General features: G+C 33.8%; 6 protein-coding genes and 1 long non-coding RNA gene across 8 annotated transcripts in view; 3 read left to right on the top strand and 4 right to left on the bottom strand.

Moving 5' to 3' along the window:
* Positions 1 to 12,259: 12,259 nt before the first annotated feature.
* LOC130633137 (uncharacterized) lies at positions 12,260 to 14,201 on the bottom strand. Its single transcript, XM_057444530.1, has 6 exons — positions 14,103 to 14,201; positions 13,734 to 13,817; positions 13,365 to 13,602; positions 13,030 to 13,269; positions 12,644 to 12,883; positions 12,260 to 12,554 (listed from the first exon to the last, which is right to left on the bottom strand). The coding sequence occupies exons 3-6, from the start codon at positions 13,375 to 13,377 to the stop codon at positions 12,412 to 12,414; spliced, it is 636 nt and encodes a 211-aa protein (XP_057300513.1). The 5' UTR covers positions 13,378 to 13,602; positions 13,734 to 13,817; positions 14,103 to 14,201; the 3' UTR covers positions 12,260 to 12,411.
* Positions 14,202 to 22,402: 8,201 nt separating this feature from the next.
* Positions 22,403 to 24,305, bottom strand: LOC130633121 (uncharacterized). The gene is made up of 6 exons (XM_057444529.1): positions 24,209 to 24,305; positions 23,853 to 23,923; positions 23,484 to 23,721; positions 23,149 to 23,388; positions 22,764 to 23,003; positions 22,403 to 22,674 (listed from the first exon to the last, which is right to left on the bottom strand). Exons 3-6 carry the CDS (start codon positions 23,494 to 23,496, stop codon positions 22,448 to 22,450), a joined length of 720 nt encoding a protein of 239 aa, XP_057300512.1. The 5' UTR covers positions 23,497 to 23,721; positions 23,853 to 23,923; positions 24,209 to 24,305; the 3' UTR covers positions 22,403 to 22,447.
* Positions 24,306 to 26,234: 1,929 nt separating this feature from the next.
* On the top strand, positions 26,235 to 27,785 carry LOC130633105 (uncharacterized). The gene is made up of 5 exons (XM_057444528.1): positions 26,235 to 26,305; positions 26,437 to 26,677; positions 26,765 to 27,004; positions 27,150 to 27,389; positions 27,479 to 27,785. The coding sequence occupies exons 2-5, from the start codon at positions 26,596 to 26,598 to the stop codon at positions 27,703 to 27,705; spliced, it is 789 nt and encodes a 262-aa protein (XP_057300511.1). The 5' UTR covers positions 26,235 to 26,305; positions 26,437 to 26,595; the 3' UTR covers positions 27,706 to 27,785.
* A 21,236-nt stretch (positions 27,786 to 49,021) lies between these two features.
* Positions 49,022 to 59,845, bottom strand: LOC130633153 (uncharacterized). 2 transcript variants are annotated; one of them, XM_057444532.1, is made up of 4 exons: positions 58,996 to 59,845; positions 56,592 to 56,784; positions 50,035 to 50,138; positions 49,022 to 49,834 (listed from the first exon to the last, which is right to left on the bottom strand). In XM_057444532.1, exons 2-4 carry the CDS (start codon positions 56,707 to 56,709, stop codon positions 49,577 to 49,579), a joined length of 480 nt encoding a protein of 159 aa, XP_057300515.1. In that variant the 5' UTR covers positions 56,710 to 56,784; positions 58,996 to 59,845; the 3' UTR covers positions 49,022 to 49,576. The 2 variants fall into 2 exon arrangements, with proteins under 2 accessions (XP_057300515.1, XP_057300514.1); XM_057444531.1 differs by lacking the exon at positions 58,996 to 59,845 and adding an exon at positions 56,882 to 57,044.
* On the top strand, positions 57,146 to 120,899 carry LOC130633180 (uncharacterized). The gene is made up of 3 exons (XM_057444533.1): positions 57,146 to 57,564; positions 58,952 to 59,119; positions 120,177 to 120,899. The coding sequence occupies exons 1-3, from the start codon at positions 57,456 to 57,458 to the stop codon at positions 120,374 to 120,376; spliced, it is 477 nt and encodes a 158-aa protein (XP_057300516.1). The 5' UTR covers positions 57,146 to 57,455; the 3' UTR covers positions 120,377 to 120,899.
* Positions 105,414 to 110,689, top strand: LOC130633196 (uncharacterized). Its single transcript, XR_008982131.1, has 2 exons — positions 105,414 to 107,703; positions 108,877 to 110,689. It is a non-coding gene; the product is annotated as an uncharacterized LOC130633196 (long non-coding RNA).
* Positions 120,900 to 126,254: 5,355 nt separating the features above from the next.
* The window catches only part of LOC130633207 (tripartite motif-containing protein 45-like), a 7,710-nt gene continuing 4,732 nt past the window's right edge, over positions 126,255 to 129,232 (bottom strand). The window contains exon 5 of the mRNA XM_057444534.1: positions 126,255 to 127,981. Coding sequence (XP_057300517.1) covers positions 127,284 to 127,981 — 698 coding nt within the window. The 3' untranslated portion in view covers positions 126,255 to 127,283. The remainder of the gene's footprint in view (positions 127,982 to 129,232) is intronic.

The raw sequence follows: 129,232 nt of genomic DNA on the forward strand, positions 1-129,232 counted from the left end.
AGGATTTATTGGTGTTGTAAAAATTAGCAGAAACATGCTTTTAAATCAAACTCAAATCAAATTTTTACTATGTAAGTCATAGAATACTATCTTTAATATAATACCACAATCTTATTGCAAATGTTATGTTTTTATTCTACAACCACCAGCGCTAGTTCTTTTGAAAACAATAACTCCTGAGTAAGATTAAAGTAAATACTAGATAACTTTGAGCGTTTGTGTCAAACTAGCTATTCAGCATATTAAGTCACCAATGTATTCCCTGTTTACGCCTGTATGGACTATACTGGCTGATTTACACGATTTTAAAAATATATTAAGTTTGTGCTATAAAGCGACTTTTAACTAAAATAAACGTTTGTATCAATTCAAAACATTTTAAAAGCAAGACAGTCAAAAAAATCTTATTATTTAAAATATTAAAATAAATATTTAAAATCTTTAGACATTTTTTTCATAATATGTCATAACCCATGAAGTTAAAAAACGTTACAGCATTGTTTGTTGTCATAGTGTTCGTTTAGTCCAGGTATATTAAAGAAGCACTCCACCGGTGAACATTTGTACTGCACTCACAATTAAAACAGCAATGGCGCTATTTACCACGTTGTTGGGGCCAGTCTTCTATCAACAGCTTGATTCCGAAATCATCAGATTTGTCATTTAATGCAATAAATTAGGTTTTTACAGCTGCATGTGGTTTAGGTATTTCTAAAACTTTCTGTTAGATGGTAAAAACAGTTTCACATAACTGCAGCTTTGACTTTTAAATATGCTGATCCAAAAGTCATTTGAATTAGTTATTAAGCTAAAAACTTGGTACATCAAGTCAATAAACATGTGCATGCGGAAACACAAAGCATATTTAATTTTAATATATTTTAAGCATATTTAATGTTCCAAGAAATAAGTACAAGTTATGCACATTATAGCATAGCCTTGTATCTATGAAATACATGATTGCACGTCCTGCTTCCTATCAGAAAAGCATAAAAAACATTTTTCACATTTCAAAGTAAGAAGAATTACAACAATTCTAACAGTTTTTCGAAATATAGTTTTCTTATGCGAACATGGTGTAGCATTTTAAGCGGCTGTTCTTGAGAAACTAAATAATTTATGTGATCGTATTTAACAAGTGAAATATGACATAATTCAATGACATATCACTTCTTAGGCCATTTTTCAGAGATTTTGTGTTAATTATAATTATAAAAAGCATAAAAAATGAGACAAGTGGACTTCAAGAAATAACATTCTTCCTAATTTATCATGATTGCCTGAACTCAACGATTACACTGGGCGCTGTCGTAGCGCTTCACTTAAAAATGTAGATAAATAAGTCATTTTTTACTGTGGGACCAATCCTAGCCGTCAGCGCGCGCTGAAGAAATAGAGACAGTTTCAAAAACTACATTTCATTGAGCTTCTAACGGTATCAGTCCGTTTGAGTTACAACGGTTGCATCACATATTCGTACCAACATGTATTTAGCGATATGTTTCTGATATTACTAGGTTGCATCGCTTTTAACGGTGAAACGATTGACTGTGGGACTTAATTGAACTGATATTAGACTTTGAACTTATAAATGTGATAAATGAGACAATTGGACTCCAAGAAATAACATTCTTCTTAATTTGACATGATTGCTTGAACTCAACGATTACACTAGGCGCTGTGGTAGCGCTTGATTTGAAAATGTAGACAAGTAAGTCATTCTTTACTGTGGGACCAATCCTAGCCGTTAGCGCGCGCTGAAGAAATAGAGACAGTTTCAAAAACTACATTTCATTGAGTTTCTAACGGTATCAGGCCGTTTGAGTTACAACGGTTGCGTCACATATTCGTACGAACATGTACTTAGCGATATGTTTCAGATATTACTAGGTTGCATGGCTTTTAAAAGTGAAGCGATTGACTGTGGGACTTAATTGAACTGATTTTGGACTTTGACCTTATAAATGTTATAAATGAGACGTTTGGATTCCAAGAAATCACATTCTTCTTTATTTAACATGATTGCTGGAACTATGCTATTACAGTGTGTGTTGTGGTAGCGCTTTATTTAAATATGTAGATAAATAAGTCTTTTTATACTGTGGGACCAATCCTAGCCTATCAAGTAGGTATAGTTTAGCAAGATGTTTCCATAGAATGTCAAGCGAGGTTAAACATTTTGAAAGAAATTTGTACTAAAAGGTTATGATTGTACATAAAATATTTACTATGGAAATGTTAGGCATAAACATATTTTCAGTTTTGAATTTCGCAGATTGTTGTGCTCTTTGAAAAAATAATGAGTAGTAGTAGGGAAGGCTTATTACAGTTCTTTTGTAATATCGCGGTCAAACAAATTTTGCTTGTGACATCACAGCTTCTATCTCCACAAAATCCGCTGATCATCAACGCATGCGCAGTAATACCAACATGAAGGGGAAACTCCATACCAACATCCTGCCAAATCTTCGACCATATAAAATACCTACCTAAAGATAAGACAAAAAAAGCTACATGGAGGAGACTAAAAATGCCCAAAATGTAGACAATTTTTATATACGGACAATTTAAGGATCAAGTATGATGTACAGCTGACAAAAATGTGCATGAAATGCTTTAATGTTCAACAAGCTGCTGCCTTAGCAAAACGTCGGAGAAAATATCGTAATGGCATAGTGTGTCCCTGTTGTAAAGAACTTAAATTTGACTTTGAGTATAGAATAATCGAAAAAAAAGGCCGAGATTTAGCACAAATTGAATCGAGTGCCTTGATTTTATACAAGCTGATCCCTTAACAAAACGTCAGAAAAAATATGGTAATGGTAAGCTGTGTCCCTATTGTAAGGAATTAAATTTGATTTTGAGTATATGATAATAGACAAAAAAAACAAAATTTAGTACAAATTGCATCGAGTGCTTAATCAAGAACGCAAGCAAGGCAGAGTTAAACCGACAAAATTATTTAGACTGGTTATATCGTGGCATGCCATATACAGGGTAAGAAACAAATCTTTTAGGGGAAAACCCTACCCAAAACTCAGCAACCTTCGGCACCACTTCAAAAAATTATGTATATAAGAAAAGAGATGAGCTGGTTTAGGAATGCAATTAGCAAACTATATATCACCGTGTCGGCACCAGTAGCAGCAACTCGCGACACTCTTGCCGACCGACTACAGAGTGTGCGGGATACCGTTGCTTTCTGCTACAACAAGGCAAAGAAACAATTTTCAGGAGGGACAACGCTTCACGATGAGGTCGAACAGGAAGCAAGAGAAGACTACACGGAGGACATCCAGGGACGGTATGTTGGAAGATGGAAAAAGAGTCAAAAATGGCGATTCAAAAACCATTTAAATAGCTCTCTAACAAACACAATTGTGGAAAAATTGAACACCACATAAAAATGCACGTTAAGGTTGTGTACAGTTTCAGCTCTGATATTTACAAGGGTGGAGGTGGTGTGTCTGACTACCACAAAATTAAGGGCTCCATGTCGCTGTCGAGTATAGCGGAAATCGAAGCGTTCATTGAAGAATGCGAGATGAAGCGTTTCGATCTGGAGGATGGCGACTTTTTTGGACTAAGCATACGAGGGGAAAATTGTCTATTATCACGTTCAAATCAAGGTGATAAATACACGTGAACCTCTCCTAGGCTGTGGCTCTCTCTCAGATTGGTTGCGAAAGAAGAGGTGCATCTACGCCATAGATGGGAAAATAGAACGAACGGACAACTTATGCTTTTGGAGGTGCTTAGCTGTAAGAGAGAAGGCACAATGGCGACTCGTCTATGGTCAAAAGCAGTACAAAAAGGGTTTAAATGGCATCAATCTTGGTATGCTGGACGGGCACTGCTTTTACATCAAAGATGTAGACGTGCTGACCCAACACTGGCAATGCAAGGTGTGCGGCCAAGTTTGTAACGAGGTTTGGAATCTCACGCGGCATAAGAGGAACGAATGCAAGGGCGTCAAGCCGACGATTATCTGCAAATGGGGAAGGTCAAACGTATACCGAGAGGAGGGGATAAGGTCTTTTACGATAAGGGTTTTAGCTACGATGCCTCAAAAGGGATCGAATACATGTCAAATCAAACTGAAATGCCAATTCATCATGGGCGATGTGGACATGGAGGAGGACGCGTTATCCGGGATTTTAAGAAGGAGTGGAAAGTGGACGGCTATGAACCTATCACAAAGACCGTCTATGAATACCACGATTGTAAGTGGCACGGATGTCCCTGTCAGCCCAAGAGAACCAAAGCGGACAAGACTAGTTATAGTGCAACCCTGTCTAAGGAAAAAATGATATTTGAAAAAGGGTACAGCCTTATCACAGCCTGGGAATGTGAAAAACCAACCAAAATCAAGAGGTACTTTCAGAAAGAATTCAAACCCTACCCCCACTATATTGTATTTGACTTTGAAGCTCTCCTATCACCTTTAAATTACCACCAAACATCTTATCTAACATACCTTTTGAGACATGTTCCCGTCAGTGTTGGTATTGCCGATAGTCGGAGATCCAACGTTTATTGAACACGAGGATCCCAAGGTTTTGGTGAAACAGTTTGTAGAGCAGCTGGAAAAGAGGCACGCCCTCATTGTGAAGGAAGTTGAGAGAATGTACCCCAAACTCGATGATTTTGACATGCTTTCCAAGAACCAGTAGTTGTGGAATGAGTGGTTAAACCAAGTAGCTGTAATCATGTTTAACAGCGGCAAATTGGACCATGTCGCGCCTGTCGCGCACGAGGACTTTTATAGCCGTCTAAGTGGGAAAAACACGCTATCTCGCGAAGAGTGCGAAAAATCCGTGCTAAGCTTTACAGACGAAGCTGCGTCACCATGATGGACAGGTTGTGTGAGTACAACCTGGCCGATGTGGAACCTTTCATTGAAGAAATGGACAAGACGAGGCTGCAGTATTACGAAGATGAGATAGATATTTTAAAGGACGCGGTAAGTATTTCGGGGTTATCAATGCGCTACGTACGTACGAACAAGGATCTACGGTTGAACCACAAGTTAGAGCTATACGCCCCGAGGGGGGCCATGCAGGCACAGGTGTAAAGACTCTTGATATAGCAAGACTTGTAAGAATTGTAAAGAGGTACAGAAGGCATGTGAAAAATGTACAAAGAACGAGGCCTACGAACTTTTGCGGACGGGTATGCTGGGTGGTCCCGTGATCGTATTCTGTAGATACCACGAAGGAGGCGTGACTGATATCAGATCTCACGTGTACAAGGAACCCCACAAGTGCAATACCATTTTGGGGTACAAAGCAAACATGCTCTACCCAAGTACCCTGATGCAAGACTTTCCTTGTGGGAAGGAGCAGCTGATCAAGGTGGCTATACCGACATCAAAAAGCAATATCGAGCTACAGGCGCCAAGTGTGCGAGATGGCTCGTTGTTTGGGTTTGCGCAGATCGATATCGGGGTACTCGAAGATCTGTATGACAAATTCAGCGAAATTTCCCCACTGTTTGTCGTGAACGAAATATCTGACGATCAAATCCCTAAGCGCATGCACGAGTACTTGAAAAGGCGCCAAGTGTGCGAGATGGCTCGTTGTTTGGGTTTGCGCAGATCGATATCGGGGTACTCGAAGATCTGTATGACAAATTCAGCGAAATTTCCCCACTGTTTGTCGTGAACGAAATATCTGACGATCAAATCCCTGAGCGCATGCACGAGTACTTGAGAAGTACGGGGCACAAGCGTGTTCCAGGTACACGCAAGCTTCTGAGGTTTTCAAAAGCTGAAAAGATATTGTTGTATACACCCTTACTGAAATGGTACCTTGACCATGGGGTGAAAGTGACTGCTTTATACCGGTTTCTCAAGTACACCTTGGATGGTTTGCTAAGGAGATTGCCGATGCATGACGACAAGCTGATAAAGACCCCGACAAACGTATTGCGGGGGATACAGCCAAGTTGAAAGGCAACTTGGTCTACAGCAAAATAATTGAGGACCTAACACACATGCCAATACAACCTATACGATGGATGGAAAGGAGGTTGATGCAGCCCTCCGAAGCCCATACCTCGGGGACCTTATAGAGATTGGAGATGCGTATGAGGTTAGAAGGGCAGACACAAGTGTACTATCGATAGGGCTTAAAACTGTGGTATCGCAGTGTATCAACTACCCAAACTTCGTATGTTGGAATTCTATTGCGATTTTCTGGACAGATCCGTGGATCGGTAAGATTTCGACTACATCTAGATGGGCACTGACAAAGCCTGTTTTGCCATCTCTGTGGGATAAATACTCGAGTCGAACAGGAGGGCTATTCAAAGCGAAATTCATCGGGTTTCAATTGATTGCCCTGACGGCAAAGTGCTACTTTGTGGAATGATAATATAGTGCAAAATTCTTCTCCAAGGGCATGCCAAAGAAGCAAAACACCGTGACATAGGACAGGTACCTGAGAACGCCAAAGGGTGGTCTAAACAAGGCCAAAAACGTAGGTTTCCGGGTGCACAACCAGGGTATGGTTACGTATGAACAGAATAAACTTGGTATCTCGGCGTTTTATGACAAAAGAGTTGTACATGACGACGGGATACCTCTGGCGTCTTTGTATTTTTAACGTGTCCAATTTATGTTATTAACCATCAAAGTTGATAAAATAAAATAATGCCTTAAGAAAAAGACTGAGAGCGATTCTTTTGCTTTGGCAACTGTAGTCACAGGTGGAGTTGAATTAAACCAATGGAAGTGAAAGTGTTCCATATCAGCCAGGGATAAGATCCAAGATTGAAATTTAGTGTTTGCTAAAGTTGGTTAAACTATTTATTCTCAAAAAGAAAAGCGTGGTTACAGAAGCATTTTAAGGTTCTTTGCATTTTATCTTTTTTTAAAATTTCATAAGTTGTATTAAAAGGCAAGTCGTCTTAAACGGTTCTGCTTATTTCATTCATAAACGCACATGCAGCAGTAATCATTTTAATTGTCAGGCAGCCATATTCAGTCTACGGCCACTATCATGAGCACCAGTATTGGTAATGAATTAATATCAGTAATATTGGAAATAATTACCGATACCTTTCGTATCAATAATAGATTGATATTGATAATACCAATACAATCATAAGAGAAGTATCGATAACATTATTAGCACTACCGATACTTGCTAAAAATGTAATGATACTTGTAATTTTTGATTACCAATACTATCGTTATTTCTTTTGTTTTATTATCAATACTACCGATAAAATAATTACCTATATTATAGGTTGTTACCGTTTTCCCCAAAACCGTCACTATCTGTATTCTCTGCAAAAAGCCACAAGATATAATGGGTTTTAATGACGTTTTTAGGCTGTACATAATTTAATGTACAAGTGGTGCAGTGTCTAATGTAGTACTCCACTATCCCTCTTGGAATTTTGCTATAAGCTCTGTTTATCTGAAATTTAATGTAATAATATATATCACTAATGAACATGTATCTTTGGTGCATCATTTTCCCATAAATAGGATATCCTACCAATTAGACGACTGGATCGATAATTATATAAGATGTTAGAAATACATATTAAATTTTCGCATGTATATACGTACACGTACATTAAATTTATATTATATAAGAATTAATAAAAAATGATCTTTTAGATGAAAAAGTATATCAACGAGACCAAGGGTAGGTTAACTCATTATCGCATAATTTTTTTCTTTGTATGCGACGAAGAATGCCTGGTTGTATTACTTTATGATCTTTAAAGTAACTAACAATAGTGTTGTAGGTACATTCTGTAATTATGCTAGAACTTTTAGTGTTTACTTCTTCTCCTAACCACTCATCGAAGTCATCATGGGGAGGTTTCACATTTCTACTTACACATGTTTTTCCAAAATACTGCAAAAAATGAAAGAATGTACCCTGCTAGACTAATTTTATTTTGCAAAATCATGGGCCAGATGACAAAGTAGGTAGCTGTATTTAAATAACAAACCATATCTTAATACTAAACCATACGAATAAATCTCCCATAAACTAAACCATAAATTAATTTTTTCTTTTCATTTTTTCAAAATGGATGTGAATTCTGGTATATATACTAGGTTTTCCATTTGCTGCGCTAAAGGAATAAACCTCGCCATGAACCCGAAGAGCTTGTCTGGCAGTTTGTTTCGATCGCTTAAAATACGACCGGTAGTGGAGCAAACACTGCATATTTTGCCGTGTTGAACACCGGCCAGCTCCAGTGCCAGGCTATTTCGTCTCGCCGTCCCGTTATAAGAAAGTCACAAAGTGCCTGGAGGTCAAGGTTGGGTTACATCTACAGCGCGTTAAAGGAGTTTTGTGTTTAATTCGATTGTTTATCGAACTGTTTATACATCAGCGGTACTTATTCAGCATACGTTAATATTATTCAGAGATAAACGCTCTACTGAAGATTTTCCACCAAAAGCAAAAAGAAATTACACATTTAAAAGATAAATCACTGCTTTTACTTCCACTATTTTTATTTCATTTTAAACTTATTTACTTTAACAAACTTCATTGAGGTGTGACATAACCGAGCTTTCTTATTTTTTTGAAATAATAACCACCTCGCGCATAATTTTTCATTAATTAAAAAGAATTATCAAGATAACAAATTCTCTCTGAACTTTCACAATTGTCCAACACTTCAGACCGCTTTAATACACTTAGTTCTCGGTCGCTTTCCGTTAAAATACGGCAGCGTACCGGGTACGAAATTGAATTTGAAACGTTCAAATCTGGTGAAACACCAACATCTGGTAAATGGCAAGAGAAATGCGTGTAATCCAAGCTGAGAAACGAACAAGAATTTAAAAACAGCACCTTGCGCACATTCGAATGTTCGCGACAGCATTGAAAAGTTGCATGTCGTTTTCAATAAGGAACAATGCAGATATCTTAAATGTAAAAAGCAAATCTACTTGCCGATTCTTATCAAAAGAATTGTTTTCAAAAAGAGAGATTTTACTTGTTTAATCATTTCTTTTCAAAAGCAAGTTTGAAAAGAAAATATCTTTATTTTTCACACAGGCATCTGTACAAAATGTTTTTCCCCTTATGATTCCCAGTTCGAGAGGAGAGAGGACATGGACTTGCTCATTTTCTAATATGTGCATGATGATAAACATGTACTTTTCACGAAAATATATGTATTTTATACCGATCGCTATTTTCCTAAGCTTAACAACAAAAAAATATTTACTATATTTATTAAACCATATTCTGCATGTCCTCCATAATTCAGATCTATTCGAGCCTGTCATTCCCCGCTCGCAATAACAATTCACTCTTCCTTTGCGCGAAATAGTTACACCGTTGATGTCTGAATACTGTGCTTTCTTTGCAACACAGGCGTTAATACACCCTTCCACAGTTTTCTTATACCCCATATGAATTTCAAGACCACCAGTACCATCTCCTTGTATGAACTTGCATGGCGCGTCTAAAATATGAATGATGAAGGCAGGGCGCATAGTAAATTAAGAATTAGAATGCGATGCAGGCCGAGGTAACAGTAAAAAGGTTTTATATACCTGGAAGGGACATAAAGCACGTTTTCCATTTGGAGTTTCCATTTGTATCAGTCATGCCTATTTCACAATAGCATTTAAATTTATCAGCGGTTTTGCTAGGAATCGTAACACCGTTTATTTTTGGGTTCTTCCATCTCATTACTGCACACGCATCGGTGCATGCCGAGGCTGTTCTCTTGTGGCCAATGTAAACCTCTGTTCCACCCGATCCATCACCGGTGATAAAATTGCAAGATAATTCTAAATGAATGATAATGATTTAGAAAAGCGATGCATTTACGGCAAACACACTGAAACCGTTGTTACTAGTTCAAACAAACAAAATACTAAAGGAAATATTCAGAATTTGGCTTAAATTGAATAATTAAATCCAAAATTTACTTGGTGGAGATATAAGACACGTTTTCCATCTGGAGTTTCCGTTTGTAGCAGTCATGCCTATTTCACAATAGCACTTGAATCTATCAGCAGTTTTGCTAGGAATCGTTACTCCGTTTATCTTCGTGTTCGTCGATCTCATTGCTGCACATGCACTGATACATGCTGAGGCTGTTCTCTTGTAGCCAATATAAACCTCCGTTCCACCCGATCCATCACCAATGATAAAATTGCATGAAAATTCTAATGAATTAATAACAATGCACGTAAGTTCTTTAAATAACCCGACTAAAATAGTGATACAAAGTTTGAAATAATTTAATAATAACCTAATTTACCTGGAAGCTGCATAAGTCTGCCATCTCGTATTTTTATTTGTTCCTGTCATCCCTATTTCACAGTAACATTTTACCATGTTGCCAGTTTTCTTACTGGGAATTGTGACTCCGTTTATTTTAGGATATTGCCATCTCTTTTCTGTACACGCCTTTATGCAATGCGAAATTGTTCTCTTGTATCCAATTAATATTTCCGTTCCACCTGATCCATCGCCAGGAATAAAATTGCAACGAAATTCTGAAAAAATAAAAGCATTTAAGAAATAATACAACATATGCGCTAGAAATGAGCTAAATTAATCCTTGAAAGAAACGGACTTCAACAAGAATATATATAAACCATAACCCATAAAATGTAAATCTTACCTTTAGCTTTAACTTTGGTGACAGTTATTAGCAAAAGGAACCAGAGCAACTGCATGTTTCCTCTCTTGAATTGAGTAGACGTGGCTAGGTAGATAACGTTTTACTTAAATCGGCGTAGATATTATTTTCTACATAAACTGTACAACAGTTTCTTAGATAAATATGAATGCGGATATTTTCAAGCTTCGAGATAAAATAAATTTAGAACAAAAATTTTCCTAAACATTACATTATCAATTCACTATGGAAATAATTCTTATGTCAACATCAGTAAACATTCCAATCCATCATGCCAAAATGAAATTAAATCGCTTGAGTAATGTTTGGTAGAAAACTTTCTGATTTCAGTAGAAATAAAACTGGCCTTACGTGATTTTGTCAGCTTTTACTTTTTCTTTAAGTTGAATTTGATTTGAATCAACGTGGTGCAAACTTATATAGCGTTTATAACTTCACATCACTCACGCATGACTTGAACCAAAGTAGTGCTGAGGGAATTAATTTAATAAATTCTGCTAAATAATCGCTCTAGTTTTTTGTCTGTAACAACGAACTGAGCGTTGCTTTTCACTGGTTAACAATTAACTCCGCGCTCGTGTGTCTACTTTTCATTCATAAGTGATTGTGTAGCATGCTCATCAATTCCATCTACTTCTCCCCATGTGTACCCTCAAAAGTTTCTTGCAATGTAAGAAAAACCTTGGGTTAGTTATGTTTCTCGTTTTGGTTTGAAATAATTTAGTTTGACAAACTTTTGCTGGGCAAGATATTGCAAATAACACGAGTTTTGGCTTTCTTTCGGGTTACCTTTCCAGCAAAACCTTTAAAAGTGACCATTCGCGAAAATTGTTGCCTTCCCCAGAGCGATGTTAACTTTTGTTGTGTTTAGTTTTCATTATCTTTGTTCTATAAATGGACTGCAAATTGCATTTTAATTAAACGTTAAGTGCAAAAAATTTCCCGAATAAGAAAATAAATTACAAAGTGTTACAAAGTGTGACATAAAAAGGATTAAAATTTTGAATTGAAGAGCAAATTTCCCCGCACGGAAAGAATCGAATAAAAAACTTTAGTAACGGTCAATTCCTAAATGATTAACGAATCATACTAAGGAATTTTGTAGCACACCATTGTATAGAGAATCAAATATGAAAGATAATAAAACGATCTTTTTGGCTTTTTTACACAATACCAGGCAGTCAGAAAGGCTTATCCCATATCGTTGGAACTTTTCCATTAAAATAAAGCAGCGTACCGGGTACGAAATTGAATTTGAAACGTTCAAATCTGGTGAAACACCAACATCTGGTAAATGGCAAGAGAAATGCGTGTAATCCAAGCTGAGAAACGAACAAGAACTTAAAAGCAGCACCTTGCACACATTCGAATATTGCGACAGCATTGAAAAGTTTGAACACGTTGAAGATTTGTTTCGCCTGCATGGCGTTTTCATTAAGGAACAATGCAGACATCTTAAATGTAGAAAGCAAATCTGCGTGCCTATTCTTATCAAAAGAATTCTTTATTTTTCACACAGGCATCTGTACAAAATATTGTTTCCCTTATGCTTCCCAGTTCGAGAGGAGAGAGGACATGGACTTGCTTATTTTCTGATAAACGCATGATGATAAACATGTACTTTTCACGAAAATATATGTATTTTATACTGCACTATTTTTCTGAGCTTAACAACAAAAAATATTTACTATCTTTATTAAACTATATTCTGCATGTCTTCCATAATTTAGATCTATTCGAGCCTGTCATTCCCCTCTCGCAATAACAATTCACTCATCCTTTAGTCACACCGTTGATGTCTGAATACTGTGCTTTCTTTGCAACACAGGCGTTAATACACCCTTCCACAGTCTTATACCCCATGTGAATTTCCAGACCACCAGTACCATCTCCATTTATGAACTTGCACGGCGCGTCTAAAATATGAATAATAAAACAGGGCGCGTAGTAAATTAAGAATCAGAATGTGATGCAGGCGAGGTAACAGTACAAAGGTTTTATTTACCTGGAAGGGACATAAAGCACGTTTTCCATTTGGAGTTTCCGTTTGTATCAGTCATACCTATTTCACAATAGCATTTAAATTTATCAGCCGTTTTGCTAGGAATTGTAACACCGTTTATCTTCGGGTTCTTCGATCTCTTTACTGCACACGCATTGATGCATGCTGAGGCTGTTCTCTTGTAGCCAATGTAAACCTCTGTTCCACCCGATCCATCACCGGTGATAAAATTGCAAGATAATTCTAAATAAATTAAGTGATAATGATTTAGGAAAGCGATGCATTTACGGCAAACACACTGAAACCGTTGTTACTAGTTCAAACAAACAAAATACTAAAGGAAGTATTTAGAATTTGGCTTAAATTGAATAATTAAATTCAAAATTTACTTGGTGGAGATATAAGACACGTTTTCCATTTGGAGTTTCCGTTTGTAGCAGTCATGCCTATTTCACAATAGCACTTGAATCTATCAGCAGTTTTGCTAGGAATCGTTACTCCGTTTATCTTCGTGTTCGTCGATCTCATTGCTGCACATGCACTGATACATGCTGAGGCTGTTCTCTTGTAGCCAATATAAACCTCCGTTCCACCCGATCCATCACCAATGATAAAATTGCATGAAAATTCTAATGAATTAATAACAATGCACGTAAGTTCTTTAAATAACCCGACTAAAATAGTGATACAAAGTTTGAAATAATTTAATAATAACCTAATTTACCTGGAAGCTGCATAAGTCTGCCATCTCGTATTTTTATTTGTTCCTGTCATCCCTATTTCACAGTAACATTTTACCATGTTGCCAGTTTTCTTACTGGGAATTGTGACTCCGTTTATTTTAGGATATTGCCATCTCTTTTCTGTACACGCCTTTATGCAATGCGAAATTGTTCTCTTGTATCCAATTAATATTTCCGTTCCACCTGATCCATCGCCAGGAATAAAATTGCAACGAAATTCTGAAAAAATAAAAGCATTTAAGAAATAATACAACATATGCGCTAGAAATGAGCTAAACTAATCCTTGAAAGAAACGGACTTCAACAAGAATATATATAAACCATCATAACCCATAAAATGTAAATCTTACCTTTAGCTTTAACTTTGGTGACAGTTATTAGCAAAAGCAACCAGAGCAACTGCATGTTTCCTCTCTTGAATTGAGTAGACGTGGCTAGGTAGATAACGTTTTACTTAAATCGGCGTAGATATTATTTTCTACATAAACTGTACAACAGTTTCTTAGATAAATATGAATGCGGATATTTTCAAGCTTCGAGATAAAATAAATTTAGAACAAAAATTTTCCTAAACATTACATTATCAATTCACTATGGAAATAATTCTTATGTCAACATCAGTAAACATTCCAATCCATCATGCCAAAATGAAATTAAATCGCTTGAGTAATGTTTGGTAGAAAACTTTCTGATTTCAGTAGAAATAAAACTGGCCTTACGTGATTTTGTCAGCTTTTACTTTTTCTTTAAGTTGAATTTGATTTGAATCAACGTGGTGCAAACTTATATAGCGTTTATAACTTCACATCACTCACGCATGACTTGAACCAAAGTAGTGCTGAGGGAATTAATTTAATAAATTCTGCTAAATAATCGCTCTAGTTTTTTGTCTGTAACAACGAACTGAGCGTTGCTTTTCACTGGTTAACAATTAACTCCGCGCTCGTGTGTCTACTTTTCATTCATAAGTGATTGTGTAGCATGCTCATCAATTCCATCTACTTCTCCCCATGTGTACCCTCAAAAGTTTCTTGCAATGTAAGAAAAACCTTGGGTTAGTTATGTTTCTCGTTTTGGTTTGAAATAATTTAGTTTGACAAACTTTTGCTGGGCAAGCTTTTGCAAATAACACGAGTTTTGGCTTTCTTTCGGGTTACCTTTCCAGCAAAACCTTTAAAAGTGACCATTCGCGAAAATTGTTGCCTTCCCCAGAGCGATGTTAACATTTGTTGTGTTTAGTTTTCATTATCTTTGTTCTATAAATGGACTGCAAATTGCATTTTAATTAAACGTTAAGTGCAAAAAATTTCCCGAATAAGAAAATAAATTACAAAGTGTTACAAAGTGTGACATAAAAATCATATCGTTGGAACTGTTAATTGGAGAAATGTCTTAAACCCATGAAAATGAGATATATTTTGGTAGTTGTACTTTTTTCAATATATAGTCTTGCCTTATATATGTGATCACTAAAAAGGTAAAAAAAATGTGAAGGAAATTGCAACAGAATCCAATAAAGCTTGTACAAATGTGGTTTTCCATGACATGATGCAGCGACACAATTCATCACACCATTTTCAAACTCTTTGCCATTGTCTGAGAAGATAATTTTTGGTAATCCAAAGACAGTTAGAAACCTATCCACAAACCTTTCCGCAGTCGGGCCTGTCGCGCACGAGGACTTTCATAGCCGTCTAAGTGGGTAAAACACGCTATCTCGCGAAGAATGCGAAAAATTCCGCGCTAAGATTTACAGACGAGGTTACGTCAGCATGATGGACAGGTTGCGTGAGTACAACCTAGCCGATGTGGAACCTTTCATTGAAGAAATGCACAAGACGAGGCTGCAGTATCACGAAGATGAAATAGATATTTTAAAAGACGCGGTAAGTATTTCGGGGTTATCAATGCGCTACGTACGTACGTACGAACAAGGATCTACGGCTGAACCCCAAGTTAGAGCTATAAGCTCCGGTGGACCATGCAGGCACAGGTGTAAAGACTCTTGATATAGCAAGACTTGTAAGAATTGTAAAGAGGTACAAAAGGCATGTAAAACATTTACAAAGAACGAGGCCTACGAGCTCTTGCGGACAGGTATGGTGGGTGGTCCCGCGATCTTATTCTGTAGGTACCACGAAGGAGGCGTGATGGATATCAGGTCTCACGTGTACAAGGAACCCCACAAGTGCAATACCATTCTGGGGTACAAAGCAAACATGCTCTACCCAAGTACCCTGATGCAAGACGACAAGCTGATAAAGACGCCGACAAACGTATTTCGGGGGATACAGCCAAGTTGAAAGGCAACTTGTTCTACGGCAAAATAATTGAGGACCTAACAAGGCTTGCAAATACAACCTTTACGATGGATGAAAAGGAGGTTGATGCAGCCCTCCGAAGCCCATAAAAGGACAGTAAAGAGATTGGAGATACGTATGAGGTCAGAAGGAGCAAGCACAAGTGTACTATCGATAAAGCTAACCAGTGTGGTATCACGGTGTATCAACTAGCCAAATTCCAAAATGTTGGAAATCTATTACGATTTTCTGGACAGATACGTGGATCAGCAAGATTTCGAGTACATCTACATGGACACTGACAGAGCCTATTTTGCCATCTCTGCGGGAAAGTTGCGAGATGTCGTTCGCCCTGAACTGCTTGCCACTTCCGAAAAAGACGTAAAAAACTGGCTTGTCACTGAGAAATACTCCAGTCGAACAGGAGGGATATTCAAAGCAGAATTCATCCGGTTTCGGATGATTGCCCTGACGGCCAAGTGCTACTTCGTGGAAGGAAAATAGGGTGCAAAATTTTTCTGCAAGGACATGTCAAAGAAGAAAAATGCCGTGACATGGGACAGGTACCTGAGCACGCTAAAGGGGGTATAGACATGGCCAACGTACGTTTTCGGGTGTACAACCAGGATATGGTTATGTATGAACAGAATAAACTCGGGATCTCGGCGGTTTATGACAAAAGATTTGTACATTATGACGGGATAGATACGGCGTCTTTGTATTTTCAACGTGTCCAATCTATGTTATTAACAATCAAACTTGATATAATAAAAACAATTAAAAAGTATATATTAAATTAAAAGCATGTACAGTAATAAATAAAAGTAATAAAATTATTTATATATTATATAAAAACGAGTTAAAAATTTTGCGTGAAGATGATGTAGACTAAAAAGATTCGAGAAGGAGATAGCTGCGAGAACGAAAAAGAGAGGACTGTTGGGGACTTGATGCCTAATGTGTGCCAGCGATTAGAACAAACAAACAACAAAAATAAATATTGAAACAACAAACAATATAAAAAACAATATAATAACTAAAACAGAATGTCAAAGCCTGGCTTCGTCACATGCGAAGCTGAAGTCATCAGCTGGCTCCACGTTAACCTTCACAGAACGGCTACCCCTCAGACACAACAAAGCAGAACGCATTATTACAAAACTTAATTTACATCTTATCCATGACATTATTCGTTCATACTTTTGTCCCGTCTTGTTAGCAATCTTTTCAGCGAGATGTTTGTGAAATATGGTACCTTCTTGACTCATACCTCCATTAATGGAAAAAACAAGTGGAGTGAATGAGCCATGTTCAAGGTTGATGACGCGGTCGTTATATTTCCTCTTCTTTTCGCTCTCGTGATTCCTATATATTGCTGCTACTGGAATGTTCGCTTGTGAGTTGGAGTTGACATTGGTAATTCGAACGTCAAAATAAGCGGATTGTCCCGGACGCCAAAAACCGCGAGCTTGTATATCTAGTCGGGCTTCATCATTTTCAACCGGTTGTAGTTTCGGTTCAATTTCAACGTCATTGCATGCCATTTTAAGAAGGTTTGCCTCAAAATCTCTTACGTTGTCGTGACGAATAGAAACAAAGCCTCCCTTTTTGCAGTTCATGGCATGATTCGTATCGAATGGTTGTCCACATGCACACTCTGATGGTAAGTTCTTGACTTTGCGATTATATCTTAAAGCCAATGCATCACGGAATTCGTCCTTTGATAAATCACATCCTTGGTCTTTCAGGGGGAGGACAGTAAGCCAACTTGATGCGCCTTTTTCGCAATTCTGAGAAAGAACTCTTGACAATTTATTATCAAGTTCACTGATTACATTCTCACGTTCTTGTCTCTGTAAGGCTGTGACTAATCATGGCGAACTTGTCTTACAGTTTCTTCTGAAGGGATGTCGTTACCTTGAGATACAATCACTTCAACAAGGGGTGCAGATATGGCCAATGATGAACTACAATCAATTTTCGCTTTTTGAGTCAACACAGGTATGCCCATTCCGCCATCTCGAATTGGTAATTTGAACAGTTTACGATCAGTTTCAGATATGGTCTCTCCAAACAAAGCAGGCAGGAATTCGTCCTCGATGACTTTATCAAGTGGTGTGAGGAAATCCTCCATATTTGGAATAGTTCTCATAAAATAATTGAATTTATGCATTTCGCCATTACTATAAGCAGCAAATGCGGCTTGTGGTTCGCTAATTGCGATCTCAGCTAATTTTCTCATTTCATTGCACCACTGATCCACTTTTTCCGTTGCATACTGCTTTTTATAATCTGCACTACCAATTACAGCTCCTAAGTGACGTTTTCCATCTATTGTGTATTTAATAGAGGAGCCACTAAATTCCTTTTTGGCAAGTTCGAGTACCCTATCGTCCTTCGCTATTAACCACGATTTTGATTCATTAACATGGTATCCGTATTTGCGTCCTTCAGATATCACTAAGTTCCACCATCGGAGTAAACCGTTCACAGTGCCAGCACCTGTAGCATCGTCCGCCAACCAGACCTGCTTTACGGAAGCGATAGATCTCAATCGATCCTGTATAATAACGGTACTGATCGCGTAAAAGGACATAGCAAGATTGTCTCCCTGAGTTGTGCCTTCTTGTGATAATAACTCAGTTTCATTCCGTACAATAAGTCTCGATGCCTTTCTGTAGGTATTGATTAGTATCGTGGCAAAGTGTGGACAAGTATATTGTACATTATGAAGTGCAACATTACGGTTTAGTGTGTTGAACGCATTACTCGCATCTACCAGTATGACAGCCTCGCATTGTTCAGTCTCGAAAATAGTTCTCATCGCATGAATAGCAGCTTCAGCGCCACTTTCGACACCTGTGGCGACTTGAAGTGGACCTGCGGCTATTTGTATGTCTTTTTTGAGAGTCCAGCCAATGGCTTTGCCCATTATACGGCGCAACGTCTCACCAACTCCAATGGGTCTGACACCAGGGTTTTTGTTCAACGGGATTAAATTACATGCGACAAGAAAATCGATTGTATTAGGGTCTACAATTGTGGTAGCTAATTTTCGAGTCAGAGTTGCGATTTGTTCTCGAAGCTCTTTTCCTTCCTGTTTGAACTTGTTGTTAACCAGCATATTTTTAAATTGGTCGGCATCCATCTTTGAAGGTCCTGCTGCACCTCGTGTTTGCTTTGCAGCTATTCTTATGAGGTCTACGTTGATGTTGTCGAAGTATGAATCTTGCAGCTGATTTAATGGTCCTTGTAATAAACTATTTGGTAGTATAGTAGCTGGAGACGGATGTTTTGCTCGAAGTTCTCTTATTGTTTCGTCATCAGCAGGTAACACGCCAGAGTCATTATTTTCAGATAGAAATTTTATGGCTGCGCTGACCTTTCCCTCCATCATAAGCTTTGCAAAAATTCGGGAAACGTCTGCTTCGGTTCTCATTTTACTACTTCCAAGTCTTTTCTGAATGGTTCGTCCCTCTTTTAACAGTAGTGTAATATTTCCTCCTCTCCAGAGTTGTAAACGTTCGTCTAATTTTGCAGCGTGTTCTTTCGCTTTACTTTGTCCGGAGGGTTTTTGAAGAAGCAGACTAGGCAAGACCATGAACGTTTTAATGGAAACGGGTTTTAACTTCGTGTCTCTGTTAAATTGGTCTAGCCAATAGGACAATTCGCGTATGAAAACCTTCCCAGCTTTTCCAGACGGGAGCATGAAAAGATTTTTACGCCATTTAATGATCTCGTTGTATGCGTTATTTAGCTGAGTTTCATAAACGTCTGCTGGTATACCGTTTATATTAACATCCCGTGCTAGGTTTTCCGGTGTATATAAGGGTAAATATGGTTGAATAACGGCTTCGTGTCTGATGTGTAAAACGTCGGCTTCTAGCAGAGCAGTGGTGGTTTCTATTTCCTCATCATCATTTGTGTTATAAGAGTCGTTAAGCAATCCATTAACACGTCTTATGTACATTAACTCTTTCCTTTTACATGAGCCACGGTGTATGTTCAGTCCTCGGAGACTTTCAAATTGCCTTTTGCATAAATCACACGTTTGAACCATGTTCTCATAAGAAATATGTTTACATGAAATGTTTCAAGAAAGTTTTAAATCATAAGTATTTTGACGCGAGATCTTCGTTGTTAGCCCATTTCACTTCGTTAATATTTGCGGAAAATAACTTCTGTGTACCATTAATAAGGAATATAGCCTTCTTCTCTCGATGTTCTCCGTTGAAAATCACAATTTAACCATTTTCTCTTAACCACTTGAAAACACGTTCTCCTCTGGTTTAAAAATAATTGAAAAAAAATAAAATAAAATAATGCCTTAAGAAAAAGACTGCGAGCGATTTGTTTGCCTTGGCGACTGTGGTCACAGATGGAGTTAGATTGAACCAATGGAAGTGAAAGTGTTCCATATCAGCCAGGGATAAGATCCATAATTCAAATTTAGTGTTTGCAAAAGTTGGTAAAACTATTTATTCTCAAAAAGAAAAGCGTGGTTACAGAAGTATTTTAGGGTTCTTTGCATGGTATCTTTTTATAATTTCATATATATCATTAAAAGGCAAGTCGTCTTAAACGGTCCTGCTTATTTCATTCATAAACGCACATGCATCAGTAATCTTTTTTATTGTCAGGTATCCATACTCAGTCTACGGCCACTATCATGAGCACTAGTATTGGTAATAAATTGGTATCGCTAATATTGGATATAATTACCGATACCTTTGGTATCGATAATAGATTGGTATTGATAATACCAATACAATCATAAGAGAAGTATCGATAATATTATTAGCACTACTGATACTTGCTAAAAATGTAACGATACTTGAATGCTCTCGTTATTTCTTTTGTTTTATTATCAATACTACCGATAAAATAATAACCGATGTTATAGGTTGTTACCGTTTTCCCCGAAAACGTCACTATCTGTATTCTCTGCAAAAAGCCACAAGATATAGTGGGTTTTAATAACGTTTTTTAGGCTGTACATAATTTAATGTACAAGTGGTGCAGTGTCTAATGTAGTACACCACTACCCTTCTTGGAATGTTGCTATACGCTCTGTTTATCTAAAATTTAATATAATAATATATATCACTAATGTACATGTATCTTTGTTGCATCAAAACTGCATTTTTCCATAAATAGGATATCGTACCAATTAGACGACTGCATCGATAATTAAATAAGATGTTAAAAATACATGTTAAATTTTTTCATGTACAAATTTTTAACCACTGGCTGGCTTTCCAATTAGGAATTAATAGAAATGATCTTTTAGATGACAAAGTATATCAACGGGACTAAGGGTAGGATAACTCGTTACGGCATAATTTTTTTCTTTGTATGCGACAAAGAATGCTTGGTGGTATATCTTCATGATCTTTAAAGTAACTAACAATAGTGTTGTAGGTACATTCTGTAATTATGCTAGAAGTTTTTCTGTTTACTTCTCTTAACCACTCATCGAATTCATCATATGGAGTTTTCACATTTCAACTTATACGCATGATTTTCCAAAATACGGCAAAACATGCGAGAATGTATACTGCTAGGCTAGCTAGCAAAATCATGGGCCAGATGACAAAGTAGGCAGCTGTATTTAAATAACAAAACCATATCTTAATACTAAACCATAAATCTCTCATAAACTAAACCATAAGTTATTTTTTTTCTTTTTCTTTTTAAGATGGATGTGAATTCTGGTATATATTTTAGGTTTTCAATTTGCTGCGCTAAAGGAATAAAGCTCGCCATGCACCCGACGAGCTTGTCCGGTATTTTGTTTCGCTCGCTTAAAATACGACCGGTAATCAAGCAAACAGTGCATATTTTGCGGTGTTGAACACCGGCCAGTACCAATGCCAGGCTATTTCGTCTCGCCGTCCTGTTATAAAAAAAGACACAAAGAACCTGGAGGTCAAGGTTGGGTTACTAATTCGATTGTTTAACGAACTTTTTATACATCAGCGGTACTTATTAAACGTACTTTAATATTATTGTGAGATAAACGCACTACTGAACGATTTTCCACCAAAAGCAAAAAAGAAATTACACATTTAAAAAATAAATCACTGCTTTTACTTCCACTAATTTTATTTCATTTTAAACTTATTTACTTTAACTAACTTCATTGTGGTGTGACATAACGACCTTTCTTATTTTTTTGAAATAATAACCACCTCACGCATAATTCAAGATAACAAATTCTCCCTGAACTTTCACAATTGCCCAACACTTCAGACCGCTTCAATACACTTAGTTCTCAGTTCCATTAAAATACGGCAGCGTACCGGGTACGAAATTGAATTTGAAACGTTCAAATCTGGTGAAACACTGACATGTGGTAAATGGCAAGAGAAATGCGTGTAATCCAAGCTGAGAAACGAACAAAAATTTAAAAGCAGCACCTTGCACACATTCGAATATTGCGACAGCATTGAAAAGTTTAACACGTTGAAGATTTGTTTCGCCTGCATGGCGTTTTTATTAAGAAACAATGCAGAAATCTTAAATGTAGAAAGCAAATCTACGTGCCGATTCTTATCAAAAGAATTCTTTATTTTTCACACAGGCATCTGTACAAAATATTTTTTCCCTTATGCTTCCCAGTTCGAGAGGAGAGAGGACATGGACTTGCTTATTTTCTGATAAACGCATGATGATAAACATGTACTTTTCACGAAAATTATGTATTTTATACTGCACTATTATCCTGAGCTTAACAACAAAAAATATTTACTATCTTTATTTAACTATATTCTGCATGTCTTCCACAATTCAGATCTATTCGAGCCTGTCATTCCCCTCTCGCAATAACAATTCACTCTTCCTTTGCGCGAAATAGTTACACCGTTGATGTCTGAATACTGTGCTTTCTTTGCAACACAGGCGTTTATACACCCTTCCACAGTCTTCTTATACCCCATGTGAATTTCCAGACCACCAGTACCATCTCCTTTTATGAACTTGCACGGCACGTCTAAAATATGAATAATAAAACAGGGCGCGTAGTAAATTAAGAATCAGAATGTGATGCAGGCGAGGTAACAGTACAAAGGTTTTATTTACCTGGAAGGGACATGAAGCACGTTTTCCATTTGGAGTTTCCGTTTGTATCAGTCATACCTATTTCACAATAGCATTTAAATTTATCAGCCGTTTTGCTAGGAATTGTAACACCGTTTATCTTCGGGTTCTTCGATCTCTTTACTGCACACGCATTGATGCATGCTGAGGCTGTTCTCTTGTAGCCAATGTAAACCTCTGTTCCACCCGATCCATCACCGGTGATAAAATTGCAAGATAATTCTAAATGAATAAGTGATAATGATTTAGGAAAGCGATGCATTTACGGGAAACACACTGAAACCGTTGTTACTAGTTCAAACAAACAAAATACTAAAGGAAGTATTTAGAATTTGGCTTAAATTGAATAATTAAATCCAAACTTTACTTGGTGGAGATATAAGACACGTTTTCCATTTGGAGTTTCCGTTTGTAGCAGTCATGCCTATTTCACAATAGCACTTGAATCTATCAGAAGTTTTGCTAGGAATCGTTACTCCGTTTATCTTCGTGTTCGTCGATCTCATTGCTGCACATGCACTGATACATGCTGAGGCTTTTCTCTTGTAGCCAATGTAAACCTCCGTTCCACCCGATCCATCACCAATGATAAAATTGCATGAAAACTCTAATGAATTAATAACAATGCACGTAAGTTCTTTAAATAACCCGACTAATTTAGTGATACAAAGTTTGAAATAATTTAAAAATAACCTAATTTACCTGGAAGCTGCATAAAGCAAGTCTGCCATATTTTTATTTGTTCCTGTCATCCCTATTTCACAGTAACATTTTACCATGTTGCCAGTTTTCTTACTGGGAATTGTGACTCCGTTTATTTTAGGATATTGCCATCTCTTTTCAGTACACGCCTTAATGCAATGCGAAATTGTTCTCTTGTATCCAATTAATATTTCCGTTCCACCTGATCCATCGCCAGGAATAAAATTGCAACGAAATTCTGAAAAAATAAAAGTATTTAAGAAATAATACAACATATGCGCTAGAAATGAGCTAAATTAATCCTTGAAAGAAGCGGACTTCAACAAGAACATATATAAACCATCATAACCCAAAAAATGTAAGTCTTACCTTTAGCTTTAACTTTGGTGACAGTTATTAGCAAAAGCAACCAGAGCAACTGCATGTTTCCTCAGACGTGACTAGGTAGATAAAGTTTTACTTAAATCGGCGTAGATATTATTTTCTACATAAACTGTACAACAGTTTCTTAGATAAATATGAATGCGGATATTTTCAAGCTTCGCGATGAAATAAATTTAGAACAAAAATTTTCCTAACCATTACATTATCAATCCACTATGTAAATAATTCTTATGTCAATATCAGTAAACATTCAAATCATTAATGGTAAAATGAAATTAAATTGCTTGAGTAATGTTTGGTAAAAAACTTTCTAATTTCAGTAGAAATAAAACGGGCCTTACGTGATTTATAAGTGTCAGCTTTTACTTTTTCTTTAAGTTGAATTTGGGTTGAATCAACGTGGTGCAAACTTATATAGCCTTTATAACTTCACATTACTCACGCATGACTTGAGCCAAAGTAGTGCTGAGGGAATTAATTTAATTAATTCTGTTAAATAATCGCTCTAGTTTTTTGTCTGTAACAACGAACTGAGCGTTGCTTTTCACTGGCTAAGAATTAACTCCGAGCTCGTGTGTCTAATTTTCATTCATAAGTGATTGTGTAGCATGCTCATCGATTCCATCTACTTCTCCCCATGTGTACCATCAAAAGTTTCTTGTAATGTAAGAAAAACCTTGGGTTAGTTATGTTTCTCGTTTTGGTTTGAAATAATTTAGTTTGACAAACTTTTGCTGGGCAATCTTTTGCAAATAACACGATTTTTGGCTTTCTTTCGCGTTACCTTTCCAGCAAAACTTTTAAAAGTGACCAATCGCGAAAATTGTTGCCTTACCCAGAGCGATGTTAACATTTGTTGTGTTTAGTTTTCGTTATCTTTGTTCTATAAATGGACTGCAAATTGAATTTTTAATGAACGTTAAGTGCAAAAAATTTCCCGAACAAGAAAATAAATTACAAAGTGTTACAAAGTGCGACATAAAAAGGATTAAAAATTTTGAATTGAAGAGCAAATTTCCCCGCACGGAAAGAATCGAATAAAAAACTTTAGTAACGGTCAATTCCTAAATGATTAAGGAATCATACTAACGAATTTTGTAGCACACCATTGTATAGAGAATCAAATATGAAAAAAATAAAACGATCTTCATGGCTTTTCTACACAATACCAGGCAGTCATAAAGGCTTTTCCCATATCGTTCGAACTGTTAATTCGGGAAATGTCTTAAACCCATAAAAATGAGATATATTTCGGTAGTTATACTTTCTTCATTAATAGTCTTGCCTTATTTATGTGAACACTAAAAAGGTAAAAAAAAATGTGAACAAAATTGCAACAGAATCCAGTTAATCATTTAGGAATTCATCGTTACTAAAGTTTTTTATTCGATTCTTTCCGTGCGGGGAAATTTGCTCTTCAATTCAAAATTTTTAATCCTTTTTATGTCGCACTTTGTAACACTTTGTAATTTATTTTCTTGTTCGGGAAATTTTTTGCACTTAACGTTCATTAAAAATTCAATTTGCAGTCCATTTATAGAACAAAGATAACGAAAACTAAACACAACAAATGTTAACATCGATCTGGGTAAGGCAACAATTTTCGCGATTGGTCACTTTTAAAAGTTTTGCTGGAAAGGTAACGCGAAAGAAAGCCAAAAATCGTGTTATTTGCAAAAGATTGCCCAGCAAAAGTTTGTCAAATTAAATTATTTCAAACCAAAACGAGAAACATAACTAACCCAAGGTTTTTCTTACATTACAAGAAACTTTTGATGGTACACATGGGGAGAAGTAGATGGAATCGATGAGCATGCTACACAATCACTTATGAATGAAAATTAGACACACGAGCGCGGAGTTAATTGTTAGCCAGTGAAAAGCAACGCTCAGTTCGTTGTTACAGACAAAAAACTAGAGCGATTATTTAACAGAATTAATTAAATTAATTCCCTCAGCACTACTTTGGCTCAAGTCATGCGTGAGTAATGTGAAGTTATAAAGGCTATATAAGTTTGCACCACGTTGATTCTACTCAAATTCAACTTAAAGAAAAAGTAAAAGCTGACACTTATAAATCACGTAAGGCCCGTTTTATTTCTACTGAAATCAGAAAGTTTTCTACCAAACATTACTAAAGCAACTTAATTTCATTTTACCATTAATGATTTGAATGTTTACTGATATTGACATAAGAATTATTTACATAGTGGATTGATAATGTAATGGTTAGGAAAATTTTTGTTCTAAATTTATTTCATCGCGAAGCTTGAAAATATCCGCATTCATATTTATCTAAGAAACTGTTGTACAGTTTATGTAGAAAATAATATCTACGCCGATTTAAGTAAAACGTTATCTACCTAGCCACGTCTGAGGAAACATGCAGTTGCTCTGGTTGCTTTTGCTAATAACTGTCACCAAAGTTAAAGCTAAAGGTAAGACTTACATTTTATGGGTTATGATGGTTTATATATATTCTTGTTGAAGTCCGTTTCTTTCAAGGATTAGTTTAGCTCAATTCTAGCGCATATGTTGTATTATTTCTTAAATACTTTTATTTTTTCAGAATTTCGTTGCAATTTTATTCCTGGCGATGGAGCAGGTGGAACGGAAATATTAATTGGATACAAGAGAACAATTTCACATTGCATTAAGGCGTGTACAGAAAAGAGATGGCAATATCCTAAAGTAAACGGAGTCACAATTCCCAGTAAAAACTGGCAACATGGTAAAATGTTACTGTGAAGTAGGGATGACAGGAACAAATAAAAATAAGAGATGGCAGACTTGCTTTATGCAGCTTCCAGGTAAATTTTTAAATTATTTCAAACTTTGTATCACTATTTTAGTCGGGTTATTTAAAGAACTTACGTGCATTGTTATTAATTCATTAGAATTTTCATGCAATTTTATCATTGGTGATGGATCGGGTGGAACGGAGGTTTACATTGGCTACAAGAGAACAGCCTCAGCATGTATCAGTGCATGTGCAGCAATGAGATCGACGAACACGAAGATAAACGGAGTAACGATTCCTAGCAAAACTGCTGATAGATTCAAGTGCTATTGTGAAATAGGCATGACTGCTACAAACGGAAACTCCAAATGGAAAACGTGTCTTATACCTCCACTAAGTAAATTTTGGATTTAATTATTCAATTTAATCCAAATTCTAAATACTTCCTCTAGTATTTTGTTCGTTTGAAATAGTAACAACGGTTTCAGTGTGTTTGCCGTAAATGCATCGCTTTCCTAAATCATTATCACTTATTCATTTAGAATTATCTTGCAATTTTATCACCGGTGATGGATCGGGTGGAACAGAGGTTTACATTGGCTACAAGAGAACAGCCTCAGCATGCATCAATGCGTGTGCAGTAAAGAGATCGAAGAACCCGAAGATAAACGGTGTTACAATTCCTAGCAAAACGGATGATAAATTTAAATGCTATTGTGAAATAGGTATGACTGATACAAACGGAAACTCCAAATGGAAAACGTGCTTCATGTCCCTTCCAGGTAAATAAAACCTTTGTACTGTTACCTCGCCTGCATCACATTCTGATTCTTAATTTACTACGCGCCCTGTTTTATTATTCATATTTTAGACGCGCCGTGCAAGTTCATAAAAATAGATGGTACTGGTGGTCTGGAAATTCACATGGGGTATAAGAAGACTGTGGAAGGGTGTATTAACGCCTGTGTTGCAAAGAAAGCACAGTATTCAGACATCAACGGTGTAACTATTTCGCGCAAAGGAAGAGTGAATTGTTATTGCGAGAGGGGAATGACAGGCTCGAATAGATCTGAATTATGGAAGACATGCAGAATATAGTTAAATAAAGATAGTAAATATTTTTTGTTGTTAAGCTCAGAAAAATAGTGCAGTATAAAATACATATACTTTCGTGAAAAGTACATGTTTATCATCATTCGTTTATCAGAAAATAAGCAAGTCCATGTCCTCTCTCCTCTCGAACTGGGAAGCATAAGGGAAAAAATATTTTGTACAGATGCTTGTGTGAAAAATAAGAATTCTTTTGAATAAGAATCGGCACGTAGATTTGCTTTCTACATTTAAGATGTCTGCATTGTTCCTTAATGAAAACGCCATGCAGGCGAAACAAATCTTCAACGTGTTTAAACTTTTCAATGCTGTCGCAATATTCGAATGTGTGCAAGGTGCTGCTTTTAAATTTTTGTTCGTTTCTCAGCTTGGATTACACGCATTTCTCTTGCCATTTACCACATGTCGGTGTTTCACCAGATTTGAACGTTTCAAATTCAATTTCGTACCCGGTACGCTGCCGTATTTTAATGGAAAGGGACTGAGAACTAAGTGTATTGAAGCAGTCTGAAGTGTTGGGCAATTGTGAAAGTTCAGAGCGAATTTGTTATCTTGATAATTCTTTTTAGTTTATGATAAATTATGCGTGAGGTGGTTATTATTTCAAAGAAATAAAAAAGCCGGTTATGTCACGCCTCAATGAAATTAGTTAAAGTAAATAAGTTTAAAATGAAATAAAAATAGTGGAAGTAAAAGCAGTGACTTATCTTTTAAATGCTTAATTTCTTTTTTGCTTTTGGTGGAAAATCGGTCAGTGGTGCGTTTATCTCGCAATAATATTAACGTACGTTTAATAAGTACGCTGATGTATAAAAAGTTCGTTAAACAATCGAATTAGTAACCCAACCTTGACCTCCAGGCTCTTTGTATAACAGGACGGCGAGACGAAATAGCCTGGCATTGGTACTGGCCGGTGTTCAACACCGCAAAATATGCACTGTTTGCTTGATTACCGGCCGTAATTTAACGAGCGAAACAAAATACCGGACAAGCTCGTCGGGTGCATGGCGAGCTTTATTCCTTTAGCGCAGTAAATGGAAAACCTAATATATATACCAGAATTCACATCCATCTTAAAAAGAAAAAGAAAAAAAATAACTTATGGTTTAGTTTATGAGAGATTTATGGTTTAGTATTAAGATATGGTTTTGTTATTTAAATACAGCTGCCTACTTTGTAATCTGGTCCATGATTTTGCTAGCTAGCATAGCAGTGTACATTCTCGCATGTTTTGCCGTATTTTGGAAAATCCTGCGTATAAGTTGAAATGTGAAAACTCCATATGATGACTTCGATGAGTGGTTAGGAGAAGTAAACAGAAAAACTTCTAGCATAATTAAAGAATGTACTTACAACACTATTGTTAGTTACTTTAAAGATCATGAAGATTTACCACCAAGCATTCTTTGTCGCATACAAAGAAAAAAATTATGCCATAACGAGTTATCCTACCCTTGGTCCCGTTGATATACTTTGTCATCTAAAAGATCATTTCTATTAATTCCTAATTGGAAAGCCAGCCAGGGGTTAAAAATTTAATGTACATGAAAAAGTTTACCATGTATTTTTAACATCTTATTTAATTATCGATCCAGTCGTCTAGTTGATAGGATATCCTATTTATGGGAAAATGTAGTTTTGATGCAACAAAGATACATGTACATTAGTGATATATATTATTATATTAAATTTTAGATAAACAGAGCGTATAGCAACATTCCAAGAAGGGTAGTGGTGTACTACATTAGACACTGCACCACTTGTACATTAAATTATGTACAGCCTAAAAAACGTTATTAAAACCCACTATATCTTGTGGCTTTTTGCAGAGAATACAGATAGTGACGTTTTCGGGGAAAACGGTAACAACCTATAACATCGGTTATTATTTTATCGGTAGTATTGATAATAAAACAAAAGAAATAACGATAGCATTCAAGTATCATTACATTTTTAGCAAGTATCAGTAGTGCTAATAATATTATCGATACTTCTCTTATGATTGTATTGATATTATCAATAACAATCTATTATCGATACCAAAGGTATCGGTAATTATATCCAATATTACCGATACCAATTTATTACTAATACTAGTGCTCATGATAGTGGCCGTAGACTGGGTATGGCTACCTGACAATAAAAAAGATTACTGATGCATGTGCGTTTATGAATGAAATAAGCAGGATCGTTTAAGACGACTTGCCTTTTAATGATATATATGAAATTATAAAAAGATACCATGCAAAGAACCCTAAAATGCTTCTGTAACCACGCTTTTCTTTTTGAGAATAAATAGTTTTACCAACTTTAGCAAACACTAAATTTGAATTATGGATCTTATCCCTGGCTGATATGGAACACCTTCACTTCCATTGCTTCAATCCAACTCCATCTGTGACCACAGTCGCCAAGGCAAACAAATCGCTCGCAGTCTTTTTCTTAAGGCATTATTTTATTATATCAAGTTTGATGGTTTATAACATAGATTGGAAACGTTAAAAATACAAAGACGCCGTATGTATCCCGTCGTAATGTACAAATCTTTTGCCATAAACCGCCGAGATCCCGAGTTTATTCTGTTCATACGTAACCATATCCTGGTTGTACACCTGGAAACCTACGTTGGCCATGTCTATACCCCCTTTAGCGTGCTCAGGTACCTGTCCCATGTCACGGAATTTTTCTTCTTTGACATGTCCTTGCAGAAGAATTTTGCACCCTATTTTCCTTCCACGAAGTAGCACTTGGCCGTCAGGGCAATCATCCGAAACCCGATGAATTCTGCTTTGAATATCCCTCCTGTTCGACTGGAGTATTTCTCAGTGACAAGCCAGTTTCTTACGTCTTTTTCGGAAGTTTCAAGCAGTTCAAGGCGAACTGAAATCTCGCAACTTTCCCGCAGAGATGGCAAAATAGACTCTGTCAGTGTCCATGTAGATGTACTCGAAATCTTGCTGATCCACGTATCTGTCCGAAAAATCGTAATAAATTTCCAACGTTTTGGAATTTGGCTAGTTGATACACCGTGATACCACACTGGTTAGCTTTATCGATAGTACACTTGTGGTTGCTCCTTCTGACCTCATACGTATCTCCGATCTCTTTACTGTCCTTTTATGGGTTTTGGAGGGCTGCATCAACCTCCTTTTATCCATCGTAAAGGTTGTATTTGCATGCCTTGTTAGGTCCTCAACTAGTTTGCCGTAGAACAAGTTGCCTTTCAACTTGACTGTATCCCCCGCAATACGTTTGTCGGGGTCTTTATCAGCTTGTCGTCATGCATCGGTAATCTCCTCAAAAAACCATCCAAATCGCTTACCTCGAGTTTAATTCAGAAACTGGTTAAAAGCAGTCACTTTCAGCCCATGGTCAAGGTACCATTTCAGTAAGGGTGTATACAACAATATCTTTTCAGCTACTTGCGTGTACCTGGAACACGCTTGCGCCCCGTACTTTTCAAGTACTCGTGCATGCGCCCAGGGATTTGATCGTCAGGTATTTCGTTCACGACAAACAGTGGGGGAATTTCGCTGAATTTGTTATACAGATCGTCGGGTACCTCGATATCAACCTGCGTAAACCCAAACGACGAGCCATCTCGCACACTTCGCGCCTGTAGCTCGATATTGCTTTTTGATGTCAGTTTAGCCACCTTGATCAGCTGATCCTTCCCACAAGGAAAGTCTTGCATCCGAGTACTTGGGTAGAGCATGTTTGCTTTGTACCCCAAAATGGTAGTGCACTTGTGGGGTTCCTTGTACACGTGAGATCTGATATCCATCACGCCTCCTTCGTGGTACCTACAGAATAAGATCGCGGGACCACCCACCATACCTGTCCGCCAGAGCTCGTAGGCTTGGTTCTTTGTAAATGTTTCACATGACTTTTGTACCTCTTTACAATTCTTACAAGTCTTGCTATTTCAAGAGTCTTTACACCTGTGCCTGCATGGTCCCCCGAGGCTTATAGCTCTAACTTGGGGTTCAGCCGTAGATCCTTGTTCGTACGTACGTACGTGGGGCATTGATAACCCCGAAATACTTACCGCGTCTTTTAAATATCTATTTCATCTTCGTGATACTGCAGCCTCGTCTTGTGCATTTCTTTAATGAAAGGTTCCACATCGGCCAGGTTGTACTCACACAACCTGTCCATCATGCTGACGCAACCTCATCTGTAAATCTTAGCGCGGAATTTTTCGCATTCTTCGCGAGATAGCGTGTTTTTCCCACTTAGACGGCTATAGAAGTCGTCGTGCGCGACAGGCCCGACATGGTCCAACCTGTTGTGGCTCCTCAACCACTTGTATGGAAACATGAGCTTCTCCAGCTTACATTCCAACGACTTGCACCAGCTGTCATAGCTCAGACCAGGAGCAACAAATTCTTGATGTCGAGAAATTTAAACCTCGAGGTGCCGAGGAATATGTAGTCATTGTCCTTCTTGGCCACCCTGATCTTGCTCCCGCCTTGTGCAAGTTATTCGACAATATACCGCTTTATTAGGTTGATGTCGCATTTGCCGCTGTTAAACATGATTACAGCTACTTGGTTTACCCACTCATTCCACAACTACTGGTTCTTTTTGGAAAGCATGTCAAAATCATCGAGTTCGGAGTACATTCTCTCAACTCCTTCACAATGAGGGCGTGCCTCTTTTCCAGCTGCTCTACAAACTGTTTCACCAAAACCTTGGGATCCTCGTGTTCAATGAACGTTGGATCTCCGTTAAGACTATCGGAATACCAACACTGACGGGCACATGTCTCGAAAGGTATGTTAGATAAGATGATTGGTGGTAATTTAAAGCTGATAGGAGAGCTTCAAAGTCAAATACAATAAGTGGGGATGGGGCATGAATTCATTCTGAAAGTACTTCTTGATTTTGGTTGGTTTCTCACATTCCCAGGCTGTGATAACGCTGTACCCCTTTTCCAATATCATTCTTTCCTTAGACAGGGTTGCACTATAACGAGTCTTGTCCGCTTTGGTTCTCTCGGGCAGACAGGGAAATCCGTGCCACTTACAACTGTGGTATTCATAGACGGTCTTTGTGATAGGTTCAAAGCCGTCAACTTTCCACTCCTTCTTACAATACCGGATAACGCGTCCTCCTCCATGTCCACATAGCCCATGATGAATATGCATTCAACTTTGGTTTGACATGTATTCGATCCCTTTTGAGGCATCGTAGCTAAAACCCTCATCGTAAAAGACCTTCTCCCCTCCTCTCGGTACACTTTTGACCTCCCCCCTTTTGCAGATAATCGTCGTCTTGACGCCCTTGCATTCGTTCCTCTTATGCCGCGTGAGATTCCAAACCTCGTTAAAAACTTGGCCGCACACCTTGCATTGTCAGTGTTAGGTCAGCACGTCTACACATTTGATGTAAAAGAGTTCCCGTTCAGCATACCATGATTGATGCCATCTAAACCCTTTTTATACTGCCTTTGACCATAGACGAGTCGCCATTGTGCCTTCTCGTTTTACGTTAAACCTATCTCTTACAGCTAAGCACCTCAAAAAGTATAAGTTGTCCGTTTGTTCTATTTTCCCATCCATGGCGTAGATGTACCTCTTCTTTCGCAACCAATCTGAGAGAGGGCTGCAGCCTAGGAGAGGTTCACGTATATTTATCACCTTGATTTGAACGTGATAAAAGACAATTTTCCCCTCGTATGCTTAGTCCAAAAAAACTCGCCATCCTCCAGATCGAGACGCTTCATCTTGTATTCTTCAATGAACGCTTCGATTTCCGCTATACTTGACAGCGACATGGAACCCTACGTTTTGTGGTAGTCAGACACGCCACCTCCACCCTTGTAAATATCAGAGCTGAAACTGTACACAACCTTAAGGTGCATTTCTATGTGGGGTTCAATTTTTTTTTTGACTCTATTTCCATCTTCCAACATACCGTCCCTGGATGTCCTCCGTGTAGTCTTCCCTTGCTTTCTGTTCGACCTCATCGTGAAGAGTTGTCCCTCCCAAAATTTGTTTCTTTGCCTTGTTGTAGCAGAAAGCAACGGTATCCCGCACACTCTGTAGTCGATCGGCAAGAGTGTCGCGAGTTGCTGCTACTGGTGCGGACACGGTGCTATATAGTTTGCTGATTGCAATCTTAAACCAGCTCATCTCCTTTCATATAACATGTTTTTTTTGAAGTGGTGCGGAAGATTGCTGAGTTTTGGGTAGGCCTACTCAAAAGATGTGTTTCTTAGCCTGTATATGGCATGCCACGATACAATCAGTCGAAATAATTTTATTTGTTTAACTCTGCCTTGCAATTTGTACTAAATCTAAGGTTTTTTTGTCTATTAACCTATACTTAAAATCAAATTTAACTCTGCCTTGCAATTTGTACTAAATATTGGGTTTTTCTGTCTATTATCCTATACTGAAAATCAAATTTAAAGTTCCTTACAGTAGGGGCACAGCTTACCATTACCATATGTTTTCTGACGTTTTGTTAAGGGATCAGCTTGTATAACATCAAGGCACTGGATGCAATTTGTGCTAAATCTCGGCCTTTTTTTGTCGATTGTCCTATAAAGTCAAATTTAAGTTCTTTACAACAGGGACACACCATGCCATTACGATATTTTCTCCGACGTTATGCTAAGGCAGCAGTTTGGTGAACATTAAAGCATTTTATGCACATTTTTGTCAGTTGTCCATCATACTTGTTTCTTAAATGTCCATATATAAAAATTGTCTACATTGTGGACATTTTTAGCCTCCTCCATGTAGCTTTTTTTTGTCATATCCTCAGGTAGGTTTTTTATATGTTCAAAGATTCGGCCGATTATTGGTATGGAACTTCGCCTTCATGCTGGTATTACTGCGCATGCGTTGATGATCAGCGGTTTTTTGCTGATGATCAGCGGATTTTGTGGAGATGAAAGCTGTTATGTCACAATCAAAATTCTGTATGAGAGTTTGGCAGCGATTTTACAAAAGAACAGTAATAAGCCATCCCTACTACTACTCATTATTTTTTCAAAGAGCACAACAATCTGCAAAATTCAAAACTGAAAATATGTTTACGCCTAACATTTCCATAGTTATTATTGTATGTACAATCATAACTTTTTAGTACAAATTTCGCTGTACCTACTTGCTAAAAAAATATTTTTATGCTTTTTATAATTATAATTAACACAAAATCTCTGCAAAATGGCTTAAGAAGTGATATGTCATTGAATTATGTCATATTTTCACTTGTTAAATACGATCACATAAATTATTTAGCTTCTCAAGAACAGCCGCTTAAAATGCTACACCATGTTCACATAAGAAAACTATATTTCGAAAAACTGTTAGAATTGTTGTATTTTTTTAATAATCAAGGCTGCAGTTATGTGAAACTGTTTTTACCATCTAACTGAAAGTTTTAGAAATACCTAAATCACATGCAGCTGTAAAAACCTAATTTATTGCATTAAATGACAAAACTGATGATTTCGGAATCAAGCTGTTGATAGAAGACTGGTACCAACAACGTGGTAAATAGCGCGAAACGGTTGGATACCATCCTCCCCCACAAAATTTTCAAATGTAAAAATCAACCAGTTAGGAACACAAAATTTTTATTTTTTATTGTGATGATCCGTACTGTCCTTTACCAACAATTTTAAACCTAAATGTCAAAAAATAAATGAGTAAAGAATAAACTTAAATCAACAAAGATCATTACTTTGGGAAACATTGTATACGGTTTGTAAACAAAATTAACGCAAAATGTATAACAGATTGGTTTTTGAGAAACACATCTAAATCAACAAAAATAACTTTATTTAGCATGTCGTATATTGCCATTACCCATTAAACTTCCACAAAAGGTTATGAAACACATTAAAATTTTAAAAAATTATTCATTCAAGCGCATACAGACCTCGCCCATTAGATTACAAAATATAAACAACAAAACCAGTTTTAGTCAGAACGTTAAGTAATTTTTTTAACATCCGCAAACACTTATTCCTACGAAATTTTTTGTTCAAGAAAAACAAAAACGTAAAACCGTGCAATTTTCTTCCAGCAAAAAGGACATCACATACAGTTAGTTCTCCCCAACAATAGTTTATAATACGAAATATAAAGACATCAGCTTTACAACAGTTTACAGTGAAGTCCGATTCTACAAAATTTGTTCTTTCAGTATATATATTGCATGTGGTCTATTTCCATAAAAGTTTACACAAAATTACAAAAAATATCATTTTGCAACACAAACAATATAAACGGACAACCATCCTCTCATAAAAATTTTTAACCAAAAGTCATAAGTCCACGTAAATTTCGAATCAAATGTCAAAAACTCCTGTAAAAAAACCTGGCATTTTACATGTACACATTCTGTATTATTATAAGAGATATTCAATCAAAAATGATTTTGAGGCAATAAAGAGACGTTCTTCAACACATATACAAGATAAGAAGAAATAATGTCATTTTCGCCTTTTATTCGTTATCTAAAAAGATGTCTGTTAAAATCTTCAATTTTTAAGTAATCCTACGATGTTTCCGGATAACCTTCTCGATACTCGTCTAATTTCTAATTTTACGAGGAAATAAAACCTGAATGCCATTCTTCAGAGGGCACATGAACTGTGCAATTATCAAGTACATGGTGAGGAATCCTATGCTCAGTTGCAAATGTCCTTAGAGTACTCTTTAGTTAAATCGATGTAACTCTACCCATACAATTGCAGTTAACGTTCCAGCAAAATGAAAGATCGAGGAATATAGCATGTCAAGCATGGCTTATATATGAGAGTTATTGTGCATACGTGCTTGCGTGTTGTGCACTGTTCATGCGTAGCGAAAGCGATAAACATTCGTGCATCGTCAAGAAACTCGATTTCCGACAATCTTCGATTGTAGGAAATCCCATTACGTTTGTGTTAACTACTCTACACTTATGATACTTATTTATTCCGTAATAATTATCTTCTTTATTATTATATTATTTTATAGTCTTGTAATATTTAATCCAGGTTAACGGCTGAATCAGATTCATTACTTCTAGGAAGCAAACAAACAAATCTGTAGTAAGAAGCACTGAATGAAAGAAGGATATTTCATCATGATCTTATGAATAAAAACTAATTAATAAATTAAGACTGAAAGATACACCAGTTCACATTTACATATATTTGTGCAATCAAACACTACTTGTTGTAAGAGGAGAAATTCATTTTAAAAATATCACACAAACGTCAGTATCCTGCACTATAAATGTCAGTAATATGCGATTATCATTATAATACCTAACTGTGCCAGTGCATTTTGAAAATATAAAAGAATGAGGTATACAGGTACATTTTCATCTTAAATCTAAGCAAGAAAAAATAGAATGATTTAGCAAATGAAAGCGCAGCAATATTTTCAGGTTGTAGTACTAAAGTTGGATAGCTTTTCTTCATTATATAAATATTTTTGTTCGTCGCGATGCTTTTGAATACTCTTATTAGAGAATTCACACTTCATTTTCTTTGTGTTTGTTTTCCCAAGTGTACTGAAATCTTTTTTTAATGTGGGTCAAATTTGTCGAAATTTGGTGTTTTTCTCTCCCTGCAATTAGGTTACCAAGAGTATAATAGAGTATGTTCACCTTTCACTTTATAAAACAAGCCTCTTATAACAATCTCACAAAAATGATTAATATATATGTCCCTGATTGATCTTTCTCATTTTTACTCTTTATGCAAAAAACGCACCTTTAACGTCAGGCGTAGTTTTAATGCCCAACTTTGTTAAAAAATGGAGTAACTTATTTGAATTCTTGTATCTGCCCGGACCTAAATTTCGGTGGGTGGACGTACCTTTTTCATAAAAATATTCAGCGATCATCACTTCAGCGTTGCAAAGCATCCATAAATCCACTTTTTCTCTTGCCACATATTTTGATCGTTGCCAGTATAACTGAATTAGGTTCAGTTATACTTGCAACTATCGCGAACGAAAAACAATGTTTTCATCGCCAGGATTAGCATCTTGTCTTTTCCCTCGTCAGCTCTTGTAATCTGAGTTTCACAATATCCCATAAAGGGACCGTTTAAATATAATATGTGTTGGTTTATAGCCTTAAGGCATGCTATTATCATCAGCGAAGATCATTCAATAAAACGACTGGCATAGTCACATATTTGAGTGTTACAATTTAAAAATGGCAGCATGTTATAAACAAACACGAGATAGATCAGTGAGATTAAAACCAATTGCAGAGATTATTAAATTAGCATTATCTATATCATTATTTATGATAAACGAAGTTTACAAAACTTATTTAATTGCTATGATTCCCCCTCTCCTTCCATCAGTCATGTACAAGCTGACCCTTGTCCCCAATGTTTTTTTGTCTTTTTGATATGAGAAAAGACGACAAAAGATACCCTGGTATCGTTGAGTGATGTTTGGCCAATATATGACCAGATTATGCGAACGCGTCATACGTTAATTTATGCAACTAACAATGGCGTAACTTTGGCGGGTAGAATTTTATATTTCAGCAACAGAAAACGTAACAACATATTGTATTGTCTGACGACTAAAATATACAAGAAACTTTATCGTGGTAACTGCAATAAGCGTCTTTCAACTTTAAAAAAGGTGTGCTGTCTTATTAGCATAATATCTTAATGTAGTTTAGCTAGCTTTCCTAAATAAAGATTTTTGTTGTTGAACTTAGATAGTTTATTTTTAGATTTAAAATCCAGTTTATGGAAAGTTTTTATTTTTGTGGCGTTTTGAATCCTATGAAAAAAAGTGAAGGGAAGGGCAGACTAATTTCTGGATATATTTCTGGATTGCTATACTTAGACAGTTTTAGATATAATAAAACCTTGCCTTACATATTCTGTTATGTAAAACAGCAGAACCATTAAGGGATATTTTGGAAAATCATTTTTGGTAAGATCTAATTTTCAAAATACTTTTGATTTTTACGAAAACTAATTTTTTGCAAAGTTAGGAAGTTCTACTCTTGTTTAACATACCTCCTTAATGTGAAATTATGTACTGATAGGGATATAAGGTAAAGGCTGTTTTTTATTATTTTTCACCTTAAGAAAATTCTCTGCGTTGTGTACAAAAAAGACAAGTAAATAATTATTTAGCTAATCAGGTTATTTCATTTTGTGGGAATTGCACAAAGTGTGTTTACTTTCTGTATAAAGATGTGCAATATTGTGAAATAGAAACACACAAATACACAAGTTCACAATAAATCTTTCTTTCGTTGCAACGCCCTTTTTGAGAATTGAAAAATGGAAGTACATTGTTTGAATTGAAAAGGGTGTGACAAGTAAACTATTTTAAAAAGAAAAGTTACAACTTATTCACATATGTTTTACGTAGGGTTATTGGCAATAAGATACTAAATTTCCATGCTGTGGGACTGATTATCTCTTCAGAAAATGCGAAATGCTAAAAATGGCCATGCTTAAAGCCTTATTTAAATCACTCTGTTTACTTCCTCTTTTACAGAAAATGAGCGAACAACTTAAACTTTGAGAAGATCTATTACAAGTAAAAAAAATTCTGTTCTGTTTCTGTCCTTTTCGTTCCATCGAAAATTTTCTTAAGGTGGAAAATAGCTGTTCGGGTGCCCAGTGAAGAAGGCTATAAATGAAACTTCTTGTTCGAAACCATACCCTTTGCTAAAGATAAAATTGAATCTTGCTTTAACATGTTTTTAGGTGTGTTTGACAAATTTGAGTCCAAAAATATGTCCACTATTATCATAGTTCTTGAGTTTCTGAATTTAGTCGTTTTCAGGGACACCGATAAACCATTTTTGACAGTATATCAATTTGGACAAAGATGCATGTGTAAAAAACATAATGAGCAATTCTTATTATCAAAATTATCAGATGGGGTCTAAATAAAAATATGTGCCATGCCTGCAACCCAGTTTTATATGTTCTTCTATATCGCAGAACGCTATACTCTGTCAATAAAAAGCTCGAAAAATTTCAGTTCGAATGGGACAATATTTTAACATACAGCGACTTTTTGAGCTTGTAGGTTGAGCGAGTTGATTTTGCTCTCCCTGCATAAATACGATAATCTATATAATAATACGCCAATTCCGTGTGTCTGTCTGTCACTTTTGCAAAGACGATATTTTTTACCACTCGATTGCGCAAGTTTTGCGAGTTTTTTGTTTTGTTTACATTTGTCTTGCAACCGTTAGAGACCACGTGATAGAAAATAAGCAATATGATTCGCTCAAGTACGCACTTTCGAAGGGGATGGCATTCGAATCGAAAGTTCCCTTGGCGTAAAACAAACAAACATAAAAATTTCTCGGCAAAGTTCTCGACAAAAAGGCGAACTAAAGAAGCGGATAACAAATGTCTCATTCTGACGATCATAACAAAGTGCAGACATTAAAATCAAGAAAAATCAAAGTGGAGAATAGAGTGGATTATAAAAACATAATTTGGAACAGGGCTACCATCGACACATATAACAACAACAAAAGAATGGTCCCTTTCTCTTGAAGAAAGTGCAAAAAGTAAATTGTTTCAAACACGAATATATGAAGAAGTGGAAGTAGAGGTAGAAAAATGACCTTGGAAGCCACAATAAATTACTTCGGAAGTGAAGAGTGGAGCTAAAAGTAGTAAAGTAAAGTTGGAAGTACAAAAAGAATTCTAGAGTTTTAAGTGAATTAGAATTAAGAAAAAGTAAGAACTTTTATATTTTTCGACGTTCCGTTTTTATATGTAGCACACTTAAAATTGTCAACAAGAATTGCATTCTCAAAAAAAATCCATTGCAGTTTCAAATTCTTCAAGTTTTATATTTTGCCACGTTTTTTTAAAAAAGCTAGCTTTTGTTTACACTTTGTTGCATAATTAATGTATCCCCTGGTGCGTAACTAATGTAATTAAATGTCCTGAAATTTATAATGCCACATAAACCTGTTAGCTGGCTACCAAACAAATGCGCCAGCAAAATAAAGAGTTTTGGTTTATTGAACTAACTGCAAATGTCATAATTTTTACACTGCTATTGTTTTTCATTATATGTATTTAACTAAGCATAAATAGCTAGCTATAGAGGTAGATAGCTAAGTCTCCCCAGCGTAAGTATATTTAAGTGGGTGTCTTTTAGGTACTGTTTTGTTAGCTAGCTAATATTAGCTTTAAGGCTCCATCTCCCATAGCTAGCTCTAATCTATGAGTTTTGTTGCTATTCCTCTTTTTTAGGTATTTATAGACCTTAGTAGTCAAACTTCTCTTCTTTTTTGAACACAAATTATGATGTAACAAGCTAGCTACAAAATCTTTCTTGAATTTTTAGGATGCTATGACAAATTTATGCACATAGAGAATATTTTTTTCACATTTTCTGTAAACTTTACAAGGGGACCACAATATGACAATTGGAACGAATTTTATAGAATTTAAAGTGTGTGCGTTAATTTGTGTGTGCGTTGTTTTGTTTCCTCATCCTGTTAAACTTTTGTCAGCCTACATAATATAAAAATGTCAGGTTTTTTTCAGAGTTTTTGACATTTGATTGGAAATTTATATACGTGGATTTATGACTTTGTGTTATAAAAAATTTGAGAGGATGGTATGGTTGTCAGTTGATATTGTTCGTGTTGTAAAATGTTTTTTTTTTTTAATTTATAAGTAAACTTTTGTGGAAATAGACCACATGCAATATATACAGTAGAGTCTCCATAACTCGAACCTCTATTACTCGAACGTCTCCTTAAGTCGAACGAACTCGTTGGCACCGTGAAAGTTTCCTAATAAACTCTTATAAAAAAACCTCTACCACTCGAACCTCCATAACTCGAATATTCCCTTAAGTCGAACAGATTATTTTGTCCCTTGAAGGTTTTTGACTCCATAACTCGAATTTTGTGGCATTTTGAAAAAAATTGATAAGTTTTCCTGATCATTTAACCCCTTATCATTTTCATATTTTAATGTTTACGTGTGTTGTGGGCCTTATATTGTTCGAATGCATGATTCGAATGTTTTGTTTGTGTTTCGAACGACAACGTTTTCTCAACCAATTTTCAAAAACAGAATTTCATAGCAATCTGACAATGGCGTCTGTGGCAGGGTCAAAAAGAAGTAGAGCCGATAACAAGTCCTGTAAAATAAAATACAGTGCCCTCAAAGAGCTTGAAAAAGGAACTGCTCCAAAGCGTTTTCTCGAAATTTGGAGAAGAAATGTTGGCTTCCCTAAAGGACTTAAATAAAAACATCAAACGAGATTATGATGATACTTGTAAACAATCAATTATAACTGATTTTTTTCAAAAATTTGAGCAAAAAGCAACTAAAACGCTCTGTTTTTGTATTTCATCAACCCAGAACCCCCAATAAGTAAGACTACGTACTTAAAGGTACTGTCCGATTAAAAATCAACTAAAATTTTGACAAAAAATTCTTATTTGGAACTAATTTCTATAAAATAATTAAATAATTATTTGTTTTCTTTCCTAACACCAACTGAACAATATCTAATTCTTGTTTACAAAAAAAGCATGCGGTCTCTCGCTTCGATTGTTTATATGGATGGCGGATGATAGGCACTAAAGCGAGGCTGAAATAATATGTCGCGTGTGACGTATTTACCTGGAGCGCGCCGAACTGACCAAAATAGATAAAACGTGGGCCAGGGCTGATATTTTATTATATGTTTAAAAATTTTGGTAATTTTACACCCTGAATTGTGAAAGACCGCTTTTTATGAATTATTCATATGGAATTAAAAAATCGAAGGCGAGAGATGTGTCTAGACCTTAAGGTAAACACACACTGTGCTAATTCTGTACGAACCTAAGTAAGAAGCTTTTGCTAATAAAACTTGAAGTTCAATATGACTTTAGCCTTAGGGTTGCATAGTTGTTTCAGCTACTCTAAAGACAACCAATCAATAATTAAAAATTAGTTTCCTCTTCACTAGATGTCCCGCCACAGAGAGATTAGACTCAGATCGCACATTCAGTAAGGTTGAGAGGCAGAATAATGTCGTGGTGCGCTGTTGTGAATTGCACTAACAACAGTCGAAAAAAACAGGATAAAATTTTTTTTTCGCTGCTCAAGGATCCAAAAAAAAATCTTCCGTATAAGGAAAAACCAAAAGTCAGAGAAATATCTGAACGGAGGAAAGAAAAGGATGTTAAGGAGGTGAGTGGGGGCTGGTAACTAGGTGGTCTTTCGAAACTCTCTGTCATGGAGTGCCACCAAAGATGTTCACAGCGTACTCTTCAATAAAACCACCGCTCGGAATTCTTCGTGTTTCGTAATACATTTTTTATCTGAAAAATATTACAATATTACTCAATCACACTCGCATCTAAGAATTACTCATGAAGGAGTAGAAACTTTTATACCATGTAATTGAAAATATTTAATAGAGTCCAGTCTTTTTCAGGAGAGGCGTGCGATCGCACGCGCACGCCTTGGCACACGCCTAAATCGTTTCAGGCGTGTGATTAATCGCACGCCTGAAAAATAAATATTGAGTTTTCAAAATCAACCTATAAAATCCATTTTGAAGCGTGCGATGGCAGCCCTCGAAATAATTTTTGGACAGTCGTCAGACAAAACGTCCGATAGATTTCCGTATTGGTCGGACACTTTTAGATCTCAGAAATTATTGAATAGTCCTGGTCCTTTTAATCCACGAGCAAGCCTATTCATAGCCAACCTGACCATCCTAGCTAATTCACCGACTCCTGACTTAGTTAAAAGAACTACGTAGACATAAATCTCTTTTGCCTGGCCCCTTCGTCGTTGGTAACCAGGTCTTACACAAGAAATCCAGCCATGCGGTTCTTAACTAATGCGGAGGTGAACGCCGACGGAGCACGGATGAAGCAAGTCTGCAAAACTGCACTTACAGGCGGAATAGACATTTTATCATGGATTTAATTGTAGATAATTTCTTCATTTGACAAAATAATTGGAAACCATAGCAGGTCCGAATTTAATGGATTTTTTCTTTATGTCTGTAAAACCGAAACCCACGGGCGGTATAAATTTTTTTCTGTAAAAATTTTGCTAAAGTGTAGCTGAACTTTTTGAATGAATTTTGAAGTTTTATTTAAGCCACGTGGATAAAGATTTTTTTTAATTTGAAAACAAAGCATATTTTTGCCTATTTGCTTGTGAAAAATAAACAATAAATATAAAAATGACAGTATAGTCATGCATACTATTTCGGACATGTAGAAAAGGAAGTTAAGATTGAGAGAGTCGCTATACCAGTAGACGCTCGATCATCGTGTTTGGGGTTCACGATTTAAAACGTCCCCCACTTTTCTACCGCAAAATGAATGCGCAACAAAAATAACCTCGGAGCCCGTATCGCAGGCGTAACATTCTTTGCACGCGCGTTTTACATCGCACGCGTTACTTGATTTACACGTGCGAATCATCGCACACCTACTCAAATATTCCTGAAAAAGACTGAGAGTCTGTCTCGTGACAGCAAAAACATTCTACACTTCAGAGGGCATCCTTTCACATTTAGGAGTAGGAGCAACAAGGTTTCCAATATTATGTTCGTCTACGTCTTGAAAAGTCGGAACTAGCTCATCATTCGCTGTTCTTTCCGGCTCGAATTGAAATCCTAGAACCTGCGAATTATTTCATTCATTGCTATCTTCATGAAAAACTTTTTTAAACAAAGGAAAAAAATTATAAATAAACATTTAGTCGTTCGATGCGCAAGTCGGGGGGGTCGCCTAATAAGAAGCCAGGTAACTACGTCACAAGCAAAAATGTACTGAATAATGAATTGACCCAGTCTTTTTGCCGCGTTCGAAAGTTCGTGAAGATGATAGGCTAGTGCAGCAAGATCAAAACAAACAAACGATGGTGCTAAGTATTGGATAAATCTTTGTTGCTTAAGAGTGCAATCTTCGTTATTTTTGATACTTAATAAAACAAAAGAAAAGATATTGTTTTTTAATCGGACAGTACCTTTAATATACTGTTTTTGTTCATCTGGTAGGCAGATAAGGGAAAAATTTTGAAAAAACTTGAAAACCTCTACTACTCGAACGTCTCCTTAACTCGAACGGTTTCCTTTTCCCCCTGGCCGTTCGAGTTATGGAGACTCTTCTGTATACTGAAAGAACGAATCTTTGTAGAATCAGACTTCACTGTAAGCTGTTGTAAAGCTGATGTCTTTATCGGTAAAAATAACAGCCATATTTTACTAATTAAGAAAAAATAAAACGAGTTTGAAAGTTAAAAAGTATTTATTTGTTAAGCTTTTCGTACACAAAGTACATCTTCAGACTATATAAACAACTTGGTCCTTATATTTCGTATTATAAACTTTTGTTTGGGAGAACTAACTGTTTTGATGTAATTTTTGCTGGAAGAAAATTCCATGGTTTACCGTTTTTGTTTTTCTTGAAAAATTGTACAAAATTTTGTAGGGATAAATGTTTGCTGATGATAAAAAAATACTTAATGTTCTTACTGAAACTGTTTTTGTTGTTTATACTTTGTAATTTAAACCCAAGGACTGTATGCATTCAATTGACTGATTTATTTGAATTTTGATGTGTTTCATAACCTTTTTGTGGAAGATTATTGGGTAATGGCAATATATACGACATGCTGAATAAACTTATTTTTGTTGATTTAATATGCGTTTCTTAAAAACCAATCTGTTTTACACTTTGTGTAAACTTTTGTTTATGAACCGTATACAACGTTTGTTGATTCATGTTTATTTTTTGCTTCTTGATTTTTAGGCATTTAGGTTTAAAATTGTTGGTAAAGGGCAGTACGGATCATCATATTAAAGAAGAAAATTTTTGTGTTCTTAGCTGGTTGATTTTTTGCATTTTGCGTAAATTTTTGCGGGAGGGGGGATTATATACAACTGAAATGATTGATTTTTCTAGACTTAAATTTGATGTTTTCCAAACTATGGCTTTTTCATATCATTGTATAAGCTTTTAAGGGAAAGACAATATTTAAAATGTGTAAAAGGACTTATTTTTGTTGATTTCTGCTAACTCTTGGAGGCCTCCTTTTTGACATTTCAGAATAAAGTAATGAGGGTTTTCAACATAATCACTTATAAGTTGTCCATATTTGAAATGCGTTATTTTACCTTTGTTATTATCCATGTGGTGACTTTGGGTGTGTTCTTACTGTCGGTTTTAAAGGTGTTGTGAGTGTTATGTTGTGAGTGTTGTTGTTGTAACTTTTTATCAACTAGATTTTGCACTTGGCAAGCTGTTCCTTTTTATTTTGTGTAAGATTTGGTGAGGATTTAATGCGATTTGACATTTGACATTTGGTGTAAGATTTTCAGAACATTTTTTTGTATATGCACTGCTGACGTTAGCAAAACATCTAAAGCAACCTATTTTTTCATTGGTCTTTCGCCTAAGTGGATTTTTCCACGGGCCTTATCGACTAGTGTCTTATAATAAAACAGAGACTGTGTGTGTCTGTCCTTAACAGGCAAAGTGGATGTGTTTATTTTCCTTTGATGTTGCCGAGAAATGCATGTCTAATATGTTTAATTTTCTGACGTTGCAGCGCGACGTCAATAACACTACTTTAACCTTAATATCCTATTTCAATTAATGAAGCCATTCCACTGCACCTAAAACTTTGAGACCAAATAACTTGAAAACGAGTTGGTGACGTCAATGATTTTTCACAGGGTAGGTTACTAGGGATCACCTAGGACCAAGTCTTTTTTAAAAAATCTTTTGTCTTTTTGCATGTCCTTGCTGACATCAGCAAAATGTTTTAACCCTTATATTTCATTAGCCGCTGATCAGAATCCCATGATCGTATACATCTTCTTGATCAGCAGTTTAGGCTCTACACAATAAAGGCAACGTGAAATCAAGGTTAATTAATTTATTTTTCTCGATTGATGTCAGCAAAATTCAAGCGATGTTTCTTTTGTCCGTTGTGTTTCTGCCGCAGTGGATTTTTTTATGGGCCTTTCATGGACTAGTCCTATATTATAATACGCTTGTGTGAGTGACTATGTGTGTCCACGACACGCACAGTACGAGTAACTTTCTTTCGACGTGGTGTTACGCAAAAAAACGCAAATCAGGGGGTTTAATTTGTTAAAACTAATTTTTAATTTATTTTTAAATGTTTCTCTTTGTTTTTGTTTTGTTTTAAAAGCCCCGTTGGTCGCTATAGATAGAATAATTTATTTTACCCCCGGTTTACCATATGCGCGCCGTATCTCCGGGAAACAAGTTGTTTATCAACTGAAAAAAGAAAATCGAAGCAAAGAAGGTTGTCTCTTTGTAAAATTAATCCTTAAAAAAGTTATTCCAAACAATGTTTACTCCTCATGAGGAGATTAAAGCTTATTTGTTTCTTCTATATTTTTCATTTTTTTGTTCTGGGACCGAAGTAGCTTTCTTTTTTAAAAAAGCTATCGAATTCGAATGATAATTACAAGCTCGTGAGCTTGTATTAAAACGCAAATGTGTCCTACAAGAATAGAAATTTTTGCCTCTCTGAGCACCGACACGGGAGTCGTCGTGTATTCGAATCTCATCGTGGTAACTATTTTTACTTTTTTTTTCTTTTTTAAAAAGATAAAATAACTGCGTAGTATGTAAAAAATATTATTGCGTATCTGAATAGTAGAATATGTCGTGTCTAACTTCGTAACAAAAATCACAATTTTATAGACAGCTTTTTGTAAACTTTATTCGCGAGGTTGTTTACGTATACCATACGTCTTGTTCAATTCTAAAATGTCAAACAAAACCGTATTTGTAGAGCGGCTTTTGTTGTCGCGTGAGTATAAATAGTTTGTGTTGTTGTTATAAATATTTGGTCTAAAGAAGAGAAACGTGCGATGATAAAACGTCAAAACGAGAATTGATTAGAAATAAATCAGACAATTTAGCTAGCTATATATTTTCAAAAGCCGTTTACACTTTCAAAGCTGAACTTTCCTTTAATTATGAAGTGAAATATGTTTTGTGTTTGCGCCTGAACATATTCTATTTTGTAAGATTATACTCTGGGTCAGTTAAGAATATCTTAAGAATATATCCAACCTCGATTGTTTGTTCTAAATATAAAAAGAATTTGCCAATAGCTGTAGCATTATTGAGGCATTATATATTTTTAGGCCACAAAGTATTTGTCAATAAAGTTAAGAAATTTTTTTGTAAGAATATACTCTAAACAATATGTCAGAATATCCTAAGAATATGTCTAAGCTTGATTGTTTGTTTTAATATAAAAATGTGTATAATGCACAAATTTAATTATAAAATTACTTTGCGTATATATCTCACAAACTGAACCTTCTTCTATCCAAAGCAATGGTCCGTTACATGTAGCAGAATTTGCCATTAGATATAACAACTTATAGCAAGCTTTATTTTATTAATATAGCCCTGCTAAAAATATACTAAGATGAATAAGAACAGTATTTGTGAAGAGATATTAAAATATTAACTTTCGCGTGTCAAATAAAAAGCAAAATATTTGACAAAAACTTTTTGCGTTTGCCGATTTTCAAAATAAATCTCCCGGAAAAATTTCGCGAATTCAAAATAAGGTTCATATTCGCGTGAAAAAACTTTCGCGAATGGGTAAAATCCAAGAAAAAAATTTATTCGTTAAATCACATCTGGGGTATTTACCGTAATCAAAAATGTATAAAATATAAAATATTATCTCCCTCTTCCCATTCTGAGTCAGTATCGTCGTCACTTTCTTGTATCTTGCTTTCACATAACACTTCAAATTTCTCAACTATCATTGCGCGAAAATCAACCTTTTCGGTCCTCTGAAAACATACGATAATCCACAAAAAGAGGAAGTTATTCAAGGTTTTTGGAAAACTATAACTCAATTTTTAAGTGTATAATCGGATGCACGATAAGAGAAAGTATCGGGACTTCCTATGACATGCTAAAACACAAAGTTTTTGTATATGTTCATGGCGACCGAATATATTAAGTTTTCAAGAAATAGAGCGTCACAAAGTTTGAGTTATCAGTATTAGCAACAGCGATAAGAGGATGTTTTCATATGACTAGCACGCGCAGAACCTTCGTGTCCTATGATTTTCTTTATGAACATGTTTATTACTCCTTGAAAAAAAAAGTTTGATCAAATGTTTTTTAGATGATGCCATTTTTCCATTTTTTAAAATACAGCACAAATTGCTTTTCGTAAAATTCTATACCTTCTAAAATCGTAATGCTTGAATATAATTTTCATGGAACTTATACAAGGATTAGTAATATTCGGATTGGGTATGAGCAAATAAAAAATTTTATTAAAAACTTGCATTTTAAACACAAAATACATTATTAGCACTTAAAATATAATACATGGAAGTAAATATTAGTACTTAAATTTAAAACAATACAGAAATACATATTAGTAGCTAAAATGAAGTACAATGTAAATAAATATATATTAGTAATTAAATATAATACAATATGGAAATAAATATTAGTAGCTAAAATGAAGTACAATGTAAATAAATATATATTAGTAATTAAATATAATACAATATGGAAATAAATATTAGTAGCTAAAATACAATACAATGTAAATAAATATAAGTAGTTAAAATATAGTACAATATGATTGTCCTATCAAATTATTTTCTAACATTTAAGTGCACTGAAATCAAGTGTATTTGTAAGAAGTGTATGCCAGTTTCAGAGTTCACAAAATACCTTTGACATTTAAAATATAACAACCTTTAAAAATATATATAAAAAATCATACCTAAAAAAGCATCATAATAAAACATCAATGTTCAGATGATTTTACAATGCACTTGTATTTTTCCGGTAGACCTTTTGGTGGTGCACGACTTGAAAATTCACTATTTCGTCAAGGTAGCATTCTGAACTTTCCTCGAGATGATACACGTTCTTTATGAACGTCATCCAATTTTTCCACCATTTTATTAAATCTTTTTGTCCGCCATTTTAATTTCCTGACAATAAAAACCTTATTGTCCCCCTCTATCAATTCGTCTTCAGAAGACATGACGTCAGGAATCATGCAATCCTGCCAAAAAGATTTATTGCTTTTGGTCATTTCATCCTCTGTCAAGTTTTTAAAAGTTTTATTACGTCTTTGCGCTTTCTAAAAAATGAACAGAGTACCATGAGTATACGAGTAAGGTAAATAAAGTGTATATACATAACCAGGCTGCGAAATCATGCCTTAACAGAACCCTGTATTAAGGAGCTTAAACAATTGGAGCCTGTAGTGTATAAATTTGCTGAAACAAACAAACAAATGTGCATTTATGAACTTGCAAGCTAGCAACAACAAACACTCACATGCTCTTTTCGTGATTTAGCAGCTGCAGATACGGCATAATCTGTATTTTTCTCCTTTTGTGCCTTAACTTCTTTTTTGCTTCGAAAGTATATTTGGATGGCATCTAAAAAAGATTTAAATCAACACACTTTCTACACATCACATATTTTAGTAAGCTTCAAATCTATGTATAGAATACGATATTCTGTACTTTCCACATTACCATATATAGATTTGGTATCTATGAGTGTTGTTGATCCCATGCATAACCTTTTTTAGGTAGGTATTACCAGTGTTTGTTTAAATTACTACAATAAAGCTAATATATATATATACACTGAATTTGTTTGTTGTGACTTTAATAAGCAAATTAATTCACACAAATTATGTAAAGTGGGTATGTCATTTATTTTTTTAGGGACGGCAAAGAAAATGTTACGAATATGGAAGGAATATGAATTTTTAAATGAAGAAGAATTTCAGATCCTTCAAAATCGTGTTGATGCGATAAAAACTTCATCTGACATTGGGAAGCTGCCAGCAAAATTGGAGGCTGATATGTTCACTGCTGACGAGTTTAAAAATTGGACTATTTTATTTTCTTTGTATGCACTCAAAGGAATAATACCAAAAGAACACTTAAATTGTTGGAGAAATTTTGTTATTGCATGTCAATATCTATGTGTTAGAGCTTTAACGGAGGATGACATGAAAATTGCTGACAACTACCTTATACGTTTTTGTAAATCGTTTCAGCAGCTTTATGGTGAACACAAGGTTACACCCAATATGCATTTGCATGGTCATATATTGGCATGTCTCTTGGACTATGGACCTATATATTAATCTGGTTATATATGTTTTTTAAATTCTACACTGATAATATTCTACCAACATATGCTGTCATTTATATCTTAATGTGTTATAAATTTTTGAGTTTAGCTGTTTTATATTATCTGCATTTTATAATATCTTTAATATTTTAAAGTAACCATAAGCATATTTTCGGAAACCTGAGGTCAGTCTTTTTGCTTTCATATTTCTGAGGTGAATAAGAAGGTATGTCAATAATATTTATAAAAGAATCAATTGTATAACAAAAATATTCCATATATATATATGTGTTTAATTTGAGCGTTGTACCATAAAAAAGTAATAATCACTACAATTTACGACGTTTCGGCCGTTCGATAAAAATAAACATGTCCTAATCAATGACTTTTTTTCATGTAATCCACTGTTTGAGCTATTCTTCTAAGAACTGGAATCATACAGAATATGCATTAACAAAGTATATTATTATTTTAATGTAGATACAATGGGATTCTTGGAAGCATACCTACTAATAAACAAAATGTAGAATTTTAAATGATGAACAGATTTATTCGAGATAATCATGTATTTAACAACCGACATGATGTTGGTGATGAATTTCAACCAACCGGGCGTGCAAATTTTATTCCAGTGCAGCGCATTAGATCATAGTTCGTTCAAATACAAACAAGGCTACATGGAAAAGACGTTTATGTTGTTTCGTGTAGAAGAAAAGCTATTGGGATTTAATAATATACCCATTTTTTATAAAATCATTTTACTTAAAAAAAGCCTTCAAAAGTTCTTAACTTTTTCAATTTAAAGCTTCAAACTGTTCTTTAATTGTTCTTATTTTTTTCTCTTATTTTGGACCTCTGAAGCCATATGTTTTTTATTATATTTTGCACATAGTTATTATCTTCTTTAAAGGGTTGCCAAGATTTAAAATGACACAAATTTCTAAATTCCCCTGCTTTTAACCTGTCTAGTTTATGAAGATTAGTCCAGCCTACATGAATAATATAACTAAATAATATAACTAAATAATATAACTAAATGCAAATACAAAACAAATATGAAAAACAGTGTTATCATTTTCATATAAGGAGAATTATTTCGATTCTCTTTTAAAATTTTTTTAATTTTTTCAGTATTTTATAAGTTAGCAGTTAAAAGTATACTGTTGTGGGACGTCATTTCAAGACATGTAATGTGGAGCTATCAATCAATCATGCAGAAATAATGGCAAAATCGATTAAGTCGGAATATCATTTAATGACACTGGAGGCACTTTTCATTCGGGAAATAAAGCCTAAAATAAACACAAAGGACGAGTTTAAAAGCCATGAATTAGTAATAAAATTTTAATTATGACTTATCCCTCATAGGAGTTTTAATCATTTAATACCTTTTAACTTGTGTATAGTGTATGTAGGTAGATGTTGATATGTGATGTAAATACTTTTTATTTAGCAGTTTTACTGTTTATATACTTTTACTTATAGCCTGATGATGAAGTAATACTTCGAAATATATTGCAAAAATAAACATATTACATTGTTGTCTTGCATACTATGTAAATCTCTTAAGCTTGTTTCTTAAACTTGAGCAGACTTTCACAAAGCCCGTGAAAGTTTCTGCCCCTAAAGTACAATTTGGTATGATGCATTAGAAGCTGTACGTTGTAGAAATTTTGCAATAACCTTTTTTGTGTGACTTAACGATTTTTTCTAATGTCTGGTTTACCATTTTTCCTGGTGTACTTCTGGCTTGGCAAAGCAAGTTTATAGTTTCAGCAGATTTAGATTTTTACATAACCGTTGTTAGCCCCTTTCGATTTTGTGAGACCTTTTGCATTTTTGTTGTTTGTTGTTGGACCTGCTTATATTTTTAAACGTTTGGTTTCGGCGGATATAAATATAATGGAAATTGTGAGGAACCTCAATACCAAGGCTTCTTTTCTGTTTTCTGTTTCATTTTTTTATTGCTGCACATGGTTATTTATTTGGACCTTTTGTTTTAGCGGTAATAGATATAGAATAATGCAAATTGTAGCTTCAAATTACTGTGTTCTATGTTTTTATTTGGCACTGATCATATGGACTCGATGAGAGATTCGGTGGATTCTTCCCCGGGACTTTGGCTAGTAAGGTATTATTAAAATTCATAGCTTTCTCAGAGACACTAAATCCCACACTAGGCACTAGATTAAATTCTATTTTTTTTAATAAATTCATTAATTTAGGAAAATATTTGAAAAAGTTTAGCAAACATATTTGAAGGATTTATTCTTGTGCATCTGGTTTCAAACAAATATGTTGCTATGGAATTTTACGAAGGAATAAAGTCTTTAATCCTATCGTAAATTGCAAACATTGAAAAAGTTGAGCTAACTAATAGCGTAATGTAAACAAAATACCAAGCCAAAATGCATGAAGATAGCTGTTATAAGCACGTCTGCAGTAGGTTTTTTACCTAAGCATATTAACATATTGCTAAGCATATTAAAAACCTTGTTTTAGCTAGCTTCTAGCTAGCTACAAACACTTGCTAAAAGACAGGGCTGCTCTTTTAATATTTCAGCAGTCTACTATTCTTTCTTAATGTACAACGCGGCACCATGATTGAGTCAGTTATATTTTAATAAATCTAACAAAGTAACGCTTTGCAAGCTTTATAAAGTTTTGTTTACAAAACTGATTGATCACGGCTTCATGCACCATTGTTATAAACCTGAAAAAGTGCTGACTAAGGAAAAAAATCATCATAATTATACAAAAATGTAAAAGTCAAGCATATTTCAAAATCCAGTCAACAATACCAGGGTATTTTTCGACGTCATATTTCATATCAACAAGTCAAAAAACCCTGGGGACGAGGGTGCTACAAGCTCATCATAAAAGTCGTGGCCCCGTATAAACACATTGGTTATATTCGAAGATTTACGGAATAAAAAGCAGGAGATATGGCACGAAGATCATGTATTCGGTAAACGCTTCCCCCAAATCCGAAAATAAGAAATGATGAATACTTGTAAATGTGACTTATCATATGGATAGAGTTTTCTCGCACTGAGATTGGCTAATCTCCCTGAAATGTAGGCTATATTTTTATTTTCTACCGAGAGAAACGAGTACCATTTTTACTTATTATTCAATTCTACAGTGCAAAAAGCTGATTGAATTTTGTAGAGTCGTGACATAATCAAGCTTTGTTGTGGAAGAGAAGATACTGTAAATAAATTTTTCAGCTGTTGGACCTCGTAATTCGTGATTGAAATTAAACTATCTTCTGGCAAGTATATCAAGCTACAGTAATTTATGCTCGGTTTATATGACGAACAATTCTCGCACTTGTTCTCAAAAAACATCGTCATATTTTTATTGGTTTTTCACTTCTTGTATATTTTACTCGCTTAAAGCCTCGTGAAATATGTAAATTAGAACAAAGAAAACTCAAAAAATATATTTTCTTAGCATTGTGCGATAACTAATACATATAGTTTTTGTTTCTGATTTCTTATTCATCTGATCAATCACAGTTATTATCTTCAATATAATGTCCCCTTTTTTGACTTGTGTAAGTATAAAGCAATAATTTTCGCCATACAAGATTTAGTTATTATTTCCTTGTGGAAAATTTATATCATTTCAATACTTTTCACAAAACTAGTTATTCCATAAGGAAAGAGGTTTTTATGTTAGCATTTTAAGCTTGGTTGGTGATGTGACATGAAAAGGAAAGACAGTTTTATCCTCTTCTGTTTTGTGCAATTCTTACAATATTTTGTTAAATACATACCTTATCAGGGAAAAAAAGTCGGGAAAAAGATAATAAATTTATTCCCCGCAAAAATTTCCTCTGATTATTTTATCCCCGACTAGTACTTTCACCCGACTTTTTTATACCCGATTAAGAATTTACCCCGACATTTTCCTTTTATCCTAAATTTTGTTCGCATTGTTACCACCTTAATAAATATATACTTTACGATCTACACTGAATTACTGAAAGAAAGTCAGAAAGAGGATGACATTGACACAGATGATGACTTTACAATTAGTGCAAAAAACGACATAATTGTTTTGGACTAGATTTTTGTGCTTATCTCGTAGATGTTTTTGTATGAAAATCATACATAAATAAATAAAAAGTTGATTCAATTTTCGTTGTAAAGTTATCTACAGGATTATCAAAAATATCAAAAATTAGTCGGGGAAGGGTGACTTATTTGAAGAATTAGTCAAGAAATGTGACTTAATTTTTCCCCTTATTTTTCAAAAGTAACTTAGATTTTCCCCGACGAAATTTTAACCCGACGAAATTTTCCCCCGACTTATTTTCCCCAATAAGGTGTATTAATTTCATGTCCAAAAGTTAATTCCCATGATTATTACGTTGATCAGCAAATAAGCTACGTTTAAGATATTTGCGTTTATTATCTACCCAGCTGGAATGTAAGACTTTCGTTTTTGTTGTTTATCGCTAATATATTTATCTGATTGATTACTACTGCTGAACTCGTCTTGAAATGGGAGAATTACATCCTCCTCAGTGGCCTGTTCCTAATAGTGTGTTGTTGTTGTTGTTTTTGTTGCTGTTGAAATCAAATAAATCATAAACACAATTTTTTTTAAAAAAACAAAGTTATAAAGCCATCTAGATGTTAAGGGCTACGAAACGGTTCAATTAAGATCTCCGTCATAAGCTCTCCATCCTTGCACATTCTTAACATGTTGTGTTATAATTAGACCACTTGACATGTGAAGTAGAAGAAATTATACGCACTTTATAACTGCATAGACAGCCTGTTTATCAATAATTACTTTTTTATGATGAAATTTTCCACTTTTTAAAAAAAGGAACACTTTCTTTTAGTACTCATTCCGGTGGTAAATTAGCTACGATCTGTAAAATTTATTACATTTTGTAATTTAAAACTATTTTTTCACAAGGAAACAAAAGCAACGGGAGCAGCGTCATTTAGTTACTAGCTTTAAAAAGACAATAAATACTTCTAAAAAGACTTGGTTGTAACTTCAACTAGGGTTATGTGCAATAACATTGCATAAAGAATATAGTTAGCTAGCTAGTTCAAAAAAGTTTAATGTTTATTTTATTAGTAAGCTAATACCGTTGATTTAATTATTTTTTCTCTAAATCTTAAAACCTTTCTTGGAAGAGTTTTCGTAAACAACTTAAATTGATAAACAATTCTTAAAACAGAGTTCTCTATATCAAGAATGCTAACTTTTGATCGAGTAGAGTTAGTGTTGACATTGTAACTATTTGTTTTAAAAGCATATGACAGTAACAATGGCGGATCTGTCAATCAAATAACTTCCTAGAAAGGTCTAAGTATAAGAAACCATGGGTTTACAACGATCAACTATACATTTCCAGCAGCAGCAAGAAAAGGGTAACTTTTAAATGTCTATCATCTGCAGAAGGTAAGTGATAGGAAAATTGATTACAGTATAAGATAAATTAGTTTTTGAATTCAATAACATTGCCAATGTACCATCTCCCTCTCCCTTTTATTGTTTTGAAGGTAGTAAGGAGAAAGTTCGGCTGCTACGCTTATGGTTCAAAAGTGATTCTCACAAACTACTTAGCTATTTTTTAAAGACAAGCATATCTGAATTATACGGAGCATGAATAAATTTTTTTTTAGAATTCAACAAAATGCATGTTACGGAGAGAAAATCATAATTATAAAACGACGTACGAGCTTTTTCCTCATATAAAAATGCTAATAAGCTACCTGCGTTTGTCGTTAGTATTTTTGTTACATGTAGCGTAGTGAGTTTTTGCGTTTCCCAGTTCTCACAACTTTGGATCAAATTCTCATCACTGTCTGGAGATATGGTAGGACTGGACATGCATTTTGTTTCTATTATTGTGAACGTAAGATGGCAAAATACGAACAGACAGTCTTCTTCTCTGCTTTTAAAAATCTAAAAAAAAAGATTTAATAACAATTATGCGCTTAGTACACGCATCTTGCAAGATATCGCAACAACGTTATAATCTCTGATGGATGAAACTATGTACTTTTGTAAGAGCTTTTATCATCTGTATAATAATACGCCAGTTCCGTGTGTCTGTAACAGGCAAAGTGGATGTGTTATTTTTCCTAAAGGAACAGCCGCGGTAACATGTCACTTGCTAAACTTTGATTTTTGTTCTGTCTTTTGTGTGCTTTTTCAAATTGATCTAAAATTCTTGTTTTAAAAAAGTCACGGTTAATTTATTTTATTGTTCTCATATAAAAATGTTTGTATAATGATGTAAACTTTATTACACAAAAGTCACGGGTAATTAATTTTTATTAATCCCTTAAGCACGTGTCTATTGTTATATGAAAAACATATTGGTTTTATTTATTCCCGCTTGAATGGAATTAACAACAAAACGTTTTGACGAAAAGGACAATGAATTTTATGGTTGATTTCGCTCACTATTTCGCTGTTTTCTTATTTGGTATCTATAGTGGATTTTTCCACGGGACTAAATACTAGTATAGAAATAACAAGATATGCTACCAAGTATATCATTTTACTTACGATTATAGCTCGTTAGTTTATACAGCTCGCAAAAGTAATGTCACAAAGCTAGTCTTTGATAGATGCAACTATATTTTGTAGAATCGAGCATTCTCGCTATGAAGATTGGCTGTGCAAAAATGTCGCTGGTTATCACGCTTTTGTTCGAATATGTATTTGCTTTACGAAATAGTAAGTTTGGTTTTATACGTAATATCAAGGAGAGAAAAGACGTAAACTTATAAAATAATGACAACCTTTTCTAAACTTTACCTTTATTTTACCGCAAAGAAATTAAAATAAAATCTATAAAACAGCTGAGCTCCTCTATATGGTATATTGAAAACACTATTTATGCATTTATGTAAACAACACTAAAGTATTATTTTAAATTATCAAGATGTTTTTTTGATTGTCAATAAAGTTAAGTTCAATTCAATTTTTTGTAGGTGTAATGTTTAATTTATTGTTCTTAGTTTATAATGGTTTGTAACTAACGTTTTAATGTCACTGTAAAAGTCCCTAAAATTTTAGGCACTCCAGTAAAAGCAAAACAATTAGCCAACCTTTTTGCGCATAAGCAAAAACATGAAATATAGCCAATGTTTTAGATTTTTCTGATTTTTGTCAGATAACCTCTGTTCGTTCTTCTACAATCATGTCCAAAAATTAATGGAAAAACTGCTTTTGAGGCTTTTTTCAGAGTTTTCCCCTCTACCCCTTACGGTCAGTTTTGATTTTGTGTTGATTTGTGCCCCAAAATACTGCCGGCGACTCTGAAAAAGACCTCCAACCAACACTGAAGAGTGGGGGGAGGGGGAGAGTGGTTTTTCCAAAACTATTATGAACATGATTGTCTCTAAAATTTGAGACGTTTTTTTAAGTGGCTTATTTTATAAAACCTTTTGTAATGCGTTTGTGTTGGCTGAATTAAGGACAAGTACTACTGTGTCATTCCTTGTACTGTGCATGCAGAGCTGGTTGGTTTTCTTGTTCCATAAACTAGGTTCCAGGCTTCCTATTGTCTGTTTGTTTCTTATTGTTTGTCGTATGTGGCAAGAGCTTATATATGCTTATATATTATGTATACATGACTAAAATTTTTCTTTATATAACATAGACACTTCGTAATATAAAAGAAATGGAGAACACAGACGTTCTACACACGTTCCGCACACGTTTCACTCAAGTTCCATTGTCAAGTCAAGTTGTCAAGTCATCAAAGCAAAATTTTGGCTCTAAACAAGGGGAACCCCTTTTCAATTTTTTATGTCATTTACAGACAATCATGTTCATAAATTAATGGAAAAACTTTTGAGGCTTTTTTCAGAGTTTTCCCCTCTATCCCTGCAGTCAGTGTTGATTTTGTGTTGATTTGTGCCCCAGAATATTGCCGGCGACTCCCAACCAACACTGAAGAGTGGGAGGAAGGGAAAAGTGGTTTTTCCAAAACTAATATGAACATGATTGTAGTAAAAATCACCAACATGAGATTGACACATAGCAACATAGTCAGCCAAAGTTTTCTTTTCTAAGTTGAAATACATTCATGCTCTCATTGCACACACTTTTCTTATAGAGAAAATCCTGGAAATAGATTGCACTAAACACAAATATGCATACTTTTCTACACCTGATGTTCTCTCAATGCTGGTATGTTATAACGGTACACAGCATATTGTTGAATGTCCTCCATATCAATTGTATATTCCTGGTTTCCCACACTGCACCAGTGCAGCAAAATACAGTAAGTTTAAGTTTTTTTTCTTTTCTAAATATGAAATTCCTGCTACAGTTTTTTCTTAAGATTTCAAAAAACTTAAAAATTATTCTTGATAAAATTAAGTTAATGTGTAAATTTGAAATTCCAAGCATAATTAAAACGGAATTTTTTACCTGTTACTGATTACAACGTTCAAAGAAATTTTAGTCACAATTTCATGTACAAACCAATACTTAAGGCTAAAAGATGTTTGGAACTAAACCAAACACAATTTTCAGCAATACTGAATAAAATTGAGACACAAGTAGCTATACCAGAGAGGTGATAGCGTGTCCTTAGCAGGGAAGTCGTTAATATGTAACTATTTGCTCAGCAGACTTAATACGGTGTAACCGTCAATAAGTACTCCCCTGAAATAAGTACTCCCCTGAAATAAGTACTCCCCGAGCACTTATTTTCTGGAAATAAATACTGCACCAGTACTTATATACTAGGAAATAACTACTCCCTCTAGGAAATAAGTGCTTCCCTGTTTTCTGACAAGATACTGGGGGAGTATTTATTTCCCTAGAAAAAAGTACTGTGGCTGTCCATTGCTATTTAAATTGCATCGAATCTTCAAGCCATTCGAATGTTTTGTTATGGTAAGATGTGAATTTAAACATTATCGAGAACTATAATTGGAATGGAAAGTATCCAAAAGAGATGACAAACAAAGGACTGAAAAGGAATTTTAGAAAATTGTGTGAGCATTTTTCAATTGTGGATGGTCATTTGACATACAAACATAATCGAAGATGTGTAGTCTTCCGGAGGTGAATGGTTAGAAACACTTCTTAGTCTTACTTGATTGCTTTTCAAAATGGTCGGAAGTCAAACCTGTCGAAGATAAAAGTGCTCCCACTGTCGCTAGATTTTTGTGTGAAGTGATGTGCCGCCACGGCACATCACTTCACACAAAAATACATTGCTTAACTTAACAGGTACTGATCAACAAAAAACTTTAGTCTACCACCCACAATCAAATGGCCTATGCGAGAGACAAAATAGAACACTAAAAGATTCATTAGTAAAAGTTTTGAAAGAGAATCCATCAAAATGGCCTGACGTTATTAAAGGTGCTCTTTTCGCGCACGGTGTGAGGAATCACTTTTCAACTAATTTTTGTTACTGTACAACCGCCAACCCACCCTACGGATTGGTATCAAGTATGACCTAATCAAGGAGTCTATCGAAGCCGATGATCCCTATGATTTCCAAAAATTTAGAGCAGTTTTAGGTTTAAGTTCTAGAATGCCAAAATATCAAAAATACCCAAAAGAAGCAGCGAAAGCCTAAACTAAACCACACAACAATCCTAAATGGAAGTTACAAATTGGTTCAAAGGTACTTCGTCAGAATAATAATAATAATAATAATAATAATAAATATTTAAAGTGGCTAGCCCAGAAAATCACAAAAACCTATAGTTAGTGGATTGTTTCCACTGGGGGCCACTAGAACAAAAAAGAAACAAAAAATGATAAACCTTAGACTGCCTCAGCTCAATCAAACATAGTAACATTTATAATCTGTGAAAATTGAAAAGAAAAAGAATAAAAAACAAAAATTAAAAAGTTAAAAAGTGATCTCCATTAGAATTTGCCAAATACATTCGAGATGGAAGTCTTAAACGAAAGCAGACTTCCATCACAGGTCACTTGGTCTGGAAGATTATTCCACACTTTTGCAGCTCTAAATGGGAAGGCTTTTTTGCCAAATTCCGTGTTGACCAAGGGAAGTGTGAACCTGTTTTTTGAAGCTCCTCTTGTTTGATGATTATGACAGTTTTTTGTCAAAAGGAATTTTGAGCGCATGTAATCAGGAGCAATGTGATTCATGGCTTTGAAAACTAATATGGCATCGTTTTTGATGAGTAAATTATTCATTGAATATTCCCTCTCTTTCCCAAGAAAGGTACGGACACATTTTAATCGTTTTTCTAGTTTTCCCAATCTACCTTGGGTGGCACAAGCCCATGCCGAGGAGCAGTAGTGGAAATATGGCATGACAAGTGCATTAATTAAAAGGTTTTTTGTGTGAGGTGTTAAACAGGATGCAATGGTTCTAATTTTAGAATATTTAATTAGTATTTTTCTATTTATGTCATTAATGTGCTTTTCCCATTGCATTTTTTGATTAAATGTTACCCCAAGATATTTAACTTTTTCGCTCCTCTTCAAAGGAATACCCATATAGTTGATAGTTTTGTTCTCAACTTTTTTTAACTGGCTGTGGTTGCCGAAAAAGATTGTTTCAGTTTTGTCCGTATTAATAGTCATTTTGTTATTATTCAGCCAGAGGTCGACTTGCGAAAGTTCTAACTCGACCTGGGAGACAAGGGTATCCAAGTTTTTATGAGACGAAATAATTATTGTATCATCTGCATATAGATGGTGGTAGTTTGAATTGATGACAGATTTTAAGTCATCAATATACAAAAGAAAGAGCAGGGGCCCCAACACAGATCCCTGCGGCACCCCAAAAGCGTCTTCATGAAGCAGATCTGATCCTGTGTCGTTTACAAGAGTCAGCTGCATTCGGCCCGTTAAGTAGGACTCGAACCAGTCAAAGGCAGCATCTCTGATGCCAAAACACCATAGTTTTTTTAACAAAATTTTATGATCAACAGTGTCAAAAGCTTTTTTAAGGTCAATGAGCACAGCACAAACAAAGTTATGTTGGTCGAGCTCAGTAAGAATAAAATCAGAGACATCGACTACTGCAGTTTCTGTGGAAAAGAGTTTTCGAAATCCGGACTGTCTGTCATTCAGGAAGTTGTGCTCAGAAATAAAATGAGACATTTGCTCATGCACTAACTTTTCAAAAATTTTCATAGGAATTGGCAAAATGGAGATAGGCCGATAATTAGTAGGATCTGTTTTATTGCCACTTTTAAAAATAGGCGAGACCCTTTTAGTCTTCCAACATTTAGGTACATAACCAGTAAATAAAGATTTGTTGAAAAGACTTGATAAATAAATACTTAAAACTGACGAACCTGCTTTTAGCAGTCGTGAACCAATTCCGTCCAAGCCTGTAGCTTTATTAAGTTTTAGTGAACTAATTATTTTTTCGACACTTTTGGTCTCAATACGAGCCCACCGAAAATCGTGTCCGCTAACAGGTGGATTAACATTAGTAGTGTCAGAAGAAAATTTAGAGGCTAGTTTGGCACCAACACTGACAAAAAATGAATTGAATGTGTTGGAAATTTCTTTTGGGTGAGAAGTTTCTGTACCATCGTTTTGGACTACTCGTTTTATCGAGGTAGTATTGCCTGACTTATCAGGAACCAGTTTTTTTAGGGTTTTCCAAAGTTGTTTTGGCCGTTTTTGAAAGTCCTGCAAAACGTCATTATAGTACTCGTTTTTGAGTCGATTTTTGAGACCTATTACCTGGTTCCTTTTTTGTTTGAAAGCTTCCCAGTCTATGATGGATTTTGTTTTTGATGCTTTCCGTTTCAAGAAGTCTCTTTCTTTGATGGCTATTATTAATTCATCAGTGACCCATGCCTCAACACGGCCAGAAAATCTATGTGTTTTGAAAGGGGCATGTTTGTCAGCCACTGTTTTAACATTTTTATTCAGTTTCTCACATGCTTCATCAAGGTCATCATAATTATTAAAATATGACCAGTCTAAATTCCTGAGGTCCTTCAGAAAAGCCTCTTTACTGAAGTTCTTGTAGCTACGAACCTTGCATGTTTTAGGTTCAAATTTTGGCCTTTTGAATTTTCTGATCACATAAACTAAATTGTGATCACTGATGCCTAAATCCATGACACCAGTTTTAGAAATACAAGAACTGTTAGAAAGTATCAAGTCTATAAGAGTGCTACTATTTTCAGTAACACGAGTTGGCTCCGTAATATGTTGTTTTAGGAAAAGAGTGGAGCATAATTCCTTTATTTTGGAGGAAAGAGCATATTTTGAAAGCATGTTACAGTTAAAATCTCCCAAGATAAAAACTTCTTTTTCTTTTGGGAGCTTGTTAAAACACTGTTTAAAATGAGTACACAGGTTTTCGGTACTCTGCAAATCACTACCTCCAGGTGGCCTGTAAACCCCACACACGTAAATAGGTTTAGTTTTTTTCAGGCACACTTTCACCCATAGTGATTCAACATTTTCGAAGTAAAGGTGTTTCAAAAGGTGGCTATCCAAGTTTTCATTAACAAAAATTAGAACACCCCCACCTCGTCTATTCCGATCATTCCTATAACAAACATAGCCATCAATTTTAACGTCATTGTCAGTGATGGTGTCATCAATTTTGGTTTCACAGATGGAGAATACATCAAGTTTTGTTTGATGTAGCAGAAGTTTAACATAGTCTAGTTTGGATGACAGACCATTAATGTTGAGATGGGCCATTTTTAAGCCCTTCCCATTTCTGATTGCCTCAAAATCAAAGTTTTCATCAATAGTAATATTGATGTTGTCCGGAATTTCGTCACCAAATGACTCCTCATTAGCAAAGGGCAAATTACGAGAAAGACAGGGACTGCAAACGAAAAACAGTTTATCTTCAGGAGTCTTCATAAATTGTTGATATTTTTTGTCAGAAATACGCTCACATTTTTTATGAGCCCATAATCCACACTTGTCACAGGAAAGTGCTTTGTGTGTTTTTGCCACAGGTTTTAAGCATGAAGAACAGGGATACTTAACAGGACCTGGGTTGAGGCAGATGTCCCCTGACAAGAGGATTAAAAAATAGAAATACTTGTGCCTGCTTGGCTTAAGTTTTGATAAAGCCATTAATTTTAATTGGAGAGTGAGCTGGCTTTCAGAAACTCTATTGCAGGCATCAAGTGAAGAGATAGAAAAGAAACTCCTATCTAGTCGACTCATTTCGTTGTTGTTGGGTGAGCTACTTTTGAACGAAGGTTTTGTATTGCTCAAAAATACAACGAACACAAAAATCAGTTTTAGCGTAAATGTGGGGTTTCCTACCTGAGTAAAGTTATTTTTAAGTCGTAGAGAGATCATTCTACGGTTATGTGCTCTTCCAAAACTATGTTTGAAGGATCTAAGGCAAGCCCATTTCCTTACGATGTTACACAGAAGGAGCAGCAGGAACCCACAACACAGCAAAGCTACCATATTAGATGATAGATGGATAAAAAACTGACTGGGATAAAAACAATTTATTAACAAAAACAATAATTTAAAAACTTACAAAACAACAGATTAAAAAAATGAAAAGATAAAAATGAAGTAAAAAAGGCAGTACAATATATAATAAATCAAAAAGGACTTAGCTGTCAAAGCAGGAGCTCTTCAAGCTTTAGTCTTCTTTTTTCTTTCTTCGACTTAGCGCGCCAAGACCGGAGCGTTTTAGATACGTCCGACCTCAACGAGAGCTAAGCACGGAATCAAAAAGCGCAGAACAGAAAAGGTGGAAAGTTCACTTACAAATGGATCGGTCCATACACTATACAACCGATCTCGAAAAATGGTTTGGGCGCACTTACCAATTCGAAAGGAGTAACCTTAAAGAGCAAATACAATGTCATGTCATTTTTTTCGAATAAAGACCTCGTTAAAGATCCTGTGTCTCAACCAACCAGAGTCGTTGGAGATCCTGCGTCTCAACCAACCAAAATCGTTGAAGATCCTGCGTCTCAATCAACCGGAATCGTTGAAGATGCCGTGTCTCAACGAACCAGAATTGTTGAAGATCCCGTATCTCAATTAACCAGAATCGTTGGATCTCACACAGTAAAAGCAACGAAAACTCGATTTGATCAACTTCAAAATGAAATAGTGTTTAATGATTTTGGAACTAACAACAGCAAACCAAGATGTAATCACATATAACGCGTTATTAAATACAAGTGTGAGATTTTGATCCATTGTTAAAGAAAAGTAAAATGTTATCTTGCCTTGCGCTTACCTTACGACGACCTACTCGAACGGGCAACGACTTCATTTAGCACCGGGCTAAGTGGTCCCGACACACGACGTACAACATAACTAACAACCTTCATACTTTATCGACATAAAAAGCCGACAGACGTTCAGTCATACTTCTCCAACCAAATGGACCCGACAAATGAAACCGCATTATCCGACATCCTCTCTATATAACAAATACATATTTTTTCTGTCGATGGTCATACCAACGTAATATCGCATAATACTGCATAATACTGCATAATACCTTCATAATTCATAAAAAATACATAAATTTTCTGTCGATGGCCATACCAACGTAATATCGCATAATACTGCATAATACTGCATAATACCTTCATAATTCAAAAAAAGTACTTAAATTTTCTGTCGATGGCCATAACAACGTAATATCGCATAATACTGCATAATACCTTCATAATTCATAAAAAACACATAAATTTTCTGTCGATGGCCATACCAACGTAATATCGCATAATACTGCATAATACTGCATAATACCTTTATAATTCAAAAAAAGTACATAAATTTTCTGTCGATGGCCATAACAACGTAATATCGCATAATACTGCATAATGCCTTCATAATACTCTCTGTCGTTACATAAAAAATACAAAAATTTTCTGTCGATGGCCATACCAACGTAATATCGCATAATACTGCATAATGCCTTCATAATACTCTCTATCGTTCCATAAAAAATACATATTTTTTCTGTCAATAATCCATAACCAACGTAATATCGCATAATACTGCATAATACTGCATAATACCTTTATAATTCAAAAAAAGTACATAAATTTTCTGTCGATGGCCATAACAACGTAATATCGCATAATACTGCATAATACTGCATAATACCTTTATAATTCAAAAAAAGTACATAAATTTTCTGTCGATGGCCATAACAACGTAATATCGCATAATACTGCATAATACCTTCATAATTCATAAAAAACACATAAATTTTCTGTCGATGGCCATACCAACGTAATATCGCATAATACTGCATAATACCTTTATAATTCAAAAAAAGTACTTAAATTTTCTGTCGATGGCCATAACAACGTAATATCGCATAATACTGCATAATACCTTCATAATTCATAAAAAACACATAAATTTTCTGTCGATGGCCATACCAACGTAATATCGCATAATACTGCATAATACCTTCATAATACTCTCTGTCGTTACATAAAAAATACAAAAATTTTCTGTCGATGGCCATACCAACGTAATATCGCATAATACTGCATAATGCCTTCATAATACTCTCTATCGTTCCATAAAAAATACATATTTTTTCTGTCAATAATCCATAACCAACGTAATATCGCATAATACTGCATAATACTGCATAATACCTTTATAATTCAAAAAAAGTACATAAATTTTCTGTCGATGGCCATAACAACGTAATATCGCATAATACTGCATAATACCTTCACAATTCATAAAAAACACATAAATTTTCTGTCGATGGCCATACCAACGTAATATCGCATAATACTGCATAATACTGCATAATACCTTCATAATTCATAAAAAACACATAAATTTTCTGTCGATGGCCATACCAACGTAATATCGCATAATACTGCATAATACTGCATAATACCTTTATAATTCAAAAAAAGTACTTAAATTTTCTGTCGATGGCCATACCAACGTAATATCGCATAATACTGCATAATACTGCATAATACTGCATAATACCTTCATAATTCATAAAAAACACATAAATTTTCTGTCGATGGCCATACCAACGTAATATCGCATAATACTGCATAATACTGCATAATACCTTTATAATTCAAAAAAAGTACTTAAATTTTCTGTCGATGGCCATAACAACGTAATATCGCATAATACTGCATAATACCTTCATAATTCATAAAAAACACATAAATTTTCTGTCGATGGCCATACCAACGTAATATCGCATAATACTGCATAATACCTTCATAATACTCTCTGTCGTTACATAAAAAATACAAAAATTTTCTGTCGATGGCCATACCAACGTAATATCGCATAATACTGCATAATGCCTTCATAATACTCTCTATCGTTCCATAAAAAATACATATTTTTTCTGTCAATAATCCATAACCAACGTAATATCGCATAATACTGCATAATACTGCATAATACCTTTATAATTCAAAAAAAGTACATAAATTTTCTGTCGATGGCCATAACAACGTAATATCGCATAATACTGCATAATACCTTCATAATTCATAAAAAACACATAAATTTTCTGTCGATGGCCATACCAACGTAATATCGCATAATACTGCATAATACTGCATAATACCTTCATAATTCATAAAAAACACATAAATTTTCTGTCGATGGCCATACCAACGTAATATCGCATAATACTGCATAATACTGCATAATACCTTTATAATTCAAAAAAAGTACTTAAATTTTCTGTCGATGGCCATACCAACGTAATATCGCATAATACTGCATAATACTGCATAATACTGCATAATACCTTCATAATTCATAAAAAACACATAAATTTTCTGTCGATGGCCATACCAACGTAATATCGCATAATACTGCATAATACTGCATAATACCTTTATAATTCAAAAAAAGTACTTAAATTTTCTGTCGATGGCCATAACAACGTAATATCGCATAATACTGCATAATACCTTCATAATTCATAAAAAACACATAAATTTTCTGTCGATGGCCATACCAACGTAATATCGCATAATACTGCATAATACTGCATAATACCTTCATAATTCATAAAAAACACATAAATTTTCTGTCGATGGCCATACCAACGTAATATCGCATAATACTGCATAATACTGCATAATACCTTTATAATTCAAAAAAAGTACTTAAATTTTCTGTCGATGGCCATAACAACGTAATATCGCATAATACTGCATAATACCTTCATAATTCATAAAAAACACATAAATTTTCTGTCGATGGCCATACCAACGTAATATCGCATAATACTGCATAATACTGCATAATACCTTCATAATTCATAAAAAACACATAAATTTTCTGTCGATGGCCATACCAACGTAATATCGCATAATACTGCATAATACTGCATAATACCTTTATAATTCAAAAAAAGTACATAAATTTTCTGTCGATGGCCATAACAACGTAATATCGCATAATACTGCATAATGCCTTCATAATACTCTCTGTCGTTACATAAAAAATACAAAAATTTTCTGTCGATGGCCATACCAACGTAATATCGCATAATACTGCATAATGCCTTCATAATACTCTCTATCGTTCCATAAAAAATACATATTTTTTCTGTCAATAATCCATAACCAACGTAATATCGCATAATACTGCATAATACTGCATAATACCTTTATAATTCAAAAAAAGTACATAAATTTTCTGTCGATGGCCATAACAACGTAATATCGCATAATACTGCATAATACTGCATAATACCTTTATAATTCAAAAAAAGTACATAAATTTTCTGTCGATGGCCATAACAACGTAATATCGCATAATACTGCATAATACCTTCATAATTCATAAAAAACACATAAATTTTCTGTCGATGGCCATACCAACGTAATATCGCATAATACTGCATAATACTGCATAATACCTTCATAATTCATAAAAAACACATAAATTTTCTGTCGATGGCCATACCAACGTAATATCGCATAATACTGCATAATACTGCATAATACCTTTATAATTCAAAAAAAGTACTTAAATTTTCTGTCGATGGCCATAACAACGTAATATCGCATAATACTGCATAATACCTTCATAATTCATAAAAAACACATAAATTTTCTGTCGATGGCCATACCAACGTAATATCGCATAATACTGCATAATACTGCATAATACCTTCATAATTCATAAAAAACACATAAATTTTCTGTCGATGGCCATACCAACGTAATATCGCATAATACTGCATAATACTGCATAATACCTTTATAATTCAAAAAAAGTACATAAATTTTCTGTCGATGGCCATAACAACGTAATATCGCATAATACTGCATAATGCCTTCATAATACTCTCTGTCGTTACATAAAAAATACAAAAATTTTCTGTCGATGGCCATACCAACGTAATATCGCATAATACTGCATAATGCCTTCATAATACTCTCTATCGTTCCATAAAAAATACATATTTTTTCTGTCAATAATCCATAACCAACGTAATATCGCATAATACTGCATAATACTGCATAATACCTTTATAATTCAAAAAAAGTACATAAATTTTCTGTCGATGGCCATAACAACGTAATATCGCATAATACTGCATAATACTGCATAATACCTTTATAATTCAAAAAAAGTACATAAATTTTCTGTCGATGGCCATAACAACGTAATATCGCATAATACTGCATAATACCTTCATAATTCATAAAAAACACATAAATTTTCTGTCGATGGCCATACCAACGTAATATCGCATAATACTGCATAATACTGCATAATACCTTTATAATTCAAAAAAAGTACTTAAATTTTCTGTCGATGGCCATAACAACGTAATATCGCATAATACTGCATAATACCTTCATAATTCATAAAAAACACATAAATTTTCTGTCGATGGCCATACCAACGTAATATCGCATAATACTGCATAATACCTTCATAATACTCTCTGTCGTTACATAAAAAATACAAAAATTTTCTGTCGATGGCCATACCAACGTAATATCGCATAATACTGCATAATGCCTTCATAATACTCTCTATCGTTCCATAAAAAATACATATTTTTTCTGTCAATAATCCATAACCAACGTAATATCGCATAATACTGCATAATACTGCATAATACCTTTATAATTCAAAAAAAGTACATAAATTTTCTGTCGATGGCCATAACAACGTAATATCGCATAATACTGCATAATACCTTCATAATTCATAAAAAACACATAAATTTTCTGTCGATGGCCATACCAACGTAATATCGCATAATACTGCATAATACTGCATAATACCTTCATAATTCATAAAAAACACATAAATTTTCTGTCGATGGCCATACCAACGTAATATCGCATAATACTGCATAATACTGCATAATACCTTTATAATTCAAAAAAAGTACTTAAATTTTCTGTCGATGGCCATACCAACGTAATATCGCATAATACTGCATAATACTGCATAATACTGCATAATACCTTCATAATTCATAAAAAACACATAAATTTTCTGTCGATGGCCATACCAACGTAATATCGCATAATACTGCATAATACTGCATAATACCTTTATAATTCAAAAAAAGTACTTAAATTTTCTGTCGATGGCCATAACAACGTAATATCGCATAATACTGCATAATACCTTCATAATTCATAAAAAACACATAAATTTTCTGTCGATGGCTATACCAACGTAATATCGCATAATACTGCATAATACCTTCATAATACTCTCTGTCGTTACATAAAAAATACAAAAATTTTCTGTCGATGGCCATACCAACGTAATATCGCATAATACTGCATAATGCCTTCATAATACTCTCTATCGTTCCATAAAAAATACATATTTTTTCTGTCAATAATCCATAACCAACGTAATATCGCATAATACTGCATAATACTGCATAATACCTTTATAATTCAAAAAAAGTACATAAATTTTCTGTCGATGGCCATAACAACGTAATATCGCATAATACTGCATAATACCTTCATAATTCATAAAAAACACATAAATTTTCTGTCGATGGCCATACCAACGTAATATCGCATAATACTGCATAATACTGCATAATACCTTCATAATTCATAAAAAACACATAAATTTTCTGTCGATGGCCATACCAACGTAATATCGCATAATACTGCATAATACTGCATAATACCTTTATAATTCAAAAAAAGTACTTAAATTTTCTGTCGATGGCCATACCAACGTAATATCGCATAATACTGCATAATACTGCATAATACTGCATAATACCTTCATAATTCATAAAAAACACATAAATTTTCTGTCGATGGCCATACCAACGTAATATCGCATAATACTGCATAATACTGCATAATACCTTTATAATTCAAAAAAAGTACTTAAATTTTCTGTCGATGGCCATAACAACGTAATATCGCATAATACTGCATAATACCTTCATAATTCATAAAAAACACATAAATTTTCTGTCGATGGCCATACCAACGTAATATCGCATAATACTGCATAATACTGCATAATACCTTCATAATTCATAAAAAACACATAAATTTTCTGTCGATGGCCATACCAACGTAATATCGCATAATACTGCATAATACTGCATAATACCTTTATAATTCAAAAAAAGTACTTAAATTTTCTGTCGATGGCCATAACAACGTAATATCGCATAATACTGCATAATACCTTCATAATTCATAAAAAACACATAAATTTTCTGTCGATGGCCATACCAACGTAATATCGCATAATACTGCATAATACTGCATAATACCTTCATAATTCATAAAAAACACATAAATTTTCTGTCGATGGCCATACCAACGTAATATCGCATAATACTGCATAATACTGCATAATACCTTTATAATTCAAAAAAAGTACTTAAATTTTCTGTCGATGGCCATACCAACGTAATATCGCATAATACTGCATAATACTGCATAATACCTTCATAATTCATAAAAAACACATAAATTTTCTGTCGATGGCCATACCAACGTAATATCGCATAATACTGCATAATACTGCATAATACCTTTATAATTCAAAAAAAGTACTTAAATTTTCTGTCGATGGCCATAACAACGTAATATCGCATAGTACTGCATAATACCTTCATAATTCATAAAAAACACATAAATTTTCTGTCGATGGCCATACCAACGTAATATCGCATAATACTGCATAATACCTTCATAATACTCTCTGTCGTTACATAAAAAATACAAAAATTTTCTGTCGATGGCCATACCAACGTAATATCGCATAATACTGCATAATACTGCATAATACCTTCATAATTCATAAAAAATACATAAATTTTCTGTCGATGGCCATACCAACGTAATATCGCATAATACTGCATAATACCTTCATAATACTCTCTGTCGTTCCATAAAAAATACATATTTTTTCTGTCGATGGCCATACCAACGTAATATCGCATAATACTGCATAATACTGCATAATACCTTCATAATTCATAAAAAATACATAAATTTTCTGTCGATGGCCATACCAAAGTAATATCGCATAATACTGCATAATACCTTCATAATACTCTCTATCGTTCCATAAAAAATACAAATTTTTTTTGTCGATGGCCATACCAACGTAATATCACAGAATACAGCATAATACCTTCATAATACTCTCAATCGTTCCATAATAATATTATATTTTTCTGTCAATAATCCATAACCAACGTAATATCGCATAATATTGCATATTACCGGTATAATACTCTCTATCGCTACATAACAAATGCATTTTTTTGTAGATAGGCTATAACCAACGTAATATGCCACATTATTCCGCAGTAGAAACAAGTGTTCTCCCTGGAAATGACGTATCAAAATTTCTAAAGTAGACCAATTAATGCAAAGTGATCACATATTGAAACAAACAACAATTGAGGTTGAGTATACATCCATTTACCAATAGAAATGATATTATGGCAAAATACTCTTCTGCGAAATGATACATCAAAAGTCCTACATTAAAAGTCCTCAAGCACGCCAATCAAGAGAAGACTTTATACTTTAAACTAAACAAACACTGATGTTGAATACACGTCAATACACAAAGAGACACTATATTTTGGACAAGTACTTTGCCGCGATATAAAAAAATGAAAGTTCTAAAGCAGACTAATCAATGTGTAGACTTTACACTGTAATTGAACAAATATTGAGGTTGGATACACATCCATCCACCAATAGAAGTCATATTTGACTAAATACCCTCCAAGAAAATGACACATCAAAAGTCCCAAAGCAGACCAATCGAAGGAAAAACTATTCACTATAAACCAAACCAACACTGATGTTGGATAACAATCCATTCACAAATAGACACTATACTTTGGACGAATACGCTTTCGCGAAAAGATGAAGCACGCCAATCAAGAGAAGACTTTACGCCTTAAATTAAACATTCAGTGAGGTTGGGTGCACATCTATGCACCAATAGAAACAATATTCTGGACAAATACCCCCTCGCAAATGACACAGTAAAAGTCTTAAGCCGTTAGATTTGAGGAAAGATGTATAGTATGCACTAAAAAGGCGGTTTTGTTCTATATACACATGCAATAGAGACGACAGTGACAGCTTGGATAAGACTATTTAAAAAATGACCTAATAGATCTATTCAAATAAAGCCTCCCTAAACCAGTAAGTAAATGGGATATTCCACAATACATGGCTAAAAAACAACCTGGATGAAAGTAAAGGTCGAAATCCTAGCAGAAAAATTAAAAGAAGTCTGTAAATGTGAGACACATCCATACGTCATTTAAGGTAACACTTTTAGAAGTTGAGGTATGTGCAAAATAAGATCTGAGATATTTTAAAAGACCAATCAAAGAGAAAATTTTATACTTTACCCTGCACAAACACTTATGCTGGAAATACATCCATACACAAATAGAAACAATTTTATGGAGAAATACCCTCCCTGGAAATGACGCATCAACAGTCCTAAAGCAGACCAATCAATGCGAAAGCTTTACAATATAAACCAATCTGAGGGAACACGTTGCACTATAGAGGTATTGAGGTAGGATACAAATACATCCACTAATAGAACAGATATTTTGACAAAATACCAAAACTGCATTCTGGACAAATATTCTCTCGCGAAAAAACATATTAAAAGTCTTAAGGCAGACCAATCTGACGACAGACGTTACAGTATACACTGAACAAGCAGTAGTGCTTTATACCCATTGATTCATCTATAGAAACAATCTCTTGGACAATTACTCTTCTCTGAATAGCATGTTAGATGTCCTAAAGCAGACCAATCAAAGAAAGTGGTTGCAACCTTAACGGTTATTTTTATAGTATAAGACCACTGAGGTTGAATACATATCTATACACCAATAGAAAGATATATTCCCATAATAGATGCTAAACAGCAGTTAGTATTCTGTACCCATCGATACAACACCAAAAACAATATTATAGACAAATGCCATCTCGTGAAATGACATATTAAAAGTCTCAAAGCATGTCGATCTTAGGGAAGTCGTCAAACAATACATTGAACAGACAGCAGTGTGCTATACCCACTCATACTTCATTAGAAGCGATTCTATGTTCATTCGAACTGACATTATTAGATGTCCTAAAACATGACAATCCGAGGGAAGACGATATACTATACATTAAACAAGTGGTATTATTCTATACTTATCCATACACCAAGAGATACGATGTTCTGGACAAATACCTTCCTGCGTAATGACACATCAAAGGTCCGAAACCAGACCAATACACTACACAATATAGAATCTTAGATCCTTTAAAAGGGCAAATAAATTCAAAGGAAAACCATCTTCTGGTCAGTAATAAAGCAGAAATGCTGGACCCATTCATAAGTCAATGAAAAGGAAATTTTGCGAGAATTTTTAGCTCCATTGAAATATTAGATGCCCTAGCAGAACAAGACAAATAAAATATATGTACGATACAGTAGACAAGCAGAGGTGGAATATACCCTTGCATACATCACTAGAAAGATACTTTTAAGAAATATCGCGCGCGAAGAAGATAACGTTCTAGCAGACCATTTGAAGTAAATCTTTACTTTTGCAAAAAGGCAAATCGGATACCCATTCATAGCTACATCACTAAAGAGATATTCTGCGAAAGTAACCAAACGCGGAAAAAAGTATTAAATGCTCAAGCACAATAATTTAGTGCCCTAACATCATAACTTCCCTTGTGTTAGGTTATGAATTATAAAACTTGGTATGGATGATATTTGTCACATGACAATTAAAAATCATGATTCAAATGCTGACTTTGTCAGAATTTCTTTGCGGACGTCAGCATTATTTCTCTTGCATTTGTGTAGCTTATGATAGATTTTTATTATTTTTTTTGTAAATATTGACAAAAATAATGTTAATTTTAATAATTATATAAACATTTTAGCTATTTTGGCTTACTTTAAGACCCTTCGTTTGAGGCGCCAACGCAGCAAATTTTATTCACATTTGAAAAGGGCAGTTTATTACTTTTTTTCTATTTCATGATAGATTGATGTTTACTTTTTCCATTTACAGTAACATAAATTTGTAAGGTTTAAACTTGACATATAGTTAGTTATAGTTACTTATAATAACTAAAAGAATATTTTTTACTTCAAAGAACTTTTTCCTACTTCAAAGAGAACTTTTTTACTTCAAAGGGGAAAATTTGTTATTGTTGCTTATTGAACATGTGTGATGATACTTCAGAGGGTTGATTGTAACAATAGTCAACGTAATTGGATCAATTATATGCAATTACGTCGTGTATAAAATGTAAAAACATATTTCACCCATATAATCGGAGTAATTATATGATCGTAAAAAGGTTAAATATATATGCACACCACCTGGCGAAATTGTCAAAAAGAGAATAAGAGCCCTGGGGGGTTGGATATCATATCTGAGAGCGCTAGGCCAACCAGAATGCCTAAAATCCCGTATTCCCCGCTTTGCAAAATCTAGACGATTAAAATAGAAGCGTCCGGTCACGTGGTCGATATAAGCCAATAAAAACGTCAGTCAAAGATTTTCACGATCCCGAACCTGCCCGAAATGCACTTTGTTGTATTATGCGGCCAGAAGGAAAAGAAAGGAACAGTCGAACAAGAAATAAATTATATAATATCAAAGAAGCATAAAAAAACAGTTCTTTTAAGAACTATTAAGAAGAATATAAAGTAAGTTTATAAACTATTTTTCTATCTGTAAGTCCCCTTCCATTTTTCGAGTTATAATAGCTAAGTAAGGAACTAAGAAATAAGGTTTATAATGCAAGTTTCACAAGTCGTAAATGTCAGATATAAAAACTAGCTAGTACGTAGGATAAAAAGCCTCTAATATATAATATAAAGTAACACACTATTCCTAAGTTATTTGTACAATGTGCTGTATAAGGGTTTTTTGTAAATATTATAAGCACAAGCACACAGAGGAATTTCATTGTTTACATTTTCAGCAGTATGCTCTTTTGACTTGGGTTATAAAATATGGGGGCTCTAGTCTATGTGAAGCAGTGTGATTATCAGTCCATTTTGTCACACAAAGGCATCAATTCAGACTTAATAAAAGTTTAAACCTCATTTTTTTATGGGAAGAAATCCACAGGAAAAACCTCTCTTCACCAAATCCTAGCATCTTTCTTCCTTCAACGCAAATGCCAGAGGCAAAAAGCTTACTGCTGAAAAGTAAACAAATGATGACAAAATCCATCTATTTACTAATACATTTACTAACATGCAGTTTTATAGGCATGGGCTTTACCAAATAAGGACGGGTGAGAAAAAATACAAATAAAAATTATATACAACTAAAAATCATTTTATTGGTTTTGGTAAAGTCACATAGCAGGACCATGAAATATAAAGGTAAAAAAGGGTTTAAATGACTAAACTAAATAATGTATATAACCTGGAGAGAAAAATAGTTCATACCCATGATGGACTAATTACCCATAATTTCAACTACTGCTCACAGAGATGTGCCATCCAAGGTCTTTGTAATTTGCAATGACAATGGCAAAAAAAATACTGTCATGTCTTTTCTATGTTTTTTCAATGAATGAGTGAACGACAAAAATTACTACTTAATTATTATCTTTTTTGACGCAGGGATGTGAGGTGATTCAAAATCGTTTTTTATTATCCACTATATATAATTATATTAAGTTAATTTAAAACCAAGAGCTGTCTAAAATATTAAAGTCGAAACAGTTGTTTTCTAAATTCTTTTGTTTAATCACAATAGCACAATGACTCCTATTTTTTTCTCCTGTTTTTACTAGTGGCTTCAGGCAATTGCTTTTAATTAATTCTGATCACTACTGACTTTTAAACTGAGTTCTTTTTTTTGTTTTTATTATTGAGACTTCAATACTAATGAATAATACTGATATTTATTCCTTGCAATTTTTACACAAAATTGTACTGATTATGCATATATTTTGCATGCTTCCCAAACAAATATTTTTCAGGCTTCCCATGTCTTTTTTCAACTTCGTCCCAAAGATTTTTTACCTCTATGATGAATGTCTCAGTGGCCAAGAGATCCTAAAACAATTTTTCTCAACCCTTTTTCAATTGTAAGACGTGTTAATTTTTCTGTAAAAACTTATCTGTTAAAAAAAGGACAAACATACATTACTGTTGGATGACTCAACTTAATTAGTTGTTCTACGGCAAAGTTGATAGTAGCTTACGGTCCTTCGGCAAATCATTGTAAATTAACATTCAACTAACAAAAAATAACATTGATTATGTTCTATACTCATTATATTTTCACAAAATGGGAAGGGGAAATTTTTTTTTTTCCTTTTTGTTTTTTATTATTTTTTTGTTTTCATTGGTCGGTCAGGCCCATAGAACAATTAAGTAAGTTGCAGTTGCCTTACCACAGAATTAACAGTATAATTGTAGTGTTGTCTATACTGTTTCTTGTTCTATTTAAAACAGGAAAGTAATTACGTGGTAAATCATATCATTTTACTAAGACCTAAAAAATCTTTCAAGGAAATTTATTATGGAAGCCTTACACTGCCTTTTTTATATTTGTGCTTTGATTGTCTGTCTCCTCATATTCACATTTGTCAAGGTACTTTTACAAGTGCACATTTTAGAGATGTAGGTTGGGAATTATAAGTTTATACAAAACAGCGTGTTTTCAAAACATATACCATTGGTAATTTTATGGCTTGGTGAATTTACAAATAAGAAGTCCCTATAACTTTGTGTGACTGCATGAGCTGAAAGAACCCAAAGACATGTAACAAGAATTCAATTGATTTTCCAGAGTATAGCTAAGTTACCTCCTAAAGCAATGCACAAACAAACTTTTGGCGGAAAATCAATTACCTTTTTTTACGTTTGTCACCACAAACGTGGATAAATTATATCACTGCAGAAAACACTAAAATATATTTAATAAAATGGCACTTTTCCTACCTTAAACTTTAATGTGCATTTACCAACTTTTTGCAGGCCTATCAATAATTCGCATAATTCTGAAATGAGAAACTAGCTGAGCCATTAATTGCTCCCCCAATTCCAAAAAAATTTTCTGGCTGAACAATATCAATTCATCTTACATGGAAATCAATGTTCCCTTTTTTATTATTTACAGAAAAAAAGAACCAAAATATATAAAAAAAGATAAAATAAAATAAATAAAAAAGACTGTGACCTTGAGGGAGCTATTTATTGCTCTGCTGTTATTTTCTTATTGATAGGCCTGTTTTTGTGTATTACTTTTATAGCTTTTATTTTATATAAATATAATATTTTTCTCTGATAAAAAGGGGGTAGCTAAAACATGTTTTTGTGTTTTGTTAAGGTGGCAATAACCCTTTTTTAGCTGTCCACATTTATTTATTTACTAAGTGTATTATTTATGCCTGTTTACATTTCCTAAAAATATAGGCCTCAATACATAATAAAATGATTTTAACTTGAAACCAAAATTGATGAGTCACCAGAAATTTCTATGTAAAAAATCCTTGTTTTTCAACGAGAATTTGTATTTTTTGTGACCTGGGAGCTTTTTCCTGCATTTTTATTTTTCATGTTGGAGACAAGTGGGGGACTACTAAACTTTTGAACCCCAAACACGAGAACTTAGTGTTTCAGCTAGGGACTCTCTCAGTATTAACTTTCTTGTCTCCGATAGCCGAAAAAATGTTGCAAAAATGAAATAAGTTTATTTTTATAGCATAACATGCTGTAAGAAAATATACAAAATGTAATTTTTATTTCAGAGGTTCTTAACCAGTTTTTCTGAACATAAAACGTAAGAAGTTAAATACAGTATACTGATTAAAGTTGTTTTCAAAAAAAATATGTTTGTTTCAAGCGAGTCATTTAGTAGTAAAATGTTGTTTCTTATTTTCTTTGTTTCGATGTGATGAAAACAAAGTTTAATGCAACTTTACTTAGGTTAATAATACTAATTGAACTATTTGCCATTATTGAAACTAAAAACTCTAAAAAAACATTTTGACTTTTAAATTTTGTCTGAATAAAATTTTTAAAGTAAAACAAAAATACTATCAAAAGTTAAAGCTTGTGCAGTGTAGCATAATGAAGATCGCCTAAATTCCTACATAATGCACTGTTTTTGTTATTAACGTTTCTTTTTAATAATTACTCATTCCTTTCTGTATAATTTGCAAGCACGCAGACTAAAGGGCCTGATACACTTGTATGATATCACTGAAATATATAATTTCTTATAATATAGCTTTAATATGTAGTTTTAATATGTATAATGTCAACACCTGGTATGTGTGTCATAACCTCATAATTTGCAGCATAGCTATAATATTTAAATAAAATCAAACCAATTTGATTTTAATAATATTGTTGGTAATATGGTTTTGAATGCCTTTTTGTTTGTGTGATGATATATCTATTATCTGCTAGCGTTGTTGTGGCAACGATGGTATGAAAGTATCACAATACAAGAAATTATAAGTATATTGTAGAAAAATTATAAATTTATTGTAAAATATATTTAATGATATTATACAGGTGTATCCTGGCCTTAGATTAAATTAATTATTATAAGTTTTAATTTAAAGAGGAATTGTTAAGGTATTTTGGTGAAAGATAATAGTAATATAGCTATAAAATCGTGACAAGTGTGTTATAACAGAAATATATAAATATATATAGTGTGAAAACAATTTTATGTAACTAATTATGTACAAAAGAAATTCTGACTGCCACCTTAAGTTCAAAAGTTTCATCAGCTAAATCCATATCTGAGTAACTTAAGTGACCTTGCCCCCGCGGATTGTTAGTTTTCTAAGAACCCCTAAGAACAAGGCTGGCAATACTTATTTGAGCATCATATCCCACCTAGGTTGATAGAGTATAGATAAGTAATTTTTAACAACCTGTTTGTTAAAAGGAGTTTTTAATTGTTAGTAAAAGTCATTAATTTGAGCGTTTTATGTAACAGATATGATAACGAAAATTATTGTTTTTGTTTTACATCCGCACAATTTAGGAGGAAACTAAAAACACTATTCAAAATATTTATTCTTTTGGAAAATTAAATTAGTAGGCTCAGAACAATCATTTCTTCTTGTTGTACTTTATCTTTCCGATATCGTCTGGTTTCGTCTCGCAATATTGTTTAAATTCAAGCTAAATTAACAAAAATTGTCTTAAGTAAGCAAATTAAAAAAAAAATAAATCTTCCAAGATCAGTTTAATTTCGATAAAGGAAAGACTCAATTCGTGTCAATTCCTTATATTGAGAGACATGATGATCCATAAGTCCAACTTGAAAAGCTAAAATGAACTAAATTGAAAATAGTTTATTTATTAATTCTATTTCATCTGGGTTTTATAAAAGCAACCTGTACGAGGTAGAAGTGATTTTTTTTAATTTTTAATTTATTTTTTTACTTGCTTAGCCAGTTGTAATGGCTGTTAGAACTTGGATCTTCTTGCTGAAATGAATGGTTTATTTTACTAAAAAACCTTGGATTAATCAGGGATCAAAATAAGAAATTTGAAAGGCAGGTGTGTAATCGACAGTATAAGGGAGCTTAACATGTTATCCATACAATTCAGTTCACTGGTGTGATTAATAACACATGGTGAGGAAAAAAAATTGTGCCCTGCGAACAGGATAAACAAACTAATAAACTAATACAAATAAAAGTTATATCCTGAAAGTAATAATTTGCGTGATTGAAACAAAATATTAACAGTAAATTTCGAAAAATGGTGGAGATTGATCGAGTATGGAACAAACTCGCACTCCAAAGAAAGTATTTGTTGGGTGTGCTTCACTTCATTTTATTCCCAGAAACTTGAAAATTATAACTTAGAAAGAATAACAATTACTGACTGATCACCAGGGTAAGAATGAGAAAAGATGGTCAGTCATAACTCAAGTTTTGGTTGGTCATGACCGATGACTGGTAGTTATTTCGATTCCTGTTCATTGGCATAAAATTTCTGTTTGTCATTTTGTTTTTTATTTAAATAAGAGCTGTTAAATTGACTTATCTTCCTTGTTTTAAATATATAGTTTTCCCTGGTAAATTAAAAAATTATGAAAAGTTATTTTTATGTTGAACATTAAACTTTGGAAATGTTTAGTAGGTGTATAGCTGCCTTCTCTAAAAATATTAATGGTTCTTAAAGTTGTTTTTATTATCTTTAAAATTAACTTGACACTGTGCAACAGTAAACATCGGTAATGGAAACATGATCTCTTGGGATACTCCAAAAAAAATTAAAACAAAGCTATTTTATTAGTTGTAGAGCAATCTATATCCAAAAACTTTTTAGCTGAGAAGAGAAATTTTTTCATAACATGTAAAAACCTAATTCTAAAGTTCATTTACATTCAAAAGAGTTATTGTGGAGTATTAAACATATGGACCCTTGTCCCCAGGTTTTTTTGTCTTTTTGATATGAGAGAAGACAACGAAAAATACCTTGGTATGATTTAGTGATTTTTCGCCAATATATCGCCAGATTATGCGAACACGTTAATTTATGCGACTAACAAAAGCAGAACTCTAATTTATGTTCCAGAAAATATGCAAGAAAAATTATCTTGGTAACTGTAATAAGCGTCTTTCAATTTTTAAAAAATATGTTCCTTTTTTTAGCAGGTTACATAATACTTTAATATAGTTTAGCTAGCTAGTACCTAGCTAGGTAAACTCTATTAAAAAAAAACTCTGAAAACTTATGAAAATTGTAAGGTTTCAAATCAAATTTATGAAAAGATTTTTTATTTTTGTGGTGTTTTGAACCATGAAAAAAACAAAGAATTAAAGAGAAGGATATATATGTAGACAGCTTCAGATATCATAAAAGCTTCCCTTAGACATTCTGTTACGTAAAACAGCAGAACCATTACAGGATATTTTATAGAATTATTTTTGCAAGAACTAATTATACAAAACATTTTTAATTTCAATAAGTCCTAATAAATAAGCTTATGCCACATCGTGCAGAAAGTCTGTAAGATTGGTAGCTCGCCTTCTAAAAGTTTTGTTTACTTACTGTTTGCATTGTTCGTTGATAAGATGTCTTGTTATAATGACGAACATTACATAACCTTTACAAAGCTACAGCCATATATAATATATTTTATCGCTTTTTTTACATTCTTTTCGTCAAAAATTCAGTAAAAAATCTTTCTTACTTTTTATATAAAAACTTTGATTGCACGACATTTTTTTAAGTCATTTTTTGTTTGAATTCTTTCTTTTTTAAAGACGGGATTCTATGAAAACTAACTTTTTTACATTTCTCCGATCGATTGGTTAAATACATACAAAAACAAACAATTTAAATGTAAACTATAAGTTTATATTTAATATATATATATACTCTCCAACTTTCTGCACAATGTGTCGTCATTATTTATAATCAGGTCCAGTCTTAATGAAATCGCGCATGTCTGTTTTTTTATGAGAAAAAAAATAAATATGCGAAGGCTAGTACAACAATTTTAAATAAGGAAACAAGTTAAGTAAGCTGTTTTTTATTTCTTATGCTTTTTCGAGTACGTATAAAAGGAAAAAGAAAAAAGTGATTTTCACTGGAGTTCCCCTTTAACAAAATTGAGGAGCTTTGATAGTGGTGATTCAAAATAAACAATATAAAAACTATAAAAAAATAACCAAATGTTAAAATTTTTTTCAGATGATTTGAGAAGAAAAATCAGGACATTTAAGGAAAATTTAGGTGACCTTTTGAAATCAGCATCTTTTTAAGTTGTGAGTGGGTTGATTTTACCTGCCTCTGCATAAATACGGTTAAGGTATATATTATTGAAATTCATAGATTTCCCCTTTTCTTCTTTTTCTTGAAGGAATTCATTAATTTAAGTAAGTATTTGGTAAATTTTTGAAAAAGGGTCCCCATAAGTATATATATTTGTAAGATTTATTTTTGTGGCGCCATAGATTAGTGGTTATAGCTCTCGTACTCTGTGCGAGAGACCGGGGTTCGATTCCTCTTGACGGCGATTCAACATGGGCGAGTGAATGTTACCATAGCCCTGGGTTAACCCAAGCCATGTGAGGGAAATTGGGAAGATGGCACACTGTGTGGGTCTGCGTAGCTCAAAATGAGGCCAAATATATTATTGCATTGAAACACCATGCCTAAAACAAATCACGACTGGTTTACTTATATAATATATTATATAATACCGAATAACATGAAAACGAGATTACTTATAAGCGAATTTTAAGTTTGCAGCGAAGTAGTGCAAACATGGTTTGTTTACTTGCCATATTTGCCAAGTTAATTTGTCATACAGATTGTTATAACCATTTGGTGATAATATGGGATAATAGTATGCATCACTGGGCCATTCTAATGCTTTTGTGTATTATTCTTGGTGTTAAATGAGCTAGGTGTTAGCTAGATTTGAATATAATGATATGGGTAGCTAGCTAGTTGGCTTGTTGACTTGTTCCAAACAAACGTAAAATTTGAAGCTGTTTACAAAAATTGGTGATGTTGCTGGTATATATCCTGTGTCTCCAGTGTACCTTTTTTTTAAACAACATCTGTGAAAAAAACATTAGCCAGGATTACATAACTCACATTTTACACATTTGTGATTTCAGAATTAGTATACTAATTTAATTTGGTGGGGAATGTTGGAGTTTAAACTTTCCTTGGAATGTTCTTGCTTATTTGTGTCACATTTTAGGCCTCTATCATAGATTATATTTGGTAAAAAAAATTGTTAAAAATTCCAAAATATAAGGTTGACAAAAGGGATGATATCCTAATTCTTAAATTTTGTATTCAGAGAGTTACCATCTTGGTATTTTTCAGGCAAATGAAATCGTCCAGTGATTTCACTCAGTCAAAAACATTTTTCCTTAAGAGGATCACTTCACGAAACAATTTAAAAATTGTTGCTTGAAAAAAAATAACTCTATGGTTACTGACGTACTGAGTAAAAAAAAAATTTCTCTAAAATTTTGTCCACGGAATGCTTGTCATATCGAACTTTAACAAATGAAAACAATGTGAGTTTTTTTTGTGGGGTCAAAAACAAAAAAGAATGCCATGGAGATTATTTTCTGTAAATAAACAATTTGAACAATTCTGCAAGATTAATTTTCAAGATTTCATGAAAGAAACCAAAATATATTAGGACCTGGCTTTTACGAACATTGAGACTGAGATTTTGCCAAAAATTAAGCACGTTCGCAGCTGAAATCCAGACTTTAAAAAGAGTTTACTTTTTTATATATATACACAGATTTATGATAATCTCTATACTCTATCAATTCATATTACTTATAAACTGTAAGTTTAAGGTTAAGGCATGAATATACAAAAAAGATGTGATATTTTAAAATGCTTTTAATTCACCAAAACTTTATTTTGATATATTAATGTATATATTTTTAGAAAGCCTATATGATTACCTATATTTATTTATTAAGAAAAAATAAAATTTGAAGGTTTAATAGACACAAAAAAATTACCCCTCTCCTACAAATGCAATCTCTTTTACAAAACTACTAATTTCTGAAGTTTGCTGTTTGCTTTTTTGTGATCACAAGACATTGATCTAAAAATGCTTTTTTAATTTTTTCTTATTGTTTTTTACTTTTGGAGTTATTTAGTATTAAAATTTTTTCCACAATTTTTAACCTCCAATTGTCAGAATACTCATCATAACTTGCGTTCTACTCATTCTCTCAAGAAGAAGAAAAAAGCTTTTTTAGATCAAACATTCCTCTCCACGCTAAGCGTGCTTTCCATCCCACATCCTTTATAGTTTTGTAAAAGAGATTTAAAATGTAAGTGATACTCTCTTAAAAATTTAACACTGTGAAAGAGCTTTTAAGTTTCTTACAGAAATTTTATACTTCTGCATAATAATTGATCACTATGGTAACGACTATTTGTATGGGCTTTTTTGACCCTTGTAAGTATGGGGGGGGCATAAAGTGCCTGCGGGCTGTAACTTTTGTTCAGTTTGGTTTTAAGTGACAAAACTTGGCACAAAGAAGCATCAATATGTTGTGACTTAATTAGTGACAAAATATTTAAGTTGATATGTCATCACAGGAAGTAATGACATCATAATGAGACAATGGTTGAAGAAAATATGTCTTTCTTGGAAATTCTTGTTTTTTATTTTTTTTAAAAACTATTTACAGTACTAGTCATTAAGAAAGTAATATAAGAATGTAAGATATTATCAGCAACATTAACAGGTGGTATAAAGACAAAGGCTTTCTCTAAGGAGAAAATGGAAATCGATCAGAATTCAAATCATCAAGAATTTTTTTTAAAAAATTATATTTGTGAACCTTAGTTTTAGTAACTCATGGAATAAAACTTAAACAATAAAAATAGAGAAATAGGAAATTAGTAGCGTGTAGTAGAGCGTAGTAGAATGTATTTCTCTGTAGTAAAGCGTATTTTTCTGTAGTAGAGTGTAGTAGCCTGTAGTAGAGCGTATTTCTCTGTAGTAAAGAGGCGTTCATAATGGTCTCGCACTATATACAAACGAAAAATTATCGTGACATCTTCGCACAAAGAGATTCTTATCAGTACATCACTTGTAGTTGGTAGATAAGCAAGGGATGATGGCCGATACGCCGGTGGTCATCATAATATCAGAGACAAAGAAACAAATTTAGCAGACACGCCTAAATATTCATTTTCAATTTCACATCCTGTGTTTTACTGCGCTTACCCAACGAGACATGATCCGTTTGTGTGAGCCTTAGAGAATACATTACAAGCAATGTATGTCCTAAATACCATGAGTGTTCACTATTATGCTTTGTATTCATACATCAATCGTCAATTCCTCACAAGTTACTTTGGGGATATTAATTTTGCTCTTGATTGTTGAATGTCTAGTTGCGGTTTTATGAAAGAATAGTCGAAATTTCTATCTTTGAGCTGGAACGTGAACAACCAGTGTGTAATGTCATCCATACTTCATAATTTTCAAGTGCAGAAATTGTTACTTTAAAATTGCTCTACCATGTTTAGTATTTGCGAAAACACTACAAAAGTCTTCATGGAAAAAATAAATGAAGCCTTTTCAATGTAGTTTATATGTTCAAACGCGATTCATGATAGCCGTTCACTGGGTGAAGCAAAACTAATTTGGATATGTTTACATCCTACAAAGAGCTTTTTCTCAGTAAATCAAGTGTAGTTGGCAGATAAACAAGGCATAAACGTTGATTTGCCAGTGTTCATCATAATATCACATACAAAGAAGCAAATTTAGGAGACCCGCCTAAATATTCCTTTTCAATTTCACATCTTGTGTTCTTCTGCGCTCACCCAACGAGTTCGAAATACCCTCAATGCTCAATGAACAAATACAACTGGTAAACGAGACGGAAGACAACCCATTTATCCCAGATGCCGAGGAAATGATTGATGCGGCTCCCTTAGAGACGATCGTAGACAAGGACGAAGAAGGCAATAGTGATATTGAGATCGATTAGTGTTTGTTTTTATTATACTTTAGAAATATATGTTGTGTTTATTAAAATTGTTGTTTTTATTTTTAGCACACTAAGACTTTTGTATAATTTTATAAGTCCCCTCCCATTTAACCCCCCGCCACGCCCCTCCCGAATAAGCCCTGTCCCCCAAAACCCATTTTGACAAATAAGCCCCCAGGGGCCTAATCGATCATTAATGGTAGACGTAATAGATCTTTCACGGTTGCGCAAAGCATTCTGGGTAATCACTATGACAAAATACAACACCGCTGCTAGCAGAGATGCGAAGTTTATGTGGTGGCGTGGTTTTCCTGTTTATACAAGTTAATTTTTAATCAATTCTTATATATTTTACACAAAAAAATTAATTAAAAAAGCTAAAAAGTTAAATCAAGTGAGCTTGATGGCTTCGGTTGAAGATATTAAATGTTTGCAGAATTTTTTAGAACTTTCTATGGCTGAACTTCAATTTTTCCTTTCCCAGCGTGGGCTTCCAACATCTGGATCACATGGAACGTTGGCTGTAAGAGCTCTGATTGCTCATGAGCAAAAAGTAGAAGTAAAAGCCACTGCTGAACATACAATTTGCTTCTGCGTAACATGCGAAAAGACATTTGATTCAGACGAAGAGCTGACTTGGAATGTTTGGAAGGGTAAGTCGGTTTAAAATAACTGAAACAAATACCCTTTTTGGTTGGTTCGTTTTTAACGTAATTTCGAACGTTTTCTTCTCCCTTTAAAATTTGAACTGTACATTCTAATTTAAGTAGTTGTGGATTAAAATTTGCCATACACTCAATTATAGTGCCGTATTTTTCCTGCGCGCGCAGAAATTGAGGTAACTTTTCTGATTAGTTTGTTTACATTTTTACCTCCATTTCTGCGTGCGCATCGGGCATTACATAATCACTTAGATGCGTGCGCAAGTAAATATCAGGACTGTGATTCCATGTATTGGTATTCCATCTAATCATGTGCAAAATTTGATTGTTGTTTTAAAGATGAGAATAGATTTCAGCTATAAAATGGCTACTGACCGGTTTTGATTCTGCCCTGTAAAATACAAAGCCATTTGTCAGGGGCACAGACCTCACAAGCTTGGTCTGTACTTTTGAGCCAGGCTTTGTATTTCACAGTACGTTATCAAAACCGGTCAGTATTTGTTTATTAATGATTAGGCAGACGTCACAAATATTTGGTGTTAGAGTCACCCGACTGACCCTAATTTTTGATCGAAATTTTTGATATACTGAGTCGGAAAAACTAAAATGACAAAAAATATTATACGCTTGTTGTCTCTCCACAGCGATTGCAGCGATTGTTGTGCTTCGCTTTAAAATGTGAAAAGTGTTCACGCGGAAACTGCCGGAGATGCCAAAGTTATCATTAAATATCGGCGATTTAATGGCGCGCGTTAATGGCTGGATGGTTGGATAAAATTTTTTGAAATTTTGAGTTATCATTCGCCGATCTACCGACCGACTCTATTTTTGGTGCTCAAATGACTCTAACACCCGATATTTGTGACGTCCGCCTTATGTAATTTGGATGCCAGCTATCGTTCAAAGTGTTTCCACTCTTTGAAGGCTTGAAATGCATAAAGAACTGTCAATTCTGAATTCCAGCTTGTATTGAGGCTTTCGGTGGTAAAGTAGCTGTATATTTATTTTTACTATAAAGCCAATGTTTAGCTAGCTACTAATAAAAAGCCTGTAATTAGTAAGTTAAAAAGAACACCCACTGTGCTGAATGATAAAAGATAAATGGGCTGTGGTATTTCTTTTGAATAAACTTCACTTCTTTTATTCTGAACTTCTGGTAACCAATTAAACCGGGGCTATGGTAACATTCAGATTCACTCACCCATGTTGAATCTCCATCAAGAGGAATCGAGCCCCGGTCAGAGTACGAGAGCTATAACCACTAATCTACGGCCCCACAAGTAACCTCGAGATTTCCTCCTTTACACAAACCAGGGTTTCAAATAACCTGGAAAATACTTAAACTTGAAGTATAGACCTATATTTTGAAATTTTAACCCCCCCTGACGGTTTTTTTTTAATAACTCCTGATTGCTTTGTTATATGGCTATGATACTTACTGAGTTTTAACATTTATCTATTAGACACCTGCATGCTAATTTTTTAGGTCCCATACCTTTCAGAGGCTTTGATATTGGCCATTACTCGAAACTACTCCTAAAAATCTCTATGAAATCCTTATAATGGGGAAAATATAATAACTCCTGTTAGGATTATCCTTAGAACTTGAAACTTGCAACACAACTTTGTTTTATCAAGAAGAATCATTTGGAATAATTTGAACACGTGACTAATTCGATTTCCCGATTTTGTCGGATTTTACCCGAAAATCGGAAAAAACGGATTTTCTGGAAATTTTTGGCAATTTTTTATCCGATCCATGTAAAAACCGGAAGATATGTTAAATAACTTTTATTTAGCTTTCAGAAACTTCAAACAGAATGTAAAAATTCGCTCTAGAACAAAAGTAATTATATTTCAAGCAGATAGTGGCATTTTTAAATCGGAATCCGCCCCCCCCAGTCATAGTTTGTGCGAAAAACCCCGGACCGAATAGGGTTAAAACAGATGATCATTCCAATTTATTTTTAAAAAAATTATAATTTGTTAGGATTTGTGCGTTTAATGTTTACAAAATCAAGATTTTTAATTTTAAAAATGTTACCACAAGATTTTTAGTTCCGTAAATTCTCAGTGATCTGCTGTTATAGGACCAAAAAATAACTTTTTGAGGAAAATGATGATAATAGGTATAATTTACATATAAAAATTGATTCTTTCCAGTATACAATTTCTGGCAACAATAACTTGCGCTGTTGATTGTCATAATACTTATTACTGCCATTCATTGGAAAGCCATGCTATTAATAGTACACATTAACTGTGGAAATTTCCTATTAAAAAGTTTAAATTGGTGTTTTTTTTTTCAATTATCTGCTGAATAATAATTTTATAAAAAGATTAAAAAATAATTTTTTGAGGAAAACGTTAGTTTTTAAAATCTGATGTGGTGGAAAAGTAGGCCAGGGTTGATTTTTTATATAAAGAGAATATTTTTTTAAATATAATTTCCACCAACATGAAATGCAGCTAATTCCATACTGAATACATGTTCTGAAAGAGCTGGCACATTTATATTTATTTTTGAAAAAAAGAGACAGTGTACGTCATCTATTCAAAGATATCTGAGTTAAGCATATAATTATATTTCTGTAGCCTGAGCTAGATTGAATTTTGTTAATTATTTTGAGTAAGCTTATTTTTTAAAGAAAGACAAATAGTGCTGTGTGTTCACTTAGTAGTAGGAATACTTTTTGCCACTTGAAATACAATTGATCTGAAGATATTTTTTGTCTTGTATGAAAGAAATTTGGACAATACTTTAAGGCAAAAACTTCTATTGTTCTTTGCTCACGTGATCATTATTGGGAAATCTTTTCTTCTTTAATGTTAGATGTGGCCATGCTGGCTTTATGCATATTGGTTGATTTTAATTCGGGTTGCACTGAAAAATTATTATATAAAAAACTCAATTTTAATATCTCAAAGAAAACTTAGTTAAAGGAGCACTCCAGTGAAAAAAAAATATTTAAAAAAAAATGTTATATAAAACATAGAATCGGATAATTCTCTTCATGAGAAAGACTTTACAAAGCTACAGCCACACGACTTCGAACCTCTTCTGTCTCACAAGGGAGAAATTAATAATGATGCAAAGTGATGAGGTGTCTTTTACTGGCTCAAGCAACGTTCTTAGCAAAATATTTATTTTTTTTAAGAAATAAATATACTTAATCGCTTTTTTTAACATTCTTTTCGTCAAAAAACTTTATCATTTGCTTCATTAAAAAATCTTTTATACTTTACAAGCCAATTTATTTTTTTTTACAGTTCAGCAATATTTTTCCTCTGCACGCGCTTTTTTGCGCACAAATGTAAACAAATTTTATGTAACGTTAAAATTTTCTCCGTGATGGAGTACCATTGAAATGCGTGATATAAAATCAATATGTTCGGGCTAGATAAGTTGGTAAAACGGGGTATTATTATTGTATAAATAAAAATCAATCTTATGATTATGGTAAGTCATAAATGTGTTGCAGAAGCTACTGACTTACAAGTGGTTGTTTTGACAAAGCTGTTTTAGAAACTGCATTATCAGCATTACATGCAGCCATTATAAAGTTACAAAGATTGAAGAAAATGGGTACATTTACCTCCTGAAAATACTTGCCATGTCCTTCCATCAAAAAAGCTTCTTTTTTGAAAAACAAAGAATAGAAACTTGAGCGCTACGAAAGATACATGTGTAACTAGAAAGCTTTTTTGTCGGTGTTTGTATTGGAAATTCGTATAATGTTCTCTTATTTAATATAAAAATGTACAAAACGTTATTTGGTTGAGTTCTGTGGATATAAGTACAAATATTGAGATAAGAAGAAATGAGAAACTTTAATCGCGTTCACTAGCTAAAATGGCATTTTTACAAAGTAGCAGAGTATCTTAATATGGAAGTTTATTTCCTGCAGATATCTTTTAAAAGAACTATCTGTGAAGTGCGCCAACCAAATATAAAAACTTTGATCGCTTGGTAGATCACCTGCACAACGTATTTTGTTTAGCCGTTTTTGAGTTCTATTTTTTTCACAGACGGGATTCTGTGAAAACTTATTTCTTTACACTTCTCTGATCGATCGGTACATAGAAACACAGAGCAACTAACCATTTTTTAAAGATTTAAACGTAAATTACATACAAAAAGCGATTTAATGTAAGCTGTATTTATAGGTCTTAACATGCGCTCGCTTAAACTTTCTGCACGATGTGATGTCATTATTTATAATCGGGTCCGGTCCGTAATGAAATCGCGCCTGTCTGTTTTTTATGAGAAAAAAATTGAATATGCGAAGGCTTGTACAACAATTTTAAATAAGAAAAACAAGTAAAGTAAGTTTTTTTTTGATTTCTTATGCTTTTCTGAGTACGTATAAAACAAACAAAAAAAAGAAAAGTGATTTTTACTGGAGTTCCCCTTTAACTAGGCTAGACATGTCTGAAATCTGTACAATACTTGTTAAACTGAGACAGTGTAGAGATACTGCTAACTTGGTACCATAATTATTCAAATAAGTAGTCAAATTTTTATTCAGTATATTGACTTTCAGGAGGGATGTTATATGTACAGGTAATATTGCCAGTTGAAATACCCCTAAGTTGAAGTATATCCCTCTTTTCAGTCAGCTAATTTCCTACCTCAAGGCTTTATTGCGACTTATGCTGAAAAATTGAATAAGCAATTTCTGAAACTTTTACATCCTGTTTTAATTTATAACAGTCGTGGAGTGGTGGAATTAGTTTTACAGTGTAATGATTTTAAAAACTAGATAAATTTCTGTTGTTTTAATTTAATGATGATGCGCAATGTTTTTTGTTCACAACTCTTCTCGGGATTTTTCTGTTCTAATTTATACTTTGCTTTTTATGTTAATCAATTTGGTGGTAATTTTTGCTGTTTTTTTTGTTTGTTTTTTTGTATTTCTAATGCAGGTAAAACCAAAAAAAACTTTGATGAAAATGATTCTTGGAAGAGTGGGACAAGGAAGTTTTCTGGTAACAAAATTAGTTTTGTGTAAATACTGATACTATGTGTGACCTTTTGTATTTCTGTGTTATGTTATTTAAAAAATATTTCCATTGTTGTAAAACCATGAAAGTTATTGGTTCGAATCCAATCCATCTTTAAAAGGTGGTAGTTCAAATGGAAGAACAACATGGTGTGTAATTAGTTTCATACTGCAACAAACAATAATGCAAATCAATTCAAAAAATTTTACAAACAAATGTTTCAAAAAAAGAGGTAACTATAAGAAAAGAAATGAAAGAAGGAAATTTTTTAATTTACTCGGGATATACGTTCAGTTATTCAGGTTTTGCTGAGCTATAACTACAATCATGTTCATAAATTATTGGAAAAACGGCTTTTGAGGCTTTTTTCAGAGTTTCCCCCCTCTCCCCCAACAGTCAGTGTTGATTTTGTGTTGATTTGTGCCCCAAAATACTGCCGGCGACTCTGGAAAAGACCTCCAACCAACACTGAAGAGTGGGGGGAGGGGGAAAGTGGTTTTTCCAAAACTATTATGAACATGATTGTAGTTGCCATGTGAAAATCAAATCCAATAAGTAAAATTTAGTTAAAAAAATAATTTTTTGAGGAAACTAATTTATCACACCGCAGTTTGTAACATGTAATTGGTAATAATGTAATAATGTAATTGGTTCAAGAAGCTTGAAAGGTGGATATATTTTGGATAAGGTAGAAGATTGGATTAATGAATTAAAGATGCTGAGTAAAATTGCTAAAACAGAGTCGCAAGGGACATAAAGTTGTTTTATCAGTGGCTGGCTACAAGCATAAATTAACATACTGTATGCGAACATACCACACATATATAATTATTGGAAGAAGTACTCGTAGTTATTAATTCGAATTAATACCAGCACTGACGGGAGGTATTAAAGTAAACAATAACGAGAGACAACTGCTGTCACTCCCGGTTAAACTTGGTCGTCTTACGAATATTCTAAAACTTATCACAAATAACTGAATATCTTGGTAAACAAATAAAAAAACAGACTCGACAATATGAAGAAGATCCAGAACTGAAACAAAAGAAAAAACAATCAAACAAAATAAATTGCTAAGATTAGTGTCATTCTTGATCATGTCAGAAGTGAAATGTGTAAGCAGGAAATCAGACTGAACGATATCAACCAGGAAGCAGTGTATCTAGTTGACTGACTACCTTCAAGGAACGAGAGATACACAATTAACAAGCTATGCTTCTGGGCTCAGATTCGAATTTCAAGTTCACAATTGATCATGCTTTGTCATGCAAATAATGTGGCTTCCTTTCGCTTAGACAATGAAATCCGTAATGTCACTGGGATGTAACTAAAAGAGGTTTGTCATGATGTACGCATTGAACCGTGTCTACAACAGTTACCTGGTGAGCCATTGAGCCAGTGGACAGCGAATGTTTCTCAGGAATCGAGAGTTATGTATGCACAAGAGGCTTTTGGAACACTGGTCAAATGGCATTTTTAGATGCGAAGGTGTGCTACCAAAAGCATATGATGTAAATAAAAAGGAAAAAAAGAAAAATTACAATAAACTTATTTTGCAAGTAGAGCATGAAACTTTAACGCCACTAGCGATATCCGTGTGTGGCGGAATGGGTCGCGTGTGTCAAAAGTTCTATACTCGGCTTTCCGAAATGATTTCTGAAAAGCGTAAACAACATTTTTTAAAACTTTCGGCATGGATATGACGTAACATTTGTTTTGCGCTTATCAAGTCTATATGCATATGTGTTCGAGGAAGTCGATCAGTCTTTTCATCTAACCTTTTCGCATCTCTGTCAGTGGATCCTAAAGTAGTTCTGCTACCTTTATATATCATACTTATGTCGACATCAACTGAATAGCATTTTTCTTTTAATAAAGCGGCGATATTTCGGTATAGAAAAATTATAACAAATTATTTTATTGAAATGTATGTACAGTTGACTCTCTCTAATCCGAATCTCAAGGGGGATAATTCTCTTTCAGATTACAGAGAGTCGGATAGTAGAAAGTAGATTATGAGAGTTTCTTAAGGAAAATCGACGCTGATTTTTAATTTGTTTGGATTATAGTTAAAGATTTGGATAATAGAGATTCGGATTGGAGAGAGTCAACTGTATATACGTTTTAATTAAATATAATGTTCAAAAAAGGACCATAATTTTTTTGTAACATACTGTGTGCTTCTATGCTACCTTCGTGTAGTATGGATGGAGCATGATGACGGGTCTATTCAGAGCAATACGCTAACTATCTTGTGAAATGCCTTAGTCTATTAGAATTACTAAAACCTTTTAGAAATAACTCAACAAATTTTACTGTTTTGCAAAAAAAAAAAAAATGCTAGAGTACTATTTCTTTTTAGGAGTCAAAATATACCCAATATTAGCTAAATCAAATTCTATTCATACTATTATTACCTAATAGCTATTTTCAACCGGTTATTATGAGAAAGTCGTAGCGTTCAATGGCTAGAGAGCCTTAAGAACGGGCCTAGGACAGCAGAATATAACTTAACTTCGTAGCAACCATAACAGTCATAACTCGATTTTATTTAGCTAGTTACACTATATTAATAACTATGTCCCTCCAATAGTTTTTCTAACAGCTACGAACAAAAAAAGTCCATATACATTTTTATCATTTTTGTCATAAGGTTTTAGTTTTAAAAATATTGAAAGTTCAAAATCACATTACACTGCTTCCTATGAACAGCAAAAAAAACATATGATACACACAAGTATTTTTCTAAAATATCGTTTTTATTTGTGTATGGATAGTTATTCAACTCTACTGCTTGTTTCAATATCTCTCTTTTGATAGATGTATGGATAGGTGTCCCACATTTCTTCATTTTTACTGCGTCGAATAAAGTATTCCGTGAATTGAGCTGTTAGAACATCTAAGGTTGGCGTGCTAAATATTTTAATTCGCGCGAAGGGTAAGATCAAAAAATGCGTTTTTCAAATGATGCATGTATATTGATAAAATCTCTATTTTTATAAGGTATGGATGGATCTCTCATTTGATTGGTTGTTTACTGAGTAGAACTAATTTTGTATACACAGGTCTGCTAGGACATGCTGTATGTTTTTCCGCCTGAAGGTATTTTGCAAAATATCCTATTAATATTGTATGGTGGTATGGATCGGTCCCCCTTGTTCCTGCTTCTTACTGAGTGGAATAAAGTCTTCCCGTGAATTTACATGCTAGGACATCTGATATTATCGCGCGTGATTGTTATCGGAGTGGAATGAAGTGTTTTTAGACATATATGGTAGGGTCTTTTTCTTGATTGCTTCTTTGTGGTGTAGAATAAAGTTTCGCTTTTGATTCGCTTACTAGCTAAATCTCCTTTTTAGTAGTGCATGGATGGATATCTAACATTATATTCAGCGTGAAAGGCAACTTCCAAAATTCTCATTTCAAATGATGTATGGATAGGTCTAACACTCCCGTGCCTGTTTTCTGAGTGGAATAAAGTCTTTTCTCGAATTGGCCGACCAAGAGATTTAATACTTCACCTTTCGCGATAGCGTTTTTATCAGATATCTTTTAAGTTGTATGTCAGGATCTTTTGCTCCCTTGCCTGTTTACAAAGTAGAAGAAAGGCTTTTTTATTCGCTTGCTAGAACATTGAACATTTCATTTGGTACGAGCTTCTTCCTACAAGGTTCGAGAGAGCTTTAACAAAATCTTTGATGTATGCACATGCAATGATATACGCACGCGCGTGCTACTCGCCCTTTCGATTTGTGAGTAGAAAAAAGTGATCGTTGGACCGTTTTTTATTCTGTTCTTTTTTTTATATTGCGTAAGATTATTCCCCAAAATACTTTTTTAATGATGAATTGATAGGTTTCGCTACTTGTCTAATTGTTTTTTAATCAGAATAAGATTTGCCTTGTTTAGCTTCACAAAACATTCAATATCGTATATATTGCGGGAATGGTTTCCTAAATTTTGTTTTCAGTATTGTATGTGTAGGTGTGGATGTGCCAGGCTAATTGCCTAAATATTTACCCTAATAGGACATCTTTCCCAATTACTTAATTCAATTCGCTTGCTTGTGTACTGACTAGAATAAAGTTTCCCCTTGCTTTTTTGTTTCCGAACAAACTCGTTAAAATTTAGAACACTTGTACACATTTCATGTGATAAAAAAAGACCTTAAATGTTAATCGAGATATTTAGTAGGCCTTTGCGTTTTAATTCTTAGTATTTAACCAGAATTTCAAAATTTGTTTAACGATGAATTTCACGTTGCAAAAATTAAATGCGTACGGTACGGTATGGATGGATGCGTTGTTTTATGAATGACGAGCATATGCCATAACCCATTGGGTAATTAATTACTCTGCAAGTAATAAAAGAGACACAGTTACATTAATACATGCAGCCATGCTGCCGAGCATGGTGATACATACTAACTTTCTGCAGCACTTCCCTGGCCTCTTCCCAGCTGAACTTGTGTTATGTTATATAAGTACAACGTCGTCCGTAGCGAGGTTATAATAATACAACCTCGTCCCTGGCTATAATCGCTGTTGCGATGTCAGAAAAATACAACTAGTAGCTTTTTAAACGTCCTGGATATTTACGTTACACTTTAATAAGGGACATTAAATTAACGTGAATTTTTAAAAAAGTCTGGCTAAAAAGCGAAAATAGCCGAAAACCAGTTGGCTAAAAGAAAGTTTTCAGATAGGTGGCTACACCCTTTACTTTAGAAAAAAATTTGGCGAAAGTCTAAAGTTTGTTAATTCAAGGAGACAACAGTTTCAACAAACCTGTAATACTTAGCTACGGTTTTTAACTCACAATTAATTTTGTAACAACAAGCTTTATGATGTGTTTTTATTTGAAGTGACATTGAATTTTGTGAATTCCAAGTAAATTAAGTCTATTGTTGCAAGACTATGAAAGTTATTGGTTCGAATCCAATCCATCTTTAAAAGGTGGTAGTTCAAATTAAAGAACAACATGGTGTGCAGTAATTAGTTTCATACTGCAACAAACAATAATCCAAATCAATTCAAAATTTGTGATTCATTCAGTAATACACTTATTCTATCTTTTTGTGTGCAAAATTGCGGTGTAATAGAATAAGCTACATTAATCTCCGGTATTTTAATTATTTTTAATTGCCATTGATCATAAGAACCGCCGTACGCTTTGTTACCCAGTCTTTTGTAACCACATCATCAAGTTCTATCCAAGCCAGTACCGATAAGTAACGATATGGAGGAGATTCTTATTTATCTTTTGCTGCTTTTTTAAAATGGAAACAAATCAGAAATTTAAGCTCTTCGAATTTTTCTACCGTGATTAATCAAAAGTTAAGGCTCTTTACATTGCTTTTTAATGGTTCGACAACGAAGATTTGAACAGCCAGATTTGAATAGTAAAGTTGTTGGGTTTTGACAAGGTTTAAAATGTTCTCCTTAAGACATTTTTGACTTCTAAGGGCTTTGTTTTTACAACATACTCACTATAAAAAACGGACAATATATCGATAATGTAGAATTGATATTATGTCCATATGCACTGGAATGAACGGGCTTCTAAATATTGATATATTGACCATATGTATGAAAAATGGATATATTGATGATTTTTTCGGGAGATCCGAGAATCCATATAATATAGAGACCTGGTGACTATGTCAGGACGGAGCGCATCACTGCTGCGTCTATCCGCTGCACTGCAGGGCGTTCCGCGGTTTACGGACTACTGCATCCTTGTTCCCATCCTCTTCCCTGTTTCAAACAAGGAAATATAACACTAAGATTTATTTATTAACGTCATCATCAGGCATCTACAAACTTGAGAAGCCGCCACTTACACTAGGCTGAGTCTGTAGCCAGGATAGCCAGCTCAACCATCCATAACATTTCATATCATACTTTATGACTAGCCTAGTTATTTAAGCTTTCTTTGATAGAGAAAGAAAAAATTGATCATAAAGGCGGTTTGAAGGGAAAACGCTGGGTCTCCTGGCTAAATTTGTGGCTAGACAGACTCGTTTTTTCACAGAACTGTGCGTTTCTCTGCACGATAGTCGTTTAGGGGACGTAGGTAATGTTTATTTACAGGTAATCAAGATTCTAATATGAAAGTGAAAAACAATAAACTGCGAAAATCTATTTCATGAAATTTAAATTCACTTTTCGAACGTTTTCTTCAATTCAATTCAATCTTGCAAAGTTTCTATGATTAAAGTAGGTAAGATATATTCTATCATCTGAATATATCTTCTTGTTTCATGCAAAAGATCTAGAGTGGATCTCAACAAAGAATTATCCTGCTAGCAAAATGGAAAAGTTGCTCCGTGAAAAACTTGAAAATAACAACAGCAAGAGAAAAGGACAACGACACCTTATTTCATGGGCAGAAGCAATGCATATAAGGACAAACAAGAAACAAAGAAGGCAGATAATAAAAGGAGGATTGAATTACATAGTATGTAAATCTGTGGAGACGTTGATAAAGACTTCATGAAATGTTATAACACCATTGCGGGGACATTGGTGTACCTCGTGTTGAGGAGAAGTCTGGCGAAGACAGTGATTTTGATTTCCCATGGATGGAAAATACAGAGATTGATGGTAAGTAGAATTGTTTTTACATTTCTTGACACTTCATATATCATGATTTTACACTCATTGTGAAAACAGTCGGGTTGAGGTACTGTAGGGTTTAAAAAATAGTGGCGACAACGAAAATCAGTTGTTGAAAAGATGTGAAGAAGAAGTCAGCATACTCAAAAAAGAAATGTCTAGCTACTGGCTTTTTTACAGTATAATTGGAAAATGAGATAGATGTCAATAGCTTCAACTTTTATGCGAATGAGGTATGCTGAATGCTTCTTTTGCCTAATTGTGCTAGTTTATATTTATATTTATTTTTTTTTGGTTTTGTCAAATGTTCAGGATTCTTCTTTATTGTGTGCTTCTCTTATCTTATCTTAACAACAGCTCTTGCAGTTTTAAAACTTAGGATTAGATATGGTTTCTCAAATGCTTTTCTATGACATTTTTTTATATTTCAGTGCTTACCAATGGCGAAAAGGTTAATCCTAAAGGAAGGCATGGACTTCGCGGAAAGGCAACTGTTGGAAGGGTGTCAGGAATTGCTGGTGTTATTACCATTGATCAAAACATATCTGCTATAGATAATGAAGATGATTTGACAAAAAAGTGACAGTGAAAGCGATTTTTCCCTGTCCGGCTCAGACAGTGACCCGGAATAATTTAGCTCTTATCGTCTGTATTTATTATTTGAACTACCATAGCTCTTTTCCGGGATTACATATTTTTTTAAGATTTCGTATCGTATCCGAAATCTTGTTTAAACGGGCTTTTTCCTCCTTCGTTTTCCTTCTTATCCTTCTTACTCATTTCACACAGTATGTTCTATTGTTTGTAATCTCTTTAATAATAGCCGTCGTCTGTCTGTCTGTGTGTCCGCGAAAGCCGTGTCCCGTAACGGAAACACGAATTTTTAAAATGCGCATCAATACCAAATGCGATATATTTCTGTCCACTTTGTTGCAACGGGTTAATTTGAAGGACGGACGACCCCGTGGATTTTTCCACGGGCTAACGACTAGTCTCTATAATAATAGCCGTCGTCTGTCTGTCTCTGCGCGGACCCCCCGCTGAGTTAGAAAATGATGTTGCGGAAACACGAATATCAAATGCGATATGTTTTTATCCACTTTGCTGCGACAGGTAAATATAAAGGACGGGCGACTAATCAACGACTAGTCAATTTATATTATCAACTTGTGTCAAGTCATTAAAGTATGTTTCTGAACTATAAAGGGAATGAAATAAATTGAATTTGTTCCGAAATCTTTTAGCCTGCAAGGACTTTTCATTCTACTTTAATCAAGAAGAGAAAAACTATTAGCTCTATACTATATTTCAACTATTTGTAGAATATATATTTTTCCTTTTTAACAAGTAGTTAATTGCTTCTTAGAATAATACAAGACGTATAATATACGTAAAACTAGCACACCTCATACGTGACACTGTATTATACATATTCATTTGTGGAAATAAATTAAAATCAATCACAATGGGCGAAAAGTGAATGTCTCAAAATATCATTCCCTATGTAATATATTAAAAAGGATGACCACAAGCTTGATCATATTATTTTTGAAGTAATCATAAAAAAACTTCCTATATTAACAAAAAGCAATTCATAAAGAAGTAGCAATCTTCTTGTGAAACATTCTGTGATGCCACGGATGCTAATTGTTTTGACTTTCGTAGTGCATGAGCATATTTTTAGAAAGTAGCTTTTAGTCTGTGAAATACACAAACACTACTAGATTTCATCAAGACTCTACAACTATAAACTACAATCGTTCAATATATATTAACAATTGTTTGACAAAAAACGGATTCTTCTATATTCGAAAGCATAACAGATTAATCCTTAGCGAAGACGGCGTGATACATATTTGCCGAAACTTTGTTCCGGTATACGTTAACAAGTTTTAATGTTGTGAAACAAAAAAAGGTTTCTTTCAACCAAGAGATAATCGGCATATACAAAAGTATTCAGGTCTTAATTCATCGAAACAAGACAAGTAGAGTTCGTATATGTGACAATACCTTAGACACATTTCATTTTCCGGCCAAAATTAAGCGAAACGAGAGAAACATGGAGCGCTTAATTGATAATGGCATAGACAAGTGCCGACTTCGGTGATTTTTGGTCTAAAATTTCGTTTTATATTGTCAAAATTGAACGAAACAAGAGAAACATGGAGCGTTTAACTGATATTATCAGAGACAAGCGCCAAATTCGGTAACTTTTGTTCTGAAATTTTATATTTCGGCCAAAATTGAATGTCAAAAAGTATTATCTAAAAGGTTATGAAAGGCCCAATTCACCAAAACAACTGAACCTGTTATGTATAGATTGCTTCTAGAAACATGACCATTTTCCTGAATTTTTATCAATGGCCTAGCTCACCGAAACAAGTAATTCTATTATGTACGGATTGCTTCTAGAAACAGGATCTTTTTCCTGAATGTTTATCAATGGCTCAATTTACCGAAATAACCGCATCTGTGATATATGGATTGCTTCTAGAAATAGGAGTTTTTTCCTGAATGCTTAACAATGGCCCAATCCACCGAAACAACTGAATCTGAGATGTATGGATTGCTTCTAGAAACAGGAGCTTTTTTCTAAATTTTTATCAAGGGTCTAATTTACGGAAACAACCGTATCTCTTACGTAATACTGATCACTCGCCTTCACTACTGGTATTTGGAACATACATTGCTTGTGATGTATTCTGTTAGACTCAAACAAACTGATCATGTCTCGTTGGGTAAGCGCAGTAAAACACAAGATGTGAAATTGAGAATGAATATTTAGGCGTGTCTGCTAAATTTGTTTCTTTGTCTCTGATATTATGATGACCACTGGCGAATCGGCCATCATGGCTTGTTTATCTACCAACTACAATTGATGTACTGATAAGAATCGTTTTGTGGGAAGATGTCCAGATAATTTTTCGTTTGTATATAGTGCGAGACCATCATGGCGATGGTAGTCACCGTTTTCCCCAGTTCAATTTAACTGAAAAGTTAGAATATTTTTTGAAACTATTTGTATGAAGCTTAACTGCTGTAAGCCCCTGCGCTTCTTAACAGGCTACTACACTCTACTACAAGCTACTACAGGCTACTACACTCTGCTACAGAGAAATACGCTTTACTACAGAGAAATACATTCTACTACGCTCTACTACAGGCTACAACAGTCTACTACAAGCTACTACAGGCTACTACACTCTACTACAGAGAAATACGCTCTACTACGCTCTACTACACGCTACTACACTCTACTACAGAGAAATACGCTTTACTACAGAGAAATACATTCTACTACGCTCTACTACACGCTACTTCACTCTACTACAGAGAAATACGCTTTACTACAGAGAAATACGCTCTACTACAGAGAAATACGCTCTACTACGCTCTACTACGCTCTACTACACGCTACTACACTCTACTACAGAGAAATACGCTTTACTACAGAGAAATACATTCTACTACGCTCTACTACACGCTACTACACTCTACTACAAGCTACTACAGGCTACTACAGATGCTACTACAGGCTACTACGCTCTACTACAAAGAAATACGTTCTACTACGGCCTGCTACAGAAAATAACGTACTGCTACACATCGCTACGAAAAATTACGCTTTGCTACATTGTATTACAAGGAAAGAAAGGGCTTGCTACACTCGACAACAGACATTGATAAGTCTCACTACAATGTGCTTTATGGAGAATAGCACATTATTATCTCTACAAGGCTTGGGAACGTACATAGGTCTAACGCATGTTGAATACTATATTTCCTTCTTTTCAGGAAGTAATACGTGGACGACTTACCATAAATTCACACTGTATCAATATCTATTATATGTAACTATATTGTGGCAATAATATGCTGCAATATTTTCGCAATATGCTGCAAGGCCAATATGTAAATTGTTTCTTTTTTCCCTGTTTAGATTTGGACAAGTTGAAGCCCAAGTTAACCATCGCGTCTTATGATGTCTACGTTGGTTTAGGGTTATATTTAATTTTAGCTATTAGCGCGCTAATGTTGTCCGTTCCGATCCGCTTTCGCTTTTAAATGGAAATTCACCTTGGAAATTAGCCAGTGTCAGAAGTGGACAAATTTTATGAGAAAGTTTAATTAAAGTTCTTATACTTCAAGTCAGTTTTGATTTTCTCCGCAATTTCTTGTATTTATTACTCATGGTCTCAAGATTTGGAAAAAGAAAGTTCGAAAAATTTAAAGAATGCGCGAAAGTGTTAGTGGAGTGGCCTTTTGTGCAGTTGGAAAATACGTTAGCAGATGTCTACTCTAGGAATTTTACGATATATTTTATTGTACGAGATGGTTTTACGAAGTTTTAAAATCTTTTGTTTAAAATTAATTTCTTTTTTCAGTGTCCTTTATTATTCAAGTTATTATGCTGTGTAAAGTTTCTACATTAGACATTGTGATAAAATGAACCGGACATCATCTTTCAAGATTTGCTTTCCCGCGCATTCTCAAACAGAAAGAATAAGGAAATGCTCATAACGTTTTTGAAGTGGAATCAAACCTTCTGACAAAAAATTAATTGTTGTGAGAATTTTTTTAGCCCTGACAAATATCTTTATTTTGGTAAGGGTGTGACATCTTTTTGTTCGATTATGTCCATGCGCATCGTATCTTTAGAGAAAATAATTGTAAATATTGTTTTCTTTTGTTATGTTATTTATAAAAAGAAAGAAAAAAGCAGATCATACAAGCTTTTTTACTTACATCAAGCCAACGCAACGGAAGCCAACGTAAAACGGCCACACCTTGGACTTCAGAAAAGCTCTGTTATTTTTCTCTTTCAAAGAGGGAGGGCTGAACCCCCAGCCCCCTAGTGGCGCCGCCCCTGAAACTAGCGAGCTGAGCGCAAGCAATACCCATTTGACATTTAAGTATGCGTAAAAAATAGCCAACCCCATGTTCCATCTTTGGTCGAAGATTTTAAAGTAAAAAAGATCTGTCAGTTTAATATTGTTCATTTTAGTCATCACCTCTAAAATGCATTTTAAACATCTTTGATTTCCTCAAGCAATTTCTAGAGAAGCGCGGGCAAGTTGATTGCGCGCTAAAAGCAAAAAGTGTTAATGAAAGAAAAGATATACCATAAAGGACACGGTTTTCTTTTTTCCTTAGTTTCTCCTGTTTCTTTTTTGCTGTGAGTAAAAAAGTTGGTAACTGGAAGACAAAAAAGTTTAGAAAAAATGTTTGTACCAAAAGTAATTAAGCTAACTTTCGAAATGTTTTTAGGGAAGCATTGAAATTGTATTGATGTAACTTGCCGGCTAAATTGAGTTAAAAGTTATCTTATGCATCAGTATATTCCATCAAAATTAGCCACACGTTTTCACAATTCGTTGAAAATAATGCTTAAAAGATTTTATCACTATGAAATATAGTCTCAGGGTAAACAAATAATAACTTGCTTTGAAATACAACTTTCAAGTCAAGTTTGCAAAAACATTAACAACAGATATCGCCCTCGCCTGTGTAACGAGGACTTGATCAAGTTCCTTTATTAGCTGCATTATGCTCTTGTTTAGCCGTCAAGTAAGCGCTAGCCGCTTTGCCACAGGCAACAAACTCTGCCGACGAAGACAATGTACTGCTATAAATAACAGTTCACAACGTTCTTCATAATTTAAAGTGGAAAAAGAAAAAGAAAAACATTAAAAATATGGTTTGTTTTGTTTTAATATTACCTTTAAATTTAACGCAGGCAGACAGGGTGGTTTGGGGTTGTTTAAAATAATAACTCGGCAAACGATGTTTATCCGTTAAGTTACGATCGTTCAAAACTTTTTCTATTCATTAAATTTAGAAGTCGGTACGTTCCGAATTAAAATCAAGAATGACATACCTTATCAGAGAAATTACCAAAGGAACAAAATTAACGACTACGAAATTAACACGAAAGAAATTAAAACAAGGAAAACATATATTATTTCTTTTGAAATATTTTTTATAGTGTTTACATATTTTAAACATTAGTTCAAACCATTATTATTCCAAAGTTAAGTTTGGTTCTCACAATAGGGATAACTCAGTTCCGTTTTCTTTTTACAAAATATGATAAAAACACTAAGAATTTTAGGGGCGCTGGCACTTTTTAAAAGATTTCCATCATATTTGGACTTTTTAAAATGTGCTGCCAGCCCCCTTAAAACATTCAGCGATTTTTATAATAATGATGATTCGTATGATGCCGTTCCAACCTTTGAGATGATTGGTCTGAGAGGTAAATCGGCAACGTCGTCTGTTTTAAGCTTGTGTACTTTGACAGTACCATACAGTTTGCCAGGGGCTGAGTCAGTGGGATATAGGCTCGTGGTGGAGAGCGGTCATGCACCAGTGAAAAAGGACGATTCTACGATTCCTTTTAAAACCAAACAACTCGGCAATTATTACAAACTAGTCGTTAACCCGTGGAAGAATCCATGGGGTCGCCTGTCCTTTATATATCGCATTTCATGTTTTCGTAACAGGAAGCGTCTTTAATGGCAGACAGACAGACGACGGCTATTATTAACTAGCCGTTAACCCGTGGAAAAATCCACGGGGTCGCCCGTCCCTTATATATCGCATTTCGTGTTTCGTGTTTCTGTAACAGGACGCGGTTTTCGCGGACAGACAGACAAAATACGGCTATTATTAAAGAGAAGAGAAGAAGGACAGCAGAAGCATTCCTTCACTTCTTACAGAATTTAAATGCTTGTAACCGGATTTTTAACATGTCCACAACAGATTGTGCGTTTTTAACAGCTTTTGTAATTAAGATGCATCGAACCCGTTGATGATAATTTCTGCTTCGTTGCTTAAATAGTGGTAAAGTTGAACGATTCAGGAAGCGTGGACTGGTTTTAAATCTAACAACTTTGAGGAAATCTTCACATCCGCAGGATCAATGCCTCGTTTCAACTGAATTGCCACTTGATTTGAAAACTTTTTATTGTACAAACTTTGTTTTAATAAGAAATAACAAAAATCCAAAATAAACAAAATTTTCGTCGAACAAAATTTTTCGCGGACTAAAATGACGAAAACTTCAGGTGTCCGAAAAATTTTGTCGGACAAAACTTTTGTCCGACAAAGTTTTCGTCCAATTAGGTGAAAACACAGAAAACAGCCCGTCCAGCTAAAAAAATCGCTCAGCAATTTTATTTTGCGGAATAAGTCTGGTGTAGCTACCTGCTTTTGGCATAAGAATTACTAATTAAGAATTTTGTTGTAGCTGGCTAAACTGTATCACACATGCTTTTAGGCTTAATACGCTTTTCAAAAAAACTACATTGCATCTTTGGTTTACAGAACACAGAATACACTCTGTAAAAAGGCTAGGTAACTGTTACCCGCCGTTGAACACCCGGATGAGTGATTAATAAGAGCCGTCAACTGCGCCACATATTCAGGTAAAGCGCTTTAGTAAAGTTATGTAGTATGTAGTAAATCAAATGAAGTGCACACAACTTTATGGTGTGTCCAGTGTAATATGTTTTTTATCAAATAACTTTCCACAACTTAAGCTGAAATAAAAACACAGATTACAATTTGTTGTTACCCCGTCATAGCAAAAACTTTCTGGCAAACCTTTTTTATTTTTCGGATAATGTTCCCGGTGAGTGTTAGCTGACCATTTAGTACGGGTAAATAATGTGACACATCCATACAGATGTAATACCAATTTACCATGTCACACATGAGTATAGGCGTAACACTATTTTTCAAAAGAACTTCATCGCAAATTCGGTTAAAAAAAGTCCAGGAAACCGCTGTTGTTATCATGTTCAGTTAAAAAAATACTCAGCAATTTTATTTTGCACCATAAGTTTTCATAACAGTAATAAAAGTGGTATCTGCCTAACTTCATTTAGCATAAGAATTAAGAATTGTGTTGCAGCCAAACTGCATTTGGCTACTTTCACTTTTTGGTCAGAAGTAGCTAAGGAGCTAGCTAGGTAAACACAACTTTAACATAAAAATAAATAATACTGGCTAGGATATAAAGCTGTTATACTAAACTGAATAGTAATAACTAAGGCTAGCTAGCTAGCTGATTGTAGAATGCTCCTTAAAAATCTTCGTTCCTAGCCAAAAATCAAGAAATTTTTGGGTTTGAGATTTGTACTTAGCTACAAAACGTGAGAATATATTTATCTTAACATGTAAAAATATGTAAAAAAACAAAAATGAAAACCTTTTTGAAGACAAAAACAGATTAACCGTCAATGCCACAGCTTTTAAAATGGCCGTAGCTCAGATTGCTTTATCTTTCCTTCATTGGTAAAAATCTGATTCTGCGGGGTTTTCCCAAAATTTTCTGATAAAAGCCGCGCACAACCATTTTGAATATACAGAATACGGCTATTATTAAAGAGAAGATGGACAACAGAAGTGATAACCATTAAAAGAAATAAACTAACACTAAATACACAAGAGAAATCAGTGTCATTAAGGCTTTTTAACTAACTATACATAGATTTCCATAGATTGTAATGGCAATATAATGTGTGTTACGAGTAAGTTATGTGTGTTTGAGAATGTATTTACAGTCTCTGTGGATAAAGAAGTAAAAAAATTGTTGGAAAAAAACTTCATAAAAGACTGCATGTAATGATTGCATGATCCTTCTCTAAAGTGACCCTGTTCATTTAGGTGCAGTGATGGGTTGTATGAAGAAAAAAGTGCCAGCTTGTATAAGAATCGTGTTTTCAGTGTAAATTTAGCTGATTACTTATACAAGACTAGTTGATAAAGCCCATGTGAAAATCCACTAAGGCAGAAGAACAATGGAAAAATAGGTTGCTTTAGATTTTTTGCCGACGTCAGCAGTGCATATACAAAAAGAAAATTGGTTAAAATTAGTCATTCGTTGTCTGTAAGGTGTGGAGGTTGAAACGTTGACCAAAATAATGTATGGTATCGTATGTTTTTGACAAACGCTTAGGGAGATATAAGGGCTTAAAAATTTTTCTGACGTCAGCAAAGTCCCTACCAAAAGTTCCAAAAAATTTCTTAATTCGTACAGCCGATGCATTCATCGTATAGATCTTGAAATGCAGATCAAGAAAATGTATAGGAACATGGACTTTTGACAAACGGTTGCAGAGATATTGGGGTTTGAAGGTTTTGTGATGACGTCCTCAACCTTTCCATTCCGAAACGGATTCGGGGACCCAGGCTTGGGAAACTTACCCAAATTGGTCCCGGGTGGTCCCTAGTTACTTACGTGGTGAAAAATCACTGACGTCACCACCTCGTTTTCAAGTTATTTGGCGGTTGCAGAGATATTGGGGTTTGAAGGTTTTGTGATGACGTCCTCAACCTTTCCATTCCGAAACGGATTCGGGGACCCAGGCTTGGGAAACTTACCCAAATTGGTCCCGGGTGGTCCCTAGTTACTTACGTGGTAAAAAATCACTGACGTCACCACCTCGTTTTCAAGTTATTTGGCCTCAAAGCTTTAAGTGCACTGTAATGGCTTCATTTATTTAATATAGAATATTAACGTTGAAGTAGTCTTATTGACGTCGCGCCGTAACGTCAGAAAATTTAACATATTAGACATGCATTTTTCAGTTACTTCAAAGAAAATTTCGGTAAGATCAAAGGAAAATGAACATATCCACTTTGCCTGTTATATATATATATATAATGTATATAAGATAAATGTTTATCATTCATTTATTTTTTATGTTAAAAAATAATTATTTGAGGAAACTTATTTTTTTTAGGAAAATCTTTGTAAAACATTCACATAACTATTTAAGTAATTTTGTTTAGATAAATGCTGTAATGCCAAAAGGAAAATACTGGGTTAGGCAGCCAATGGTAAGTTTTTATTAAATTTGATTTGAGATTTGAAATTTGATTTGAGGTTTAATTTGAAAAAAAATATAAAAGTAATGTTGTGTAGTGGGTTGCACGTACTATTACTTTCAGTTAAAAAGTCCAAAAATCAACGTGATAGAATATAATTAATTGGATATAACAATTTAATTGCTATGTTGTGCTTTTTTTATGGTTTATAGAGAACAGACAAAAGATATTGCCGACAGAAACGATGGTGAAAGCATTAGAGAACAAAGAATCTTTACAACAAGTGAAGGTTAGTCCGAACATATTAACTGTTTTCATGTTAGAGAAATGCTCGAATGTTCGTTGTTATCAATCTCAAGAAACCCTTTCGTATTAACGAATAAGATTTGTTCCATTTTTATTTATCTTATCTTTAGTGAAGAAACTCAAAGTCGCGATAACCTAGATTCACAGCAAGCATGACGAATTCATGGTGGTTCAGTTAAATTTAAAATATAAAATTATTGATAGATAGACAATTGTCAACCAGGCCTTAACTTTTGCAATCTTAAAGTTAAAGTCCAATTGACAAGTAAAAATTAGGGCCTAAAAATATTTTTCCGTTCGACTTCCTTTTGAATATTTTTCATTTTGTGTCGTAGTGTAAAACGTTTGAAATATTTTTTTGCATATTGGGAAAAGCTGCCAAAAGGGAACAAATCCATAGTTCAGCTTGTTTTGATTAACCACAAAAAAAGCTTAGGGATGAATTTCCCGTATTTAAAAGCAATCCATACACATTGTTTCAGTAAATTCGGTCTTTGAAAAAAACACGTTTGGGGAGATAATTTACCCGCATTAAGAAGCAATCCATACAAGCAATCCATGATATTCAGTTCTTTTAGTAAATTCGGTCTTTAGAAAAAACATTTACGGAGATAATTTACCGGTATTAAGAAGCAATCCATACATATAAAATTCAGTTGTTTTAGTAAATTCGATTTTTGAAATATATATATATATATATATGAACACAAATTGTAGCTATAGGAATAACCAACAAGATAGATGACTACATCAAGAATTAAGTAAAAAGATTTTATTATTTAAAATTTTCGTCAGTTCATCGACTGACTTCTTCAGTATCGCTTACAATACAGTATTAACAATTAAAATATCTTATATAGTGATAAAAATAAATTATATACAATTAAATACACAAGGGTTTAAAACTGGTTTCCATCACCATCATCCTACTATCAACTTAACACACGGTTTCTACAACTTGCATTTTTCTGTTCTTTTAGTTCTATTCCAGTCATGAGAACCATTAAGTCCCTGATGTTGTGTGACGAGTGTCCCTATCCAGAATTTTTCTTTATCTAATAGCAAACTATCAATTTGCCTGTTTGTTAAATTCTCTCCATTGTTCACAACATCAACTATAATAAACCCAATATTTTGCACGGAGGCATTAGGGCATTCATCAATAAAATGTTTCACAACTTTGCAAGATGGTATCTTCTTTTTAATGTGGGATTTGTAATTCGAAAGTCGAGGCTTCCAAGCAATGTAAAAATATATAAAAAAACAAGGACAGACTTAGCAACGTCAACGTTACGCAACTTTCAAAATGGCCGTAATAACACTGCTCTCTGCTTTACACATCCCTTTGTCGTGGCTGCAAAATCTCGGATTGGTTTTTCAAAAAAAATCAGGCGTTGCAATTGAATGCTACACGCGGGAGAATAAAACAAAGTCGGTAAATATATATCGCATTTGGTATTTTGTGCAGATATAAGAATTTCGTGATTAATTAACAGGACGCGCTTTTCGCGGACAAACAGGCAAAATACCGCTATTAATAAAAAGACTAACGATATCATACGTCTATTGGTTTTTCGGTCAGTTGCTCATAAAGTTGATCTTGTTAACTCACCATATGATTTTTTAACAATAGCCAATAATAATTACATTATTTAGAACTATTTTCAGCTTTTGTACTCTGATCCTAACTTCAATGGAATATCAAATCTACGGAGACTCTTTAAATGAGATAAATTTTATACTTATGCCTTTTTGGAACATCTTTGTTCCATGTAAATAGAAGTTTTGACTTTTAATTTGGAATTCTTCCATCTTTTTCCTAATGATACGTTATATTACTGACATGCCTTCTACAGAATTTCAGCCTAAGAGCCTTTGCCGAAAAAAAGTTATGACCTGTCAAATTTTAACTACAAACAATGGAATAATTTCATCGTAAACGGCTCTAAACTTTAATGTGATATAGCTTCTCTACGGCAGCAGCTTCTTCAGTCGGACAAAAATCATTGGAACATTTAAATTTTTATGCATCTAAGAATTCATTTGGTTTAAGAACTAATCAAGCTATACTATTGAAATACTGCACCGAAAAAAAGAAATAAAAAACACACGTAATGTCTTTGGATTGATTGGCCTGCTTTAGCGCTTTTGATGCGTCATTTTCAGGGAGGACACTTGTTTCTACTGCTGCACGGATAAGTACATAACAGTAGAGCCTGGTAAATTTATAGTATAATGCCTTGCCTCAGATTTGCATTTTTTAGGACTTGTGATATGTAATTTCGCGGGGGTATTAGTCCAAAATATCTTTTCTATTGGCTATCGGTGGGCATAGAACACCACCGCCTGTTCAATATATTGTACAAAAACGCCTCTTTGTTTAGCCTGCAATAGGGCCGTTATTATGTCTTGTTGCAAAAGGATATTTGAGCGAAATATCGTTTCTGTTTGTGTATGGATGTGTATCCAACCTCAACCTTTGTCTACTTTATAAAAACAGCTTTCCGTAAATGGCAGTTATGCGAAATATTCTGGAATATTACGTTGGTTATGGCCATCGACAGAAAGAATATGTAGTTTTTATGAAGCGACAGACATTATTATGAAGGTATTATGCAGTATTATGCGTTATTACGTTGGTATGGCCATCGACAGAAAATTTATGTACTTTTTATGAATTATGAAGGTATTATGCAGTATTATGCAGTATTATGCGATATTACGTTAATATGGCCATCGACAGAAAATTTATGTGTTTTTTATGAATTATGAAGGTATTATGCAGTATTATGCGATATTACGTTGTTATGGCCATCGACAGAAAATTTAAGTACTTTTTTTGAATTATAAAGGTATTATGCAGTATTATGCAGTATTATGCGATATTACGTTGTTATGGCCATCGACAGAAAATTTAAGTACTTTTTTTGAATTATAAAGGTATTATGCAGTATTATGCAGTATTATGCGATATTACGTTGGTATGGCCATCGACAGAAAATTTAAGTACTTTTTTTGAATTATAAAGGTATTATGCAGTATTATGCAGTATTATGCGATATTACGTTGTTATGGCCATCGACAGAAAATTTAAGTACTTTTTTTGAATTATAAAGGTATTATGCAGTATTATGCAGTATTATGCGATATTACGTTGGTATGGCCATCGACAGAAAATTTATGTGTTTTTTATGAATTATGAAGGTATTATGCAGTATTATGCGATATTACGTTGTTATGGCCATCGACAGAAAATTTAAGTACTTTTTTTGAATTATAAAGGTATTATGCAGTATTATGCAGTATTATGCGATATTACGTTGTTATGGCCATCGACAGAAAATTTAAGTACTTTTTTTGAATTATAAAGGTATTATGCAGTATTATGCAGTATTATGCGATATTACGTTGGTATGGCCATCGACAGAAAATTTATGTGTTTTTTATGAATTATGAAGGTATTATGCAGTATTATGCGATATTACGTTGTTATGGCCATCGACAGAAAATTTATGTACTTTTTTTGAATTATAAAGGTATTATGCAGTATTATGCAGTATTATGCGATATTACGTTGGTATGGCCATCGACAGAAAATTTATGTGTTTTTTATGAATTATGAAGGTATTATGCAGTATTATGCGATATTACGTTGTTATGGCCATCGACAGAAAATTTAAGTACTTTTTTTGAATTATGAAGGTATTATGCAGTATTATGCGATATTACGTTGTTATGGCCATCGACAGAAAATTTATGTACTTTTTTTGAATTATAAAGGTATTATGCAGTATTATGCAGTATTATGCGATATTACGTTGGTTATGGATTATTGACAGAAAAAATATGTATTTTTTATGTAACGACAGAGAGTATTATGAAGGTATTATGCAGTATTATGCGATATTACGTTGGTATGGCCATCGACAGAAAATTTATGTGTTTTTTATGAATTATGAAGGTATTATGCAGTATTATGCGATATTACGTTGTTATGGCCATCGACAGAAAATTTAAGTACTTTTTTTGAATTATAAAGGTATTATGCAGTATTATGCGATATTACGTTGGTATGGCCATCGACAGAAAATTTATGTGTTTTTTATGAATTATGAAGGTATTATGCAGTATTATGCGATATTACGTTGTTATGGCCATCGACAGAAAATTTATGTACTTTTTTGAATTATAAAGGTATTATGCAGTATTATGCAGTATTATGCGATATTACGTTGGTATGGCCATCGACAGAAAATTTATGTGTTTTTTATGAATTATGAAGGTATTATGCAGTATTATGCAGTATTATGCGATATTACGTTGGTATGGCCATCGACAGAAAATTTATGTATTTTTTATGTATTATGAAGGTATTATGCAGTATTATGCAGTATTATGCGATATTACGTTGGTATGGCCATCGACAGAAAAAATATGTATTTTTTATGTAACGACAGAGAGTATTATGAAGGTATTATGCAGTATTATGCGATATTACGTTGGTATGGCCATCGACAGAAAATTTATGTATTTTTTATGAATTATGAAGGTATTATGCAGTATTATGCAGTATTATGCGATATTACGTTGGTATGGCCATCGACAGAAAAAATATGTATTTTTTATGTAACGACAGAGAGTATTATGAAGGTATTATGCAGTATTATGCGATATTACGTTGGTATGGCCATCGACAGAAAATTTATGTATTTTTTTTGAATTATGAAGGTATTATGCAGTATTATGCAGTATTATGCGATATTACGTTGGTATGGCCATCGACAGAAAATTTATGTATTTTTTATGAATTATAAAGGTATTATGCAGTATTATGCAGTATTATGCGATATTACGTTGGTTATGGATTATTGACAGAAAAAATATGTATTTGTTATATAGAGAGGATGTCGGATAATGCGGTTTCATTTGTCGGGTCCATTTGGTTGGAGAAGTATGACTGAACGTCTGTCGGACTTTTAATATCGATAAAGTATGAAGGGTACTAGTTATGTTGTACGTCGTGTGTCGGGACCACTTAGCCCGGTGCTAAATGAAGTCGTTCCCCTCGAACGTCTCCCAAGAAGAAAATATGAGATCAAAGTTAACGTAAGCAAGAAGCCTCAAGGCTTGAAGATTTCCGCCTTGTCAAGAGAAACTTTCCACAGAGCAAAACGTCCAATGGTCGACCCAAGGCTGAGATTTCCAATTTAAAAACAGGATAAATGATTGAATAATTGCGCAAAACTATGTGACTTAACCGCTTTTTGAGGCTTTTTGACTATTCCATTTCTTGAGTAGTTTTAGTTGTAAAAACAATGATTTGAGTCTGGGGTTTTGAGTCTAAGGCTCATGTTCTTATAACATTGTTCTTATATAAAAAAGGGGTTAAAGTAACCTGGTCTGAAAAGTATTAAATATGGGCGACAAATAACGCAATTTAGATATACTTCAATTCAATTACACCTGAATAAATAACAAAAATATACAGATTTACACACAGTTATAAAAAGTATAAAAACTTGGGATCTACCTAGAAAGTTCTAAAAATTTTCATGATACAAATTCTGTAAAATCATAGAAGAATCATAGACGTCTAGTTTCCCTTAAAAATAATGTGAAGTAAATACTATTAACCAAAATAAGACTATAATAAATTATATAAATATATATTAGTTTTAGTGATTCATTTTTCACAAATTAATGTTTGCAGTTTACTCTGTCAACATTTTTTTGGAAATGCTGATAATGGCTGTGTTAGATTATGGCTGACCTAAAAAAGAAAGAAAAATACTAAAAAAACATATATGAAGAACTCAAAATAATCTTAGCACATTAATGTGATATTGTTCTGTGCCCTATATATTTAAAGATGACAGGTATAAATGCAAGATAAAATAAAATATTTCACCATTTTATGAAGTTTTGATAAAAAAATCAGGTGATACTGTGAAACGCCAAGTATTTGTGATGTCTGTCTTTCCAAAAAGAATACCTGCGTGTTCAAAGACAAATTTTGGAAGTTTTATAAATATTTAATTTTTTTGAAAGTTCCTAAACTTGCCTAAAAGCATCCCTAAAATGTTATATTCAACAGTGGCCAAGAATACCATATTTACTCTAGTCTATTATTACTTCACCACTGGATTAGTGTTTTAACCTACAAATAAAGGTGGGTTTAGCAGGAATCCTATATTGCAGGATATATAGGCCGGATATGTTGAATTATTTTTGGGTAAAAAACCTGAGTGTAGTATTGTTTTTAGCAAAACTTAGGAATTTTTTAACAAAGTTTGGAAATATGAAGCATAAGAAGTATAAACACCTACCTCAAATCTTTTCCAGGCTATAAGCAATACCTTTATAACTTTTTTTTTTCAATTTCAATATGCATTCAAACTTGTTGTAAGAGCCTAAACTTGCCAAGGGTACAAATTATTTGCACAATAAATTTTCCTGAAACTTATTTTTGTGGGTGAGTGGCACACAAAAATGCTTCAATTTGCAAAATATATGCGAAATGTGCAATATTAATTTTTGGGTGACTAAAGTTCAATTATTTCAGCAGAGGCAAAATCAGTATTTTGTCTAACATAGTATTCAGAAGTTAGGGCATTTACAAATGAGCAACATGGAACCCAATAACTTAGATCCTAAAGAAATCAAAGTATGAAGAAATAAAACAAATTTTAATTGTTGCGGCTAGCTGAAATGGAAAATTTTGCGGAATAATTTTTCAGAACCGATGTTTGACTGATTTCTAAAATTTCTGTGGAACATTTTTACAGATTTTGCCCAAATTTCTGCAAAAAAAAGTTCCACAAAAATTTCTTCCACAGATAGTGTATGCTAATTTTGAAAATATTTTTTACAATCCATGGCAAAAAAAGGCAGGATTACTTGAAAAACAGGGAAATTGGATAATAGAGAAAATATGTACAGTATACTTGATGCTTTTTTAAAGCTACATTCACATGTTTTTGTGCACATCAGGGAGAATTTTTATTCATAATCTCATTTATGTAAGTTACGACACACTTACATACAACTTAAGCTCGTATGTCAGGTTTTTTTATGGAGCAAAATGTTTTGCTTGTAACACAATGTAACACAATGTAGTCCATAGGCCAAAATATATAAGAAAAAATGTTCGATTTAGGATTCAAATTTATAAAAATGTTTTTTGAATATTTGTGTACAAAACAATATAGCAATTAATAAAGGACATGTTATCTTAGTACAAAAGTACACAGCCCTTTTCATAAAGTTCATAAAGAATATTATCAGAAAAATGCACTGTAGATTTGCCTGTCAAAGTTTGTAATTCTGATCTGCTGCTGATGCTGCATTATAACGATAGTCATGTTAAATATAAGAAAACACTTATTTTACGTTTTTTATGTGAAACTTTATATGCAATACAGTCTGTAGCTAGTTAGCTACATGACATGCAAATGTAGCTTAAATCGGTCAAACTTTCCTGAAAACTACTGCACCTTTTAGGCTATTAATCATCAGTTTTGGTTCCCAAACTGTTAAGTCAGGTAATGGGTTTGATCCCTAACTACATATAAGGAAGGCCATTTTATAGTTGGACAGAAATGCTAACGAAATGCGTAGCTTAAGTAAGAGCTTTAAACACTCTGAAGAATCGCAAATGTAAGTCACTTTAACATAGCTAAGTAACAAACTAGCTAAAACATACAGCTTTTTTTACCTGAGAAGTCTCATTGACCAAACATCCTGTTTTGCAAAACATTGATTTGGAGTTTCAAACATATCAAGAGGAACGGTAACCGATTGTTTTGGGCAAGAAACTTTGGCCTGTGGGACCTGAAACTCGAAGAACTTCGAGACAAAGCATCACAGGAAGCCACGATATCAGGTTCTGACAATCTGAGACCCTATTGGCTAAAAAATCAAATAACGCATTTCTATTGGCTTTTAAGAAATTAAACAACTTCCAGGCCCAGGGTAAAATACTTTATTCTGGACACCGCGCATCCAGGCTATAGGTGGTCCCTATCTCTCTATCTTCCAAGGCGTTTTTAAAGATTCCGCCTTACGCGGCGGAAATCAATAAACTGGCAAGGCATTTTAGGCCTGGTAGTGCTGCAATCGACGTTGTTCGCAAAGCCATTCGAAACAAGAATTGGAAGTCAGCTTGGTTGATTCTTGAAAAGCGAAAACACAGTTGGTTTGTCATCAATCATGTATTTTAGAGGAAAAAGCTGGTAGTGAATACTACTCAGGAGTCTGCTATCGAATTACACCAAGATTAATGGCTTCACAATCGTTTGTATATCTTGAAGCAGAAAGAAAATCAGAGTGCACACTAAAATAGAATAGACTTTAGTCAGGGAGTAATTTTTTCCCAAAGGAGTACTTATTTCCTAGAAAATAATTACTCCCAGGACTACTTTTTTCCTGGGAAATAAGCACTGGGGAGTTCTTATTTCCCCGAAAAAAAGTACTAGGGAATACATTTCAGGGGAGTGCCTTTTTTCAGTGTTACCACTCCTTCAATTTTATTATATATGCTAATCAAAGTCTTTCTTTGTGATCAACATTTTGTTCAGGATGATAAAATTAAGTTAGTTACTTCATAGATTCGGCATCATTTACTGGTTCTCTAATACACGTTTCTTGAACTACAAGATAGATAAAACAGTTTATATTGTATTTATTAAACGATAGTTCTTTTGTTTAAGTTTGTAGAAATCAGAATTCTTTTCTTAAGATTTACTTGTGAAAAGGTTGTAAAAACCAGGTTTTGAAAAAGAAAGAAAACGTTCGATTTAAATCAATTTTTCAAATGCATGTACAAAAAGAAAACAAAACATTCGAATATCCATATATAGAATTTTTTTAAACATTTTTTGATCCAAAGTTTATTCTTCGTCAGAAGAAGAGTTTATCATACGAATTCGACGCCATTTTGCTTGTTGCCTGTTGTTACGATAAATGTTGATTATAAAACCGCAGTGGATTTAAAATTGTCAACATTCCTTGCTGTTTTTCTGGCGGGGAGGTGGGAGTTTCTGAATTTTCTGTAAGTTGATTTTTGAGTTTGTATGTAGCTAGCTATGTTGCCAATTCACTGGTGAAGTTATTTGCTTACATTTATAGTAATCATTTTGTTTGCTTGTGTTTTAAAGTTATACCGTGCAGTATAAAGCCTGTAGTAAAGGCTTTTTTGCCAATCAGCGCAGTGGATTTCTCGTACAAACCGGTTGAAAATAGTTATGAGTTAATAATTGCACTATGCAAGGATAGTAGTAAACCACTTCCATATAAACTTCCAAGGGTAGTAGTAAACCACTTCCTATTACTTCATGCTAACTGACGAGCAAGAATGCACGAACTAGCGATGCAAGGATTATGCAGGACTGGCGATCTCCTGTGTGGATTTTTTCACAGGAAAATGACTAGTAGTAAAAAAATCATAGGACTTACTATGGAAGTAAAAAATGTATAGATTAGACAAAAATAAAAAAAATTGATTTCTATCTCCTTTGAGAAATTTATAAAGAAAAACGACTGAGGCAGGAGGATATAGAAACAGAAGGAGAAACATCATTTAAACTTCTATTTTACTAGAACTACAAACAATAAACGTTTAATATAAAATTAAGGAGTATTTGTGCTTTATGCTGTGCTTTATGCTGTGCTTTATGCTGTGATTTCTCTTTATTTGTCGTAACAGCAAGCTAGTTTTTAGCAGTATTCTCGAAGTTCTTCGTTTCTGTACTGACTGGGTTTGAATTTTTGTTATATCTTGTCACTTTCCTGACTTCCAAAATTTACAAAACACGAGTTTTTCTGCAAAAAAATATTGTTTGGTTGGGTATTCTATGGACTAGAGAAATAAAACTTAAGTAATAAATACACTGGTTCGTGTTAAACAACTCTTGAAAATTCCTGTGCGCCATTTTACACACAAACTTTATATGTAGCTAGCTATACCACTTTTCCAATCACTTTTATCACAGAGTTCACAATTTCTTATCTTCGAGTGCAGCATAATCTGATCATAGGAATCACATTTTTGGCTTGTTATATCAATTTGCGATCCTTAAATAGCTACATAGCAATAGTTTTTGTATTTGTTGGAATATTAAAACCATGACTAGGTTTTATAATATTTTAAAAATCCAAATACGCCTCAGGATTAAATCACATGGCTACCTTCCTTCCAAAATAAACTTCTGTAAAAATATCTAATTACATATATTTTGTAGTGATAAGATGTGGTTTCACACACTATTATGTCCTGTTAGATTTTTCATTTATAGTAATTATTCAAAAAAAAGTTTGAATGCCCCTCGCCATCCAATTAATAATATCTGACGAAATCCTGAAGTTCCACGTATAAAACTTCACAAGAGAATGCACGAAGCACTACTAAATCACTCGTATTACAACCACTTTAAAGCATCTGCTATTTTTTTTTTATTAATAAACAGACAACACTTTCAAGACTCAGACGAGCAAGACAAGCATATGATTATATTATTTATGATATGTTTATGATTCTTATGTTTATGATTAAATAGATTTTAATAGCTATCTATCCCTAAAAACTATGGTTAAAAATAATGAAGTAAAAATGCCTGCAGTGCATGTGTACAACACAAACAGTTGACTGTCCTGACTGACTGCAAGCGTTCTAGAGTTTCCACTTAGATCATTTTATTTGGGATTCAGGATAAGGTAGGCTCTTTTTAGAGGCAAACTTAAGAGAATTGGTCAGATTATTTAAAGAGATTATTAAACTTTGGCTATATACTAACGAACTTCTTTTTAAATTATGTCATGCTTAAAAAGTATGCAAGGTCGTTTATCATGCGCTCCTGGAACACTTTCCTGTCCTGAGAACTTGTGTAAACAGAATTTACTATTCGGAGCAGCTTATCACAACATGCCGCCTACCTTTACAACTTATTCCTTTATTTTTATAGAAAACAACAAAGACGATTTATGCGCTGCATTAACACAGAAGTCAAAATACATTACAAATCCTTGGAACTGTCATGGATTTCTCGCGTGTGTTAATGGCCGTTCACGTGGTAACATGCAATGCGCGCTCAAATACCTTGTTTACAACCCGTATACAGAACGTTGCGAATACCCGAGTCAGTACAAGTGTCGACAGATATAATTTACTTCATAACTATAATGCCTTTTAAATACAAAATATTGTTTTGTTTCATTATTTTTAATTTGGATATCTGTTGAGCCAGTAGCACTTAATCATAAGTTTTTTTTTCTTCCTTCACAACTATGTATCTAAAATGAATAAGGTATCAACATTAAACGTGTCGCATAAGAGTAATCTAAGGATAATCTTACCCGGGAACTAACAAAATTAAAGATGTTAACCTGCTCTAATTTTTACTAATCTTCGTAAAAAAATGGTAAAGTTAAATTTTAAATGTTACATTTATTATAATTTCTCTGCCTGTATAGCATCTATTCAACAACTTAGTACCACTTTTTGAAGTAGTATTTTTTGTATTTGCTTGCCTTTCCACACATTACCAGGTTATTTGAAGTTTATGATTTATATAAGGAGAGCAATCACCTGAACGAAAAAGGTTTACATACATTTACATTTGACATCGATGCGCAGTAATCGCAACAAGCACAATAACTTTCTAATATTTTATCATTCAACGACGTTGTCCATAGTGTGAAAACCCGTCTACTCTCATATTGTCTTTGAACACACCTTCCTGGAACCTTTTTCAGAGGTAGAATATTTAATGATGGATCATTTCCTTACGAATCTTATGTCAATAACGTGATTTTTAAAAGTTTGGTAATGCTCAATGGTAATATTCAATTGAATTATCTTTTCTTTTATTCAAAAGTTAAACTAAACAACAACGCCCCTTTAGTCTTACGTTATTTTAATGGCTTTTTTGTCTCATAAGAGGCTTTTGTGTGGATGTGTATGTGAATAAAAAGGCAAAGGATCGCGGAAACTGATTTGTTTTATGTCTGTTTTTCAAGAAAGTACGAAAGTACTATGAAATGAATACGATATTTTGCGATTGTTGCTTGTGAAATATTTCTTTCAATTTATTCATAAACAAAATACACGACTCTCACATGTGACACTATATTGAGTCAGTCAATTACAATTTGAGAAGTTATATATTGCAAATGGCATTGTTCAAATGTCATTGGTCACATGCCACTGTTCACGGGTCATTGGGTCACGTGTCATTGTTCACGTGGTCCTGTTCACGTCTCATTGGTAAGGTCTCAAATCTTTTTCCTTCTGTTATTTGCTAAGAGTCAAAATCTTAAACGATATTAGTTTTTACTGACGCCAGGATGGCCCACTCTAGACGACTTTAATCGATGGTTATTTTTAACGTCTACTTCAAACACTTATGTCTGGAGAATTAACAACTTGGCATAAAGAATATATTCGCATGTGTAAAAGAGTCGTAACAACAATTCGACATCAATATTCTGTGAAAACAGGAATACACTTAGAGGGAACAGCAATGTGGTTTGTTCATCATTTTTGTATCCGCCCAGTATCGTCCATTTTATAATAAATTTATAACACATAAATAACATATAAAGTATTGACTAAGAAACCTAAATGAAGCTCGTAAAAAAACGAAATAATAGTAAATTGTGCGGAAGTATCAAATTATAATTACAAAATGCGTGGACAAAAGAAAACAAAGATGTTAATACATATCTCAGGACAAAGAAAACATAGACAATATATACTAAAGTGAGATCGTCATTATGTTTAGAGTTTAAGCAGCATAATTTTTCAGGTAAAAAAGGAATTATACGGTAAATTTTCACTTAAAGGAAATTTTGCAGACTTATCAAATTACCATTCCTGTAAATAAGATATCTATCATAATTACCTTTTTAATGTCTAAGCAGGAATAGTTTAGTACAGAAATGCAATTCGCAAAATGAATTCAACACAAAATTTAATTATCATATAAAAAAAATAAGAAAATAAAAACCCCTCAAAATATAATTTCACTTAGTAAATTTTAGTGAGTACTAATTTCGACGAATTTAGCAATTCACTAAATTCACAAAACTTTACTTTGTTACCAAAACAATAAACAGGTTCTGATATTTGCATTGTGTTGTTTTTTATTCGTTCTAACTTATAAATCATGACACTACGTCTCTGAATTAAAAGTTTACGAAGATATATGCTTTAAATTACAGAAATTCCAAAAAGAAAAAGACATTCACCGCAGTGAAATTTGACAAAGCAAGCCTATTAAACAAAGTAAAAAACATAAAAGATGGCCTTATCAAACGCTCTTATTTTCTTTAAATAAGTGGAACTCCAAGTAAGCCACTCATTCTCTAATTAGAACCATTATTCTGGTCCCCTGAGACAAATTACACGCTCGTTACTTTTGTTCAATTTTTAAAAACAAATTATGAAATTTCATTGTTTGAACGTGTTTTTTAAAATCACGTGGTGACACATTACAGCTAATTTTATAGTGGAGTTTCTGCAAGCATCAAAAAATATATATATTAAAAGTTGACTTGAGAACACAACGTCTTAAATAGGTTTAAAAGATTCAAAGCTATATTTTAAAGAAAGTATGCTGTCGCAAAAACACGATATGACATTGTTTGAAAACATTTATCAAGTGATCGATGAGAACAAGGTAGAAACTAAACAAAAAATTATCAAATCGCCTAATTATAATTTATGACATAAAAATTTACAAATGGTACACAACAACGTTCCTATTTATGCTAGGATTGTCAAGTTAAATGATCTCGTGTTTGCACACGGTCTGCAGTGTAATAACTTTCAAGTTTCTGTTAGACAATGAGGTCGCTGGAAAAACATTTTAGGAAGACGAAGCCAAAGACAATGAATGCTTGCAAAGGCCTAGTTGCACTGACGCAAGAAACGCAGTTAAAACAATTTCAGATATTATAATATTTGTAGAAGAAAATGGAATACATTCACTGATCGTGAATGTGTCAAATTATAAGAAAAAAGAACTGAAATGTCACCTAAAACAGGCGTCTATTAACTATTTATTCTACAGAAATTAAAAAATTGTAAATTTTCGTTCTAAGTGATTACATAATATTCTCAAAAATTAAACTCGCTATGACTTTTCTTCCCTTTTTGAAATTTTATACACCTGTATTTTAAAGGCCTCTAAATTTCTTTCCAGAAATGCCTTGTTGTCTATGTTAATTCTTTTTTTTAAAAAAGTGGGACAATTGCTAATTGGAACTAATTTTTTTTTTTCGATCCCTTGAAAGTTTCACTGATCGAGCGATAACTGTATATGTATACACAAATCAAAAAACACTGAAGGACTGGTCTTTTTTAATTTCGTTAATTAAAATAATATTTCAAATTTAATAAATGTTATATCTGGTGTAGATTAAACTAAGTACACTAATAACATATGCAACAAAAAAAACTTCGTTACCAAAGACTGCCATTTATACAGTAATTTTTAATAAAACCTAAATATAAATATTGACTATACTGTACCATTATAAATACTAACGTCCGCGAATTGGCACGAAAAGTCTGATAGTGGAAAAATTTAGTGTAGAAATTTCAGTTCCACAATTTTTTCCGTTTTATTTCGATGAAAACATGTAGACATGTAAGTATTTTACAAATTAAATAACAGTTTTTATTTTTTTATAAATATACTTATGTCAAGATCAATATCTAAAATTAACGATTCCATAAAAAAAACGAAGTTAGGTGAGTAAGTGTTGGGAGATCTATTTAAGCCAAAACAAATCAAATTTTAACCACAAACGGAAGATAACGGTAGATATTGTGGACATTCGAGAGAAATTTATACTGATCACAAAAAATTACGGAAGATAACGGAAGATATTGTGGACATTCGAGAGAAATTTATACTGGTCACAAAAAATTAGGAATAATACTCAACCTCCCAGCGCTTTTTGACCCTTTTTCATATCAAAACAGCGAGACGAACATGGCCCTGGTGGAGGTGCTTGTCACGTGGCCCTCAAATGCACAGTTATTGTGGGTATAGTATTAAATGAGATTTGCTCAATGAACCAAAGTTTTAATATAACCTTGCAAAGCTAAATGAGCTCGGCTTTTAACGTCAAAATAATGTGCGACGAGTTTGTTTTCATTCTTTTTCAATTTTTATAATTCTTCTTATTTTTGGTAACGTGCATATCTGTGTTTGTATTGCGAATTTTCACATTGTGACAAAGATTTTGTTGTGTGAATTCCAAAGTTGCTTGTTTGTTATTAGTCAAAATGTCATAAAAAAATGAAGACAAGACCTTTTCACAGTTTCGCTAATTTTCTATATAAAAAAATCCTAAATATTTTTCATTCTCTAAAGAAACTAAATAGTTCCACTACTTTTATTAACAGTAACCTTAATTTTGCTTCTATTCACACTTTTTTCAAAGAAAATATTTCATTTTTCTTCATGGTCAGAGTCTTCTTAATTTATAACCGTTTTCTTTCTTTTCTCAATTCTCAATAAAAACATCGTAACAAAAGAATGATTGATTTAAACAATGGTTAAAGAGACATATTTTTTTTTCCTAATAACATGTTTTTAAATATTGATACACCCTTATTCTATTACACACAGCATTACATATACAAAACAATAGTGAAAAAAAAATGGTAAACAATTTTACCCACATGCTACTTTGTGCTACTTTAAAAGAAAACAAATGTTTGGAGAATAATTTTTTAAGGAATTATTTCTGGGATAAGTTACACAAAAATTTCAAGAGAGCTTGAACGCATTTTGTTTGACAAATACTTTTATTTTTATTGTTATCATTTTGCTTAGAAAATATTCAAAATGCCAACAAACCGTATCCAATAGGAAACTTCCAATCCGCATTCCAAGGGCTTTAACTCTATAAGTTCTTCTTGATTTTTGCATGACTAATTCACACGAATTTTATGATATACTTTTATTATTTTTCAATTCTACTTTTAAAAAGGCCTACATCTCTTGTCCTGGTTGTTTACTAAATTCGTTGAGTAAAGTTTGTAGGCAAATGTCTTCCATAATTTTCATTTCAAAAATAATATTGTTATGGAACAAACTGTATTCAGTGACAAATAGTCACAGCTCAATAAGTTATTTTTTCAATATTAAGACTATTAACAATATTACCTATTAACACTATTTAGTCACAGGAATTTGGGGCATATTATACCGCAGGGTGTGTGGAAGGGAGTGGTGTGAGGTAAATTTTGATAAGCGTTTGGTATCAAACGTTACACTTTGTCATGAAAGAAACAAAATGGTAGCAATCAATTTTTGCTTATGTTTGCACTTTTCCTCTGACGTTAAAGAAAACATAAAAATTGTCCGAAATACCACCATCTGCCCAAAACACAATTACTTTAGCTCTAGCACAGGAGGAGAGATACGTTCGGAATCCACCGACTTACCTTTAGACTGAATAGAGATAAAGAGTCATTAACTCCACTGTTAATCCACTCCACTGTTCATCCACTCATTGATCTCCACTGCAGAGAATATGACTTTAACTGTGTCTTTAAGATAGTATTTATAGCAAGAGGAGATTTTTGTTTAACTTATAAGCATTTCAACCAACAGAAAAAATTTCTGCAGCAGCAAGAATGATTTAGAGAATGGCGTCATCACACATATTATGACACATATTACCTTGCAAAATGAACCATGGCTACATTTGAACATCGTTAATAGAATACAGCAACAAAAACATTCGTCGTAGACTTCAACGTTTTCTTGCACTTTTTTTCGTTTTTTGTACTACCTTTTGTGAGGCCAATCTCTTTTAAAGACATATAATTACATGGATACATCTGTTAATTAAATCTGGAGAAAACCTAATCTTTTTATCCTAAATTTTTCTGCTGCTTTATTGCCTACACACATTGATAAATGTTTCCCGTGCAAACTTGCCGTACTCGATATATAATGGTAAACTCATTGACGTAAAAAAACCTGCCCGCTAATCAGAAGTGTTCGCCTTTCGGAAAATGGATATTTTCGGGGTTTTTTAAGAGTTGTGGAGTTGTTCCTTAGTAAAATAAGGTAACGATAATCAGGTAAACGAGGAGAATATATTGACTTGAAATATTGTTACAGTAGCTATAACTTTTCTGATCGAAAAAAAGCCATAAACAAGTGTTGGCAAAATAGCTACTAAGAAGCAGAAAAATAGCTAAATTGTTTTGATTTTGAATGTAAAATCGCACCAACAATAAACAATTCTAGTAAAAAACACTTTGTTTTCGTTTGCTTTTTCTCTACATTTTAAAGAGCAGTTGAATCATTTTCCTAAATTAGAAAAAAAAGTTCAAAAATACCCTGTCGTACATAAAATATGTCTGTTAAATAGGCTGTCCGCTATCTTATTGTCCCCTTTTTAGAAAGGTGAAATGGAATCTGTCAGTTAACCAGTGTCAATTAATTAGACAGATCACGATAAAAGAACGTAATCGTGTTAAATAAGATAAATTTATTATTTGACCAAAATAAAAAAGACAAATCATTCTTTCCAAAAATATTGACAACAGATAAATGTATCTTTTTATCGTTTACAAAACAATCAGTTTGTTTCAATACCACAACAAAAAATTTTTTAACAAAAGTTTGTTATTGAAATTTTCACTTAATTTTCCCTGTGATACAAAATTAGTTAGCTTTAGAAAAATGATTTATTTTTAGAAGCCTTTCATGGTCACTTCGTCTCAAAAAACCATCGATAAAATATACCATTGTGCTGAATGTTGAGAGGCAAGATATGGCGACTATTTCAACATATTCAAACTCGCCTTCGCAGTTAAACGATCTGTTTATATGATAAACTAATTTTCGCACTTGTTTTATAAATATTTTTTCCCACTTTTTAGTTCTAGTATATTTCACTATGGAACTTAAATCGTAAAAACTTAAAAAAAAATATTTGCTTGTCACGATGCAATAACTATTACGTATAAAAATCGTTTGTTAGTTGTACATAATATCATATTATTAAATATTGGAACATAAAACAATTTTATAAAACTCTTATTCTCCTTGGTGTTCTTTTAATAAACGTTTGATGGTGGTGTTAAATGCAACATCATAAGCCGTCTTGTTATTCTTATTTCGTTTAATAACATCAATATGTGGTACCGACAGCAGTAACTTAACACATTCAGTTTCACCAACAATAGACGCAAAATGTAACGGTGTTTCACCAGCAAAGTTTTGTATGTTCACATCAATTTGCGAAACAGACAACAGTAACGTAACATTTTCAACTTCACCAGCAATAGATGCAAAATGTAATGGTGTTTCACCAGCACAGTTTCGTATGTTCACATTAAAATGAGGTACAGACAGCAGTATTTTAAGACAATCAACGTGACCGAAACCTGCTGCATTATGTAATAGTGTGGGGCTGCATGCAATTGTATGATCAGCTTTCTTCTCAAAATGATTCATTATATCCTTTACAGTAGAAAAAACTTCCAAAGGATTATTATAATCACAACATTTACTGTAGTATTTTACATTCCTGTTATGTGTATCTGCTAAATTCACACCACAGCCAGCATCGATCAAACATTTTAATATTGACGGTTTGTTGTAATGTACGGCAGCAAATGACAGTAGTGATCCCAAAAAATTTGTTATAAAACCATGGTTTAAAAAATGTTTAATGTTAAAAAAAATTGATTTAAATTTCTCAAAGTCACCAATCTCTATGCATTCGAAAATTTCTAAAAACAAAAATGATGTTGCTTTATCTTAACTGGTAATTAAAAACTTAACATAATAACAAACCAGTAACTCATTTTCTCATCTATATTATTATACCCGTATACGTCTGTCCGTCTGTCTGTCTGTCGCGCAAAATAGCTACCGATATCCCTTCCCATCTTTCCGCGATTTTTAAAAACCAGGAGGTTGTTTAATCGAAAATCTTATTATTGAATAAAATATATATTTAGGAAATTAATTTATTTCTTTAAAGCATTTAATTATTTTAATTTGCTAACCTTAATTAAAAAAATAAATTAAGTGCATTATCTAAATACGTCAATTTTAATATTAATTACCCCGTGATCTTAATCGCCATTTTCGCTCGGGAGCCACAGAAAACAAATAGGACAGTTTCACTAATAGTTTTATTACTTTGTTTTGAAAAACCATTACAAGATTTTCGCGGCCTGGCAATGCCAACGAAGGAACATAATGACGAAGGCCATTGTGGTTTTGAAAGTGATCGTGGTCAGTGAAGGTTCTAGGTCTGTTTGACCTTTTTTTCTTCTAAAACCTTTTTATTTTGTAATATTTGTTTTCTATATGTTTTTACATGTTAAGATAAATATATTGTCACGTTTTTTAGCCATGTACAAATCTTAAACGCATAATTTTTAAGATTTTTGGCTAGAAACGAAGATTTTTAAGCATCATTCTACAGCCACCTAGCTAGCTACCCCTACTTGTTACAATTCACTTTGTATAACAGCTTCTTATCCTAGCCAATATTACTTATTTTTTTTAAGTTGTTGTTAAAGACCTCCTTTAGCTACCTCTGGATAACGAGTGAAAGTAGCCAAATGCGCTGTGTTTGGCTGCAACACAATTCTTAATTCTTATGCTAAATAAATGCAGTTAGGCAGCTACCACTTTTATTACTGTTATGAAAACTTCCGCTGCAAAATAAAATTGCTGAGTATTTTAACTGAACAGAATAGAGGCGGGCCGTTTCCTGAATTTTTTTTAACCGAAATCTCAATAAAGTTTTTTAATTCTTGTGTTATGTCTATACTCATCTCTGCGACACTGTTTACCCGTACTAACTGCTCAGTCCAGTGTTAGCAAAGAGCTGTTTTCTGTTTTTCTGTTTAACCGAAGTTGCGATAACGTACTTTTTTGGAAAAGACTATCACACCTAGCATATGGATGTGTCACATTGTTTACCTGTACTAAGCACATAGCTTGGAGTAACATTTCTTTTGAACTTT

This window comes from Hydractinia symbiolongicarpus, chromosome 1, assembly GCF_029227915.1.
Source record: "Hydractinia symbiolongicarpus strain clone_291-10 chromosome 1, HSymV2.1, whole genome shotgun sequence".
NCBI classification, from domain to species: Eukaryota; Metazoa; Cnidaria; class Hydrozoa; order Anthoathecata; family Hydractiniidae; genus Hydractinia; species Hydractinia symbiolongicarpus.

What these genes read in the sequence shown, in the direction of transcription:
- LOC130633153 (XM_057444531.1), bottom strand. Translation starts at nt 56,902, where the DNA reads ATGATAAAAGCTCTTACAAAA. An exon ending in AATACTAACGACAAACGCAG is followed by an intron (nt 50,139 to 56,591) that starts GTAGCTTATTAG and finishes AATCTTTTTTAG; the next exon opens with ATGCCATCCAAATATACTTT. An exon ending in CTAAATCACGAAAAGAGCAT is followed by an intron (nt 49,835 to 50,034) that starts GTGAGTGTTTGT and finishes TTCATTTTTTAG; the next exon opens with AAAGCGCAAAGACGTAATAA.
- LOC130633180 (XM_057444533.1), top strand. Translation starts at nt 57,456, where the DNA reads ATGCAACTATATTTTGTAGAATCGAGCATTCTCGCTATGAAGATTGGC. An exon ending in TGTATTTGCTTTACGAAATA is followed by an intron (nt 57,565 to 58,951) that starts GTAAGTTTGGTT and finishes CTTTTCTTATAG; the next exon opens with AGAAAATCCTGGAAATAGAT. An exon ending in CACCAGTGCAGCAAAATACA is followed by an intron (nt 59,120 to 120,176) that starts GTAAGTTTAAGT and finishes TTATTTTTATAG; the next exon opens with AAAACAACAAAGACGATTTA.
- LOC130633121 (XM_057444529.1), bottom strand. An exon ending in GTGTCTTATATCTCCACCAA is followed by an intron (nt 23,004 to 23,148) that starts GTAAAGTTTGGA and finishes TTATTCATTTAG; the next exon opens with AATTATCTTGCAATTTTATC. An exon ending in GTGCTTCATGTCCCTTCCAG is followed by an intron (nt 22,675 to 22,763) that starts GTAAATAAAACC and finishes TTCATATTTTAG; the next exon opens with ACGTGCCGTGCAAGTTCATA.
- LOC130633105 (XM_057444528.1), top strand. Translation starts at nt 26,596, where the DNA reads ATGGTAAAATGTTACTGTGAAGTAGGGATGACAGGAACAAATAAAAAT. An exon ending in TTGCTTTATGCAGCTTCCAG is followed by an intron (nt 26,678 to 26,764) that starts GTAAATTTTTAA and finishes TTAATTCATTAG; the next exon opens with AATTTTCATGCAATTTTATC. An exon ending in GTGTCTTATACCTCCACTAA is followed by an intron (nt 27,005 to 27,149) that starts GTAAATTTTGGA and finishes TTATTCATTTAG; the next exon opens with AATTATCTTGCAATTTTATC.
- LOC130633137 (XM_057444530.1), bottom strand. An exon ending in GTGTCTTATATCTCCACCAA is followed by an intron (nt 12,884 to 13,029) that starts GTAAATTTTGAA and finishes TAATTTATTTAG; the next exon opens with AATTATCTTGCAATTTTATC. An exon ending in GTGCTTTATGTCCCTTCCAG is followed by an intron (nt 12,555 to 12,643) that starts GTAAATAAAACC and finishes TTCATATTTTAG; the next exon opens with ACGCGCCGTGCAAGTTCATA.